At 43.9% G+C, this 144179-nt stretch overlaps 1 pseudogene; it reads left to right on the top strand.

Annotated features, from left to right (window-relative positions):
- Window positions 1-126892: 126892 nt before the first annotated feature.
- Window positions 126893-127010, top strand: LOC126263985 (5S ribosomal RNA; annotated as a pseudogene).
- Window positions 127011-144179: the final 17169 nt, after the last annotated feature.

Raw genomic sequence — 144179 nt, 5'->3', positions numbered from 1 at the left:
ACAAACTGTCAACAGATGACCGTACGATCATGTTCTGCACATTCCAGTCAACGGACAAACACGGCAATGATGACGTCAGTGCAGCTATCAAACGCGGTAGCGTCTGGCGGGTAGTGCCCCATCCACAACTGCTGTGTACACACCCACAGACGGTGCATTATGGCACAGAGAAGACGCCTACCAGGTGGAGGGCAATAGAAAGAATGGAAGCAGGAGAATCGCAAACTGATGTGGTCCTATGGCTTAGCGTGGATCGTGCTGTGGTTTCTCGGATGTGGCGATAATTGACAGAGACCGAAACTGTGTCCTGAAGACAGGGCAGGGCCGACTATTTGTGACATCAGAAGTGAGGACTGTCATTTGGATGTAAGAGGATGACACTACTGCCATAGTACTGCACGGCAACTGGCATCTGACCTCGCAGCGTCCATTGGACGTGTTGTATCGAGGCAAACGGTGTGCAGAATGCTTCTTCAGAGTGGTCTTTAATGTCGGAGACTAGCTGTATGTCTACCTCTGAATTGTCTCCACAGAAGGGAACGTCTAGAGTGGAGTCGTCGACATGCCACCCGGATGATCGAACAGTGGGCCAATGTTATTTTCACAGATGTGTGCCAATTTGGTCTGGAGAGTGATCCTCAACGGATTAGGATCTGAAGGGAAAGTGGAAAACGATTCCGGGACCGAAATATTGTGGAAAGAGATTACGTTGACCACACGAACACCTCTTCTCGAAACTGTACGGGTGAACCGACAAGATTTAACTGCTATCAAGAATGGTGACAAGATCTAGGGACCTCACATGCGGTTGTTGCGATGCGCTGTGGTCTCGGACTTCGTATTGGTGGACGATAATGCTCGACTTCGTACAGCACATGTGGTTGATGTTTTCTTGGAAGATACTGCACGCATGGCGTGGCCTGCTCGCCCTCTCGATAGTACTGGTGAAACAATAAAACGAATGCAATAAGGCTGAAAGTCGCGTGGCCTGTCACGTGACTCTCGCTCCGCCTACTGCTCGAGTTTCATCTGCCTCCTGCACTCAGTCTGCCCGTGGCGTCTGTTTTAAGTAGTTGACGTTTTGTCTGTGCGTCGGAAAATGTTGAGTGTACAGAAAGAACAGCGTGTTAACATCAAATTTTGTTTCAAACTAGGAAAATCTGCAAGTGAAACGTTTGTAATGTTACAACAAGTGTACGGCGATGATTGTTTATCGCGAACACAAGTGTTTGAGTGGTTTAAACGATTTAAAGATGGCCGCGAAGACACCAGTGATGACACTCGCACTGGCAGACCATTGTCAGCAAAAACTGATGCAAACATTGAAAAAATCGGTAAACTTGTTCGACAAGATATCCGTTTAACAATCAGAGCAGTGTCTGAGTTAACAGGAGTTGACAAGGAAAGTGTTAGGCAGATTCTTCATGAAAGTTTCAACATGAACAAAGTGTGTTCAAAAATGGTTCCAAAGTGTCTCACAATTGAACAGAAGGAACGCCGAAGAATGATTTGTTCTGACATCCTGGAAAACATCGAAAGTGATCCCACCTTCTTACAAAATGTTATTACTTGCGATGAATCGTGGTTTTTTACTTACGATCCAGAAACTAAACGCCAATCGATGCATTGGAAAACTCCTGGTTCTCCACGACAAAAAAAAGCACGAATGTCAAAATCGAAATTCAAGGCCATGATGATTGTTTTTTTTTTTTTTTTTGACATCAAAGGGATTTTGCACATTGATTGGGTACCAGAGGGACAAACAGTGAATCAGCATTACTACATTAGCGTCCTGGCTACCCTACGTGAGCGAGTACGGAGAAAACGGAACGATTTGTGGAGAAAAAAGTCATGGATCCTTCACCAAGACAATGCCCCAGCTCACAGTGCGTTGTCGGTGAAGACGTTTTTGGCATCCACCCTACTCACCTGATTTGGCCCCCTGTGACTTTTTTCTTTTCCCTAAAGTCAAGTCAGCTTTGAAAGGAACTAGATTTGAGACTGTTGAAGCAGTAAAAGAAAAAGTGACGGAAGTAATGTATGGACTTACCGAAAATGATCTGCAGCATTGCTATGAACAGTGGAAAATTCGTATGGAGCGGTGTAGAGACCGAGGAGGAGAGTACATTGAAGGAGATAACATGAAATTGTAAATAATTGTAAATAAATGTTTTTTCCAGCATCAGTCCGGTTTTTTTCTAGCCGCACCTCGTATGTCTGGGATGCATGCGGAGAAGGGGTTGCACCAACCTCTCTCCAACACTTGAGAGCAGCTCTGCAGGTGGAACTGGTGTTATTGCCTCAACATGAGGTTGACAACTTCATTCACGGCATGACCAGTCGTTGTGAGACCTGTATTGTATCCATACTGAGCACATGAACCAGTTGTCACAATCTGTGTGCTGATCTGTTAGTTGAAAGAAAAAAAAAAGTAAAACGAAGAACATTTTCGTCTACTGTTATGTAGAAGTAGGGGTGTAAATGTGGAAACCCAGTTTGCCTTTGCAGTATAAAAGAAATGTTTACTTCTCTTTCAGCTTCAAAAATTAGCCAAAGCTAATTCATAATGTTTTAGCAATGAATGTAATATTATGAAACACAAAAACTAAATGTGTTAAAAATTAAAAACATTTCTGCTTGCACAACAGCTCACAAATTTTTCAAGAAGTGCGGGTAATGTGCAAATGCCTTAAAATTATGGGAAACTACTTCAAACGAAAACTATTGAAAATGTTATAAACTATTTTATTTTATATTAAGTTTAAATTACAAAAAAAATATTTTTAAACGCAACTGTATTAGAAAAATGCTTCATAAGCGAAGTTCACTTGCAAAAATCGCATATGTGACTATCTCCTTCATTTCCGGCACACAAAGAGTGACTCCACTCCTCACACACTACACATAATCCACAATTCTCCCCTAATGTCTTTGGAAAATACGCCTCCACAAAAAATACAAATTGCATCTTCTTCAGTAGGTTTTTCTTTCACAACTGCGAGATCCAAATTTGACTCGCCTGAAGAGACAGTTGGTGCATTGGGCTCTTCATCTGAATCCTCAGATAACTTAAGCCGTTTTTTGCACGGTTTTCTAGGAGGAGCTTCACGTTTTTTCTTGCTTTTGGCAGGTGCCTTAGGAAGCTTCTGTTTACCCTTCAGTAAGTGACTGGATTATGTTCACGTGAAAAAAAAAAAAAAAGGTCGACGCAGGAGAAATACATGCCGCCCACATTGGCAGAGATGGTCAAGATTATATGGCTTGCTGCCAGATTTACGATGCGACACCGCGTGCTGCAGGGATTGTGATGCAGATGATAACTTCATTTTCACTCCCGCCCGTGACTAGGATTGTCATTTACTTTATTCATGTCACAAAAAAAGGAAAAAAAAGAGGACGGCCTTTACGTTGATTTTATGTTTTATGGTTTCCAAATTGTTTTTGCTGTCTCGATACTTTCCCCTAGGACAGCACAATTGTACAAATAAAGATTGTTTACCCTGCCTTCCTGTTACCAAAAAAAAAGTGGTCGCGTTGTTGGACCATAAAGCGAAGGAACCGCGTTTTTATTTTTATTTTACTTTTTCTTAAAAAAAGCGCGCTAACGCGTTGCTAAAAAAACAAAATAGTTTTTGTGAAAAAATACAATAAAAAAAGTAAGGAGTCTTCAAGGCGTGTCTTATAAGGCGAAGATGTCAAAACAGCTGATCATCGTGGCTTACGACCTCTGTTGGAAACCGTCTTATTTAGGGGAGGGACTGGCATGGTATCTTGTGGAGACACACACATATTTGACGAGGTATTTGACAACGATGTTGACATTTCAATGAGATACTGTACCAACTGTTTGTCAATAGCATCAGGTTGTACAAGCTTACGTGCAAGTCTCAAAGAAACACATTCTTCAGGTGACATACCACTGTGCGCAAAGCTTTGAAGTGCCGTCTGAGGTACACTGAAAGCTTTTACTGCTTTTCTTAACCCCGCCTGCTTTCCCTTGAGGCTATTATAACCTTCATCATGCTTTTAGCATCCCACTTCTTCACAACAGCTCTTGGGTTCCGATCAGTTAGCTTTCGTGGGATTTAGGAACAGACGCAAAACGTATTAGAAGTAATGTATTTGATGTTGGTATTGTGGAAACGTTTCCACAATGCCATCGTGTGTATGCTTCCACATTACCTACAAAATGGCCATTTTAAATTTCGGTAGATTACTTTAAGCAACTATCCATTTAAGGTTGATAAAGGACTGCTAAAACCTTCTATGAACCTCCCTTTATAAGCTATCAGACGTAAAGAAAGAAAACTACGAAGTATATAGATAAATAGCACAACTTACCTCAAAAAAGGTTTAGAAACTGCGCGAACGTAAATTGCGTCACTGTCACGGCGTCTGTTGCTCAGCTGACTTCTAACCCTCTACCGTGACAAACAGGAACTACTGCAACAATTTCTGGCTGCCCCACTACAGTGCAGCTCTCTGCACTGCACTATTGATAAAAGGAAATATTTTAATACAGGATGATAAAAACCAACTGTGTTCAACAAAAATGTGAACGAATATTCCCTGAATGGGTTTCCAAGTTCTACAACGGATCGAAGGATGACCTATGCCATATCACATCTATAATCTAGATTTAAGTTAAGTTTCATAAAAGAGAAAACTATCAAAATGGTTTACAGTGACCCTCAATTATCTTTAATTACTTATTTAACTTGTCGTAAATTACAGTGGCTGATGTGGCTTCTCAATAATTATATAACAGAAAAATCATTGCGTTTCAGGTTTTAACTTCTAGTAGCAAAAGTGAATACCACGAAGTTTAATTGACGATCGACACTAGTATTACGTAAAAAGGGGGTGTAACAGATGAGACTTCTGCAGTTCTGAGTGAAGCCTTATGCGCTCAAAAATGCGGCATCGCGTGTGTTCATTACCTTGTCGGTGTTTAGGCAGCGTCAGGGGGCGGCGGGCGGCGCAGCTCCACGCACCTCGCCGTCTCGGAAGTAACTCTCCCCTAACTTCTCCTTACTACAATTTACCGAAGTTGGTTTAAAAAAAAAAGGTATCTGGCTGTGTTTTCAACTGACCGATCAGGGTCTCAATGTTAACCTTAAGCTCCGCCAACAAAAATTCTGTCTATCCAATGAGAAACGTTATACTTTTCGTGGTGGGGCAATGTTTTTAACGTTTGCAACGTAACAGAGACGCGAAAAAGTCTCACGCTAAAACTTTCAGCTGGTGTGGTCCTTTTAGTCTTATCATAAGGTCTATACTGTTCTTCTGGAGGGCTCTACCTTTTAACATGGGCTGGGAGGTGGTCCTGGCGGTGGGCTGGCGACGTGGGCGTCCGTCCCTTATCGTAGGGCCTTCTAGCCTACACGGTTCTGCTCTCGGGTTCTGTTCTCGTTTCTTCCCTCGGAAGGTATGACATGCATTTAGGCGTTCTTTTGTTAGTCTGTGGTATTCCATTTGCTCACTCGTTGATCGTATTACTTTGGTTAATTTAATGTCGGGATTTATTCGGAGCTATGTGACATACTGCCGGATTTTCTATCATGTCAGCGTTTTCATGGAAGGTGTTGGGTTTGCCTGACACCTTACAATCTGTGGCCATCAGTACCCTAGAACTTAGAATTACTTAAACCTAAGTAACCTAAGGACATCACAAACATCCATGCCCGAGGCAGGATTCGAGCCTGCGATCGTAGCGGTCACGCGGTTCCAGACTGAAGCGCCTAGAACCGCACGGCCACACCGGCCAGATAATTTTGGGTGCCAGTGTATATTTATTAAATTGTCTTAACCTATGTGAAGAGAGTCGTGGTAGTTAATCAGTCGGGAGGCAAAGCAGCTAGGACCGTTTTGTTTAGAATGACTACAACAGCACTTTGGTCAAACACTTCTTACAAAAAGGAAGCTGAAAAATGGAATAAAATATTACATGTTATGCAATAAAAAGACGGAAGAAAAAATTTCTTCTCCTGGTGGGATTCAGGAGGTTGGGTGGGAAACAAAAGAATCTGTTTATGATTTCTGGGGAAACGAAATGAGCGTGGTGCACGGCGACACGGCCTGTAAGGAGGCGGGAGAAGGAACCCGCGCGGCGGTATTGCATGAAATATTCATCCCGTCCGCGCTGGCCTCGCGACGCGACGGCGGCCGCGCCCAGCGATTACGCGCGGCGGGGCTCAATTTTTAACGCCTCCCTCCCTCCCTCCCTCCCTCCCTCCCGCCGTCCCTCCCCCGCCACCCACCGACTGTAGCCGAGTTTGATTTACACGGCGGGCGGCTTTCTGCCCCCCCCCCCCCCCCCCACATCCCACGCGGTCGTGTTTGCGCAGGAGCTCTATTAGGCTCATATTTGACGTGGAATTACAGGTTCGCCAAATAAACAGAGCGGTTCCGGGCAGGGAGCAGGAGCGGCGGCCGTATTCATAAGGCCTGCCCGGCACACACGCCGGTGTTTGGTCTGGCCGCCTCGTCCCTTGCCAGTGTAAACCCGTGGACGTCGGAACCGCTGCCCGCTGGATTTACCGACGATTTCCGCCGCCGCCACTGCCAAGGACGGGGTGCGCCCGCCCGCCCGCCCGATTGAATATTAATGTCTGCTGCTGCGCAAGGAGAAGGAGCCGCGGGCCAGCCCAGAGCACGCGTAATGTTGTGATCGATGTCGGCAAACAGCGCGGTCGACAGGTTACAGAGATAGGGCCGGAGGCGAAATTGCCCGCCCGGGCAAACACGCGGCGACCCGCCATTAAAATTGTACCCGTGTCCGGTGTATTACTGTGCAGCGTCTACCACGGAAGCACGGTTCGTTTGGTGTGTGTCTTGCAGCGTTGTTGGTGTACTCGTAAATCAATTTCCCCAATCCGGCGGCGGTGGCGGTATAACAGTCCGGAACGGAGTGTAATCGAGACTACCGCCGGGTATGCTTACAGGTCACCACGAACAGTATAAGGTCTTCTGATACAACGGAAACAGTGATAGTCATGAACCCGACGGGTACTCCTTAACTCATAACAAGAGTCGTCCAATAAATAACGCCCAACAGTTTTTTCCCAGGACAAGTTAATTCTATTCTTAAGGACTAGAATTTCTGGACAATACCAATCAACATTATTTGACAGTCAGGAGAGAGTGTTGAACTTGGGAACGCTTTTTAGCCTCTAGCTGGCTCTGTAATGGAATTTAATATTGTACGAGGGTCACTCCAAAAGAAATGCACACTATTTTTTTAAAAAGCCATCTTTTATTCTACATGTTTGAAAGTTTTATAGTGAGTAGATACATCGTTTAGGAACAATACTTTCATTTCTCCAAATAATTTTCATCCCTCTCAACTGCCTTACGCCATCTTGGAACCATCGCCTGTATACCCTGTGATATTCGCTATTTTTGACTTCATTAAAACAGCAAATAGTTAACACTTTCAGCCAGAAGGCAAATACTTGTTTATAAAAAATGATTAATGTATAATAAGGCGTCGCATAGCGACGGTGGAATTTTCTACATAATGTAATTCGTCGTCTTTGGGCGGCAATATAAACAGAAAAGTACAGATAGATATGCGATCCTTCACTATTTTGTTCGCTGGAGAACAAATGAAGCCTTGAGCGCTAAAAGACTTGTACTGTTTTTCTTAAGTAAGACGGACGCAAATTTGTGGCAGTCTGATCTAATTTTTACTAAATAAATAAAAACGTGTTCCGTCTAAGTTTGCGTGAAGTGTAAAAAGAAGAACTCTTATAACTTACCGTGACGACGCACGAGCGACTCAAAGAGGACAATGGCTATATAAAAGAGCGCTCAATGGACATGATACGGACATAAAAATCTACCGTCATCGTAGTACTAAGCTTAAGGTACGATATATGTTTTAGTTATAATAAATATTTGTTCTGGGAGTACTCAATCATTTAGCAGTGCTCATTCCTATCATCTCCTTAGTATTATTTTCATTTTAATTATGCATTTTGCTAAGATTACAGACACCAAGTTCAGCAGTCCAATGTTCGTGTTACATTGATAAAAAGAAAACTGTTTTATCGTCTTCTTGCATCAGATTTAATATTGAATTTCCCTTTTGTGTGATGTTACAGTTGTTTTTGCGTCCTTAAGAACTTTCTGGTCCCTTAGGAAATCGTTTTGTCATAACAATAACTTCACAAACGGGTATGATCGTACCTACGACCATGAAGTAATTAGAAAGACGATAATGCAATTTCTTAATCAATAGCACGCTACCTGTGACTGCTTCAAGCCACGCGAAACTGCAAGTAAAAAACTATTCACATTTAATAATGCAATATTTTATGACAATGGTCAATCCATGATTCTTACGCCAATTGTGGTTGATAAAACAGTAAGCGAAATCTTAAATTCCAACTCTTCCATTGAATAACAACATCACTATTATTTTGTTCCATCACACTTGGCGCCCGAACAGGGACCAGACCAAAAATTAGTTCAAATACTTGGAAAATTTTCTATGTGCTTGTGTCAATAAATGTTCTGTCGTTTCATGTACACATCACCTCTCTGAGAGAAAGACGGAAAATACGCCAGTTGTGATTGATAAAACAGTAAGCGAAATCTCAAATTCCAACTTTTCCATTGAATAACAACATCACTTTTATTTTGTTATATCACAACCCGCACGGTAAAATTCTGGACCAACCTCTTGAAGCCACTGTTTGGCAGCGTGCACAAGTGAGTCATCATCTTCAAACCTTGTTCCACGAAGAGAGTCTTTCAGTTTCCCAAAGAGATGGTAGTGACGTGGAGCCAAGTCAGGACTGTAAGGCGGGTGTTTCAGTGTTGTCCATCCGAGTTTTGTGATCGCTTCCATCGTTTATTGACTGACATGTGGCCGTGCAATCTCGTGCAACAGCAAAGCATCCTGCTTTTGCCGATGTGGTCGAACACGACTCAGTCGAGCTTGAAGTTTCTTCAGTGTCATCACTTATGCATCAGAATTTATGGTGGTTTCACTTGCCATGATGTCCACAAGCAAGAGTCCTTCGGAATCGAAATACACAGTAGCCATAACTTTTTCAGTAGAAGGCGTGATTTTGAATTTTTTTTCTTGCGCGAATTTGCATGATGCCACTCCACTGATTGCCTCTTCGTCTCTGGCGGACAATGATGGAGCCATGTTTCATCACTTGTCTCAATTCTTCCAAGAAATTCATCCCCACCATTCTCGTACTGTTCCAAAAGTTCGTTGCATATCGTTTTTCTTGTTTCTTTGTGAGCCACTGTCAACATCCTGGGAACCAACATGCACAAACCTTTTTTAACGCCAACACTTTCAGTATTCTGCAAACATTTCCTTCCCCTATCCCAGCGTAGCGTGACAATTCGTTCACTGTGATGCGTCTGTCAGTAGTCACCAATTCGTTAACTCTCTGCACATTGTCTGGAGTGTGTGCAGTACGGGGCCTGCCGCTGCGAGGACAGTCCTCAATATTGCCGTGTCCGCTTTCATCACGTAACCTGCTTGCCCACCAACTAACTGTACTGCGATCCACAGCAGCATCTCCGTTCACCTTTTTCAATGTCTTGTAGATGTTTCCCACTGTCTCGTTTTCACAGCACTGGAATTCTGTGACAGCACGTTGCTTCTGACGAACGCCAAGTGTAGCAGCCATCTTGAAGTCATGCTGTGATGGCTCCATTCACGTGAACAGGTTGAAGTAAGTTTGAAAACAAGCGGGAAGGATGTATCTACACATTGCAAAACTTTCACACATGCAGAATGAAAACTGTATTTTTACAAAAATAGTGTGAATTTCTTTTGGAGAGACCCTATATTGTTGAGGGCCCGTTTTTTTCTGATTCCATCGTAAAGCTCATTGCTGGATGTAGTTCGTTCAGTGCTTTATGTATTTGTTGCATGTCTGTGCTGGTTCCGTCAATTAAGAACAAAGTATCGTCAACGTATCTAAAGCAGCATATGATTTTTTTGACAAGTTGGTTTTTGCGTCTGAAAAACTTTTCTAGAGAGTGTTTTAAAAACGTGTGCTATTGTGCTTGCAATACTACAACCCGTAACCAACCCATCCAGTTGAGTATAGTTTCCGTCGTTGAATCTGAAGTAATTTTGTGTCAACATTAATTCCAGCAGTTCAGTGATGTAATACCAATAATAGATGTTTTTCTTTACTAGAATGGGTTCTCATCTATAGTTACTATAATTTCTTGGACCGGTATCACGATTGATGGTGTCAAATGATACAAAGTTCTCATTTGGTGGAATTTTCATACCTTTTATGTGGTTTGTAGTGTTCGTGAATTTTTGATTGGGTATTTTTTTTATATATGTAATACTTTCTAAGTATGTTGTTTAGTATTTTATTGATGAGGTAGGTGGGGCTGTTATGTAATTGACTACTGGAAATTTTCTGGTAGGGCCCCTATTGATTTCTGTGATACTGTTAGCTGTAAAATAAGTCGTTTCCCTTAGTTATATAATAACTTTTGCTTATTGCCTCTTTCCACTTTTATGGCTATTTGATTTGGTATAATTTGATTTGTTTTCTTTTCTTAGCCATATGTATGTATAATAGTGTCTATTCTTCATCTGTGAATATAAGATTCGTCAATTTTTTATGTTCCTATAGAATTGAAACGGGGATGTTGTTGTATGTTTATCAGGTGCGGAATTTTCTTTTTGTGGCTCGCACGTAGTTGCTGCATTGTTTAATCTACGTTTTGGTCTATGAATTTTTCTATGTCGTCATATATTAAAGAGTTACTACTATTACTAAGTTTAAAGTGAGATACAAACATTTCCTGATTAGGAGATTTTTGTGGTAAGGTTCATTTTTGATTTCTTACTCCATAAATAATTTTGCTCCAAAATTCTTGATTCTTCTCCTAATTTTTTGTCCCACTGTAATCTTGATGTATATGTAGGCCAGGATGATTTTGTGTGGTATACACATTTTATAGAAATTTATACTTACTGTTAGTTTAACCATTTCCACTTTTAGGTACATGTAAGGCAGCAAGCTCCCCAAGACGTGGCATGTCAACTGTTGACCTTGCTTTCCTTGCTGTCTTTACAATCATTCCGATGCCATAACGCCAGATTTCACTCACGCTTTTATCACTGAAAACTAAGAAATTCAGTGTTGCGCCATCAGAAAGTGTCAGCGTGCGAACCATTCAACAAAACATCATTGATATGGGCTTTCGGAGCCGAAGGCTCACTCGTGTGTCCTTGCTGACTGCACGACACAAAGCTTTACACCTTGCTTGGGCCAGTCAACACCGACGTTGGACTGTTGATGACAGTAACCATGTTGCCTGGTCGGACTAGTCTCGTATCAAATTGTATCGAGCGGATGGACGTGTCATGAATTCATGGACCCTGCATGACAGAAGAGGACTGTTGAAGCTGATGGACGCTTTGTAATGGGATGCGGCGTGTGAAGTCTGAGTGACATGGGAGCCCTGATACTATATACGATTATGACAGGTGACACGTATGTAAGCATCCTGTCTGATCGCCTGCACCCATTCGTGTCCACTGTGCATTCCGACGGACTTGCACAATTCTATCAGGACTGTGTGACACCTCAGACGTCCAGAATTGCTACACAGTGGGTCTAGGAACACTCTTATGTGTTTAAACACTTCCTCTGGCCCCAAACTCCGCAGACATGAACATTATTGAGCGTATCTGGAATGACTTGCTACGTGCTGTTCAGAAGAGCTCTCCAACTCCTCGTACTCTTACAGATCTATGGACAGCCCTGCAGGATTCATGATGTCAATTCTCTCCAGCACTACTTCAGACATTAGTCGAGTGGAAGCCACGTCTTATTGCCGCACTTGTGCGTGTTCACGGGGGCCCTACGCGATATTAGGCAGGTGTACCAGTTTCTTTGGCTCTTCAGTGTATATCTATTTTTACATATTCAGAAACGTAAAATTGTCAACTTAAGAACATTCAAAAACGTGGTATACTGTAATTACAATACTAACTGGGATCACTATAGGCATCATTGATCCCAAACGAATACCTGGGTGTGACAGTTGGTCGAAGTATGAAATGGAATGATCATGTAGGCGTAGTTGTACCTAAGCCAGATGACAGACCTTGGTTAATGGAAAGTGCATTCGGAATATTTGGTCAATCTAGAAAGTTGATTGTCTATAAAGGACTGGTGTGACTCGCTGTAGAATAATGCTCCGACATATATCCGTATCAAGCAGGTCAATCAAGTGGATTAGGATGTCCGATAGAACAGACAGGCCTACCACACACACACACACACACACACACACAAATTGACGGCTAAATATGATTCCTTCAATGCAAATGCACATCACATTTCATTTCCTCTCTCGGGAATAGTCCTACAGATCGCAATGCTAGCGAGGGATACATGGACAGGGCCACCATGTATGCTTCGGCCACTAAGCGTGTCCGGATGGCAAGGTGGTGAAGGCAACCGCTCTGGAGACACAGAAAACCCGAGTTCGAGTCCAGCACCGGCACAAAATTTCAGCTCGCGTCGTTAATTTCAATGCCCTAATGGGGCCGCCGTGGGAAAAATTTCCCTGAATATTAATACTGCTTTAATTGCAATGCGCACAGACGTATCTCTGTTACCAGTTGGTCCGAACAACACGCAAGTATTACAGAGATGTTGGAATTCAGGAAACCGGAATTTGAAGCTGACCGCAGATCGATTCTGCTGCCTCCCGCTTACTTTCAGTGTAAGGGCCACGAAGGTAAGATACGAGGAGTTAGGGCTTTTACAGAGGTATATACACAATCGTTTTTCCCTCGTTCCGTTTGCGAATGGAACAGTAAAGGAAACGATTAGTAGTGGTAGAAGGTATCCTCCACCATGCACGGTATGATAGCTTGCATTGTATGTATGTATATGTAGATGTAGATCTAAGCAGTCACTCTTCCCACGTGACGCAGGCGACGCAATCGAAAGGAACCATAATACGTCATACAACAGAAAATGCCCTATGACACACACCTACCAGCATTTCGCAGAGTAAAACTGTTGAAGCAGATACAAATATAAGCTTACACTTCTTATGACCATTATGGCACTGCAAAGTATTTCCATCATCCTACCAATGAATCAGTTTCTGACATTCACTTCATCTACAACCAAACAAAGTGAAGAAGAATTAAATGATCTGCTGAACGGAATGAACAGTCTAATGAGTACTCAGTATGGTTTGAGAGTAAATCGGAGAAAGACGAAGGTAATGAGAAGTACTAGAAATGAGAACAGCGAGAAATTTAACATCAGGATTGATGGTCACGAAGTCAATGAAGTTAAGGAATTCTGCTACCTAGGCAGTAAAATAACCAATGGCGGACGGAGCAAGGAGGACATCAAAAGCAGACTCGCTATGACACAAAAGGCATTTCTGGCCAAGAGAAGTCTACTAATATCAAATACCGGCCTTAATTTGAGGAAGAAATTTCTGAGGATGTACGTCTGGAGTACAGCATTGTATGGTAGTGAAACATGGACTGTTGGAAAACCGGAACAGAAGAGAATCGAAGCATTTGAGATGTGGTGCTATAGAAGAATGTTGAAAATTAGGTGGACTGATAAGGTAAGGAATAAGGAGGTTGTACGCAGAATCGGAGAGGAAAGGAATATGTGGAAAACACTGATAAGGAGAAGGTTCAAAATGGTTCAAATGGCTCTGAGCACTATGGGACTCAACTGCTGTGGTCATAAGTCCCCTAGAACTTAGAACTACTTAAACCTAACTAACCTAAGGACAGCACACAACACCCAGCCATCACGAGGCAGAGAAAATTCCTGACCCCGCCGGGAATCGAACCCGGGAACCCGGGCGTGGGAAGCGAGAACGCTACCGCACGACCACGAGATGCGGGCGATAAGGAGAAGGGACAGGATGATAGGACATCTGCTAAGACATGAGGGAATGACTTCCATGGTACTAGAGGGAGCTGTAGAGGGCAAAAACTGTAGAGGAAGACAGAGATTAGAATACGTCAAGCAAATAATTGAGGACATAGGTTGCAAGTGCTACCCTGAGATGAAGAGGTTAGCACAGGAAAGGAATTCGTGGCGGGCCGCATCAAACCAGTCAGCAGACTGATGGCCAAAAAAAAAAAAAAAAAAAAAAACAAAAACCAATCAATCAATTTCTGACATTCACTTCATCTACAACCAAACATATCTCACTGCTCTACTTCACATCCCCACACATGGTTATCAAAACGTATTTTATGACAATACTGACACCAGCTGCAGAATAGTAAGTGGCTGCCATGTTTTATTTTATTTTATTTTTATTGTTTAAGGAAGTGCTTTTCTCCTTTGCCTATATTGATAGTGCCCGGGCTTTGCATCAGGCTAATATTTTTTCTAAAACTAACTGCTCATTTTTTCCAATGTTCCGCTTCTAAATATTAATATTTCACATGTTTATGAGCAAAAAAAAATCATGGAAAGAGGATTTGCAATCGCCAACTTACCACGGCTCCCAACAAAATTACTTTTGTCGCCACCGATAATGCAATCACAAAATGAGTTTCCGCGGCGCTGCGGAGGCGCTATTTCGGTGAAAGCAGGGGTGCTGCACGGCGCTCCCGGACTGGGAAACCGAGCGCTCCGGAGTCCGGGTAATCGTAACGCGATTACGCGCCCGTCCTTAAATCCCGGTGCGATGCGCGGCGTCGCAGCCCCACTCAGTTATTAATTAGGGTTCCATTATCAGCGCGGCCACTTATAGAGCGTAGGCGGGTAAAACTAATTCCGCAGTCCGCGACGTGCCTGCCGTAATTAAGAAACACCGTCGGATTACTTTTTCAGATATAGGAAATCCTTTTACACAGGATTTTAGAATTAGCGCTGTACGAGTGAGCCGTGCCGGAAACACTACTGCCGCAGGTAACCTGCGATCCCCATACGACGCTTCGGCACGTTGCTCAGACTGTGGCAGGTGGCACTGAAATACAGGGAATGTGAATACGAACCACAGTGTTCTGGATAATGGAATGACGACGGTGAATATTTGTGATAGACACTGACTTTGACCCGCATTTCTATCTTTAGGCGAGCAGTTGCCTTCGGCTATCTCTCCCTGTACGTATCACGGCCAGACCCAAACTTTTACATCTCGTCGTTCATCATGAGACACAGCCTGTACTCGTACGTTACGTACAGGGCTATTACAAATGATTGAAGCGATTTCATAAAATCACTGTACCTCCCTCCATTCATTGACATATGGTCACACAACACACTACAAATACGTAGAAAAACTCATAAAGTTTTCTTCGCCTGAAGCCGCACATCAGGTTTCTGCCGCCAGAGCGCTCGAGAGCGCAGTGAGACAAAATGGCGACAGGAGCCGAGAAAGCGTACGTCGTGCTTGAAATGCACTCACATCAGTCAGACACAGTGCAACGACACTTCAGGACGAAGTTCAACAAATATCCACCAACTGCTAACTCCATTCGGCGATGGTATGCGCAGTTTAAAGCTTCTGGTTGCCTCTGTAATTGGAAATCAACAGGTCGGCCTGCAGTGAGCGAAGAAACGGTTGAACGCGTGCGGGCAAGTTTCACGCGTAGCCCGCGGAAGTCGACGAATAAAGCAAGCAGGGAGCTAAACGTACCACAGCCGACGGTTTGGAAAATCTTATGGAAAAGGCTAAAGCAGAAGCCTTACCGTTTACAACTGCTAAAAGCCCTGACACCCGATGGCAAAGTCAAACGCTTTGAATTTTCGGCGCGGTTGCAACAGCTCATGGAAGAGGATGCGTTCAGTGCGAAACTTGTTTTCAGTGATGAAGCAACATTTTTTCTTAATGGTGAAGTCAACAGACACAATGTGCGAATCTGAGCGGTAGAGAATCGTCACGCATTCGTGCAGCAAATTCGCAATTCACCAAAAGTTAACGTGTTTTGTGCAATCTCACGGTTTAAAGTTTACGGCCCCTTTTTCTTCTGAGAAAAAAACGTTACAGGACACGTGTATCCGGACATGCTGGAAAATTGCCTCATGCCACAACTGGAGACCGACAGCGCGGACTTCATCTTTCAACAGGATGGTGCTCCACTGCACTTCCATCATGTTGTTCGGCATTTCTTAAACAGGAGATTGGAAAACCGATGGATCGGTCGTGGTGGAGATCATGATCAGCAATTCATGTCATGGCCTCCACGCTCTCCCGATTTAACCCCATGCGATTTCTTTGTGTGGGGTTATGTGAAAGATTCAGTGTTTAAACCTCCTCTACCAAGAAACGTGCCAGAACTGCGAGCTCGCATCAACGATGCTTTTGAACTCATTGATGGGGACATGCTGAGCCGAGTGTGGGAGGAACTTGATTATCGGTTTGATGTCTGCCGAATCACTAAAGGGGCACATATCGAACATTTGTGAATGCCTAAAAATTTTTTTTGAGTTTTTGTATGTTTGTCCAAAGCATTGTGAAAATATCTCAAATAATAAAGTTATTGTAGAGCTGTGAAATCGCTTCAATCATTTGTAATAACCCTGTATATTCTCGCCCAGGAAGGACGTGCAAGGATGTTCGAAGGAACATTTCATCGTACTTCTTGATAACACAGACATTTCTATTCCCTACTCGGCACTGAAATAGTCTGCGGACTCGACGCGTAAACCGCTGAAGAGTCGTCGAACACAAATGCCCTTCCCAGACTCGGGGCAACATCACAGTTGATTATCCACTATGGCCACTGACAGTGCATCAGCAGGATTTATCGCTTGTCTGGGTAACAGTTATTGAACTATATGAAAAACAAATATAAATTAATCACAAACTACGGCGTGCACACACTATATTCAACATGTAGTGTGTGACAAGTTGGGAATTTTGGTTAGTCTGGAACTGTATCCGGGGAGCCGAAGCTATTTAGGAGACCACTCGCGTAAACTGGAAATCCAGTTTCGATTCCAGGACCGCCACAGGTTTTTCACTTGGCGCCACTGAATTATTTCAAGACGGGCAATACATAATGTGCACAAGAATCAAGAGGGAACAGTAATATCGAAAGACAAAGAACGATGTGGTTGGACTGGAAAGGGTATAAGACAGGGATGCAGACTTTCGTTCCTGCTATTCAATCTATACGCAGAAGAAGAAATGACGAAAATAAAAGGAAGTTTCAAGAGTGGGATCAAAATTTAGTGTGAAAGGATAACTGTGATAAGATTCGCTGATGACATAGCTATTTTCAGTGATAGTGAAGAAGAATTGCAGTATCTGCTAGATGGAATGAATAGTCTAATGAGTATAGAATATGGCTGAATGTATACCGGAAAATGACAGAAGCACTAAGAGGAAGCAGAACTGACAAAAGCGAGAAACTTAACATATAAGTTGGGGATCACGAAGTAAACGACAGTAAATACTGTGCTACCTTGGAAGCAAAATTACCCATTACAGACGAAGCAAGGACGAAATAAAATGCGGACCAGCACAGGGAAAGAGTGCATTTCTGGCCAGGAGAAGTCTTTTGGTATGAATTATTGGCGTTAATTTGAGGAAGAAATTTCTGCGAATGTACGTCTGGAGCACAATATTGTATTGAAGTGAATCACTGAGAGCGGGAAAACTGGAAGACAGGCGAATCGAAGCGTTTGAGATGTGGTACTAGAGAAGAATGTTGACCGTCGGGTGGACTGATAAGGAATGAAGAGGTTCTACGCCGATTCGGAAACACTGACGAGAAGAAGGGACAGGGTGAAAGGGCAAGTGTTAAGGCACCAGGGATTAACCTGCGTGGTACCAGAAGGTACTACAGAGGGCCAAAACTATGGGAGGAGATTGGAATACGTCCACAAAATAAAAGAGGGTGTGCAATGGCACTCAGAAATGAAGAGGTCGGCTCAGGAGACGAATTCTTGACGGGTTGCATGAAACCAGTCTGATAATTCAACAAAAAAATAGAAAAAAATAACGGAAGAAGTGGACACGAACTCCGCAATTCAGAAAAGGTGAAGGAAATTCCCACTCCTTCCCCTACCCGAAATACACAACTTGTCCTTCAGGTAGAAGAGTAGTTCACACTAGCACCTAACATTTTTTAGTATAACGTGAGAAGAGCACGTATAAACGCTCAATTTCAATAGTTCCTGTCAAGAGAACCATACAAAGACAACTATTCGCCGACAATGAAATTATTCAATGGTAAAATGGTCAGACTGCACTCATTGAACTATGTTTCATACAATATCTAAAAGTTATCTTTATTTTAAATACATATTGTGATTAAAAACGCTTGTAACTGGAGCTCGTTATAAGACTTTTTCTTCCTTTTAAGCACTTTTTCCATATTACTGCTGTCAGAGTATTCGAGATGATAATTTAGGTTTTTTTTATTTTTTAATAAATAGAAATGTAGACATTGGGTCAACATTGCTACACTCCTATAGTTTGGATTAATAAAGTGTTACGGAGAGTGTCCTAAAAATAACCACAGGTCTGGTCGTCGTAGTACAGTTCGCGAACTGACAGTAAGGGCAATTTATGGCAGAGTTGTGTTGTTGCGCAGGTAAGAGTTGTGGATTTCGCACGGACCGCGAGAAACAGCCCGTACACTCGTATGTCAGCGTAAATTCACTGATTCACTTGACCCCAGCGACACCCACACAATTTCACGTTCTGTCGTAAAACTGTGTCGTTCTCTTTCCGTTGGCAGGCGCAACAAATCTGTCGGGATCACAAGATGAAATTTTCGCTTCGGCGCGCTTCCAATCAGCCGAATGCAGGCTCATCAATCAACAAATCCCAGATGTGACAATTACGGTGGACTACTGCTTTATCATTTCAGCAATGAAAATTAATTACGTTTAGCGACGCCTTTTATTAAATCCTTTCCAAACTGACAACAGTTTTCATTTGCTCAGTCACTCGGCTCTTAATTAATCAAGCGCCAGAGACGGAATTCGTACCGGTATATAAATAACGGCCGAGTCAATTGTGACACGGTTCGCCTCAGAACGAGGGCGGCGCGAGAGGCGGGATTAAGATGCAGCGTGTGATTTATAGCGACTGAACTGCTCTCTCTCGTCGCACGCTTAGCGCTGCCCGTCATGACGCACGTAGCTGCTGCCCGCCTATTGCGCGCTTGGCACTCGGCCACATCCGAGCTCCTCCTACGTGATGCGAGGTACGTCTGAAATCAGTTGCACTCCGAGTACGACACGCGAACTGTAGAGACGGACGCTCTGATTGTCGTCTTCCCTAAACCGTGAAAGTCGACTATTACGTTTCCAGCTTACAGTACTTAAATTGCTGCTTTCACTGTTCAGTTATTCGCGTATTACGCTGAAGCGCCTAAGAAGCTGGTGTAGGCACGCGTATTTAAATACAGGGATGTGAAAACTTGCAGAATACGGTGCTGCGGTCAGCAACTCCTATATGAGACAACAAGTGTTTGGCACAGTAGTTAGATCGGTTACTGTAGCTACAATGGCAGGTTATCAAGATTTAAGTGAGTTTGAACGAGGTGTTAGTCGGCGCACGAGCGATGGGAGACAGCATCTCTGAGGTAGCGATGATTTAAATGGTTCTAAGCACTATGGGACTTAACATCTGAGGTCATCAGTCCTCTAGACTTAGAACTACTTAAACCTAACTAACCTAAGGATATCACACACATCCAACCCGAGGCAGGATTCGAACCTGCGACCGCAGCAGCAGCGCGGTTCCGGACTGAAGCTCCTAGAACCGCTCGGCCACAGCGGCCGGCGGTAGCTATGAAGTCGGGATTTTCCTGTACTACCATTTCACGAGTGTACCGTTAATATCCGCAATCCGGTAAAACATCAAATCTCCGACATGGCTGCGGCCGTAAAAATATCCAGCAAGAACAGGACAAACGACAACTGAAGAGAATCGTTCAACGTGACAGAAGTGCAACCCTTCCGCAAATTGCTGCAGATTTCAGTACTGGTCCATCAACAAGTGTCGGTGTGCGAACCATTCAACGAAACATCATCGATATGGGCTTTCGGAGCGGAAGACCCACGCGTGTACCCTGGATGACTGCACGACACAAAGCTTTATGCCTCGCCTGATCCCGTCAACACCAACACTGCACTGCTGATGACTGGAATCGTGTTGCCTGGTCACACGAGTCTCGTTTCAAATTGTTTCGAGCGAATGGACGTGTACGGGTATGCAAACAGTCTCATGAATCCAAGGACCCTGCATGTTACCAGGGGACTGTTGAAGCTGGTCGAGACTCTGTAATGGTGTTGGGCGTGTGCAGCTACAGTGAGATACGACTCTGACAGGCGACACTTACGTAAGCATCATTTCTGATTACTTGGATACATAGATCTCCATGGTGCATTCCGACGGAATTGGGCAATTCCAGCAGGGCAATGCGACACATGTCCAGAATTACTACAGATTGGCTCTAGGACAATTTTCTAAGTTTAAACACTTCCACTGGTTCCACACTCCCCAGACATGAATATTGTTGAACATATCTTGGATACCTTTGTACGTGCTGTTCAGAAGAGATCTCCACCTCCTCGTACTCTTACGCATTTATGGACAGGCCTGCAGGATTTATGGTGTCAGTTCCCTCCAGCACTACTTCAGATATTAGTCGAGTCCATGCCACGTCGTGTTGCGGCACTTCTCATGCTCGCGGGGGCCCTACCCGATATTAAGGTGTACCAGTTTCCTTGGCTCTTCAGTGTAGAAGCAGTTCTGTACATAGTTATCGGCAGCGAACAACGTAGGTATTTTTGGGTCAGTCTTTGGGTTGTTCAGGAAGTATTCTTTAAGTTTCAGCTGAGTGTACCAATCAGATTACGGCCCGCCTCTCTGGGAATGCTGGATCTCTGAATAAGCGTTTTGGTTTGAATGGACGCTTTGTGTCCTGGTGTGCTCGGAGTAGGTATTGTTTTGGAGTCTGATGGCGCGCGTTGCTTTTTGCTATGCGACGTGGTGGTAAGAAGCAGTTTGGCTACGTGCAGTTAGAGCACGCTTGCAATGTGATTCTCTTAATTGTTCACATGGAGCATATGGTTCATGCGTAATTAGTTAAAGTCACATCACGAAGTTACTGAAACTTTAAAGTTTTGGACGCTTGTCTCACACGTGATGCAATATTTCCGACTTAGTGACGATACTATGTTTCGAGGCTCGGTTCAGAATCTATTTACTATTAGGGCACCCACATGGTAGAACATTTAATTTCGTCACAATACCTATCAGTAAACATATGTCATTGTTTCGCGACTTGTACGGGTCTTGCCCTCTTTGATTTTCTTACGTGTTGGAACTATTTGTGCCACATGTTTCCATGACATTCATACGAGGGCAGTTCAATAAGTAATGCAACACATTTTTTTTCGGCCAATTTTGGTTGAAAAAACCGGAAATTTCTTGTGGAATATTTTCAAATACTCCCACTTCGTCTCGTATAGTTTCATTGACTTCCGACAGGTGGCAGCGCTGTACGGAGCTGTTAAAATGGCGTCTGTAACGGATGTGCGTTGCAAACAACGGGCAGTGATCGAGTTTCTTTTGGCGGAAAACCAGGGCATCTCAGATATTCATAGGCGCTTGCAGAATGTCTACGGTGATCTGGCAGTGGACAAAAGCACGGTCAGTCGTTGGGCAAAGCGTGTGTCCTTATCGCCGCAAGGTCAAGCAAGACTGATCTCCCGCGTGCGGGCCGGCCGTGCACAGCTGTGACTCCTGCAATGGCGGAGCGTGCGAACACACTCGTTCGAGAAGATCGACGGATCACCATCAAACAACTCCGTGCTCAACTTGACATCTCTGTTGGTAGTGCTGTCACAATTGTTCACCAGTTGGGATATTCAAAGGTTCGTTCCCGCTGGGTCCCTCGTTGTCTAACCGAACACCATAAAGAGCAAAGGAGAACCATCTGTGCGGAATTGCTTGCTCGTCATGTGGCTGAGGGTGACAATTTCTTGTCAAAGATTGTTACAGGCGATGAAACATGGGTTCATCACTTCGAACCTGAAACAAAACGGCAATCAATGGAGTGGCGCCACACCCACTCCCCTACCAAGAAAAAGTTTAAAGCCATACCCTCAGCCGGTAAAGTCACGGTTACAGTCTTCTGGGACGCTGAAGGGGTTATTCTGATCGATGTCCTTCCCCATGGTCAAACGATCAACTCTGAAGTGTATTGTGCTACTCTTCAGAAATTGAAGAAACGACTTCAGCGTGTTCGTAGGCACAAAAATCAGAACGAACTTCTCCTTCTTCATGACAACGCAAGACCTCACACAAGTCTTCGCACCCAAGAGGAGCTCACAAAACTTCAGTGGACTGTTCTTCCTCATGCACCCTACAGCCCCGATCTCGCACCGTCGGATTTCCATACGTTTGGCCCAATGAAGGACGCAATCCGTGGGACGCACTACGCGGATGATGAAGAAGTTATTGATGCAGTACGACGTTGGCTCCGACATCGACCAGTGGAATGGTACCGTGCAGGCATACAGGCCCTCATTTCAAGGTGGCGTAAGGCCGTAGCATTGAATGGAGATTACGTTGAAAAATAGTGTTGTGTAGCTAAAAGATTGGGGAATAACCTGGTGTATTTCAATGCTGAATAAAACAACCCCTGTTTCAGAAAAAAAATGTGTTGCATTACTTATTGAATTGCCCTCGTATTACACCCACTATTGTGATTAAGGCTGCTTTTGAGAGCCTTTTATATAGATTTTCATTAAAATATTTTTTGAAATCAATATTTCCATGCCAGTCAGTTATCTACGCTGGTATTCAAAATTAAAGCAACAGAAGAAAATTTTGAGAGGTTGCACTTATTTTCTCACAAAGCAGTAGAAACAGGTGATAGTAAAGTACAAACAATGTAAAGTATATAGAACGTAATCAACTGCAACAAGCTCTTAGTTTTTACCAACTTAACGGATTTGCACAGACGTTTTGACAACTGGTTAATGTGCTCAGTGTTCCGGCGTGATGTCAAGCGCCGGCATGGCGGCCAGGAATGTTAGCAGCAGAGGGGGCAGTGAGATGATGTCAGCGAGTAGTACGCTGACGGACCTCTCTCTAGGACGACACCGAGATAGGAGCGGCTCTGCACGAACAGAATATACAGGGCTATTACAAATGATTGAAGCGATTTCATTAATTCACTGTAGCTCCATTCGTTGACATATGGTCACGACACACTACAGATACGTAGAAAAACTCATAAAGTTTTGTTCGGCTGAAGCCGCACTTCAGGTTTCTGCCGCCAGAGCGCTCGATACCGCAGTGAGACAAAATGGCGACAGGAGTCGAGAAAGCGTATGTCGTGCTTGAAATGCACTCACATCAGTCAGCCATAACAGTGCAACGACACTTCAGGACGAAGTTCAACAAAGATCCACCAACTGCTATTTAACTCCATTCGGCGATGGTATGCGCAGTTTAAAGCTTCTGGATGCCTCTGTAAGGGGAAATCAACCGGTCGGCCTGCAGTGAGCGAAGAAACGGTTGAACGCGTGTGGGCAAGTTTCACGCGTAGCCCGTGGAAGTCGACGAATAAAGCAAGCAGGGAGCTAAACGTACCACAGCCGACGGTTTGGAAAATCTTACGGAAAAGGCTAAAGCAGAAGCCTTACCGTTTACAAGCCCTGACACCCGATGACAAAGTCAAACGCTTTGAATTTTCGGCGCGGTTGCAACAGCTCATGGAAGAGGATGCGTTCAGTGCGAAACTTGTTTTCAGTGATGAAGCAACATTTTTTCCTAATGGTGAAGTCAACAGACACAATGTGCGAATCTGGGCGGTAGAGAATCCTCACGCATTCGTGCAGCAATTCACGAAAAGTTAACGTGTTTTGTGCAATCTCACGGTTTAAAGTTTACGGCCCCTTTTTCTTCTGCGAAAAAAACGCTACAGGACACGTGTATCTGGACATGCTGGAAAATTGGCTCATGACACAACTGGAGACCGGCAGCGCCGACTTCATCTTTCAACAGGATGGTGCTCCACAGCACTTCCATCATGATGTTCGGCATTTCTTAAACAGGAGATTGGAAAACCGATGGATCGGTCGTGGTGGAGGTCATGATCAGCAATTCATGTCATGGCCTCCACGCTCTCCCGAATTTACCCCCATGCGATTTCTTTCTGTGGGGTTATGTGAAAGATTCAGTGTTTAAACCTCCTCTACCAAGAAACGTGCCAGAACTGCGAGCTCGCATCAATGATGCTTTCGAACTCATTGATGGGGACATGCTGCGCCGAGTGTGGGAGGAACTTGATTATCGGCTTGATGTCTGCCGAATCACTAAAGGGGCACATATCGAACATTTGTGAATGCCTAAAAAAACAGTTTTTGTGTGTGTGTGTGCGCAAAGCATTGTGGAAATATCTCAAATAATAAAGTTATTGTAGAGCTGTGAAATCGCTTCAATCATTTGTAATAACCCTGTAAGCGCCGCGCCGCGCCGCGCCGCGCCGCGCCGCGCCGCTGCCCGAGTTGCAGTCGAGCCGACCTACGAACGCTACAGAAATGACTTGGAAACTGTATTGGTTCACTTGTATTACGAATTGTATATACTGGACAGCTTGCTTATATTTGTCTGTCGCCCCTTGCTTGCGACACGTCTATATCTCACAAAGTTAGGTATTGTAATCATTTCCTTTTGTAATAAACGCCTTTAATACGATTTGCTTGAATTGTTGCCTAGCGATCCCGAGAAAGCAGGTTTCCTATGCATCCTATATTAGACGAGTGGGCAGAGCACAACACTCAGTATGGGGTGCGATCACCTCTGCCACCAGAACAGGCCTGCCAACGACGGAACATGCTGTGAATGATGCCATCAATCTCGTGTTGATCCAATAACGCCCATTCCTCCTGCAGATATACTCACAAGTCGCGGAGAGTGGTTGGTGAATGCTAACGTGGTGCAACCCGTCTCCTCAGTGCATCCCATACGTGTCTATGGGATTCAAATCGGGAGAGCGGGCAGGCCACGCCATGCGTTCAATATCCTACGTCTCCAAAGAAACACCAGCCACCCATGGTCTGTGAGATCGAGCATTATCCATCAGTGTGAAGTCTGGGCCCACAGCACCTCGCAACAACCACGATCTTCTCACGGTACCTGAAAGCAATTAAATCTTGCTGATTTACCTGTACAATTTCATGAAGTGTTTGAGTGGTCAACAGAATCGCTGCCCACAGCGTTAGGGATCCCTCTTGATATCGGTCTCTTTCCACAATACTGGCGTCCGAAAATCATGTTCCAAGTGCACTCCAGATGTGAAACCGTCGAGAGTCACTCTCAGAGCAAATCGTGACTAGTAGAACATTGGGCCACTGTTCGGCTGTCCAGATGGCATGTTGACGGCTCCATCTAGACGTTCTTCTGTGAAGACACGCAAGAGGTAAACGGACAGCAGGCGTCCAACAATAAAGGCCACTCTGCAGAAGCCTGCTGTACGTCGTTTACCTCGGTACGACACGTCCAGGGGCTCTGCGAGCTCAGATATCATTTGCAGTGCACTACTAAGGCGGCACCGTCGTACCCTTAACAGCCTAATAACGATCTTTCTGATGTCACAGTCTGCCCTGCGCTGGTCTCTAGGATATATTTTTGGTCTCTAGCTATTATCGCCTCACCCGAGACGCAACAGAACAATTAACATTAAATCATCAGGGCACATCAGTTTGCGACTCTCCTGCTTCCATTCTTCCTATGGCCCACCACGGCAGAGAGTCTCTTAGGCTACTGCTCTGTAGCGTACTGCACCGTCTGTGACTATGTACACAGCGATAGTGGATGTGGGACTGTCCTGCTTGAGAGGTGCCCAGACGTCATTGCTGGCGTGATTGTCCGTTGGGCGGAATGCCATCCTCCGTGTAGAACTCGATCGTGACGACATATGTTGACAGTTTGTATGATTATACCGCGTATTAGACACAGAACGGAGAAATAGCAGATGGCTGCTTTAATTTTGGATGCCAGTGTAATTGGACAAGTTTATCACGATTTCACTCAGCAGTTAGTGTGGCATCGCATATCGATACAACCCCACGGGCCTTCCACAATTACTGTCAATAAAATGTCTAATTTCCGTCCGATGCTGACAGGGGTCGCGTGGGATCGGGCGAACCAAATGGTGCGCGCCCGCTGAGCCACATCCCCAGCGGCTGCATCACGACCAGCCTCGGCCGCAACGATAGATGGCCGGCGGCAGCGATCCAACTCAGCCGCACTTGGAGCTTCCTCGCTTCGACACGATATTTCGTGCTGTAGTGCAGGGACTTTCATTCTAGCTGCCACTAATATATGTGGACTGCTTCTTGTTTTTAAGTAAACCTTTTGTTTGTTGTGCTAACTTGTTCACCGATCATTTCTGCTCCTGTCCAGCTTTCCTACAACGACAGTTGCCACACCACTCTGGAGCCCACCTCTTCTTACCGTCGTGTACGAAGTTGCACACAACAGTTAGCACACGGTCACTGGATGAGAAATGTACTACCTACCTTCAACAGTTAGTAGAATGAAGTTCAAATCTTCTGGATTATTAGGCCGCGTCATGTTTCTTCTAAAATGTTCGACGTTTCGACCCCTCTGCTGGGATCTTCCTCAGGATCTTTTGGTGTCCACTACTGCTAGAACACTGTGGACACCAAAAGATCCTGAAGAAGATCCCAGAAGAGGGGTTGAAACGCCGAACATTTTAGAAGAAATATGACGCGGCCTAATAAGCCAGAAGATTTGAACTACAGTGACAACGGCCACGAAAGCTTGCAGAGTTAGTAGAATCTTTATGGGTTGATTACTGCCGTTAGTTTGAAAACTAGAATGAATATCATACCCCATGTTCTTTGCATGGTCTTTGAGCAGAAAATGAAGATAGGTATATTGATGTAGCAGGCAGAGCTGCAATTCTTCATTCTATAGAAAGTGTGATTATTTGATGTCTAGTAATTGTCAGCTGTGATAAGACTAGGTCTACATGACCGCAGCACTGCACGCAGCTACAAGACACGTTATTTGGTTGACTGAGTTGGAAGAGGGAATCAAACTTCGAGGTCATTGGTCCTGTTGAATTAGGGAAGGGTCGGTAAGAAGTCGGCCATGCCCTTTCAAAGGAACCATCCCAGCAATAAGCCGCGTTGCTTCACACGTTTTTCACACATGATGAAATGCTACGGTTTCACGTAAATGTAGTTTACTTTTGCTATGTCTGTTAAAAATCGTTGTGCAATGAAGGAAACATTCACTGCCTACGTAATTTTCGACAAATTCTTTGCAATTAGATCGCATTACAAGTTTGTTTCACGGGTCTAAATATTGTATACGAGAGCGCATACCTTTTAAGTCGGGGAATTTCTGGGCTTACTTTCCCCAGTAATCAGCTTTGAAAACCCAGCAGGGAACTCAATAACAGCTTAAGGCATATGGTGAGATGAGGGCACAACCAGTTTTCTGTCTCATCCTTCCCCAGTTCGATACAATGTTTCGTGTCTAAGTGCCTATTTACAGGTTCGTGTCGAAAAAAAAAAACTGGTACACCTGTTTAGTACCGTGTAGCGAGTGGAGATCTCTTCTGAACAGCACGTTGCAAGGCATCTCAGATATGCTCAATAATGGTCATGTCTGAAGAGTTTGGTGGCCAGCGGAAGTGTTTAAACTCAGAAGAGTGCTCGTGGAGACACTCTGTAACAGTTCTGGGCGTGTGGGGTGTCGCATTTACCTGCTGTAATTGCACAAGTTCGTCGGAACGTACAGAGGACGTTAATGGATGCAGGTGATCATACAGGATGCTTACGTACGTATCACCTGTCAGAATCGTATCTAGACGTATCAGGGGTCCCATATCACTCCAATTGCATACGACACACACCATTACAGAGCCTCCACCGTGTTGAACAGTCCCTGCTGACATGCAGGGTCCATGGATTGATAAGGTTGTCTGCATACCCGTACACGTCCATCCGCTCGATACAATTTGAAACGAGCCTCGTGTGACCAGGCAACATGTTTTCAGTGATCAACAGTCCAGTGTCGGTGTTGCGGGCCCAGGCGAGGCGTAAAACTTCGCGTCCTGCAGTCATCATGGGTACACGAGTGGGCCTTGGGCTCCGAAAGGCCATATGGATGATGTTTCGTTGAATCATTCGCACACTGACACTTGTTGATAGCCCAGCACTGAAATCTGCAGCAATTTGCGGAAGGGTTCCACTTCTGTCACGTTGAACAGTTCTCATGAGTTGTCGTTGTCGCCGTTCTTGCAGGATCTTTTTATGGCCGCAGCGACGTCGGAGATTTGATATTTTGCCGGATTCCTGATATTCACGCTACACTCGTGAAATGGTCGCAAGGGAAAATCCCCATTTCATCACTACATCGGAGATGCTATGCCCCATCGCTCGTGCGCCGATTATAACACCATGTTCAAAGTCATTTAAATCTTGATAACCTGCCATTGTAGCAGCAGTAACCGATCTAACAATTGCGCCAGACACTTGTTGTCTTATATAGGCGTTGCCGTCTGCAGCGCCGTATTCTTCCTGTTTACAAATCTCTGTGTTAGAATATGTATTCTTATACCAGTTTCTTTGGCGCTTCAGTGTATGTTCTGTTTACCTACCGCGTGACGTACTCACAATGCCGCCAGGCTGCATTTAATCTCTCGATGGGCAGTGGTCGCAATGTTTCCCCACATCGGTGTACCTGTCGAACATTTTATTCCGCTGGTAGTCTTTCCCTCACGAACAGCTTCTCAGTAACGTTGCCTGCTCTGCGACCGGAGCACGTCAAGTGTTTGGACAGATATCGACAGATTTACAGGCGCGGAGCCGTGATGGCAGACGCAGCGGGGGGTGATAGCGTTTGAGGTCGGCGGCGGGTGCGCGCCGCACCGCGCTTCATATTGGCTGGGATGCTGGCTGGCTTACTCGTGCTGGCTAACAACACGCGTGGCCCGCCTCCCACGTGGATTTGGAACGAGATGCTTTTATTGGGGAAACGCGTGCGCAGTAAATCAGTCAACGCCGGATTTGGAGCGAGCGGGCGGCCAGATAACGCTTCCGGCCCGGTAGGTGCGTCCGTCACAAATCCACACTCTTAGGTGGGACGCTGACGCCCGGGCGCCGAAGACTCGTCCCCTGTTTCGGCAGGATCATTGAACTGACTCTTCCACTGGCCTGGCGTCAAGTGCGAGAGGCGTTCAATAACATCTGCATCTACATACATACTCCACAATCCACCATTCGGTGCGTGGCGGAGGGTACCTCGTACCACAACTAGCATCTTCTCGAACAGGGAGAACGATGGAAAAATGACTGCTTATATGCCTCTGTACGAGCCCTAATCTCTCTTGCCTTATCTTTGTGGTCTTTCCGCGAAATATAAGTCGGCGGCAGTAAAACTGTACTGCAGTCAGCCTCAAATGCTGGCTCTCTAAATTTCCTCAGTAGCGATTCACGAAAAGAACGCCTCCTTTCCTCTAGAGACTCGCACCCGAGTTTCTGAAGCTTTTCCGTAACACTCACGTAATGATCAAACCTACCAGTAACAAATCTAGCAGCCCGCCTCTGAATTGCTTCTATGTCCTTCCTCAATCCGACCTGATAGGGATCCCAAACGCTCGAGCAGTACTCAAGAACAGGTCGTATTAGTGTTTTATAAGCGGTCTCCTTCACAGATGAACCACATCTTCCCAAAATTCTACCAACGAACCGAAGACGACTATCCGCCTTCCCCACAACTGCCATTACATGCTTGTCCCACTTCATATCGCTCTGCAATGTTACGCCCAAGTATTTAATCGACGTGACTGTGTCAAGCGCTACACTACTAATGGAGTATTCAAACATTATAGGATTCTTTTTCCTATTCATCTGCATTAATTTACATTTATCTATATTTAGAGTTAGCTGCCTTTCTTTACACCAATCACAAATGCTGTCCAAGTCATCTTGTATCCTCCTACAGTCACTCAACGACGACACCACAACATCATCAGCAAACAGCCCCACATTGCTATCCACCCTACCCAAAATATCATTTATGTAGATAGAAAACAACAGCGGACCTACCACGCTTCCGTGGGGCCCTCCAGATGATACCCTCATCTCCGATGAATAAGTAATGCAACAATAGTTTTATCGGCCAATTTTGTTTGAAAAAAATACGGCAATTGTTGTGGGACATGGGGAAATATTCCCGCTTCAGCCCATACAGTTTCATGAACTACCGAAAAGTGCTGATGCTATACGTAGCCTTCAAAATGACGTCTGTAACGGAGGTGCGACGTAAGTAGAGAACTGTCATTGAGTTTCTTTTTGGCGGAAAACCAGAGCAGCGCAGATACGCATAAGCGCTTTTAGAATGTCTGCGGAGACTTGCCTGTGAACGAAAGGACTGAGAGCCGTTGACGGAGGCGTCTGCCATCATCGCAACGAAGTCGCGCATACTTCTCCGATCTCCGCCGCGCACAGCTGTACTCCTACAACGTTGGAACGTGCGGACACTCTCATTCATTCGAGCTGATAGACGGATCACAGTCAAACATCTTGCTGTTCAACTGGACGTCTCTGTTGGTAGTGCTGAGACATTCATCCACCATTTTGGGCAGAAAAAGGTGTGTGTCCGTTGTTTTCCTCGCCGCCTAACAGAAGACCATAAAGAGCAACGGAGGTACATCTGTTTGGAATTGATTGTGCGTTACGAGGCCTATTGTGACAATTTTTTGTCAACCATTGTCGCACACGATGAAAGATAGGTCCATCACATCAAACAGGAGACAAAACGGTTCAAATGGCTCTGAGCACTATGGGACTTAACATCTATGGTCATCAGTCCCCTAGAACTTAGAACTACTTAAACCTAACTAACCTAAGGACAGCACACAACACCCAGCCATCACGAGGCAGAGAAAATCCCTGACCCCGCCGGGAATCGAACCCGGGAACCCGGGCGTGGGAAGCGAGAACGCTACCGCACGACCACGAGATGCGGGCGAGACAAAACGGCAATCCATGGAGTGACGCCACTCTACCTCCATTCCAGGAAAATGTTCAAAGCCGTATCCCGAGCCGGTAAAGTCATGGCGACGATCTTCGGGGACTCAGAAGGGATTACTCTGCCGTGACGGTTCTAGAGTGATTCTATATAGCACGTAAATAATACTAGTTGGAGGCGACTTTAACCTACCGAGAATGGACTGGGATGTCTATGTATTCATTGCGGGAGGTACTGAGAGGCGGTTATGTGAAAAACTTTTGAACATGTTTCCTGAAAGTTTTCTTGAGCAGCTAGGTCGGCAGTCCACACGCAATGAAAATATCTTAAATCTTGTAGGTACAAGAAGGCCGGACCTTATCGACAATGTCAGTACAGAAACGGAGATTAGCGATCATGATATCATTGCAGCAACTATGATTACGTAAATTGATAAATCAGTCAAGAAGGATAGGAGGGTGTTTCTGCTTAATAGAGCAGATAAGTAGTTACTAGAATCTCACTTAGGCAGTGAACTGGAATTACTTAGTTCCAGTAAGATGCATGTACAGGAATCATGCGAAAAGTTTAACCATATCGTAAATCGTTGTCTGGGGAATTATGGGCCTAGTAAGTGGATAACGGATGGAAAACCCACTATGGTTTAGTAACGAAATTCGGCGGACGCTGAGGAAGCAGAGGCTGTTGCACACTCGGTTCACAAGGGAACGCACAAATGACGACAAGTAAATGTGAGTAGTGAATCGTGTGTCTGTGGAAAGATCTATGCGCGAAGAGTACAACAGCTACCAACCTCACACCTCAGCGAAAGATCTGGCAGAGAAAATTCTGCTCTTACGTAAAATCGCTAAAGGGGTGTACGGCTTCTATTCAGCTCCTTGTTGACTGGGCTGGTGTGGCAGTTGAAGACAGCAAAATGAAAGCCGAAGTTTCAAATTTCACGTTCAAGAAATCGTTCACACAGGAGAATCGTAGAAACATAGCGTTGTTTGATCATCGGACAGACTCCCGTATGGACGACGTAATAATAAGCTTACCTAACCTTGTGAAAACTACTGAAATATTTGAAAGCAAATAAATCACCTGGTCTGCTTGGAATCCCAGTTGGATTTTACAACGGCATAGACCTCTTACCTAGCTTGCATTTATCGTGAACCTCTTGCCCCACGGAGAGAAGGAAACATAGTAGGTGAATATGGATTGGGGGGAAGAAATGAAAGAGGAAGCCGCCTTGTAGAATTTTGCACAGAGCATAACTTAATCATAGCTAACACTTGGTTCAAGAATCATAAAAGAAGGTTGTATACCTGGAAGAATCCTGGAGATACTAATAGGTATCAGATAGATTATATAATGGTAAGACAGAGATTTAGGAACCAGGTTTTAAATTGTAAGACATTTCCAGGGGCAGATGTGGATTCTGACCACAATCTATTGGTTATGAACTGCAGATTGAAACTGAAGAAACTGCAAAAAGGTGGGAATTTAAGGAGATGGGACCTGGATAAACTGAAAGAACCAGAGGTTGTAGAGAGTTTCAGGGAGAGCATAAGGGAACAATTGACAGGAATGGGGGAAAGAAATACAGTAGAAGAAGAATGGGTAGCTCTGAGGGATGAAGTAGTGAAGGCAGCAGAGGATCAAGTAGGTAAAAAGAAGAGGGCTAATAGAAATCCTTGGGTAACAGAAGAAATATTGAATTTAATTGATGAAAGGAGAAAATATAAAAATGCAGTAAATGAAGCAGGCAAAAGGGAATACAAACGTCTCAAAAATGAGATCGACAGAAAGTGCAAAATGGCTAAGCAGGGATGGCTAGAGGACAAATGTAAGGATGTAGAGGCTTGTCTCACTAGGGGTAAGATAGATACTGCCTACAGGAAAATTAAAGAGACCTTTGGAGAGAAGAGAACCACTTGTATGAATATCAAGAGCTCAGATGGCAACCCAGTTCTAAGCAAAGAAGGGAAGGCAGAAAGGTGGAAGGAGTATATAGAGGGTTTATACAAGGGCGATGTACTTGAGGACAGTATTATGGAAATGGAAGAGGATGTAGATGAAGATGAAATGGGAGATAAGATACTGCGTGAAGAGTTTGACAGAGCACTGAAAGACCTGAGTCGAAACAAGGCCCCGGGAGTAGACAACATTCCATTAGAATTACTGATGGCCTTGGGAGAGCCAGTCATGACAAAACTCTACCATCTGGTGAGCAAGATGTATGAGACAGGCGAAATACCCACAGACTTCAAGAAGAATATAATAATTCCAATACCAAAGAAAGCAGGTGTTGACAGATGTGAAAATTACCGAACTATCAGCTTAATAAGTCACAGCTGCAAAATACTAACGCGAATTCTTTACAGACGAATGGAAAAACTGGTAGAAGCGGACCTCGGGGAAGATCAGTTTGGATTCCGTAGAAATGTTGGAACACGTGAGGCAATACTAACCTTACGACTTATCTTAGAAGAAAGATTAAGAAAAGGCAAACCTACGTTTCTAGCATTTGTAGACTTAGAGAAAGCTTTTGACAACGTTAATTGGAATACTCTCTTTCAAATTCTGAAGGTGGCAGGGGTAAAATACAGGGAGCGAAAGGCTATTTACAATTTGTACAGAAACCAGATGGCAGTTATAAGAGTCGAGGGGCATGTAAGGGAAGCAGTGGTTGGGAAAGGAGTGAGACAGGGTTGTAGCCTCTCCCCGATGTTATTCAATCTGTATATTGAGCAAGCAGTAAAGGAAACAAAAGAAAAATTCGGAGTAGGTATTAAAATTCATGGAGAAGAAGTAAAAACTTTGAGGTTCGCCGATGACATTGTAATTCTGTCAGAGATTAGATTAGATTAGATTAGATTAATACTAGTTCCATGGATCATGAATACGATATTTCGTAATGATGTGGAACGAGTCGAATTTTCCAATACATGACATAATTAGGTTAATTTAACAACATACTTAAGTTAATATAACAACTTTATTTTTTTGTGTTTTTTGTTTTTCTTTATTTTTTTATTTTTATTTTTTTAATATTTTTTTCTTTTTTTTTCTTAATTTATATCTAAAAATTCCTCTATGGAGTAGAAGGAGTTGTCATTCAGAAATTCTTTTAATTTCTTCTTAAATACTTGTTGGTTATCTGTCAGACGTTTGATACTATTTGGTAAGTGACCAAAGACTTTAGTGCCAGTATAATTCACCCCTTTCTGTGCCAAAGTTAGATTTAATCTTGAATAGTGAAGATCATCCTTTCTCCTAGTATTGTAGTTATGCACACTGCTATTACTTTTGAATTGGGTTTGGTTGTTAATAACAAATTTCATAAGAGAGTATATATACTGAGAAGCTACTGTGAATATCCCTAGATCCTTAAATAAATGTCTGCAGGATGATCTTGGGTGGACTCCAGCTATTATTCTGATTACACGCTTTTGTGCAATAAATACTTTATTCCTCAGTGATGAATTACCCCAAAATATGATGCCATATGAAAGCAATGAGTGAAAATAGGCGTAGTAAGCTAATTTACTAAGATGTTTATCACCAAAATTTGCAATGACCCTTATTGCATAAGTAGCTGAACTCAAACGTTTCAGCAGATCATCAATGTGTTTCTTCCAATTTAATCTCTCATCAATGGACACACCTAAAAATTTGGAATATTCTACCTTAGCTATATGCTTCTGATTAAGGTCTATATTTATTAATGGCGTCATACCATTCACTGTACGGAACTGTATGTACTGTGTCTTATCAAAATTCAGTGAGAGTCCGTTTACAAGGAACCACTTAGTAATTTTCTGAAAGACAGTATTGACAATTTCATCAGTTAATTCTTGTTTGTCAGGTGTGATTACTATACTTGTATCATCAGCAAAGAGAACTAACTTTGCCTCTTCATGAATATAGAATGGCAAGTCATTAATATATAATAAGAACAACAAAGGACCCAAGACTGACCCTTGTGGAACCCCATTCTTGATAGTTCCCCAGTTTGAGGAATGTGCTGATCTTTGCATGTTACGAGAACTACTTATTTCAACTTTCTGCACTCTTCCAGTTAGGTACGAATTAAACCATTTGTGCACTGTCCCACTCATGCCAAAGGACTTGGAAGAGCAGTTGAACGGAATGGACAGTGTCTTGAAAGGAGGATATAAGATGAACATCAACAAAAGCAAAACGAGGATAATGGACTGTAGTCAAATTAAATCGGGCGATGCTAAGGGGATTAGATTAGGAAATGAGACACTTAAAGTAGTAAAGGAGTTTTGCTATTTAGGGAGTAAAATAACTGATGATGGTCGAAGTAGAGAGGATATAAAATGTAGACTGGCAATGGCAAGGAAATCGTTTCTGAAGAAGAGAAATTTGTTAACATCGAGTATAGATTTAAGTGTCAGGAAGTCGTTTCTGAAAGTATTTGTATGGAGTGTAGCCATGTATGGAAGTGACACATGGACGATAACCAGTTTGGACAAGAAGAGAATAGAAGCTTTCGAAATGTGGTGCTACAGAAGAATGCTGAAGATAAGGTGGGTAGATCACGTAACTAATGAGGAGGTATTGAATAGGATTGGGGAGAAGAGAAGTTTGTGGCACAACTTGACTAGAAGAAGGGATCGGTTGGTAGGACATGTTCTGAGGCATCAAGGGATCACAAATTTAGCATTGGAGGGCAGCGTGGAGGGTAAAAATCGTCGAGGGAGACCAAGAGATGAATACACCAAGCAGGTTCAGAAGGATGTAGGTTGCAGTAGGTACTGGGAGATGAAGAAGCTTGCACAGGATAGAGTAGCATGGAGAGCTGCATCAAACCAGTCACAGGACTGAAGACCACAACAACAACAACATTGCCCAGCACAAAGTCCCAAGCGACTGGAAAAAAGCGCAGTTAACTCCAGTATAAAAGAAAGATGAAAGAACGGACCCGCAAAATTACAGGCCAATATCCCTGATTTCTGTTTGCTGCAGAACCCTTGAACGTATTCTCAGTTCGAATATAATAAAGTTTATTGAGACTGAGAAAATTATGTCCACCAGTCAGCATGCTTTTGAAAAGCATCGCTCGTGCGAAACTCAGTTTGCCCTTTTCCCACATGATATGTTGTGAACTATGGATGAAGGGCAACAGGCAGATTCGATATTTCTAGATTTTCGGAAAGCAATTAACAGGGTGCCCCATTGCAGGGTGTTAACAAAGGTACGGGCATGTAAGTAAGTTCACAGATATGAGACTGGTTTCAAGATTTCTTAAGTAATAAAACTCAGTATGTTGTCCTCAACGACGAGTGTTCATCAGAGACAAGGTTACCGTCAGGAGTGCCCCAGGGCACTGTGGTAGGACCGCTGTAGTTCTCTATATAAATAAATCATTTGTGGGAGCAGGGTGGGCAGCAATTTGCGGTTGTTTGCCGATGATGCCGTGGTGTTCAAATGGTTCAAATGGCTCTAAGCGCTATTGGACTCAACTGCTGAGGTCATTAGTCCCCTAGAACTTAGAACTAGTTATACCTAACTAACCTAAGGACATCACAAACATCCATGCCCGAGGCAGGATTCGAACCTGCGACCGTAGCGGTCTTGCGGTTCCAAACTGCAGCGCCTTTAACCGCACGGCCACTTCGGCCGGCGCCGTGGTGTTCGATAAGGTGTCGAAGTTGAGTGACCGTAGAAAGATACAAGATGATTTTGACAAAATTTCCAGTTGGTGTGATGAATGGCAGCAATCTCTAAATGTGAAAAAAATTTAAGTTAATGCCGATGAATAGGAAGAACAAACACTAACAGTATTACCAGTGTCCTGCTTGACATTGTCAAGTCGTTTAAATAAAGATGTTCAAATGGCTCTGAGCACTATGGGACTTGACATCTGAGGTCATCAGTCCCCTAGACTTAGAACTGCTTAAACCTAACTAACCTAAGGACATCACACACATACACGCCCCAGGCAGGATTCGAACCTGCGACCGTAGCAGCAGCGCGGTTCCTGACTGAACCGCCTAGAACCACTCGGCCACAGCGGTCGGCTCTTTTAAATATCTGGACCTAACGTCGCAAAGTGGTTTGAGGTGGAACGAGCATGTCAGAACTGTGGTAGAGAAGGCGAATGGCCGAATTCGGTTTATTGAGGGAATTTTAGAGAAGAGTGGAAAGAGTGAGAATGAGTAAAGTTTGCTATTACATGTGTGCTTCATATGAGATGTGACAAGGAATAATAAGCTGTATGTGGATCACTGTCTTATTTAGTATTGTGTACATTTATTAATTTAACCTGATGATAGCAGGGGACAGCGGTAATTGACGACGAGTAGCGATACATATGCCGACCTTGTGGCCGAGCGGTTCTAGGCGCTTAGTCTGAAACCGCGCGCCCGCTACGGTAGCAGGTTCGAATCCTGCCTCGGGCATGGTTGTGTGTGATATCCTTACGTTAGTTAGGTTTAAGTAGTTCTAAGTTCTAGGGGACTGATGACCTCAGATGAACCATTGAACAATGCATACGAACTAATCTTTTGTCCATAGCCGGCAAACTGACCCGTTCTTCACCATTTTGACAGAAATTGTTCAATGTTCTTCGGGGCATGTAGCTAACTGACATCTTTGCCGCTATCAATTGTCTCTCTGACTGTCTCCAGCACTCCTATAAATGTTACCTAAAGCGTGCTGTGGCGTATGAAGATTACTTGCTGGTGTATAAAAGTATATTCAAATTTATGTTTTCTTCGATTTGTAAGACCACTCACAGAAAATTTTTACATACACTTTGACGACATGCTCAAGGCTTAATTGAACATCGCTCAGTACAGGTTTATTCAGAAGTATCTTCAGTATTTCAGAAATGACTGAGTGAAAATTGTAAGATATGATAAAGATGACACATTATCAGTGGATAGAGCATCCCTAGAAGTTTTTAACTTGCTTTACAGGCAAGTGATATAGGCACCATTTGTCACGCGGCAAACGCCAATATGTGAAAACAATTCGTTGAAGCCCACTATGGAATTGTGCTCATTTGGTTGCCTATGTGCAGGAGCGAACTAATCAGATGCAACAATATGGAGCAGGTGATTTGTTTACCTGTTCTATCACGTCTGCCTCATAATGCAAATACGCCACTGCGCGTATTCCGAATCGAAACCTGCAGAGATCCTCTAACTCCTGATACGGGCCTTTTTTCTGTACGTATCTTCCGTACAGTATTTACCATTAAAAACAGTCTTGATCACAATTTATTTAGTACGGTGACCGGTTTCGACCACTACTGTGGTCATCTTCAGACCAATGAGTAAGAAGCTCCTTCTGCTAGAGAATCACTACTCACAAGGGAACCTCCCCATCGCACCCCCCTCAGATTTAGTTATAAGTTGGCACAGTGGATAGGCCTTGATAAACTAAACCCAGATCAATTGAGAAAACAGGAAGAAGTTGTGTGGAACTGTGAAAAAATAAGCAAAATATACAAACTGCGTAGTCCATGGGCCACATAGGCAACGTCATGGACAATGCGAGCTCAGGAGCGTCGTGGTCCCGTGGTAGCGTGAGCAGCTCTTGAACGAGAGGTCCTTGGCTCAAGTCTTCCCTCAAGTGAAAATTTTACTTTCTTTATTTTTGCATAGTTATTATCTGTCCGTTCGTTCATTGACGTCTCTGTTCACTGTAATAACTTTAGTGTCTGTGTTTTGCGACCGCATCGCAAAACCGTGCGATTAGTAGACGAAAGGACGTGCCTCTCCAATGGAAACCGAAAACATTTGATCGCAAGGTCATAGGTCAACCGATTCCTACACAGGAAAACACATCTGATATATTCTATACGACACTGGTGACGGCATGTGCGTCACATGACAGGAATATGTTGTCGACCCACCTAACTTGTACACTTGGCGAATGGGTAAAAAGTTTCTTCTACCTTGCCCGATTTAGGTTTACTTGTGGATGTGATAATCACTCCCAAAAGAGTGATGAAAACATACGAGTTTATCACATAAAATGAAAATAAAAAAATAAACTTTTCACTCAATGGAAGATTTGAACCTAGGACCTTTCGTTCCGCAGCTGCTCACGTTACCACGAGACCACGGCGCTCCTGCATTCCCAGTGTCCTTGATGTTGCATATCTTCCCATGAACTACTCAGTTTATATATTTTGCTTATTTTTTCACAGTTCCACACAACTTCTTCCTGTTTTCTCAATTGATCTGTGTTCAGTTTTTCAAGGCCTATCCACTGTGCTAACTTGTAACTAAATCTGAGGGGGGTGCGATGGGGAGGTTCCCTTGTCTGTAGTGATTCTCTAGCAGAAGGAGATTCTTACTACTCAGTAGTGATTCTCTAGCAGAAGGAGATTCTTACTCATTGGTCTGAAGATGACCACAGTAGTGGTCGAAACCGGTCACCGTACTAAATAAATTGTGATCAAGACTGTTTTTAATTGTAAATATTTGTAACATATTGATCATGTCACTCCCATAATGTATTCAAAAGTAATTCCGTACAGTAGTTAAACGGAACTCCAGAGGTACTTGTGAATAATCCTGTACAGGAGACATCGTCGCTGACAAAAGCGGAAATAAAAGGTATTAGAATAAACGCGGAAGTATTAAGACTCAATTTTGCTGGGCACAGCAGCTCAGGGCGAGGACAGAAGTCAAGACGGAGAAAGCGCTGCCTGGTGAACACGTGTAGGCCCGACAGACGGCAATCGGAGCGCCGTGGCGCAGCCTTGTCGCCGGGTAAACATCACTGATTGATCAGGCCGGCATCAATCGAAGTAATTAAGAGCGCCACAATTAGGAGCGTAATTCGCCTTGGACCGGGTCCGCGGGGTTAACCGCAGCGGCCGCCGCCGCCGCTTCTGGTGGTCGTGTGCTGACGTCACTCACAGGCCTAGATTTACTTTGATTCAGGAGCCACTGGACTACCGCTAGATGTACAGCATGTGGTGGAACCTGCAGTCGGTCGCTGCCTGTGCTTAATTACTGGCCCAGGGCTCAGTAACTGTGGCTGTGTCACTCGTTCAAGTAAATTAACAATACACGTCCGGCACACTAATGTTACACACCTGACGATTCCTCAGAAAGTATAGATCAATGGTTCCCAACATGGCAGGCCGGTGTGGCCGAGCGGTTCTAGGCGCTACAGTGTGGAACCGCGCGAACGCTACGGTCGCAGGTTCGAATCCTTCCTCGGGCATGGATGTGTGTGATGTCCTTAGGTTAGTTAGGTTTAAGTAGTTCTAAGTTCTAGGGATGTGATAACCTCAGCAGTTAAGTCCCATAGTGCTCAGAGCCATTTGAACCATTTTTGTTCCCAACATGAGGGTAATTACCCCCTGAGGGGATAAATGAAATTTTCTGAGGGGTAAAAACTTAACAATTCCATTCTGTTTCAAACAGGAAACTAAATTATTTGCGAAAGATTATTACTATTATCACAATTCCTGATCTATATTAACGACTTAGGAGACAATCTGAGTAGCCGTCTTAGATTGTTTGCAGATGATGCTGTCATTTACCATCGTGTAAAGTCATCAGATGATCAAAACGACTTGGAAAATGATTTAGATAAGATATCTGTATGGTGCGAAAAGTGGCAATTGACCCTGAATAAAGAACAGTGCGAAATTATTCAAATGATTACTAAACGAAATCAGCTAAATTTCGATTACGCGGTAAGTCACACAAATCTGAAGGCTGTAAATTCAACTAAATACTTAGGGATTACAATTACAAATAACCTAAATTGGAACTATCATATAGATAATATTGTGGGTAGAGAAAACCAAACACTGCGATTCACTGGCAGAACACTTAGAAGGTGCAACAAGTCTACCAAAGAGACTGCTTACACTACGCTTGTCCGCCCTATTCTGGAGTACTGCTGTGCGGTGTGGGATCCGCATCAGGTGGGGCTGACGGATGACATCGAAAAAGTACAAAGAAGGGCAGCTCGATTTGTATTATCCCGAAATAGGGGAGATAGTGTCACAGAAATGATACGTGAATTGGAGTGGCAATCATTAAAACAAAGGCGCTTTTAGTTGTGACGGGATCTTCTCATGAAATTTCAATCACCAGTTTTCTCCTCCGATTGTGAAAACATTCTGTTGGCACTCACCTACATAGGGAGAAATGATCATCACGATAAAATAAGAGAAATCAGGGCTCACACGGGAAAATTTAAATGCTCGTTTTCCCCGCGTGCCGTTCGAGAGTGGAACGGTAGAGAGACAGCATGAAGGTGGTTCATTGAACCCTCTGCCAGGCACTTTATTGTGAATAGCAGAGTAATCACGTAGATGTAGATAATCTTGTAAGACTCTAATACTGATTATATAAGTTATCAGTAATTACTTTTTCTCAATTACTAGCATTAATGTGGTGGAGGGAACAATACGAGTGGAAGACTAAGTACAAAGTGCTCGGATTAAAACGGTTGTAAGACAGAGACGTGGTCTTTCGCCCCTGCTGTTCAGCCTATAGATCGAAGAACCAATGACAAAAATAAAAGAAAGGTTCAAGAGCGGAATTAAAAATCAAGGTGAAAGGATATCAATGATAAGGTTCACTGATGACATTGCTATCCTCAGCGAAAGTGAAGAAGAATTACACGATCTGCTGAATGGAATGAACAGGCTAGGGAGTACAAAATATTGTTTCCGAGTAAGTCGAAGGAAGACGAAAGCAATGAGAAGTAGCAGAAATGAGAACAGGGAGAAACTATCAGGACTGATTGTCACGAAGCGGATGAAGTTCATGAAATTTCCCACCTAGGCAATAAAGCAACTCATGACGAACAAAGCAATGAGGACATAAGAAGCCATCTACTGTTAGCAATGCAGCGTTCTGTGATGAAAATTCTCGTAAATATAGTGCGACGGATTATTAATACGACGATAGATGTAAAACTCCTGCGCGAGAGATAAATACTCTGTAGAATTTAAGCATCTCCGTGCGAACTCGATAACAAAGATATACAGACTATATTAAGCTACGGCAAAGAGATAATTATTCCATGTTGGACATTGGAAGAGAGATGTTCTATGTCGGATTGAGAGGAGATTGTTGGAAGCCGCCATTAAGGCAGTAATCTATGTTTTATGGTATTCAAGAAAATAAATATACATAAAAGCACAAAAAGAGTATCAGATGTGTAGAGTTCATAAACCTTAACCATTTCAAAAGAAATATTCAGTGATTATAAAGACGCAAGTCATTTGGAAGTGTTGTGTGGTTTGATGGTGGGAACCTGTAGTTTTAGATGGTTTTTGGATTCGTCGAGAATATTTCTCCGAAGACCTAAATAATTTCACGAACTAAAGTTGGACGCTACACTTCATACACATGACACAGCATAGCACTTGGCTGTACCGATCGATTTCCGTAGTGTGATAAATTACCTTTAGCGATATCAGGTGGAGAAGTTCCAGCAAGGAGATTCAACGAGATCTGCTGTTGCGAAACAAATGGCATTACCGTATTCTTTAACTTACGGAGAATAGTAAGCAATATAGACTTCATAACAACCGCAAACATAATTAAAAGGACCCAACTTAAATAAAAGGAGCAAACAGAGAAAAGGAATCGCTAAACCAAACGATAAATAAAAATAAATTAATACTAATACGCAATCACGTTTATAAAACGCTCGTTAAATAACAGAGAGAATAAAAATAAGAACTTTAAAACAAAAAGGGCACTAATGGCGAAGAGAAGTCTACTAATATCAGACATAGGCCTTAAGTTGGGGAAGAAATTTCTGAGAATCTACGTTTGGAGCACAGCTCTGTATGGTAGTGAAACATGGACTGTGGGAAAACCGGAAAAGAGGAGACTCGAACCAACTGGGATCTGATGCTACAGAAGAATGTTGAAAGTTATGTGGAGTGATAAGGTAAGGAATGAGGAGGCTCTGCGCAGAATCGCAGGGAAAGGAACAGATGGAAAACACTGACATGAAGAAGCGACAGAATGGTAGGACAACAGTTAAGCTATCAGGGAGTAACTTCCATGGTACTAGAGAGACATGTAACGGGTGAAGAAGACAGTGATTGGAATACTTCCAGCAAATAATTGACGACGTAGATTGCAAGTGCGACTCTGCCATGAATAGGCTGGCAAAGGAGAGGAATTCGGGCGGGCCGCATCAAAGCAGTCACAAGACTGATGAGTAATATATATATACGCTTTTTTTATATATCTCCTTGGTATTGACCCAGTTGTGAATGACATTCCAAATACAGGAGCGTCAAAAAATGTATACACACTTTGAACTGTCAAAGACAATTTATTTCCCGTTCTACAAGGTTAAATATCTGTGAGAAGGATTGTTATGTTTCTTCAACAGGTGGCAGCAGTGGCAAAGAAGTAACTGCAACACGGCGGACGTGCGTTAGAGTTTTGCAGCGCGGAAGCAGATAATTAAGTGGTACTGGAAGTTTGAGAATGTAGTTGCGGTTCGAAGACAGTGGAGAAGTGAGTATGCTACAGAACCACCTTCAAGGTTAACAATTACACGTCTACGAGACAAATTCGAAATTCATGGAACAGTGTGTGATGTGCATAAAGGTCGATCAGGGCGACCTCGTACAGCTAAAAGTGATTATTCCACAACTGCGGTCTTGGAACTGTTTCAGGGTTCGCCTCAAAAATCTTCAAGGCAAGCGGCACGTGAGAGTAATGTAAGTGCTAGTAGTGTGCTACGGATTCTGAAGAAAGGCAGGTTTCGTGAGTACATTCCAAGGCTGGTGCAACAGCTAAGTGAAGACGATCCAGATCGAAGGTTAGAATTTTGTGAATGGGTTCAGGAGATGGTGAGACGTGAACCGGGATTATGGGTAGCATAATTTGATCGGATGAAGCCCAATTCAAACTCAATGGAACTGTCAATAGACACAATTGTGTTTACTGGGCTGAAAATAATCTTCACATTACAGTTGAAAAGGCTGTGAATTTGCCTGGTGTAAATGTGTGGTGTGATTTGTCTACAAGGGGACTCATTGGGCCTTTACGCTTTGAACGTACTGTTACTGGAGAAACGTACCTAACAATGCTTGCTGACTCCATATTCCCTGCCATTCGTGAATCATACGGTAATGATGAGTTTTATTTCCAACAATATGGCGCCCCGCCGCACTATCATAGGGACGTACGAGCATACCTGGATCACAATGTGCCAGGCCAGTGGATAGGACGCAGGGGACACATCGAGTTTCCTGCACGCTCTCCAAACCTCACGCCGCTGGATTTCTTCTCACGGGACACAGTAAAAGATGAGGTGTACGAACGTAAACCACGTAACCTGGACACACTTTGGAATGAGATTCAGGTGGTGTGTGCGGAAATCTCATTGGACACTTTGGTACGATGTACGGAATCAGTGGTGACTCGTACTCAGAAATGTATTGATGCTGAAGGCCACCAGTTTGAACATTAATCAACTTTTCCAATTGGTCTTTAAGCTTTCTATTTCCAGAAATTTAACATTGTAAAACGGGAAATAAATTTTCTATGACGCTTCAAAGTGTGTATACGGTTTTTTGACGCACCCTGTATTTTTTCTTAAATTCCACCCGGACACCGACAAACGAGTAGATGCATGGTACGTCGCGGAATTTCTGGACGTGAGAGAACTCCACGGCAGGTGAGCTACTTGGTGAGATGGTGCGTGGCGGAGCCTACCTTTGCCCGGGGGCGACGCCAGCAGGTGCGGGGGCGGCCTGGCGAGCAGCGGCAGCAGCGGGGAACCCCACACGCGGCCGCAGAAAGGGGCGGCGCCCACCCCCGCGGCCGCCTCCGCGTCTGCCTCCGCACCTGCACACACCCACCTGGACGTCACCACATAACTGCTATGCTACTCCTGGGTCACCACATACTGCTATGCTACTCCTGGGTCACCACATACTGCTATGCTACTCCTGGGTCACCACATACTGCTATGCTACTCCTGGGTCACCACATACCGCTATGCTACTCCTGGGTCACCACATACTGCTATGCTACTCCTGGGTTACCACATACTGCTATGCTACTCCTGGGTCACTACAACGCACCAGCCGCCACGTCCACAACACAATACACCTCTTCATTTTTCACCAACGTCCTTCTTCTGCAGACAGCTGTCAGATGTGACAGTTTTACAGAATATTTTGGTAGCAATGATTATTACAGTGTTCCCAAGATATTGAGCGTCCCATGAATTTTGTGACAACACCAAGTTGACGTGGAGATCTTGCTATAGGAATTTCGACTTAACGACTAGGAAGCCGTCTTCGTGTGAGTTTTACACTGGCGATAGCTGGTGTAGGTCGCTAAGTTAATATTAAACACTGGCGCGATAGCGCATGCGCACAGGCTGGTGCTGCAGGACCGCCCTCTGCCGAAACTACTCCGTGAGAGGCGCTCAGGTGCATGCGGACCGGTGATATTTCATGCACGCCCTCTTTCAAATAGTAGGGGAATTAAAATTGATGATCAAAACAATAGAATTAACTGTTGATAGACATGCAAACACGTAAAATTCTGTCTTGTGAAGATGTTGAAGAAATCACGGGGTCACACACCTTAGCACATTTAAAGCTGTCGTCACTATCAATAACATCTTCCACCAAACATATTTCCGTATATCCTTTAATAATTTAGTCACAAAAGAATCTCGCCTTAGCCAAAATTTTCGAGTCAGAATAATTATAGAATGTCCTACGGGGATACAACATTCGGCTATGATTAAATTAGCAAGAATCCTAAAGAGACATTACGTTTAACATTCCGGCCACCAACAAAGACCATTGGTCTCTGCTTTTCTCGGCTCAGTACAATTTTCTTGGATTTGCGCAGGGCTGAAGCCAACGGAACACCGTGCCATTGTGGAAAAACCGTATATTAGTCAGACCACACAAAAACTTCAAAAAGAAAATCTTTATTTTAATGGTTTTTATCCACTTTATTTCTAGAGGTGCTCCTTGTAATATTCTCGGCCTGAAAAACACGATGTTGCCCCAGTCTCAGTCGAACGCGAAACCTGCCGAATGGAAGTGCTGACATTCACGCAGGTAGTTCGTGAGAGCCCGCTGTGACGTCGCCACACATGTACTGTGTAGGTAGCGACAGGCAGCGCCACGAGTCGCTACTGAATTTCCTGTCGTTGCGGCTAAGAATCAGTCACATGAGCAGTACCTATCGTCAACTAAACTCGGGCACTTCGATCGATTCGCCCGCATTTAATTCTCATTTAGTTCACTTCGTTCTCAGTTGTCGATATAAGCAGCCGCAGTGAAGTCGAGCATAATACGACACAGCTATGTCAACATGTATGTCACCTTACTGAAGTTGCAGCCTCGAACATCTATTCGTAGTGTTGACGCTATTTTAATATACCTGCCGAGTCTCTGCCAGGCTAGGGTGCCTCCACATTTATCTCCAACCTAGCTACAGTAACTGTAACTAACATGTTTATTCAATAGATGAATCTAAACTGTCTCTCTAATAATGTCAAGAACCTGGCCCCATTTCTATCCTATGTCATACAAATCTGAAAGTTTACCTTTACACCTTTCTGGCTCACAATTATTCAACAGTCATCTGGAGTAACGTGCCCACCTGCTAATGGTACAGATACTAGAACTCACCAGTTCAAGGTAAGAGCAGTTGTTATGTTGCTAACTTAGGTTTACCATCTGGAAGAACCCTGAGATACTGCGACAGTATTTAATATCTACTACTACTGCTTCTTAAAGTTGCTACTGGTTCGACTGACAGGAACTACTGCACAACTGTGAGACGTACTACTTGCCGGCAAACACGCGAAACCTACAGTCACTCTTTCAGCCTCTATCAAAGCACCGTACATACAATTAGTTCTCCGGCATGTCTTTTTTCTTTTTTTTTTCCAAACAGCAAAGTGTAAGAATAAAAGACTCTCACGAGATATGTGTAAGATGGCTATTTTTTGATGATATTATTGGATGTGTTAATATTGGTAAAGGAAATGGTACGAGGTGTGGCTAGAAAAAAACCGGACTAGTACTGGTGAAACAATAAAACGAATGCAATAAGGCTGAAAGTCGCGTGGCCTGTCACGTGACTCTCGCTCCGCCTACTGCTCGAGTTTCATCTGCCTCCTGCACTCAGTCTGCCCGCGGCGTCGGTTTTAAGTAGCTGACGTTTTGTCTGTGCATCGGAAAATGTTGAGTGTACAGAAAGAACAGCGCGTTAACATCAAATTTTGTTTCAAACTAGGAAAATCTGCAAGTGAAACGTTTGTAATGTTACAACAAGTGTACGGCGATGATTGTTTATCGCGAACACAAGTGTTTGAGTGGTTTAAACGATTTAAAGATGGCCGCGAAGACACCAGTGATGACACTCGCACTGGCAGACCATTGTCAGCAAAAACTGATGCAAACATTGAAAAAATCGGTAAACTTGTTCGACAAGATCGCCGTTTAACAATCAGAGCAGTGTCTGAGTTAACAGGAGTTGACAAGGAAAGTGTCGAACAAGTGCGAGTGTCATCACTGGTGTCTTCGCGGCCATCTTTAAATCGTTTAAACCACTCAAACACTTGTGTTCGCGATAAACAATCATCGCCGTACACTTGTTGTAACATTACAAACGTTTCACTTGCAGATTTTCCTAGTTTGAAACAAAATTTGATGTTAACACGCTGTTCTTTCTGTACACTCAACATTTTCCGACGCACAGACAAAACGTCAACTACTTAAAACAGACGCCACGGGCAGACTGAGTGCAGGAGGCAGATGAAACTCGAGCAGTAGGCGGAGCGAGAGTCACGTGACAGGCCTCGCGACTTTCAGCCTTATTGCATTCGTTTTATTGTTTCACCAGTACTAGTCCGGTTTTTTTCTAGCCACACCTCGTATATCTGAAGGGTTGTGGTCAGAGAAATAGTTGATAGGCAATAGTATATGTATCTGTGATGGCGGCACTGTGGAGTTGTTGAAACTTTGACAGTCAATGGTGGATAGCTGCGGTGTGCAACAGGCGTACTTTTCGTTGAGTGAATAATGTAATATGTCCGCAGCTCGTGGTCGCGCGGTAGCGTTCTCTGTTCCCGCGTCCGGGTTCCCGGGTTCGATTCCCGGCGGGGTCAGGGATTTTCTCTACCTCGTGATGACTGGGTGTTGTGTGCTGTCTTTAGGTTAGTTAGGTTTAAGTAGTTCTAAGTTCTAGGGGACTGATGACCAAAGATGTTAAGTCCCATAGTGCTCAGAGCCATTTTATAATGTATTGCGTGGACGCATTTTTGGAACTATGTGAGATTTATTACGTGGAGGAATGATGACTCAGAACAATGGCTGGGTAGCATACAGACATAAAAAAAAGTTTTGAAATGAAGAACAAGGTATTATTTGATGAGGTTAAAAGTTTATGTGTATTTTTTGTAGTCTTACATTGTTGGTTCACTTCACCCTCGTCACAGTCGGGGTTTTGATTGATATTCTGAATTAATTTACTGTACCATGGAAGTTATTAGATTAAATGAATTTTCGTATTGGCGTCTGTAATTGTTTTCTTTGATAAGTTCCTTCCTAACTGAAATTCCAGAATTTAAAGGTTGAGTCATGTGTTTCATCGGCATTCTGTGTCAAGATTATGAATCCACTTTCTCTGGACCAATTCTAGCTAGTTTATAGAAGTATTTTTTTTAGGTGTTGCGGAGTCTTTCTGTGTTGCTGTTTCTGCCGGTACTTCATTTTGCAGGTGAGATTCGCAATACGAGATTGTTTCGTTTCCTTTGCGCAATGTAGCTTCCGTCAGTTTCCTTATTTTACCAGGGCCATATGTCAGTACAGAAATGTTCGTGTGTTTCAGAATACATTCTTATAAAGGTCGACATTACAGTTGTTTAAAATCCAGTTATGTTTTTTTCCAGCGGTTCGAACTGACTAATTTTAGTAAGCGTGAAATTATTGGTTTGCTTATTTATTTGCTTATAATGAGATCGGTTTTCACACGCAGGATTCTTTTTCAATTTCATGTAAGTGATGTGGCTCAGTAGTATATTTAGGTTGTCAGTTCACATTCCCAGGTTTGTATTTAAGATAACACACACTCAAGTACAGGCTACTCACGTATATATGTCAGAACAACAACGGCAGTATTCTTTTTGATAAGATCAGAATGAACCATAATAACAGCTCCTCAGCGCATCTCTCAGTTGACGACGGTAAGGTAAACGGAGAGAATAACTCCTCATACGGATGCCGTGCACGTCAAATAAGAATACATACCTAGTTTGTGCAGCTCGTAAGCAAGAACATAAAGTCACTTTTACGAGGAAAATTAATGTCTGAATTTTTTATGCAAAAACTCTTCAAGTTTTCTAAATATTTATTTCCCCCAGTTTGTGTTTGTGATCATTTTGTGTATTTAAGATACATCATAAGGGAACATGAAAGTTCTTACAGTAGCACGTATGGCATCATCACAGCGTTAATCACACTGTACCAGACGAGGTACTGTCTGTGTTAATTAAGTTACTGATTGGTCATGTCTTGTTTCTCTTTTACGACAAAATCACAAAAGCACTTCACATTCCCGTTAAAGTTTTCGAGCACATACTGCAAGAGGTGACTCTATAACGTTCCTGCTGCGTAGTCAGCGTAGTTGTAAAATGGTTATGTGATGGTGTAGTATAAAATAAAACAACGTTTTTCAGATTGCCTCGTTTTGTGATGGTATAGTATATAATGAAAGAACGTTTTCAGATTGCCTCGTTCCCATTAGGTTCGACCGTCCAACATTTGTTTACCTGTCACAATTTCAATTTCTTCTCATACGTTAACAACGCATAATACAATAAATATAGGATATATTGGGCCGTTCATACCAGAAATTGTGAAAACTTGTCTAAGACGAGGACACCTTTTATTTGATGTCGACAACTGATCAAAGCATTTCATGGAATGTTATTGCTGGCAGTTACTTACGTACAATGTGTTGTAAGTTACTTCTGTGAGACAAATTGCACTCATGTGAAAAATCAGCTGGGACGTAACTTTAACAAATAGCTATTATGAAGATTAGATAATACAGGGTGATTTCAAAGGTTTTGGATGAATGTATTTGACAAAGTATTACCTACAAAATAGTGACTGACACATTTTCAAGTTTCTCACACATCATTACAAATGTTCCATGTGTTGTCCTTGTGTTACACGACACGTATGTATGCGGTAGTCAAGCTCAGCCCATAGACGTTCGGAATGTCCGTCGCAATGTTCGCTAGTGCAACAGTGAAGAGATTCTGGAGTTCAGCTAATGTTGTCGCAAAATGTGGTACGTCACATTGTCTTTCACGTATATCAAAAGAAAAAATCACAAACTGTAGGGTCGGGAGACCTTTGGAACCATCTGACGGGCGCCAATCATTCTGTGTGCATCGCCCAAGCCACCTGTTTTGAAGTTCCTTGTTCACATGGCGACGCACTTCTCTATGCCAATCAGTTGGAGCTCCATCTTGTTGGAATATAAAGCATTGATTACCAGCTATCAGCCTCGGAAACAATCAGTCTTGTAATATGTATCGATACCTGATACCCATGCCAGTTTTCCCTGGAAAAAAAAGGATGGCCCGTGAACGTTGTTAAGTGAGACAACACAGAAGACGTTCGCCCTTGCAGAATCTCTTTAAGTCTTCACTGTAACACTGAAATTTTCCACGTCCTTTATATGGGCGTTGTAGGCGTTTCACTTTACCGTTTACCGCAACACTGATCACGACTTGGTGGGGAAATTCGTCATCTTTCATTGCTCCCCGGAAACGTTCATAGAATTCATGTCTGATGGTGTGGTCGTTTGGCAGTAAACGTTGCAACAGATGTATGCGAGACGGTTTCCGCAGAATCTTCCACACAGTTGGCTGAGCAATGATCAGTGCGCGACTTGCAAGACGTGTTAATTTCTTTGGAATACGAAGGAACACATCTCGAACGCTCTCCACTGTTCCTTCCCCGATAGATGGTCGTCCAGAGCATTTTCCTTTACAGAGGCGTCCTGTGTCCTTGAACTGTTGACACCATCGCAGAGTGCTTTGGTGGGTTGGTGGCTGTATGTTTTGCTGTCTTCGGAAAGCACGCTGCACGGTACTGACGGATTTTGTCATCTCATATTGTCATATTGCAACAGACAAAATCCTTTCTGTTACTTAGTCCCCATTTTGGAGACTGTTATCACGCTGCCACCTGGTGACTCAAAATGCAACCTCCAATGACATAAACAAAACTTTAAAGTCTGCTCATCCGTTTGGTTATTACTACGGACAGGTGGGCATTGTATACATGAAGCTGTAAGACGTCAAAACCGGACGAAGCTCTTTTAATCACCCTGTATTTTAAAATCAAGAGCAGATATTAAGGTTAATATTGTATCTACGGAATAACGTTTTAAAGTAATTTTTCTTTTATGGGATATCATGTTTCTGTGAGCCCATAGGTGATATGTAAAACTGTTCCCTGTAGAGCAGTTGATAATTATCCATATAACGATATATCGATATTTTTACCAAAATATAGCGACACGTATCGGCGTTAATCTACTGACGATCATCAATACAGCGATATCATAATGCAAAAATCGAGTGGCGACATTTTTACTTCATAGTATATTTTTTTCACAAATTTCGGTAAATACTTGAAGTTGTTCTTTTGAAATAATAGTAGAACATAATTTCACTTTCCCTGTGTGAAGATGTCTTAGAACTTTTTGAGATTTCATCACGTACAGTCTTTCTCTTTGACTGTGTGAAGCAATTATAGGTAGCAAGAAAGACGACGTCCGATTGCACTGGGTACGGGGAGGGGAGGTTGTCGGTGTGATTGGAATAATAAGATTTCCAATGTGAGGAAATAACACACCAGTTGCCTTTAAAACAGCTTTTAGCCCAACTAGTGTGCAGTTCTTCGCATCGGCAATCTTCAGAAACAGCTGCTGAAAATGGTAACAAAAATCTAAATGGGAACAAGGTTGGTCTTTGCCGTGAGCGGAGACGTGTGAGAGGAAATGTTGACGTTGTCGGCACTAGGGGCTTCCGACAGAAACTGTAACATTTAGCTTCATCATGCAATTTTGACACTGAAACTGCTAGGTCGCTGGCGCTGACAGAAATGAAAAAACAGGGAAGTCGACGTGAAGTGTTCCAGACAAACGACACGTGACAAAACCGATTGACTGCCTAATCAGACACCTTTTATTGTGCCACTTACATTCAGTTACCATTGTTAGCAAAGTGGCTATCGCCAAGTGTTTCAGTTCTTGCTCTGAGGGTGATAGGCAGACTGCTAGCTTGTTGTGTACAGAGTATCTAATAATGAATCAGTACTTAAATGTACGGTTCTAAAACTGGCAGTGTATTTACAATGTGCTGCCGCTAATTTTATAGGCCGGAACGTCGATATTTTTTCCATCTACATATTCATACATCGATAATTGTCTGTATATCGAGAGCCGATAATATTCCCAATATTTTCGAAAATATCAGCAATCGCAATTCCCTGCCGTTTGGTCTCAGACCGGTTGCGGTTACCATTTTATCTCCGAAGCTTCCTGCACTGTCGGAGACTAAAGGTCTGAAATGGTGTTATATATTAACCACAACCTGATGGTACTGAATTTTTAACTGAAACAAGTGTTTTAGTCTGTCTGGCACCAGCGTGCTAAGAAGGCAGTATATTTACTAAGTAAGAAACTCGTAAGTGTAAATACAGCTACCGAGTTAACTTGTTATTGCCTGAAGAGTGTGATTTATTTAAAACGGACAGTGAAAAATACATATGAATGTTACCAAAACGGGATTCAATATCATCGTTTCCGTAGCTACAGCGGTAGACTTCCCAGGCGTGGGAGGATCGTGAGAGCGGGGCTTCTGGAGTCAGGGTGTGGCCGGCCGTCTTACAGGACGACGTGACAGCTGCCGGCACAGCTGCTCGGGGCGATAAGGCCGGCCCAGCAGCACAACGAGGTGGGCTTTCTGCCGTCGCGGGAGCACCAGGGGTGGGCACAGGAAGGCTACCGTCTCCGCAGCTCAGCGATCCATAAGTTTCCTCCAAACATTTTCACTCATCTCCATCTCAACTCTCCAAGCCATCTCACTATATATATATATATATATATATATATATATATATATATATATATATATATATATATATACTCCTGGAAATGGAAAAAAGAACACATTGACACCGGTGTGTCAGACCCACCATACTTGCTCCGGACACTGCGAGAAGGCTGTACAAGCAATGATCACACGCACGGCACAGCGGACACACCAGGAACCGCGGTGTTGGCCGTCGAATGGCGCTAGCTGCGCAGCATTTGTGCACCGCCGCCGCCAGTGTCAGCCAGTTTGCCGTGGCATACTGAGCTCCATCGCAGTCTTTAACACTGGTAGCATGCCGCGACAGCGTGGACGTGAACCGTATGTGCAGTTGACGGACTTTGAGCGAGGGCGTATAGTGGGCATGCGGGAGGCCGGGTGGACGTACCGCCGAATTGCTCAACACGTGGGGCGTGAGGTCTCCACAGTACATCGATGTTGTCGCCAGTGGTCGGCGGAAGGTGCACGTGCCCGTCGACCTGGGACCGGACCGCAGCGACGCACGGATGCACGCCAAGACCGTAGGATCCTACGCAGTGCCGTAGGGGACCGCACCGCCACTTACCAGCAAATTAGGGACACTGTTGCTCCTGGGGTATCGGCGAGGACCATTCGCAACCGTCTCCATGAAGCTGGGCTACGGTCCCGCACACCGTTAGGCCGTCTTCCGCTCACGCCCCAACATCGTGCAGCCCGCCTCCAGTGGTGTCGCGACAGGCGTGAATGGAGGGACGAATGGAGACGTGTCGTCTTCAGCGATGAGAGTCGCTTCTGCCTTGGTGCCAATGATGGTCGTATGCGTGTTTGGCGCCGTGCAGGTGAGCGCCACAATCACGACTGCATACGACCGAGGCACACAGGGCCAACACCCGGCATCATGGTGTGGGGAGCGATCTCCTACACTGGCCGTACACCACTGGTGATCGTCGAGGGGACACTGAATAGTGCACTGTACATCCAAACCGTCATCGAACCCATCGTTCTACCATTCCTAGACCGGCAAGGGAACTTGCTGTTCCAACAGGACAATGCACGTCCGCATGTATCCCGTGCCACCCAACGTGCTCTAGAAGGTGTAAGTCAACTACCCTGGCCAGCAAGATCTCCGGATCTGTCCCCCATTGAGCATGTTTGGGACTGGATGAAGCGTCGTCTCACGCGGTCTGCACGTCCAGCACGAACGCTGGTCCAACTGAGGCGCCAGGTGGAAATGGCATGGCAAGCCGTTCCACGGGAGTACATCCAGCATCTCTACGATCGTCTCCATGGGAGAATAGCAGCCTGCATTGCTGCGAAAGGTGGATATACACTGTACTAGTGCCGACATTGTGCATGCTCTGTTGCCTGTGTCTATGTGCCTGTGGTTCTGTCAGTGTGATCATGTGATGTATCTGACCCCAGGAATGTGTCAATAAAGTTTCCCCTTCCTGGGACAATGAATTCACGGTGTTCTTATTTCAATTTCCAGGAGTGTATATATAGGGTGAGTCACCTAACGTTACCGCTGGATATATTTCGTAAACCACATCAAATAGTGACGAACCGATTCCACAGACCGAACGTGAGGAGAGGGGCTAGTGTAATTGTTTAATACAAACCATACAAAAATGCACGGAAGTATGTTTCTTAACACAAACCTACGTTTCTTTAAATGAAACCCCGTTAGTTTTGTTAGCACATCTGAACATATAAACAAATACGTAAACAGTGCCGTTTGTTGCATTGTAAAATGTTAATTACATCCGGAGATATTGTAACCTAATGTTGACGTTTGAGTACCACTGCTCCGCTGTTCGATCGTGTGTATCGGAGAGCACCGAATTACGTAGGGATCCAGAGGGAACGGTGATCGACCTCAGGTACAGAAGAGACTGGAACAGCACATTACGTCCACATGCTAACACCTTTTTATTGGTCTTTTTCACTGACGCACATAATTACCATGAGGGGTGAAGTACACGTACACACGTGGTTTCCGTTTTCAATTACGGAGTGGAATAGAGTGTGTTCCGACATGTCAGGCCAATAGATGTTCAATGTGGTGGCCATCATTTGCTGCACACAATTGCAATCTCTGGCGTAATGAATGTCGTACACGCCGCAGTACATCTGGTGTAATGTCGCCGCAGGCTGCCACAATACGTTGTTTCATATCCTCTGGGTTTGTAGGCACATCACGGTACACATTCTCCTTTAACGTACCCCACAGAAAGAAGTCCAGAGGTGTAAGATGAGGAGAACGGGCTGGCCAATTTATGCGTCCTCCACGTCCTATGAAACGCCCGTCAAACATCCTGTCAAGGGTCAGCCTAGTGTTAGTTGCGGAATGTGCAGGTGCACCATCATGCTGATACCACATACGTCGACCGCTTCCAGTGGGACATTTTCGAGCAACGTTGGCAGATCATTCTGTAGAAACACGATGTATATTGCAGTGCTCTCCGATACACACGATCGAACAGCGGAGGAGTGGTACTCAAGCGTCAGCTTTAGGTTATAATATCTCCGGATGTAATTAACATTTTACAATGCAACAAACGGCACTGATTACGTATTGGTTTATATGTTCAGATGTGCAAACAAAACTAACGTGGTTCCATTTAAGAAAACGTAGGTTTGTGTTAAGAAACATACTTCCGTGCATTTTTGTATGGTTTGTATTAAACAGTTACACTAGCCCCTCTCCTCACGTTCGGTCTGTGGAATCGGTTCGTCAGTATTTGATGTGGTTTACGAAATATATCCAGCGGTATATATATATATATATATATATATATATATATATATATATATGTGTGTGTGTGTGTGTGTGTGTGTGTGTGTGTGTGTGTGTGTGTGTGTGCGCGCATTTGGGGTGTGGGGTTAGGTGCCAGAAGGTAATTTGCGTACCACTGCCACTCCAATCCCCCCCCCCCCCGCCCTCCGCCGCCCCCGCAATGCTTCCGTTATCTAGTACCCAATAGTATATGGGAGGACCAACGTATTTTACGGACTAGAAGACGCACTTTTTATTCTAAAAATTGACTCCAACATTCAGGCGCGTCTTATACTCGAAATTAATATAAAAATGTCCAGCCTCTCCCGGCCGGAGTGGCCTAGCGGTTCGAGGCGCTACAGTCTGGAACCGCGCGACCGCTACGGTCGCAGGTTCGAATCCTGCCTCGGACATGGATGTGTGTGATGTCCTTAGGTTAGTTAGGTTTAAGTAGTTCTAAGTTCTAGGGGTCTGATGACCTCAGCTATTAAGTCCCATAGTGCTCAGAGCCATTTGAACCATTTTATCCAGCTTTTGATTTAAAATTCCCGCCCAAGTCGCCATATATTCGATGCCGCGGGAGACTTATATCTATCCGGCAACATTGGTTTCAACTCACAGCAGCAGTGCACCGATGCGACGAACATGAGTTGCGGGGATTCACAAGCTTGCTAACACTGTCTCACTCCCGCCCCGCCATCGAAAACACAAAACACTGTCTACTCTACGATGTGTCGTTGCGCAGTCTACGGAGCCAGTGAACTTGAACTGAAAATGATTTGTGTTATCGGTAAAAGTACAATATTTTTGTTATTAGCTAGTTTCGTAATGGAAATTATAAGAGGTATTCGTATGACAAGGGGTATAAATTGAAGGTAATAGCATATACAGAACAACATGGAAACAGAGCAGCTGAGGGACATTTAGGTCCTCCACCAACAGAGAAAACCATTCGAGATTGGCGGGGTAGTAAAGAAGAACTGAAAAAAATTAAGGAAGACTAAATGTGCAAGTAGAGGAATGAATGGTAACGTACTGAAACGGATTCAACGTAACCGTCAACATGGCATTGCAATTAATACAAAAATGATTCAAATACACGCCCGTAAGCTAGCACTACGGTGGAACTTAACAGACTTTAAGGATGGAATTAGTTGGTGCTACAGGATTATGAAGCGTCGTGGACTTAGCACGCGCATATCAAAATATCTGACAAAATGCCACAAGAGTATGAAGAGAAAATATTATCTTTCCATTGCTTTCTTATTCAACATCGAGCGACAACCAGTGTGGAACTAAGCCAAATAGAGAATACGGACGAAAGCCCTCTGACATTTGATGTGCCGAGTAACAGAACCGTTGCCACGAAAGGTCCTGAAACTGTAACTACAAAAACAACTGTACACGAAAAAAGGCACTACACTTTCGTTCTTCCATCTTGTGCTGACGTTACTAAACTTAATCCAATGATTATTTTCAAACGCAAAACAGTGCCAAAATCTTCTAACATACCACCAGGTCCGCGCGGGATTAGCTGAGCGGTCTGAGGCGCTGCAGTCATGGACAGTGCGGCTGGTCCCGGCGGAGGTTCGAGTCCTCGCTCGGGCATGGGTGTGTGTGTTTGTCATTATGATAATTTAGGTTAAGTAGTGTGTAAGCTTAGGGACTGATGACCTTAGCAGTTAGGTCCCACAAGATTTCACTCACATTTGAACATACCGCCAGGTTGTGTTATTGACAGAGCTTGGGAGAGAACGAATGGTGCTTTATTGAAGAAGAGTTCTCTTCTCGTGCTAGATCAGTTACATAATTTGAAAAATTCTGTGAAAGAGAAACTGAGACGGGGAAATACACTCCTGGAAATGGAAAAAAGAACACATTGACACCGGTGTGTCAGACCCACCATACTTGCTCCGGACACTGCGAGAGAGCTGTACAAGCAATGATCACACGCACGGCACAGCGGACACACCAGGAACCGCGGTGTTGGCCGTCGAATGGCGCTAGCTGCGCAGCATTTGTGCACCGCCGCCGTCAGTGTCAGCCAGTTTGCCGTGGCATACGGAGCTCCATCGCAGTCTTTAACACTGGTAGCATGCCGCGACAGCGTGGACGTGAACCGTATGTGCAGTTGACGGACTTTGAGCGAGGGCGTATAGTGGGCATGCGGGAGGCCGGGTGGACGTACCGCCGAATTGCTCAACACGTGGGGCGTGAGGTCTCCACAGTACATCGATGTTGTCGCCAGTGGTCGGCGGAAGGTGCACGTGCCCGTCGACCTGGGACCGGACCGCAGCGACGCACGGATGCACGCCAAGACCGTAGGATCCTACGCAGTGCCGTAGGGGACCGCACCGCCACTTACCAGCAAATTAGGGACACTGTTGCTCCTGGGGTATCGGCGAGGACCATTCGCAACCGTCTCCATGAAGCTGGGCTACGGTCCCGCACTCCGTTAGGCCGTCTTCCGCTCACGCCCCAACATCGTGCAGCCCGCCTCCAGTGGTGTCGCGACAGGCGTGAATGGAGGGGCGAATGGAGACGTGTCGTCTTCAGCGATGAGAGTCGCTTCTGCCTTGGTGCCAATGATGGTCGTATGCGTGTTTGGCGCCGTGCAGGTGAGCGCCACAATCACGACTGCATACGACCGAGGCACACAGGGCCAACACCCGGCATCATGGTGTGGGGAGCGATCTCCTACACTGGCCGTACACCACTGGTGATCGTCGAGGGGACACTGAATAGTGCACGGTACATCCAAACCGTCATCGAACCCATCGTTCTACCATTCCTAGACCGGCAAGGGAACTTGCTGTTCCAACAGGACAATGCACGTCCGCATGTGTCCCGTGCCACCCAACGTGCTCTAGAAGGTGTAAGTCAACTACCCTGGCCAGCAAGATCTCCGGATCTGTCCCCCATTGAGCATGTTTGGGACTGGATGAAGCGTCGTCTCACGCGGTCTGCACGTCCAGCACGAACGCTGGTCCAGCTGAGGCGCCAGGTGGAAATGGCATGGCAAGCCGTTCCACAGGACTACATCCAGCATCTCTACGATCGTCTCCATGGGAGAATAGCAGCCTGCATTGCTGCGAAAGGTGGATATACACTGTACTAGTGCCGACATTGTGCATGCTCTGTTGCCTGTGTCTATGTGCCTGTGGTTCTGTCAGTGTGATCATTTGATGTATCTGACCCCAGGAATGTGTCGATAAAGTTTCCCCTTCCTGGGACAATGAATTCACGGTGTTCTTATTTCAATTTCCAGGAGTGTATATAGATTACTTCACAACTACAACCTCTTGATGTCTCGATAAATAAACCATTTAAAGTGTTTATGAGAGAGGAATGGAACAAATGGATAATGGATGAAACCCAACATGAATTCACGTTGAAGGGAGCTTTAAAACTACCTACAATCAAACAAGTATGTCAGTGGATATAACAGTCGTGGTCTAGAGTGAGAGAAGACACTGTTGACATTGACGGCAGTGAAGACCATCTCATATAAGAAGAGGACAACGAATATATGAAGAAGAAGAAGAAGGAAGAGGAGGAGGAGGAGGTGGAGAAGAAAGCTCAGATAGCGATTATCAGGGATTTTAAAAATCAGTCCGGTTTTGTAAGCTAAGAATGCTTTTGTTTTACTGTGGCTTTGCGATCTAATAATTAAAATGGTGAAAATGTTATTTTTTTAAAACTGCTTTGAAAATAAGGTGACTCTTATCGTCCGTAGTGTTTTATAGTCCGTAAAATACGGTATTATTGGTAGACCTCCATGTGAACTCATATCTCTCTTCTTTTAGCCTAATGGTCCTTTCGAGAGGTTCTGGGTGTGACTGGCATAATTGCAGATATTTCTATAATAATAATACAGCTTGTATAATCCGTACGTCTTTAGGTTCATTCGTACCGCCACGCACTTGCGGCAAGAGCGAGTCAATAGTGCTCATTTTCCTCTGGGCAGCAGGTCACGTGTCGAAGTGTGTACGGTGCGGACGCAAAAGGATTAGTCTATACTGACAGACGTAGTCCACTTAGTGGCGCAATAACGACCGTGTAGAAAACATCAGGTCGTAACGTTCGTGACGTGTTTTTGGGAAGACTGTCCACACAGAGAAGAAACAACCAACAAACCGATGTGTATAAAACGAAATAGTGAGCAACCAGCTGCATAAAAGAAAATTAATTTCCTTACCTGTGTCGGTCACTTAGTACCTTTCCTTAGAAGGTTGTACTTATTGCATTATTTGCCAGTGTCAACAACAGGACGCGTGCAGCAAAATGCCTTGCTCATGTTTTTTTCTGTTTGCATCTTAATGTTGACACAAATAACGCCATAGGTATGACCTTCTGAAGAAAGACACTAAGTGCCTGAAACCGGTAAGGAAATTAAAAATTTTTTTATACAATTGGTTGCTTATTATTTCGTTATATACAACCACAGTTGTTGAGGATGGACAAAATACTAAACTGATGTGTGTACATAAAAGGTACATCGTGTAAATTTATGTGCATTTATACCCATTACGCCACATATTCCAGGAGAAAGCAAGGAACGTGACACTTCTAGCGATACACGTTCTCGTAATTTTAATAGGAAAACCACATCGTGATGGACAATGCCTCTTTTGCAGCGTCTGACAGGGGGGCTGGATGAGCAACTCCGTGGCTCTTCCGCACTTACGCTGTTACTAAACGAAGATGCTAGGAAGTGCGCTACTCTTCATTGCATCTCCTATATATTCTCCTCCAGTCGTATCTCGTATTGGTCCAGGCCTGAACAATACTCTAGTATCGGTCAAACGAAGGCTTCATGAGCTAAAAAATGGTTCAAGTGGCTCTGAGCACTATGGGACTTAATATCTGAGGCCATCGGTCCCCTAGAACTTAGAACTACTTTAACCTAACTAACCTAAGGACTTCACGCACATCCATGCCTGAGACAGGATTCGAATCTGCGACCGTAGCGGTGGCGCGGTTCCAGACTGAAGCTCCTAGAACCGCTCGGCCACACCGGCCGGCCTTTATGAGCTACCTCCACCGTGGGTGGATTCCTGAAGAATCTTTCAATGGCTCTCAGGCTTGTATCTGCTCTTCTTGCGATACGTTTTATGCGATTATTGCACTGTAAATCGCTCCGTGTGAATACTCCTAGATATTTTATGGATGTGACTGTTTTCAGTGACTTCGGCAATCGTATAATCGTACAGTAATACGCCTGGCTGACTAACTATGCGTAGTACGCTACATTTGTTTATAATGAGAGTCGAGTCCCAATCCCAAGTGTCGTCCTCTGCAGGTCTGCCACATTTCGCTATAATTTTGTAATGTTCCGAATTTTTGTATACAACAACAACACAGCGAATTGACTCATGAACCTTCCGACGATATGCACTGGATAACTGATATGTGCTTCGAACAATAATATTCTGATAACACTCCTTTGCGGTACATCCAAAGTGATTTTCATTTCTGCAGATTTCTCACCGTTAGGAACTCCTTTTTTCGAGCTGTATTATGACTACTACGACGTGTCACTTTATTACTTTATGCAGGCTATAGTGCTCCGCAAAGACGATCTTAGCCATCACTACCCGTGGTCACATCAGCGCAACATAATTGAGCTACGCTGTTGAGGCCACGGGCACTGTTGCCCATGCGGCACCCCGTGGAGGTGGGGCTGCGTGGAGTTCTTTTGTCTGTACTTTGGTGTTATCTTCTATTTACTTCAGCAATTTTTTTAAAGAAAGGTACAGAAATTTGGTAATAGGAAATTATAAATTTATGGTATAATTTAAGAATACAGGAAATATTAGATACAGGTAAGTCTTCACCAAAACGACCTGGGGGCAAGGGGACTTGCTATTTAACATCAAGTCCAGCGTCCATATGTGGTGCTACACATTTTAGTGTTATCCACATGAACATCCCTCCTCAGCAAAACTCAATTTGTTCAGCCCATGCGTAACTAATCTATGCCGCTGTTGTTTGTTAAGAAAGAATGACATGCTATATTCTCCAGAACAGACATCGAGTCTGTGCCGTAATATGCGGTGATTTGAAAATTCGTGGCAGATTAAAACTGCGTGGCTGACAGGAAATGAAACCTGGTCTCAGGTTCGAATCCTGGTCAGACGCACAACTTTAATCAGCCGGATGATCTCACGCTGTTTTCTGTTTGCTAGGAACTCGGTAATCCAATCACAAAACTGGTGTCATTTGCCGTAGGCTCGTACTTCGTCCATCAGCTGACAGTGCGGAACTGTATGGAACGTCATCCGGAAGTCGAGGAACAACGCATCAGTCACGGAGTCGGAATCTCTAGCTGACTGGTTCTCGTAGACGGACGAAGTAAACGTACTTTCATTCACTGTTTGCGGAATCCATGTAGATTCCTGCAGAAGATTTTTAGGCGAGCGTAAATGAGATCCGTAACTGTACAACAGACTGACGTCACCGATATAGGACCTGCACTTTCGTGCATCTCTTCAACGACTCTTTCTTTAAAGTGGAATAACCTGCATAATTTTCCAATCATGGATCTTTTCGTTCCTCCAGTGGCCGCTGTCAGAAGAGGAGTAAATCCTTTCACACTCGCCATGTAGACTGGTACAGGTATTTGTCAGTCTATTGGGCGACTTTGGTTCATTCCCTATTCCGTGGTCACTAACTTCGATGTCCTCACTCTATTCTTCGCACGACGATTGCAAAGAGGAACTGCTGTACAGTCTTACTCATTCATTAATACAGATTGAGGCAACCAATGCGTAAACGTGGGTCGTTGTACAGTCGCTGTTGTACAGTGAGAGGGAAAGCGAACGAAGCGGTGCAGTGCTTGTAACGGTGTGGAAACGCGGCGGGAATGGTTATTTGCCCACTAAGCTGCTCTCGCTATTTTCATCTTCAAGCAAACTCACAACACGTCTGTAACAAAATGTGGTTAGGAACGTTACCTTTTGGCAAGCTCTTTTTACTCTTTGTGTTAGTCATATAAAAAAATAAAAAAATTGTTTCAGCGACACTGTTAACAACTTCGGGTCCGATTCCTAGAACCGAACATAAGGTAAAATTCATATATAAATACGTGTCGAAACTACTTCATAAAAAATTTACATTGACTACTTTTCGATATTAAATCTGAAGGCTGAATTTGGAAGCCCATAACTGAAACACATAATTATTGTTAGATAAGCGTAAGAAATACGCAGCATAAATCTCTCTAGTGATGTGCTCTTGTTGTGTTTGATGACTGCGTATTGTTGTAGACACGTATTTCCTGTGGTATCAACGTTCGATACCACACTTGTTAGGGGTTGCAGTTATCGACCGCGGTCCGTATTGGTATCGTTGGACCCGCGAGTCGCGACCGGCGCCTCTAGCGCCGCTCTGCGGCTTGTATCAAGTTTCTAGCGAGCTGTCGTCCACTCTAGCTCGGGACGTCAAGCAGTAGAGTAGCATAGTCTTCAACTGATAGGAAGCAACCTGTAACAGGGCGCTTAGTAACGTATGGCCCAAGTGAGGCCTCAACAGCTATCTGTTTATAATTATATGTATGCAGCCAAGACGAATCCTGCACAACCAGTTAAGTACAATATATATTATTTTTTACCAGCTACTTCTAATTACTTTAGTCGCTGCAGATCCAGACCATGCAGTCAGCACCTTATCGACGTTACTGACAAACCTGCTGTGATTTATATGTTTCTATTTAGCATCGGCCACTAGTCAACATGGGCGTCGACTGCTCGTTCGTCGTTTGCAATATTTGGAAAAGTGAGATTAGTCTGCCTCGAATATATAAGGTGTGTAGTAATTCTGTATTCGCTGATAAGTATTCCGCTTATCTCTGAAGGGCTATTTATTTCGTGAACAGACGAGGTATCTATTTTTTACCGTCAAAATCTTTTCGTTTGACGTCCCCACCACCTCCACCAATATAAGAGATAAGACTTTTGTGTGCTGCTGCACAACTGATAACTGGTAGAATGCTCCACGGCTGAGTCAGCGACGATTCCAGACAGAAAAACTGGTGAGATATCCAAGCTTTCCCGTCTCCGGAGGAATGGCATTTCTAGACTTTCGAGAAACAACCCTGTGTCAACCCAAGCCACGTCACCATACCATATGATAGGTACTTCACGGATAGTTAGTGTATCGGCACAAACTTCAGTATGCGCAGGGACTTTCACCTGCTCAGCATCGACTACAGAAAAACCTATCCTGATGGTTTGCAGCACAAACTGCTCATCTTCGATATTATTACAGCCAAGAGATCGAATAGAAGAGTTTCACAACAAACACTAATCGGAAGCTTGAAATCCTAATGGTACATTGAGGCAAGATATTAGCAACAGCTTAAGATTAATGAGTGGCTGGAATTCTGTTTGTTAGGCGCATCCATACGTTGTCCACGTATTCTTACATGCGCTGTCTGCGATGACTATAATCGAAACACTGTTCCAGACTTGTTACACGACTAGGTCCAGCAAATAAGGGGAAACGTGTGGCGTATAACGACAGCGCTCCTGCCTAATTGCTGGAGATGCGTCCAACCGCGGTCGACTATTGCCTTAGGTAACGATACGTTTCTAATGAAAGGGCTAGTCTTGCCGCTTTTGGTGTGCTGAATCCCAGTATGGTAACAAACAGACCATATCACCCACAATAATTTGCACTTAGAACTTAATCTTAAAAAATGCGCCGGCCGCTAGTGGCCGAGCGGTTCTAGGCGCTTCAGTCTGAAACCGCGCGACCTCTACGGTCGCAGGTTCGAATCCTGCCTCGGACATGGATGTGTGTGATGTCCTTAGGTTAGTTAGGTTTAAGTAGTTCTAAGTTCTGGGGGACTGATGACCTGAGATGTTAAGTCCCATAGTGCTCAGAGCCATTTGAACAATTTTTAAAAAATGCATTTTCAACTATTTTGGAGACCACGCTTTGCTGCCTGCTGAAATGGAAGAGATAAGAAAAAGGAAACACACGTTTCTAACACGTACGGGAATTGGATAATGCCCTAGACTTCTTCTCTCCCCTCTCTCTGTCCATCATTCCCTCCCCCTCACTCTGTCCGCTTCCCCTCTATCATCTTCTCCTCCCCCTCCCCGTGCGTCTCCTCCTACCTTCCTCTCTCCTTTTCTCGCAGTCCATCACCTCCTCCTCTCTTTCTATGTCTACCGCCCCTCCCCCTCTCTCTGCCCCTCCCTATACCTCCTTTTCCCTCTCTCTGTATCTCCTCCTGCATTCTCGTAGTCTATCACCTCCTCCTTCCTTTCTTTGTCCATCCTCTCCTAACCTTCTCTCTCCATCTCCTTCTGCCTCTTCTCTCCGTCCATCTCCTCCTTCCCATTTCTTACGTCCACTTCCAACCACCCCTCTGATCATCTCCTCTCCCACCCCCCCTTTCTGACCTTGAGCTTCGTTTTTTGCTATCGTAAATTCAGAACCTGTAATAGTACTGTAATCACAAACCAATAAGAAATAAATACAAATTTCTCCTGTTTGCTAAGAACTTTTCACTGTTGTATGATTATTTATATAAATAATATGTATAATAATAAATAAATATGTATAATTCAGCGTTGTGTCAAAATTTCAAAGCAATCGGCGGAGAACTTTCGGAGATTAACGATTGTGAACAAAGTGACATGTACATTTGATAATGTTTCCCTTTTATTACGTATATGTTACTTATGAGCTAGATGGCGTTCCAATAGGTGTACAAAAATACTTGAGTATTTGAATTCAACGTTGTGCCAAAATTTCAAAGCAATCTACTTTCGTAGCTCTGAGATTCTGAAAAAACGAACATCTTCGATTGTGCTTATATGGAAAATGTAGATGTTCCTAATCGCATATCTCCGGAAGTGTTTCATTGATTCCTTTGAAATTTCGACGCAAAGAGTTCCGTGGGTAAACGTGTGTGTTTTTATTTACCTATTTTTAAGTATATATAATACATAAGTTCAATAACATGGAAACGATTCTGAACAAACGAATATTTACATTTTTACTTCTATAAATATTACAGATACTACTTCAGTTAATAGCGATACGAAGCTAAAGGTTTAGTGTCAGGAGTTCGTATATTAAATCGTGACTAGTTATGACAAGGTCGTTTTGGTTATTCTGTCGTTTACTCGAATATCTCGTGGATACGAAGAGAAGTTCTGTCATTATGTCCACGCATTGCGTTTGACCTAACGAAACAGGTTGTGAAAGCTTTTCCCAAAAAAAGGAGAATATTTCAAGTATTTCTGCGAGACGTTTCCTCATCTGTCAAAAGATTGACAAGTCGCTCGTTTTTTGAACTTGACATTTGAAAAAATTACTCTTCCAAAATTAAATGGAAATTGACTGAGTGACAGTGACGCTTGGTTATCTTTTAAGGAAGATGTCACTACGTTAATAGACAAGGAAAAACATAATACTTCTGATGTTGCCACGATGCCGGAAAAGTTCAAGAAGTAGCACTGTTTGATGAGTCGCAAGATTCACTATTTCCAGATTTGCGTTGATACAATCCCCGAAAATTTGGCTGATTAAGTGAAGGACAAGGAGACCTCTTTGAGCAAGGCAGCAAAGTGATGCAAATACGGTATCTGGGCTGCTAAAAAACCAGTGTGATCGGAGATAAGTGTTGCTCACTTTACCGAGATGTATAACAGGGAATTTATTGCAGACAAAAGTGTGTTAGATGCCTTGATGGGGAAAGGAGGAAGGAAACACAAGCTAATGGACCAGTAATTTCTGTGTAACAAAGAAGTGTCTTCATGATCATAACTCGGTAAAACCTTTTTTTCATACTGTAAAATAAAGTGTTATTCAGCTACGTGTGTTCTGCAAATCTTCTAGGTTTTAACGAAATCACATTGTGAGAAAGTTCTGCATGTTAGAAAAAAAGGCGAGAGTAGATATAGACTCAGTGTAAGAAAATAAAAAATAACGTTGGTTTCATATGTCGCACATCTAAATCAATGACCCACAGAAGCCAGCGACATTGTTTGACGCCCTGTGTTGCTGGAATGCTGTAGAAATCCATGATCCAACCGTTGCATCTCCATTTGAAGCAAGCGATGGGTTTTCGGAACACTTGTTACAGATTTGTGACTTGAGATATTTTGCAAAATGTCCTTTTATCAATAAATAAGTTACACAAATATTTCTATACGAACCTCTTTTCTAGTTTACGCATCTTCTCTTAGTATCTGTTAACGTAATTGTGATAAACCCTATACAATGTTCAAATTATTTTTATTTTTATGTTATACCACCGTTCTATATGGTTTCTACCGAACTCCACTGATAAAATTTCTGTAGTTATTAAGGGATATTTTCTGTGTGTTTGACATAGTAGACCCACTGTCTCCGGTGGAGCCACACAGAGTAGTTGCATTTAGTTTGATTTCCTACTCTCCTTTATCTTCCTCCCTGTATCGCACTGAAAACAGGGCTGTGGAACTGTCGACGATGTACGCTGTAAGTCTGCTTTGGAAATATGTTTCAATCACTGACGGTGTTTGCTGTCGACAACAGTAATGCTCGCTTCGGCATCAAACTTGCAATCAGCATTGCTCGGATCTGTCTAGGGTGTGTTTCTCTGGCATTGGTAGACGTACGTTGACAGTGGATAGATCTGTTGACTAAGATTTGTCCGATATGCACATTGTGCGTGTGGGTTTGCTGAATGCGATGGCAGAGCGGCACAGTCAGACTATGCTCAGCTGTTCTTGCAACTACGGCAATCACACCACACTACTTTTGGATCTGTAACTTGTACATTCTATCATCAGTAAACTTGTTTGTGTGTGTGTGAAATCTTATGGGACTTAACTGCTAAGGTCATCAGTCCCTAAGCATACACACACTACTTAACCTAAGTTATCGCAAGGACTAACAAACACACCCGTGCCCAAGGGAGGACTCGAACCTCCACCGAGATCAGCCGCATAGTCCACGACTGCAGCGCATAGACAGCTCGGCTAATCCCGCGCGGCAGTAAACTTGTTTATTCTGCTGTGTTCACTGTTAAAGTACAACTAACACTGTCGACTTAGAGGTGAGCAGTTTCTGCATAGATGATTGCAAGGAATACGGAAAACAATAATTACAAATGGAAGTTTCATCTGTCTAATATAACTCCGGAAGATACATCACTGGTGTGGTACTAAAAGATTTTCAGCTTTGAATTTAAAAGGATTCCACATCTGCATCAGTTGTATGCTGCCGGCCGCTGTGACCGAACGGTTTTAGAAGTTTCAGTCCTGCACCACACTTCTGCTACGGTCGCAGGTTCGAATCCTGCCTCGGGCATGGATGTGTGTGATGGCCTTTGGTTAGTTAGGATTAAGTAGTTCCAAGTTCTAGGGGACTGATGACCTCAGATGTTAAGTCCCATAGTGCTCAGAGCCATTTTTTTAGTTGTACTCTTCGCGGTTGTTGTCAGATTTCTAAAGACATATGATATGCCACAGTCGCCTGATACTCTTGTGCTCCACTCACGCAGTCAGTGAGAGTGGCTCGCGGGCCGAGACCGAGTTCCAGAAGCGTCGTTTCGACGCTGCGGGCATCTTCAGGACCGGCGCTGGCAGGCGTAATCCGCGGCGAGTGATTGGTCAGCTCCCGAGGGAGCGCAGGGCGCCCTGATTGGCCAGCCGGAGGCTTTAACGCCGGCGCTTACCACCGCGTCCAAACCTGTCCACCCCACTTCCAGCCGCAGGAAGCAGCACAGCTTCACACGCCAGTCCCGCTAATGCATTTTGCTCGAGGTACTGCGACAAACTCGTGCATACTTCAGATCACCCGTAGGTCGCTGCAACGCTCTTTTTCAGCCTGACACGTATCACATTTCTTTATGAACACCCTGACGAATTCGTTTGGCCTACTAAGAACCACATGAAATAACTTACTCCTTTCTTTCTTAATAGAAGTTTTTCAGTCTTTCCGTATGTTATTCTCTTCCTTCTTCTATCCATATATCAGCAGTCTTTTTCTTTGTTTTCTACTGTAAGCCCTCGGAACTTTTTATTTTTGGTCTGACCTTTCTCTTTCTCCTATTTCTTTCTCCGTTATTCCCACCGACGTAATGTGCTAACCGCCTTGTGTTGCTATTGGTAAGATTTCCAATTCCACATGTATATAAAGTAGACGATGCTGCAGTTCTTGACGGAGGCTACGTTCAACAATATTCTTTTCTACTGAATTCATGTATGGAAAGAGGGCAAAGTGACTGCCTCTATGCTTAAGAACCTTTGTAATAGTGATGTGAAAGAGTTAACTTATCTGTGTGATACGATATATGAAAAAGGTGAATGGCTGGATGACCTTCTCTCGGCAATAACGATAACTATTGAGAAGAAACTTGAGAATTTTAGAACCATAAGTTTGATCTCCCAAGCAGCGAAAGTTCTACTAAGGGTGATAATAGAAGACTGGAAAGGTATTGCAGGGGAGTAGTATGTATCTGGGATAGGTAAAGGAACAAGAGATGCAACTGGACTGCACGTGTGAGGTACATTGATGGAAAAAAAGAAGTTTATACTATTTTTATTGACCTGGAGAAAACCTTTGACAGAGTGCACTTAAATAAACTAAAATAATAACACGGATGTTCTAAGGCATTTGGAGTCAACTGGAGGGACAAAAAGCTGATTAAGAATCTATATCTACAACAGAAAAAATACGAGTACAGAATGGGATGAGATGATGTAGAAAAGCACAATGGGAAGATGAGTGAAAGAGGGCTGTTGTCTCTCCCCAATACAGTTTAACATATATTTAGAACATATTATTCACAAATGTGTGAAACAAAAAGAAGGAGTGCGAGTTGCTGGTAGGAGGGTAGAATGTATTCGATTTGCGGATGATATGGTTTTATTGGCAGAGAGCGAAAGAACTATAACTGGAATACTAAAAGAGTTAAATAACACCTGTGAGGATTTCGGGATGAAAATAATAAGAAAAAGAAAAGAAAATGTATGGTGATAAGTGGAATAAGTAAGGACAACTGTAGAGTTAAGTCAGGAAGATAGAGGACAAATTACTGCTTTCAGAGGTCTGTAAAGCATAATTATGGGAGACACGAGGCGCAATAATGGGGTGAAAACACGTATAGGAACTGTCAAAGAGGTGTTTAATAAGAAGAGGAGGCTTCTATGTGGATGCATGGACAAGGACCTGACGAAGAGACTGGCAAAGTGCGTTTATATGGAGTGTTGCATTATACAGAGCTTAGGCATGCACACTGACGACAGAAGAAGAAACAAGAATAGAATCATTTGAGACGCGGATCTGTAGGAGGATGGAAGGGATAAAACGGGTAGAAAAAGTGAAAAATGAGGAGGTGTTGAGAAGAGTGGAGGAAGAGAGAGAAATCTTAGAGGTAATCTGGAAGAAGGAAGAGATTGTTTACGAATGGATACCGTGTAAGAAACGGTGAATGGTAGAGGAAAGAGAAAAAGTAGAAGAAGAAGACCGAGAAGGTGCCAGATGATGGACAGTGTAAGAATAGAAAACAATTATGAGGAAACGAAAAGGGCTCCTTGGAGAGCTACATGTGAAGACCTACCCTAGAACATAACACTCATGATGATAACGACGATGGTGTACGATTCGGTGTGCGTTCTATGCTCCAGTATCGTATTTTCAACATCACAACGTGAGATAGGCGATGTAGGCAGGAAAACTGTTGCACAGTCTTCCTTGAAAAAGTTCTCTGAATTGACACAATACAATTTCCCGACAGCAATGTTAGCTACCTCCCGACCATCCCATTTACATTTTCTGAGAATTTCCGTTGTGCTGCCATGTTTCCGACACCGGCCTGAAAGTGGTCAAAGAGGCGCGTTACTTAATTCCGTAGTGGTCTTCCACTTTTGCGAATTAATATTGTCTCCACACAGTGGAACCACCCTTAAAATGCAAAACACTTAGTTTTTGTATGATGGTTCTTTAATCGATACGCTGTCCATTTCTCCAGAATCCATCGCAAAAACCTAAGTCTTTCGTTCACCTTCCCTACTACTGAATTTGCGCTTGGTTCCATTTCCAGTCACTTTACAGTATTAGTATTAAGTACGCTATAAATGGGACAGGCTTCAGGATTTTACCACTAATGGTGCCTGAAAACTTTTCTTTATACGCATTAATTTGCATTTGTCGGTAATTCATCAGGGCTGCCATTTAGTATACTAAGTAGAAATCCTATCAAAGATGTCGCACATTTCCTTGTAATTGGCGGATTATGTCACTTTCCCGTTGAGAACCTCATCATCAGCGAACGATTTGAACATCTCCTGACGATAATCGATACGTCGCTTTGGTTTCTTGAGATCATTAACATACAGAGGTACGAAATGGACAGCTCATTCTAAAATACTACAGCCAGGGGAAAAAAATCGTTATATTAAGCAGTGGCCATATGAACGCAAAATTCGTCCCTGGTCGACTGCGCCCAAATACAGGAAATGTCAGAGGGTACACAACAAAAACAGCAAGTTTCCTTTCACTTGTAGCTTCTTCAGTCTCTGGTAAACAGAAAAAACGAAGAATCAGCATGGTTCGGAGTCCATGTTAAACTGCAGTCGCCCTGTGAGTGGCGGGGTCAGTCATTGGTAAGGTCACAGGGAGGCAAGGCCATACCAACTGCAGCAGGACCATGTGTGCTAACGTACTGCTTTATCCAAGTCAGTCTTCCGATTGTAGATATCTTTATTATGATAATTTTTTGGGAATTATCAACTTTAACAGGAGCGTTATCACATTACAAGAGGACTGATATTAACAATACTCTCGATTTTCATCACATCACACATTATAGATGGTGCTTCAAACTAGTATTACCTGAATTTTTCATCAGCTGTGGTATTTAAGATACAAAACGTAAAAATGAAATATCTGCCTGGCTCACCTTAATTGACAGTGGCACACCAGCCAACACGTACAAATTGTGAAGCATTTTCTATCCATATTAATAATCATCATGCACGAATACTGCTTTTATGGAAAAAAATAAAATGTGCCATATCATTTCATGAGGGCTAGATACTTTGATAGATATTTGCGCTCATTTTCATTGCCTTATGAATGTCAGATCTTGGACCGACAAAGTGTTCTTTGTAAAACGACTGATAAGAAAAAGACGAGAGTGCAAACGTGGACTATATAAAGGCGTTTGACCGAATAAATAGGCAACTTCCCTTGAGCTTAACGAAAGGAAGAGGGTAAATACAGGCACATCATGCTCATATTGAAACACAAATAAACAATTGATTATTCGCTGATGACCAGCTAATTATATCTGATGATGAAGATGAACTGCGGACAGCTGTCCACGAGTTGAGCTCACTGTGTCAAGAATGTAACATCAACATCTCTGTTGATAAGACCAAATTCATGGCATTTAGTGGAATCGAGTACGTAAGATGAAACACTGTCATTGGCGGCAAAATAATGGGGCAAATAAAAAGTTCTATCTATCTTGGAAATCAAGTAAGTTACCTAGCAAGATGTGAATAAATAAGTCTAAAATTCTAATGTATGTATTATACCGTAAACAGAACTTTAAAAAAATAAGTTGTCAAAAGAAATTAATGTTAGATTTATTAAACTATATAAGTCGTTGTACTTCTCTGCGTCCATGAGAACTAGACATTTACCGAACGACAGAGAAGAAAGAGTCAAGCGTCTCACGTGATATTCCCAAGAGCTGTATGTACGAAATTAGATGAAATAAAAAAATTAGATATTACACAACGGTGAAAAGTTGAATTAGTAAACAATATATTAGATGAATATGCAGATAAATAATCCCTGAAAAAGAATATGGTATTGTTGTTGATGATGATGATGAAATCATTGTTTCAGTTTCAGAGACGGGACATATTACCACCACATCTATATTCCACAAGCCACTTTATGGTGTGTGGCAGAGAGCACTTCTGGTTCACTAACTGATCCTGATCTTATCTGTTCCATTCAGTAATGGTGCGTGGAAACAATGTCTGTAGATTAGCCTGAGTACGATGTCTGATTTACCTGATTTTTCGTCGTAGTCACTACCTGAGACACGTGTGACAGGAAGTAATATATTTGCCGACTCTTCCTGGAATGTGTTTTCTCGGAACTTTATTGTAGTCCTCTCCGTGACACAGAACATCTCTTTTCCTGGCAGCTGCCACTGAAGTTTGTTGAGCATATCCGGAATTCTCTCACGTTAATTAAACGACACCGTGACAAAACGTGCCATTCTTCGATGGAGCTTCTCTGTCTCTTCCATTACTTCAATATGGTGAAGGGTCTCAGTGTGATGAGTAATACTCAAGAATCGGTCGAACAACTGCTTTGTAAGCCACTTCTTTCGTGGATGAATTACAATTCTATAAGATTCTTCCAGTGAATCTCAGCCTGCCATCTGCTTCTCCTATAGCTCGTTTTACTCAGTCATTCGGAGCCGAGCCAGATGGTTATTCCAAGGTATTTTACGGTAGTTACAGTTTACATTGATTTTTCTTCAATCGTGTAATCAGACAATTAAAAAAAGAGTAAATGTAAATTATATTAGAAACACTGAAGCAGACGAGAGTTTTATTTATGGACCCATAAGAAAAGCGGATGAGAAATGGATAACAAAAAAGTTTTTGACTTTTTGAAAGAAATCCAAAAGCATCAGTGACATGGATCAAAAAAAGTTATAGCAAAACAGGAAAATGGGAATAACACATATTTTTTTATTTTGGTTGTTGAGGTCTCCGTTACACACACGTGTACAACCTCAGGTACTCAAGCGGTGCAGATAGACATAAAATTACACGCTTCTGACACTCAAGACAAATGATTTCCGATATGGAGTCCCATTACCACTAGCCCAGATTACAGCTATCTGGCGAAGATTGTATTTCATCTGCTAATCTTAGATGGTAGATGGTGGAGAAGGCGGGAAAAGATGGAGAACTGAGAAGTACAAGTGTTTCATTTTAACAGAACTCCACGTGGATTTTTAATCTAGATGGTCCTTACAGGTCTTTTCTCTATTAGATGATATCAACTATGCGATTTACCCATGCTGTAGCTGGGTGCATTTGGAAAGCCAAGATTTTCAGTATTACCCTTCATTTACAGAAATTTGTGTTACCCTCGAGGGCTGTTATCGCAGCGGTTTTTAAGTATTTGTCCCAATCTCGCACTCATTTTTCAGGGAAGAGATTTGTCTTCTGGTTTGGCAGCAGAGTCATTTTACTGCTGTGATTATCAGATAGTACAGTGAAGATTCTGTCTAAACGTACAGAAAATGCCTATGTTTGAGTTTACGTGAGAACCGTCAACTCTCTAATGTCGCATAAGCAATCAGTGCCGATGATGGATGAGGCAGATAAAGAATTTGTGCAGTGTCAAAAATAAGCGATACAGAGATTCATCACAGAGGAAAGGAGCTACTTTGGCTGATAAACTAACGCCAAACAGCCTAGCCTCTTCTTCCTGCCAGTTCAATAATACACTGAACCAGACGGTAAGTACAAGAGTCATTTTCATCCTTAATTAGCCAGGGCTCTACTCAGAATTACTACTGGATAGGGATTCGCTTGCAGTGAGAGACATTGCAGATATCAAGTGAGGTCATTTTAGTTCCAATATACTGCGTCATGTTTTTGTCCACAATGGTAATGATGCAGAGAGAAGAGGAAATTCGAAACATGTCACTGGGGAGTTCGTGGGAGCAGTTCTCATGGTCAGAGAGAACAGCCATTCGACAATAATGGCTTTTGCGCTTTTTTGTTGTTAGGTGGTTTACGACCAATTCTGCTGGAAATCGTTATTGTCAAAGATGTAAATTTTCAGTCAAAAAATCGAAACAAAATTATGGTCTCACTCTGCAAGGGTCTCAAGAAATTATGCGGATACAGCAGTTTCTTAGAAGATAACAGAATTCATTGAAAGAATCGGTCTTGTATTTCGTACTCAACTACCAGTTCAGTCATTAGACTCCTCAGGATAGGCACAGATCAATGTAACAGAATGTTTGTTAATCTCAGTGCGATACATAAAAAGGAAATTTTGATAAGAGATGCTCCATAGCTGTTAAATTTTTAAATAAATTCATGTTGAAAACACAGATTGCTGCTAATATGAATTACTTAATTTTGCTGCCTGTTTCGATAATAAGCGATCTTCCCCAGGCATAGAAAATCTTAAACTTGCAATCTATATGTGTAAATAATATTCATAGAAACTGGACATTCGAACATATATCGAATTTGTTATCATACGAGGAAATCCGCTTCAAGAAATTTTACTCTCGAAAATGTAATTTATAATCGAAGTCAAATTAATATCATATGTCTGCTGTCATTAATTTCTGTTTCGTTATGAAACACAAAACCTACGCCACACGTTCCTACAATTGAAACGAGAACTTGTTACTTGGCTGTTAGACGGATGTTTGGTGTAGTTTTGTCCTTCAAAGTAAAGAAGAAAACTTTGGTGTACATTTTGTAGCATTGCTTCATCTGTGTTTCTCCCTTCTGCTTACAGTAAATGGAGATGTCTAAGTTATCGTGAGCCACATAGAAGCAACATCTTATTAGATAACTGGCACGGTTTTAGTTATCCGAAAAAGAGGCTAAGTCCCCATTAAAATTATCTACTGTCCTCTGAACAGGTAACATTGTTCATCGTTTTCTTATTTTTGGCTGGTTATTTATTCAGTCAAAATAGGGTTCACCGGATTCTGCCGAGGTCGTCCATCCTTATATCCAAAAAGATGGAACAAAAGTGTAGAAACATACAGAAAGAGGCAAACGATCCTGCTGTTTGACTCACAGCATACAATTGGATCAAGTACGTTACGCGTAGGTGGGGAAGGTCACGTGATGGGGAAAAACTTTTGTTACAGGTTAAAGGTTTGCTGATGCTTCCCAGCGACGGTAGCCGTCCTTCAGTATTTGTTGGCCATGGGAAGCCTAGATTTCACCGAACTAGCAGAACCTACAACCCCTTCCATAAGGAGAAGATGACTGGATTATAGGCGACACACAAGGGATACGCCTGCTGCAAAGTGCCTACACTCTACTGCCTCTCAGGGGTGTAAGCTGTACCCTGTGGCAATCCGACGGAAGGGTTCGAGTTTGGCAGGTTCATAGCGAACGTTACCTGGCATCACGTGTAGCAATAACAGATAAAAATGGAGGAAGTGATTTTACGATGTAAGTCTCTTTTCGTGATTAGGTTGTGGTCCACATGCTGCACTCAAGAGAGCACTAAATGCGGAAGGGTGCGAATACATTTTAGAGCAATGTGTACTGTGTACAACAGAGGAACAGTTCAGTTTGGTTGGTTGGTCGATTTTGGGAGAGGAGACCAAACAGCGAGGTCATCGCTCCCATCGGATTAGGGAAGGATGGAGAAGGAAGTCGGCAGGGCCCTTTCAAAAGAACCATCTCGGCACTGGCTGGAGCGATTTAGGGAAATCACGCAAAACCTAAATCATGATGGGAGGACGCGTGTTTGAACCGCCATCCACCCAAATACGAGTTCTGTCTACTAACCACTGCGCCACCTCACCCGGTTGCAACAGGTCAGGGACAATGAGTTTGCATCAGGATGACAATGCACACTGTCATAAAGCGGAGTGAGGCAATAGTTTGTGGACCATAACATTCCTGAAATGGCTGGCCTAGCCGGAATCCCAATTTGAACCCAATGCAACAACTCTGTGACGCGTTTGGATGTCGACGTGGTACTAGACGCCAGAGTCGAAGCTCACTTCCACTGTTGAGGAAGACAGACATTCAGAAATCTCACTGACAAAGTATTCCCAGCAGAGCTCTGACCATCACAAAGGCGAAGGGTCCACTAAATAAACTACTGGCCATTAAAATTGCTACAACAAGAAGAAATGCAGATGAAAAACGGGTATTCATTGGACAGATAGAACTGACAGGGGAGTACATTTTCACGCAATTTGGGTGCATGGATCCTGAGAAATCAGTACCCAGAACAATCACCTCTGGCCGTAATAACGGCCTTGACACGCCTGGGCATTGAGTCAAACAGAGCTTGGATGGCGTGAACAGGTGTAGCTGCCATGCAGCTTCAACACGATACCACAGTTCATCAAGAGTGGCGTATTGTGACGAGCCAGTTGCTCGTCCACCATTGACCAGACGTTTTCAGTTGGTGAGAGATCTGGAGAATGTGCTGGACAGGGCAGCAGTCGAACATTTTCCGTATCCAGAAAGGCCCATACAGGACCTGCAACATGCGGTCGTGCATTATCCTGCTGAAATATAGGGTTTCGCAGGGATCTAATAAAGGGTAGAGCAACGGGTCGTAACACATTTGAAATGTAACGTCCACTGTTCAAAGTGCCGTCAATGCGAACAAGAGGTGACCGAGACATGTAACCAATGGCATCCCATACCATCACGCCAGTATGGCGATGACGATATACGCTTCCAATGTGCGTTCACCGCGATGTCGCCAAACAAGGATTCAACCGTCATGATGCTGTAAACAGAACCTGGATTCATCTGAAAAAATCGCGTTTTGCCATTCGTGCACCCAGGTTCGTCGTCGAGTACACCATCGCAGGCGCTCCTGTCAGTGATGCAGCGTCAAGCGTAATCGTAGCCACGGTCTCCGAGCTGATAGTCGATGCTGCTGCAAACGTCGTCTAACTGTTCGTGCAGATGGTTGTTGTCTTGCAAACTTCCCCATCTGTTGACTCAGGGATCGAGACGTGGCCGCATGATCCGTTACAGCCATGAGGATAAGATGCCTGTCATTTCGACTGCTAGTGATGCAAGGCCGTTGGGATCCAGCACGGCGTTCCGTATTACCCTCGTGAACCCACCGATTCCATATTCTCCTAACAGTCCTTGGATCTCGAGCAACGCGAGCAGCAATGTCGCGATACGATAAACCGCAATCGCGATAGGCTACTATTTCTCCTCCTTACAACGTTTCACCATGCAACGCCGGTCAACTGCTGTTTGTGTATGAGAAATAGGTTGGAAACTTTCCTCATGTCAGCACGTTGTAGGTGTCGCCACCGGCGCCAACCTTGTTTGAATACTCTGAAATGCTAATCATTTGCATATCACAGCACCTTCCTCCTGTCGGTTAAACTTCGCGTTTGTAGCACGTGATCTTCGTGGTGTAGCAATTTTAATGGCCAGTAGTGTAGATGTCCGGATATTTTTGGCTGGATGGTGTATCTGAGGCATGGGTAACTTGGAAGGGTGGAAGGAGGAGTTGTTGCAAGCGGACGGTGTTATTTCTGAGGGATAACGCCGATGATTATGACGCCGCCGCCGCCAGCCCGCGATCTGTGCCAGGGCAGCCAGCCTCCCCGCGCGCCCGCGGGGCGGAAATAATGCCGGCTGATTGGCAGCGGTCTGTCCGCGGGGACGGCACGGGCCCTTCCGGTCGGGCGTCATTTAAGGCGGCCGCCGATCAAAGGGGTGCCACGCGTGGCTGATTTACAACCCCCGGGGGTGGCGCCGACAAGCCTATTGTCGCCATTAGTGCCGGAAGGATTGATGGCGCGTGCGACCTCGACACCCCCGCCTAATCGGCTTACCCCGCCGTCGCCGCCGCCGAAACTGTCCGCCCTCCACCGTACCGTCTTCTGCCGTTACCGCCGAGGCACGGCAGTTCTGTTTCAGGGCTACGAGCACGACGCGCTCGTGGCTGTCCGAAGCTGAGTTGTACACATTCCGTCTTTAGCCCCACTACCTTCCTTAAGGAAGCTATACACGTGCATTGATCAGCTGGTCTGTCCACCTTTGACAAGGATAATGTATCGTGGCATGGAAGCAATGAAGTCTTGGAAAGTCGCTGGAGAGAGTTCGCACCACATCTGCAGACACAAGTCACCTAATTCCTGTAAATTCCCGGGAGGGGGGTTACGAGCTCTGACGTCACAACCAACCAGCAGGCGGGCGTTATCCCGTACGCGCGCTGTAGTTGTTCTAGCAGCGCGCGTCCTGCTGGTGCGCCGGCCTAGAGCCGAGCCAAGCGGGTTGCGTAACCAGCCGCCTAGGCACCCAGCGGGCAGTGCGGCACTATGCTTTCTTAATTTTTTTTAAATTGTTGCATCCTTGAGGCCCCGGTTAATGGCTGACGCTGCCTGGATTAGAATCTTTCGCCGACCGAGATGTCATCGCCTACGAGACATGGCACTGTGGGATCGACCCGAAGACGAAAAGTGGACCTAGTTTTGTTTATAGTAATATGCCTTTTACTCTGTATACCCGTTCTTGTAGGAAAGTTTCTAATGATGAGATGAAAGGACTTGGTGTACTTGCTGAAAATGTAACTGTAACTGGTGGTATTACTTTGTATTACAATTATTAATAAAGTTTGATCTGTAGCGTCAGCCATTAACCGGTGAGCGTACATCGCGAACCGGGGGCTCAAGGATGCAACAGTTTGAAAAAATTAACAAAGCATAGTGCCGCACTGCCCGCTGGCGAGTTGTGGGGCCAGCACATCAACTGGAACTCGCCACTGTGTTCCTCGAACCATTCCTTCACACTCCTGGCCTTGTGATACGGAGCGTTATCTTGCTGAAAAATGTCACTGCCGTCAGGAAACATGAACGTCATGGTCATGGTAAGTTCCCGTGGGACCAAATTGCTGAGGTCATCGGTCCCTCGGCTCACACACTTCGTAATCTAACTTAAACTAACTTGCCCGACGGAGGAACCCCTGACGGGAGAGGGGGGGGGGGGGGGGGGAGCGCATGATCGTCACGAAGCAATGTGGTTTCCTACGTTAGTGTTCCCCAGAGCATACTGCAGCCGCCGCCAGCTTGTCACCGTCCCGCTATAAAGGTGTCAACGAGCTGTTCCTCTGGAAGACGACGGATTCGCGCCTTCCCATCGGCATGACGAATAAGGTATCAGAATTCATCAGACCTTACAATACTCTACCACTGCGCCAAGGCCCAGTGTCCCATCGCTCGTGCGCCGACTATAACATCACGTTCAAACTCACGTAAATCTTGTTAAGCAGCCATGTTAGCACCAGTAACCGAACTAGCAACTGTGACAGACACTTGTTGTCTTATATAGTCGTTGCCGTCCGCAAAGCTGTATTCTGCCTGTTTACATAACTCTGTATTTGAATATCTATTCGAGTTTCTTTGGCGCTTCGGTGTAGTTTTGAAAGTGTTTCGATCGAATTATTTCACAGAACTCATATAGTTGCCAACGTTGAACTTAGACTTCGTGCTCCTCAATCAACTTGTCATCGAAACGTAACACACTTGGATGCAAGAGAACCCCCACAGCGACATTACGGCACGATACACGTCTCTTCGTGTTTCTCGATTACACAGACTCTTTGTTGATTCACCATATTGTGATATATACAATAGCCAGTAACAACAGGCCACTATAGGCTTCAAGAGTAATTTCATTTAATGCTTCCGAGCTATCCCCATGAAGTCTTCGACCCTCAGTATCAGTCATTTCCACCACAACACCCCGAAATTAACTTTCATCCTAACTTAAAAAGATAATTTTGTATCACTTACTCTGGCAATAGCGTATCTTGTCTGAGCAGGATATTTGCACTAGACGCTCTTTCAGTTTGCGTAAGAGGTTCAGTGTTCCACTTGATTCTATTGTCTTCAAACTGAATCAGTTGAACAGCTTGAAAATTGTCATTTGACGTAACAATATCTGATCTGTCTTCTGAATCCGATGAAGGATGAATGTTGTCATAATTGGCCTGATTTTCTTCTTCAGAAATATTCTGTTCGCTGTCGGATGCATTTACTAATGCTTTCAATTGGTCATCGGAGAGAACTCGTTTTGTTCAAAAATGGTTCAAATGGCTCTGAGCACTATGGGACTCAACTGCTGTGGTCATAAGTCCCCTAGAACTTAGAACTACTTAAACCTAACTAACCTAAGGACATCACACAACACCCAGCCATCACGAGGCAGAGAAAATCCCTGACCCCGCCGGGAATCGAACCCGGGAACCCGGGCGTGGGAAGCGAGAACGCTACCGCACGACCACGAGATGCGGGCGAACTCGTTTTGTCGTGATAGCCAAACAGAAATTACAATGATAGATATATGAACTGCGTCTGCATACAACAGCTGATAAAATGTAACTTTTAATATTAATGTGCAATAGTAATGCGAACGCAATCAGCGACTTGCATTGTTGCGTAAGCTTCGCACATTTCAACAATAAAGAATCAGGTATTTGCTTTCTCATAAAAAGCTGTTAAGCGTATACCTCAGGCATGTAGAAATTAAACTTGACTATGGTATATGTACATTCTGCGATTTTTTTAGCTTTCTGGATGATATTGACCCGAGGAACACAAGTGTAACAAATTAAGTTCTAGCAAGGGCGAGAAAAGTAATATTTTATGTATTTGAAATGTTTAGAAAAACAAAATCATCAAGTTTGGAGCAGTACAATAAGAAATTGTGGAAGAACAAATTACTTTTCGGGTCATATTGACCCGAAGATAACAGCAGGGTTAACCTGCCTATGCTCGCCCGTTAGCCAGGCAGGCAACACGTTATCAGCCGAACGGGCAGGCTGCTTTTCTGCCGTCCAAGCCAAGATGTGCCCAACCCAGGCAGGCTAAAGGAAGCTTTCCTGTCGTCTTAAGCGTGGATGTGACGGAAGCTCAAAATGTAGGAAGATTCCTATACACAGTGAAAGTAATATTACATTCTACTGCAATTTCAAAAGAACAACTTCAAATATTCATCGAAAATGATGAAAAATATATTATAGAATAAAAATATCGGCTCTCGATATGTAGGGAGGAAAAATAGAGCTGATAAACATCGATAACTTTTGGAAATATGTGGATTAATCGACATGTTATCAACAGCCGTAGTTGCCTGTCAACAGGTGCCACTGTGGAGCGGCAGGGGAATCCCCGCTGTGTACAAGCGGCCAATGCGCCGTCCGTTGACGCTCCGCCACCTGCCCCTGTGACGTCACCGGCTGACTCAGCGCCACGCCTGATGTCAGCGACGAGCCATGATACGCAGACGCTGTGCTGCTGATGCGGAACAGCCGAGTCCGATTACCCTGATACTAGCGCGAATTGTTCTTTATTTGTGGAGGGTTAGGGAGAAGGGGGAGGGTGGGGGGAAAGTGAGGTTGAAACGAAGGAGGAGTCCACGCTGACCCGTGAACCTAAACGAGTAGCCGTTTAGCCCTTTAACTGCTGTCGACATAAATATCCCTGCACAATTCGCGTTCCTCTAGTGTTAACGGTGTGTATGTGTGACAGGAGCTGAGCGAACCAGGCGTGCTAGCGTCGGATATAGGAGAAGGCCGGGTACTACTGGACACGTAAGCTTTTCCTGAAGGGTGTATTACAACTTTCTTCACATCAAACCAGTCGTGTTGTGGTGGAATTAGGCATCTCAGTGCCGCAAGAATACACTTTATTTCGTTTTTTAATGCTCCTCAAAACTTTGAATTTTCATCGTTTAAATTTTTGGTGGTTGTGTCGAAAACGAAATTGTAATATGCAAAAATAGAATATTTTGTTGCAAAACAATTTTAATTGGATCGAAATGGTTAAAATCCTGAATTTGTCTATCACTCAGCAGTTCGGTAGAAGAGCATATCAACTTTTCCCTTGCTGAAAGAAACTGCTCGCTGCAGACACGTGGATTATATTCAAAGCCTTCCCCGGCTCTCATCTTTGTCTAACTGAACTAATGCTTTATTTTCATTTGATCTGCTTATTTTTACACCAAATTAAAGAACTCATCTTCACTCGAAGACTGTCCATCTAGATTTTTAACATGGTAGTAAAATACCGTTCCCCGTTCAACATCGAATGTTCTCGGAAAAAAATCACATTATAGCATAAAACGGTTTCCATGGCCACTTGTGTTTTCGCCGGCCGCTGGTGGCCGAGCGGTTCTGGCGCTACAGTCTGGAACCGCGCGACCGCTACGGTCGCAGGTTCGAATCCTGCCTCGGGCATGGATGTGTATGTTGTCCTTAGGTTAGTTAGGTTTAAGTAGTTCTAAGTTCTAGGGGACTTATGACCTCAGCAGTTGAGTCCCATAGTGCTCAGAGCCAATTGAACTTGTGTTTTCCATAAGTTTTAAGTCTGTCACTTAAACGAAACTGAATAGTTTACACTCGCTTCCCTGACTACCATTTCAACAAATCGGACATTTTCTACATCTCTTTTCATGCTGTTTTTATTCCATTTGTGTCATGATTTCTCCATCTTCTCCTATTAAAGGAAAAAAGAACATAGAAAGTTGTTATGCCATCTGCTTTGTCCCACACGACACGAAATTACCTTGTACCTGTGTGGTCGTTCAACATTCTCATTGTTATTACTTGGGTTATACATTGTCACACCTCACAATATAGACAATAATATCAGTTATATATAGCGATACAATAAAGACGTAATATTAGTTATAACAAAACACAACAGTACGAAGTTAAGTTCGTGCAACGGAAAGCTCATTAGCAACAGATAACTTGTTGCCCCTCTGGAACTCACTGTTGTTTTCATTCAAAATAGCTTGAGTGGCCTTGATCCTTACTCCACGTTCCTCCATAGTTTACACCGCAGTGGCACGGCAAGTGCCTCGCTAGCGCCAGAGTTGAGGGACAGTTCTCCGCTAGCCGTTAGAACCTGACGTTCTCCAATATGTTTCTAACAAGGAGAGGTCGCCAGCAGTGGGACTGAATTTTTGAAACTATCTATACGGCTATGTATATTAAGATCCCAGACATCACACACTGCAGCCATTCACTCGGGTGAGTCCTCATTTGCGTAATTGACGAAAAAGTTTCCGAATTTTGTGCGACACTTTAAAAAGTTGTGTCAAGTGATGCAGTTGTGTTGTGTAATAGGTTGAGTAGGATAGGATAGTAGCTTCACTTGGTGGAGGTTGTGGGCTCAAATGTCGCCAAGAGTGGTATTTTTTTATTTTTAAATGTTTATCGAAATCACTTTGATCATAATTGCTTTTAATTAATTGATTTAAATGATATATTTTTCATATCCATTCTTTTTTCACATCATGTTAATCATAATATCTTCTTCATTTGCTCTCATTTTTCTTCCTGACATTCTTTTTCTACTTGTAATCTTTCTTTATGTGTTTTTAATTTATTTGATGTATTAATTTCGATTTAGTTTCTTTTGTTCTAACATCCTGTTTTTTCGTCCACATTATTGCGTTCATTATATCTATTTCCCATTTTGTTTGAATTTTGTTAAACTTATAAAGTTTTCTTTCATTAAAATCTTGATCTGCGTTATTTTGTCCATGGTGCAATAGGTATTTAGGTTATGTTTTAAATGTTTGTATGACGATTACCATGCAAGAAAATGCATATCTCGTAACGAAAAATACACGTTTCACACCACCGTACAGTCAGTATAATTATATTAATTGGTATTTTGTTTTTTAACTGACCAGGATTTTCAAATAATTCAATATTATCGTAGATAAATATAATTAAATTCATTTCACAAAAATTTCGATTCGAAGAAGAATGATACAAATGAAAAAGTTCATATGTTGATTCAAATAATGTGACAAAGAAATAGATATAAAAGAAGATATTTACCCAATTACTTGAATAAAAGTAATGATCGAAGTCATTTAGGTGAAAATTCAAAGTACCTGACGGGATTCGAACTCACATCTTACTGCATGTCCAGCATTAATTCTATCCAGTACACCACGCAGGCAGACTGTCTCACTCGTCATTTTAGCGATATTGAGCAGCACATAAAGTTCTGAAATTTTGTTTCTTGGATTACTCTGTCAGTTTTTGTTGGCCGGATCTTGGATGAAAACTTTCCGGACAGAAGCATCAGCGGATGCGGTCTAACATCGTGGTCACTATATTCAACAGACCTCTTGGCCTTTTTTGTGGAGTTAAGGAGGAAATATTCAGTTCACGACTTACTGTTATGCAGACTCTTATGGCGGGAATACAAGAAGCTGCAGAGGCGGTGACGGAAGGGATGTTGGGAAAGACATGGGTAGAACACGAATATCACCTAGAGCGTCTACGGGCGAGAAAGAGAGCACATGTGGAGTGTAAAATAAAAAGCTTTTCGAGTTATGAAATGTATACGCAAACTGCGAATATGATATTACATCAGTTGTGTGGCTTACTACAGATACATGAACATCTGTGCAAGGCCGGCACTCGAACCCGGATTTCCCAGTCAGTTATCATGAGTGGCCGCCTTAACAACTTAGACTCTCCGTGCGCATCAGCCAGACAGGTCCAAACTTCCATATGTCACAGTGACTGCGTCTCATAGTGCTCGCATAGCGTTCGTGTGATTCCCGCGTAGGGAGAGACAATGTTTCTCGTCAGTTTGTCATGAGCTACAGTTAGTGTAACGTCTGTACAGTTCAATGTAAATGTCCTTCAGAGATGCATGCACGGCGACCGTTCGCGATGAGTGAAAAGTCTGGGTGCAAATTCCGGTCCAGGCATAAATTTTCATGTGTCTGCAGTAATCAATATGGTTAATGTCATGTCATATTTTAAATATGCGAATGCATTTCATAATTTAATCCGGCAGCAATCTCTGTTCCTTCAGACATTCGTGCACGTCTGAAGGAAATTTGCATGGAAGTATACAGAGCCTGTCTAATACAGAAACTGCACTCACTATATTTCACGCCAAAGCAAGGAAAACTGACGAGAAACACATTGTCTCTCCGTGTGAGAGAATCACAGGTGTGACGTTAGAGCACTGTGGGACGTAGACGCTTTGACAAACGGAAGTTCGTATCGGTCCGGGAGGTGTGCACGGTTGTCCGAAGTGACAGCACACGCATTTCCTCCGTATAAGGGCACCTACGGCCCGCGATGTGTACGACCTGTCGATGAAGAATCAGCTTCGAAATGGGGTTGAGAGGCGCCACCCAGGAGTGGCGTGGCATGCGATGTGGCGAGCGATTCGCCATAAATATTTCGTGACGGAGATCCGTTAATGAAAAGGTTCCCACAAGACGTAGACTGCACGACATTGCACTAGCAGACCCCTAAATGCGCATGCACTGTCGTGATCTTGAATAATAACGGCTTTGTGGCTCTTGTAAATAGATTTAACGACCGGTTTCGTAGCCTAGTAGCCACATCATCAGGTTAGATCAACTAAATTAGAAAAATCGTTCCCTACAATTATTGTCGAATTATAGTTACACTCAACAGTGAGAAACAGGGCATTTGCTTACGTGGTGAATCATGACGTTAAAGTTGTAACAGGGACGGGACCGAACATTCCTTGTCTGTGAATAAATGACGCAATTAGCGGATCGTCAGGTAAGCACGGTTGCTCAAGTGTTTCATGAATCCGGATGTCTACTTGCGGCTGAGATTGCTCCTCACACAAGACAGTGTTAAGCTACCATTTGCAACAAACTGCATAGCTGCATCTAAGATACTTCATTCCCTCTGTCTCTCTCTCTCTCTCTCTCTCTCTCCTGTGTGTGTATGGGGGCAGACGGAGAGGGGGGGGGGGGTGAAGTGGGAGCTGTGAATACCGTACTAAATGCTTGCACAGACAAGACAAATCTTACTATACTTATCACGAATCAAACTCTGCCCAGAGAAGAGGGCATTATTTACAGTCAGTTTCACAAGAAAGCGTACGCCGTTACCTGTATGAAATAAAAGACAATATTATAAATATATGTTTACATGAAAATACGAGATGTATTCGAAAGTAAGGTACGATCGGTTGCGAAATGTCAACCGGTGTGAAAATCCGATGAAGCTTTGCACAGATGCGTTGGGCAGTGTGTCTAGTGTGACCCTAGATAGCATCTCGTCGCTCTTCTCGTTTCTGAGCGCACGGTGAACTCATAAAGATGCGTAGCAAATTGTGTCTCCCACCATGTACAAGGGCCTGGTGAGAAATTTCGCCTGCAGCTATGCAGCCCACCTCACATAATTGTCACGCGGTTTCTTCTTCAAGACTATGCTCAGCTGCAATCTGCTGGGGCAATGTAGATACTCCTGCAGCGTTTTCAACTGGAAGTGTTTGATTACCCACAATACAGCCCGTAATTGGCTTTCTCTGAGTTTCATCTCTGTTCACATGAGACGCTGGCTATGAAGACAATGTTTTGGCACAGACGACGAGCTGTAGGCCAGTGTAGAGCACTGGTGGCTTCCTTCCAGAACGAGGGTAATGGAAAGTTGGTACAACGCTACGACAAACGTCTAAGTCAGATCGGCGACTATGTAGATACGAGGGTTGTTTTTTAAGTAAGGGCCGTTTTTATTTTTAAAAAAAAAAGATACAAATACTTTTGTAAGAAAACTTTTATTTTCTGATTCTACACACTTTTACCTATTTTTCTACATAGTTGCCTTGTTTATTTAAGCACTTGTCATACCGTACAACTAATTTTTTAATTCCCTCTTCAAAGAATTCGGCCGCCTGCTCCGACAGCCAAGAGTTCACGGCGCTTTCACTTCATCATCGTCGTTGAAGCGCTGCCCGCCAAGATGGTGTTTCAGGTACCGGAAAAGGTGAAAATCGCTTGGAGCAAGGTCGGGGCTGTATGGTGCATGGTCCAAAACTTCCCAGCCAAAAGAATCAATCAAATACCGAGTCTTTTGAGAGGTGTGAGGCCTAGCGTTATCGCGCAGGAGCAAAACTCCTTTTGTCAGCATGCCGCGCCTTTTGTTTTGAATTGCTCTGCGGAGCTTCTTTAGAGTTGCACAGTAGGCATCTGAGTTGATTGTCGTTCCTCGTGGCATAACGTCCACTAGCAAAACACCGCGCCGGTCCCAGAACACAGTTGCCATAATCTTGCGCTTTGACAGCGTCTGTTTGGCTTTGACCTTGACGGGTTAGGTTGTGTGTCGCCATTCCATCGATTGTCGCTTGCTTTAGGGAGTGATATGGGATACCCATGTTTCATCTCCAGTGACAATTTGACTCAACATGTCATCTCCCGCCCGCATCTCGTGGTCGTGCGGTAGCGTTCTCGCTTCCCACGCCCGGGTTCCCGGGTTCGATTCCCGGCGGGGTCAGGGATTTTCTCTGCCTCGTGATGGCTGGGTGTTGTGTGATGTCCTTAGGTTAGTTAGGTTTAAGTAGTTCTAAGTTCTAGGGGACTGATGACCATAGATGTTAAGTCCCATAGTGCTCAGAGCCATTTGATTTTTGTCATCCCCTTTTTCCTCGTAACGAATCAAAAAGTCCAATGAAATGGCAAATCTCTTCCCTTTGTGGTCCTATGTGAGGAGTCTGGGTACCCACCGAGAACACAGTTTCTTAAAGTATAGGTTCTCATACACAATTTTGTACAAAACCGATCTTGAAACTTGTGGAAATTCCAAAGAAAGAGTGGAAATTGTGAATCTTCTGTCCTCACGAATCTTTTTTTCGACTGCAGCCACCAAATCATCAGTGATCACAGAGGGCCGGCCTGAGCGTTCTTCGTCATGGACGTTTTGACGGCCATTTTTAAACTCTCTAACCCATTGACGCACTTTACCTTCACTCACTGCATTCAAGCCATAAACTTCTGTTAACTGACGATGAATTTCAGCAGCTGATAGGCTTCTCGCGGTCAAAAAACGTATCACTGATCGTATCTCACACGCGGCGGGCGATTTAATAATCGTAAACATTATAAAGTAGCACAGCGATGCGTACACGTCAGCTACAGAGCTGCAACTTGCATCAGTGTGAACGGGAAGGATGCCGGCAAGTGGCACGATGGCTTGTTGCGGCGTCCGCGCGAACTACGGGATTATACGCGCGAACGGCCCTTACTTAAAAAACAACCCTCGTAAATAGCTGGAAGTTGTAGCTAACTGTTGTAAATAAAATATTTTTTGATTTTGACAGTGGTTTCCATTTCGCCACACCGAGCGAGGTGGCGCAGTGGTTAGCACACTCGACTCGCATTCGGGAGGACGACGGTTCAATCCCGCGTAGGCCTTCCTGATTTAGGTTTTCCGTGATTTCCCTAAATCGCTTCAGGCAAATGCCGGGATGGTTCCTTTCAAAGGGCACGGCCGACTTCCTGCCCTAATCCGATGAGACCGATGACCTCGCTGTCTGGTCTCTTTCCCCAAAAACCCCAACCATTTCGGCACCGATCGGACCTTACTTTCCGAATACGCCTCGTACGTGTTATTACTATTTGCACAATTACCTAATAGTTGATCCAATCGCCATTCTCATCGATTATAGCTTGGCATCTTAGCCCTCTCTCCGGTTAATCACGCACGTATACAACCTCTAAATATCGTTTGACCCACTTTCAAACGAATGTCTTTGACTTTCTAAGAATTGTAGCAGCAGCTCCATATGAAACCTTCGTCCCTTTGGCTGATTTACAAGGACCACTGCCTCGTGACGCTTCAGACATGTTGCACGCATTTTAAACTGCAACCGACAAAATAAAACATTCATCTCCCACACTGTTCATCTATACACAGTGCAAATGGGCATTGATTACAGATTCGAGACGACTAGCAGAGATGTCGCTGCGGACATTACATTTAAAATTATGGCGCACACTTTCGTCTGGAGCTGACTGTACATTTTGTTGCGACAATTACGGGTGTCTTCCCATATCAGTTAATGCACAGATAACACGCGTTAAGGAGTGCCACAACATCGCCACGTCACGAGACTTGCCTGCAAGCGTCCTAGCGTTCCGGATCGGCAATTCGGCGTGGCGCAGCGCGGCGCGGCGCGCGCGCCCGCTGTCCGCTATGAATTATTCAGCACACACTTAACGCTAGCGCCGTCTTCCTCAGGAATTCAGAGAGCCCTCGCCACTTATTTGCACTCTCCTCTGCCGGGTGCGGGAGCCATACTAATTGAGTCTCAAAAATACCCTAACAACGTCAGAATAACGCGGGCGAGTATTTTTGTGCGTCGTGTGCTGCTCGGATCTGAGCTTTACATGTTTGAATGCACGGGGAGGGTAAACAGCGCGCACCCCGCACTCTCCAGCGGTTGCCAGAGTGTTCTGCAGTTCTACCGTCACAGTCATCGAAGGAGATATATAAGGGAGGAAGTAATGTAATTGTAGATTATGGAAAGGAAGAATATAATTTTAAAGAAAGGCATTTACGCTTGTCCTAGTCTACTTTCTTAATCCAAAGGCCGCTCCAGTCGCTCTGTAGAACTTTATTTAGTCCACTGCCGCTTTCAGCTTTTTTGTTAAGCCACTGTCAACCGGGCCTCAAACTGCCATACGTATGATAAATGTATACATGCATACGACGGAAGAAAAAAAACAATTCTTACATACGAGGCGTGTTTTTTTAAGTAAGTACCGTTTTGAAATTTAAAAAAAGACGTGCTAAGATCGCTCCATAATTTTATTTTTACATGAAAGCATGTACCTTAATCTACGCACTGACGCTATTACAGTCTGATTCTTCCTTGTTTACGTTGTGTACCGAGTGTTTAAGATGCCTCCGATAATGGTAAGTCCCGCCGACGGTGAAGTACAGGCTGTTATAAGATTTCTTAGTGATAAAGGCTTAAAACCGATCGATATTCATCGTTAGATCTGTGCAATTTACGGAGAGTGATGGAATGGTAAGAAAGTGGGTGAGAGCATTTAAAGATGGCCGCACAAATGTGCATGATGAATAACGGAGTGGGCGTCCTTCGGTCGTTAATTAAAGTTTGGTGTAGGAAGTGGACAATAATGTGAGACAAAACAGACGCTTTACGGTTTCTTCCTTGCGGATTGACTTTCCTAATGTTTCTCGTAGTGTTTTGTGTGACATTGTGACCGAGCACTTGTATTATCAAAAATTGTGCGCACGTTGGATACCGAAAATGTTGACGGATGTGCACAAAACCAAACGTGTAGACGGTGCAGTGACTTTCCTTGAGCGGTACCACAAGGACGGTGATGATTTATTAAGCCAAATCGTTACGGGCGATGAAACATGGGTGTCCTTCGTCACACCAGAATCAAAGCAACAGTCCATGGAAGTTGAGCAAGGGCATCGTTTTGCTGGAAGACAGTGCCCGTCCGCATGTGGCGAATCAGACCAAAGATCTCATCACATCTTTTCGATGGGAAACTCTAGATCATCCTCCGTACGGTCCCGATCTTGCGCCCAGTGACTACCATCTGTTCCTGCACTTGAAGAAACACCTGGGCGGTCAGCGTCTTCAAGACAACTAAGTGGTTAACAAGTCAGGCGGAAGACTTCTATGAGGAGGGTATTCAAAAACTGGTACAACGTGAAGACAAAGTAGATTAAGGTACAGGCTTTAATGTAAAAATACAATTATTGAGATATCTTAGCACGTATTTTTTTAAATTTCAAAACGTTACTTAAAACACACGCCTCGTATGTTCTTTTGCATGCATGCGAGGTGTCTGTTCCTTCGAGAGAACAGACACCACGGAGATTCTGCAGCTGTGAAACACTAGTAAGCAAGAGATCCCGCGTTCGAATCCTGTTCCCGTACAAGTTTTCGCATTTCGCAGATGATTCAGTTTAATGTCCCGCAACTGACAGCAGCGATCCCCCTTCGGTTAACATATAGTGTTTCCAGCTGCGGGGTCTGCGTGGTGGCTGCTCTTTCTACGGAACAGACACCTCGCATTCATACAACTGATAAGCCTCGTTGGGCAATGGATCCACTTTCTTCAGTTCCAAAGCACGAACGACTTCCGGCCTACTGTGGGAGTCTCTGACTAGTCAACAGGAGTATAATGGACAGGGACTGGGAATTGGTGGCGTTCCGTGGGAGTATCGATTGTCCGTAAGGCGCACCGAGATGTTCGGTGCAGTTGCGATAACGGTGTGTCGAGGATGACACAGTGGTTAATGCACATCCATAGTAAGCAGGTGATCCCGGTTTCGAATCCCGGTACGAAAAACATTTTTCGCTCGTCGCCGCTGATTCCGCTTAATGTCTCGCTGCAGCTCATAGCTGCGGGATCTGCGTGGTGTCGGACTGAAGGAAGACATCGAAGCAATTCAGAGGCGAGCTGCTAGATTTGTTACCAGTAGGTTCTAACAACACGTAAGTCATCACAGGTCATCCCCGTTTTCAAGGATCGACCTCGAACAGATGTGCAGAACTATAGACCTATATTTCTAACGTCGATCAGTTGTAGAGTTTTGGAACATAATAATGACTTTTCTGGAGACTAGAAATCTACTCTGTAGGAATCAGCATGGGTTTCGAAAAAGACGATCGTGTGAAACCCATCTCGCGCTATTCGTCCACGAGACTTAGAGGGCCATAGACACTGGTTCCCAGGTGGATGACGTGTTTCTTGACTTCCGCAAGGCGTTTGATACAGTTCCCCACAGTCGCTTAATGAACAAAGTATGAGCATATGGACTATCAGACCAATTGTGTGCCGGCCGAAGTGGCCGTGCGGTTAAAGGCGCTGCAGTCTGGAACTGCAAGACCGCTACGGTCGCAGGTTCGAATCCTGCCTCGGGCATGGATGTTTGTGATGTCCTTAGGTTTAAGTAGTTCTAAGTTCTAGGGGACTAATGACCTCAGCAGTTGAGTCCCATAGTGCTCAGAGCCATTTTTGAACCAATTGTGTGATTGGATTGATGAGTTCCTAGATAACAGAATGCAGCATGTCATTCTAAATGGAGAGAAGTCTTCCGAAGTAAGAGTGATTTCAAGTGTGCCGTAGGGGAGTGTCGTAGGACCGTTGCTATTCACAATATATATAAATTACCTTGTAGATAACATCGGAAGTTCACTGACGCTTTTTGCACATGATGCTGTTGTATATCGAGAGGTTGTAGCAATGGAAAATTGTACTTAAATGCAGGAGGATCTACAACGAATTGACGCATGGTGCAGGGAATGGAAATCGAATCTCAATGTAGACAAGTGTAATGTGCTGCAAATAAATAGAAAGAAATCCTTTATCATTTAGCTACAATATAGCAGGTCAGCAACTGGATGTTGTTAATTCCATAAATTATCTGAGAGTAGGCATTAGGAGTGATTTAAAATGGAATGACCATATAAAATTAATCGTCGGTAAAGCAGATGCCACACTGAGATTTATTGGAAGAATCCTAAGGAAAGCAGTCCGAAAACAAAGGAAGTAGTTTACAGTAGACTTGTTCGCCCACTGCTTGAATACTGCTCACCGGTGTGGGATCCGTACCAGAGATGGCTGATAGAAGAGATAGAGAAGATCCAACGGAGAGCAGCGCGCTTCGTTACAGGATCATTTAGTAATTGCGAAAGCGTTACGGAGATGATAGATAAACTCCAGTGGAAGACTCTGCAGGAGAGACGCTCAGTAGCTCGGTACGGGCTTTTATTGAAGTTTCGAGAACATACTTTCACCGAAGAGTCAAGCAGTATATTGCTCCCTCCTATGCACATCTCGCGAAGAGACCATGAGGATAAAATCAGAGAGATTAGAGCCCACACAGAGACATACTGACAACCTTTCTTTCCACGAACAATACGAGGCTGGAACAGAAGGGAGAACCGATAGAGGTACTCAAGGTACCCTCCGTCACATACTGTCAGGTGGCTTGTGGAGTATGGATGTAGATGTGAGATGCTTCGGGAACTCAAATGGGAGTCCCTGGAGGGAAGGCGACGTTCTCTCCTACAAACACTCTTGCCAGTTTTCTAGAACGCGTTTCAGGCTCACTGCCGAACGACTCTGCTGCCGGCAGCATACATTGCGCGTAAGGATCACGAATATGAGATACGAGAAGTTAGGGCTCATACTGTGGCTTATAGACAGTCGTCCTTCCGTCGTTCTATTTGCGAGTTGAACAGGAAAGGAAATGACAAGTAGTGGTACAAGGTACTCTCCACCACGATCCGTATGGTGGCTTGCGGTGTGTCGATGTGGATGTAGAGGTGACGATCTTCTATTGCTTCATGTCCACGTTTTGTAGCTTTGGCACAACGTTTCCCTAGTACGGCAATTTGCACTACCAAGCAGTGGTTTTGGAACTTCCGCTCGCCATTCACTTCCCAGCTTACGGAGGTCCCTCCGCGTTGTTTTGCTGCTGAAAGTGTCCGCGAGTGCGACATTCAAACCTGCAGTGACTTTTGTAACTGTTGTTCTCTTATTTTTCATTACTATTCTCTCCAATAACCGTCCGTAACGATCACACTTTCGTAGGCTTTGAGAGTTACTCGATGATTTTTTTTCCGCTTTCAGGGTACTCGGTCTAAATATCTTCGCTACGGCTACCTTACGTAGGGAATCATTCACCATACGAACACCAGCAACTTGGCCATGTTGAAATTCACTTACTTCCGACATAATGCCTCGTAACTCCACAGAACACTGTTCTGGGCCCGACTGACCATTGCAAGTACTGAAGACACTGTGTAGGTGCCGTTCGTACCCAGATACAACAGCACAACCTGCAGTCTTGGGGGCCCGCCGTTGTGGCCGTGCGGTTCTAAGCGCTTCAGTTTGGAACCGCGAGACCGCTACTGTCGCAGGTTCGAATCCTGCCTCGGGCATGGATGTGTGTAATGCCCTTAGGTTAGTTAGGTTTAAGTAGTTCTAAGTTCTAGGAGAACACACACACACACACACACACACACACACACACACACACACACACACACACACACAACATACACAAAATTGAAGCTCTGTTGGATATTTGGTTTCGGAAACGTAAGGGAACCAGAGAGGCAGTCCTAACATGGCGAATGGCAATGGAACGAAGACTTTCGAAAAATCAGCACACTTTCAGAAGGATTTGTCGAACTCGAAAAAAGTCTGAGAACGTAAAATCACACAAGATGTTCGAAATTACGGGAAAAATAGGAGTTTGCTATAGGTTAGATTGATAATATACTTACAACATGTACAAGTACCAAGGGAGAGCAATTAGAATGGAGAACAAAGAACGAAATGCACGCATTGAAGAGAGTGGAAGACACTGATGTAGTGTTTCTCCACTAATGTTGAGTCTGAAGGGCAGTAACGGAAATACAGGTTCCAGAGTGTGATTAAAATTTGGGGTAAAATATATATGTCGTGTGACCAGGGCCTTCCATCGGCTATACCGTTCGCTGTGTGCAAGTCTTTCGATTTGATGGGGATGAAATGATGATGGTTAGGACAGCAAAACACCCAGTCCCTGAGCGGAGAAAATCTCCGACCCAGCCGGGAATCGAACCCTGGCCCTTAGGATTGACATTCGTCGCGCTGACCACTCAGCAACCGGGGCGGAATGAAATATGGGGTGAAAGGATATCAATGATAAGATCGCAGATGACATAGCTACACTGAGTGAAAGTGAAGAAGAATTACAGGACATGCTGAATGGAATGAACAATGTAAAGAGTACAGAATATGAACTGAGAGTAAATCGAACAAAGATGAGCGTAATGAGGACCAGCAAAAGTCAGATTAGCGTTGAACTTAACATAAAAATTTGGGGCAATGAAGCAGACGAAGTTAAGGAATTCTGCTACCTTGCAAGAAAAATTACACATGATAGACAAAGCAAGGACGACAGAAAACCAAACTAGCACTGACAAAGAGAGCATTCCTACCCAAGAAAATATGTTAGTATCAAATATCGGATTCGATCTGAGGAAGAAATTTCTGAGAATGTACGTTTGGAGAATAGAATTGTATGGCAGGTAATCATGGACTGTGAAAACCAGGAAAACAAGAGAATGTAAGCAAAGGAGATGTGGTGCTAGAGAAGGATGTATCAAATTAGGTGGACTGATAGTATAAGGAACGGGGAAGTTCTCCGCAGAATCGGTAAAGAAAGAAACCCGTGGAAAATACTGACAAGAAGAAGCAACACGATGATAGGATCTGTGTTAAGACCTGAGAAAATAGCATCCATGGTACTAGAGCAAGCTGTAGAGGGTAAAAACTGTAAAGGAAGCAGATGTTGGAAGACAGCCAACAATAATTGAAGACGCTAGATGCAACTGCTACTTTTATACCAATAGATTGGCGCAAGAAAGGCATTTGTGGTGGGTCGGATATATTTTGCTTTGGTTGCTCTAGCAGCGAGCATTTGGCGCTGGGATTCAAAGTATACAAAGGCTGCTGACTTCAATCTGCAAACAAACAAAAATTATCGAAGCAGTGTCTTTTTTTTTTTTTCGGTGGTAATTGGAACACGTGTCTTCGCTAGATATTGTAGTCGCTTTGTGAGACGCTGCACATTGTAATCCCTTCAAAGAAAAGAATAAATTTCCGAATGGCTTTTTAAAAACAAACCGCTGCTCAGAATTTAGTAGCGAATTCCTCTTTCAGCGCGGCGCTGTTACTGAAACACCTGATGCTTTTCGCAGAATGCTGATGCGACGTAATATTTTCTTTCCCGCAGAGGATTTCGGGAGAGAGCACAGAGCGACTGTAATCACTCGCTTAAAACAACAACGGCGTCGCCGCAAAGCAAACCGCCGCGCCGCTGATTTGCAAAAAGACCGACCGTGCGCCACCGTGTGACGTCACAGCAGCGCCCCACGGCACTCGCGCCGGATTGGGCCCCGGATTTCCTGACTGTGTGACCGCGCCGGCGCGGCCGAGCGGCTGTCACGTTCTCACCCAAGATTACCGCGCAGTGGGCTGGTTCGGAATGTTCGGTTGCGATCGTGCGTTTCCGCGTGAGGTCAGTGTCGAGTAAGGAGACGTGTTTTCACTTTTGATATTACTCCGTTTAAACTGGATATTAATTTACGGAAACTGAAAGGCAGTGTAACGAATTATGGGTAGATCGAAACATACACACAAAAGGGCTGTACGTTGCTACATCCTTCGGCTACGACACTTGTATACTGCATTCCATTTAATGGCAGGAGTTATTCCTCGAACATATCCGCATCCTCTACACCTCCCGCCGTCTTGAACCCCCTCACCCCCTGGTTGCTCCTCTCCTCTCCCATCCCCGCCCCCTGCCACGTCTTCACCGTTGTGTCCCCCCTCCCTCCATCTCTACACCCTCCATCTCCTTTCCCAAGGTGGCTTCCGTCAACTCCCCCTCCCGGATGATGCCCTCTCTCCCTCCATTTATCCTTCCTATCAACTCTGATCCTCACTCCCCTCCTTTCCTCTGTCCTTTCCCTGGGCTCCCTCTTCCCCCCCTTCCGTCCTGTTTTCTCCCCACTAAACCTCTCCCTACCTCCCTTCTCCCCCCCCAGTCCTTTTGTATTCCCCTCCTCTGCCTACCCCACTCCCTGTCGCGTCTGCCCCCACCCCTCTTCTGGGTCCTCATCCTCCATCAGCTCCTTTCCCGGTTCCCCCCTCCGCTTTTACTCTCCTTTCCCCCCCTTTTTTTGTTTTCCCATCTTCTGTCCAGTTTCCCCCCACCTGCTCTCGACTGTGGTGTCACATTTGCCAACTTTTTAGTGCAGTGTTCCAGTGACTATTCAGTGTTGTTTGTCTTTCTCGTGTTGCGAACAGAAACCATGCTGTCGCTAGGTGTGAATTTTATGTCTTTTGCGAACAGATCCAGACTGTCGCCGTGTTTTTTAATTGTCTATTGTTTTCCCTGTCTGCTTCGTATGTATTTTTATTAGCATCATCATCCCTCTGTTGTTGTTTTAAGTTCCACGATTTCTTTTCGCCTTGTTACTCTCTAAGTCTCCGATTTTATCGCCTGTTTTGTTATTATTTGTTCTCTTGACCTTTGTCACGAAATCTGTCGGCTGAAGAGCGGCATACTAAGCTGCTGCCAGCCCGCCCCCTTTGGGGGGAATTGAAATTCAATAAAGGAAAGAAAAAAAAAAGAAAATAATGGCAGGAGTGGAATTGTAGACTAAAACTACTCTTGAGATATGCAGGTTGTGGAAGATAACTGTTTACACCTGACCGCGGTGGGAGTCGAAACGAAAAATTTGTGTGCGACACTTGTTGCCTATCAAATTGGGAAACTACCTAAAATTGAAATTATAATGAAACGAAAACCCCTAGCGTCATACAGGTGTTGATATAAGCCAACGGGGACAGTTGAAAATGTGTGCTCCGAACGGGACTCGAACCCGGGATCTCCTGTTTACATGGCAGACGCTGTATCAAAATGGCTCTAAGCACTATGGGACTTAACTTCTGAGGTCATCAGTCCCCTAGAACTTAGGACTACTTAAACCCAACTAACCTAAGGACATCACACACATCCATGCCCGAGACAGGAATCGAACCTGCGACCGTTGCGGTCCCGGGGTTCCAAACTGAAGCGCCTAGAACCGCTCGGCTACAACGGCCGGCGACGCTCTATCCATCATTTTCTTTTTTTCCATTTTATTCGATATAGTTCGCTGCGTTTGGTATGGAAGTTGATTTTTGATTCTTTGACAAAGATTTTTTATTACAGAGAGCACGCAGCCCTCTGACCGAACACGCTGAGCTACCTTGCCGGCAATCCATGTGAGCCACCGAGGACACAGAGGATAGTGTGACTGTAAGGACGTATCTCTGTGCCAGAGTGAGCCTCCCGTGAGACCCACATTCGCAACTTATTTTCCCGCAGTATGTTCATAGTGCCCCTGCCCATTATATTCATCACTCGCGGCTTTACTGCCGACTCCCGTAAGAGTTCGAGAACTGTTTGTGCAACCGCACAGAAGAAGATGGTCAAATGGCCGGTGAGCCTTAACTATATACACTCCTGGAAATGGAAAAAAGAACACATTGACACCGGTGTGTCAGACCCACCATTCTTGCTCCGGACACTGGGAGAGGGCTGTACAAGCAATGATCACACGCACGGCACAGCGGGCACACCAGGAACCGCGGTGTTGGCCGTCGAATGGCGCTAGCTGCGCAGCATTTGTGCACCGCCGCCGTCAGTGTCAGCCAGTTTGCCGTGGCATACGGAGCTCCATCGCAGGCTTTAACACTGGTAGCATGCCGCGACAGCGTGGACGTGAACCGTATGTGCAGTTGACGGACTTTGAGCGAGGGCGTATAGTGGGCATGCGGGAGGCCGGGTGGACGTACCGCCGAATTGCTCAACACGTGGGGCGTGAGGTCTCCACAGTACATCGATGTTGTCGCCAGTGGTCGGCGGAAGGTGCACGTGCCCGTCGACCTGGGACCGGACCGCAGCGACGCACGGATGCACGCCAAGACCGTAGGATCCTACGCAGTGCCGTAGGGGACCGCACCGCCACTTCCCAGCAAATTAGGGACACTGTTGCTCCTGGGGTATCGGCGAGGACCATTCGCAACCGTCTCCATGAGGCTGGGCTACGGTCCCGCACACCGTTAGGCCGTCTTCCGCTCACGCCCCAACATCGTGCAGCCCGCCTCCAGTGGTGTCGCGACAGGCGTGAATGGAGGGACGAATGGAGACGTGTCGTCTTCAGCGATGAGAGTCGCTTCTGCCTTGGTGCCAATGATGGTCGTATGCGTGTTTGGCGCCGTGCAGGTGAGCGCCACAATCAGGACTGCATACGACCGAGGCACACAGGGCCAACACCCGGCATCATGGTGTGGGGAGCGATCTCCTACACTGGCCGTACACCACTGGTGATCGTCGAGGGGACACTGAATAGCGCACGATACATCCAAACCGTCATCGAACCCATCGTTCTACCATTCCTAGACCGGCAAGGGAACTTGCTGTTCCAACAGGACAATGCACGTCCGCATGTATCCCGTGCCACCCAACGTGATCTAGAAGGTGTAAGTCAACTACCCTGGCCAGCAAGATCTCCGGATCTGTCCCCCATTGGGCATGTTTGGGACTGGATGAAGCGTCGTCTCACGCGGTCTGCACGTCCAGCACGAACACTGGTCCAACTGAGGCGCCAGGTGGAAATGGCATGGCAAGCCGTTCCACAGGACTACATCCAGCATCTCTACGATCGTCTCCATGGGAAAATAGCAGCCTGCATTGCTGCGAAAGGTGGATATACACTGTACTAGTGCCGACATTGTGCATGCTCTGTTGCCTGTGTCTATGTGCCTGTGGTTCTGTCAGTGTGATCACGTGATGTATCTGACCCCAGGAATGTGTCAATAAATTTTCCCCTTCCTGGGACAATGAATTCACGGTGTTCTTATTTCAATTTCCAGGAGTGTATATATGAAGATGGTATCTGTTCTTTCGGACATGTCCGAAAGTACACATACCATCTTCATTTATATATGCCTAAAATTGGCCTACAAATACCAGTCCAGCTAAAACGCAAGCCCGTCGCGTGGCATTTTCCATATTCTCTCGCCCTTTTCTACAAATCATTAGTCCCAAAGAAAAAATGAATGGGACCTTTCGTAGGAAATTTAATACACTTTGATTTCTTTATTTGGACCCGTTGTCGATAGAGACCGCAGTTTTCCACTTATTCAACAAAAACGTACGAAAGTGATCTTCAAACACCCCACTCCCTCCCCTGCTGGTCAGGATTTTCAGTATGTCACTGATGACACTCCCTTCTACCACTATACAAAATTTTCAACAACGAGATTTGTTTCCCATATTCGACCTTCCTTATCTTTCATTAATTCTGCTATTACGCCAACGGTATATTCGTGCACTTTTGCCTCACAGTTTCTTCAACGTTAAGCATAAAATTAATAACTGAATCGTTCTGTTTATCTGCCATTCTTACTACTACGAAACTGTTGTGGTTTTAAGGATTAAGTTTAGAGCGAATTGTAAACGTAGTTAGTTTTTGCATAACGTTAACATAAGTTTCTTTCATTACCTTCACGGGAAAGTTTAAATTACGAATGTTAACGAAATAGCAGAGTAAGACTGTGGCGAAATAGCCTAGTCAATGAAGAACAAAAATGGTCGAATATGGGTAAAAATAATTTACGTATTGGCAATCTTTTGTACAGTGGTAAGAGGGAGTGCCACGAACGACATACTAAAAATACTGACCATTAGGGATGGGGGTGCGACTGAAACTCACTTTTGTGCGTTTTTCTTAGATAACTCGAAAAAGGCAGCTTCTGGTGAAAGCTCTTCCAGAACGCAAGTGAACTACATTTGGTTTGCTGGAAAACATGTCCTACTCTTTTTTTGTTTTTGTTTTTATAGGACTGATAATCTGAGCGATGAGAGAGAGGGAATATTTGAAAGCTCTCACGAAGCATGTGCTGTACCTTAGGTGGTCTTTGTGAGCCATTTTGAGGTAGTTTCCTGACTTGAAAGTACACAGATGTTCCATAACATGTTGTTCGTTTCGTCCTCCTCTACACTACTGTCGTACGTTGTAAACAGTTATCGTTTACAAGCTGTGTGTGCTATTACTCAATGTTTTATATAAGATATCTTCCATTCTGCCATCCGTCATTTGCAGGAGTACTGCATACGCAAAATCATAAGAGTTTCCTATGTATAAACAGATTTTGTGCCTCATAATCGCCTATTGTGTTTAACATCTTTTTTAATGGATATACAAAATAAGAAGTAAACGCCATGATTTCAGTCGTTTGACACATGGACAGTTATATAGAAGCTTGAGATTAATTGACATACATTAATCAAAATGCCAGCGAGAAACAGCAAAGAATTAGATAAAAATCTTTAAAGCTCTAAATCCGAGTAATGGTACACCCATCATGTTACTTACATAAATTTAAGTTTTCTTGGACAAAGAGCATGAAAGTAAGGTTTTACTTCATGCATTTTGGCTTCATTGGTTCCCTTCTTGCATTTGACGAGATATTCAATTTCTGTGCCTGTAATGACGTTTTGTACCAACGGTCTTGCCCCCGTGGTAACACCGGTTCCCGTTCGATCACCGAAGTTAAGCGCTGTCGGGCTTGACTAACACCTGGATGGATGACCGTCCAATCTACCGAGTGCTGCTGGCAAGCGGGGTGCACACAGCGCAGATTTGGGAGCTACTTGACTGATAAGCAGCAGCTGTGGCCTCGTAGATTGACAACGGCCGGGAGAGCGGTGTGCTGACCACATGTCTTTCCATATCTCTAACCAGTGGCGCCTTCAGGGTGAGGATGACACGGCCGGCGCTCGATCTGTACCATTGGGCCGCCCGAGGCCCGTTCGCACGGAGTTCAGTATTTAGCAATCATTTTTTTGTAACATATGGTGTACGTTAATGAATAGTTTAGCACAATGTCTAAACTGAATGTCAGCAATTTTTTTTTCGGTGTATTGTTGCCTAAAAAGGACATCGCCACAGCACCCTCTGACTACCGCCCCATCTGCCTTCTTCCTGCACTATCAAAGGCCTTAGAGTATATAGTTCATGACCAGCTCACCAACTACCTAACTACTAACAACCTACTAGACGAATACCAATCAGGTTTCCGTAAACATCGAAGCACAACATCCGCTCTGATAAAGGTGACAGATGACCTGAAACTTGCCATGGACAGACAAGAAACGACTATCATTTGCTTCTTAGATTTCAGCAAAGCATTTGATACTGTCGACTTCGACATCTTACTAGCCAAACTTAGCGGTCTAAATTTCTGACCAAGCGCAGTGCAATGGTTTCGCTCATACATGACGTCTCGTCAGCAACGCGTCCTGTCTGGGAATATAAAATCACAATGGCGGCAGGTAGTGTCAGGCGTTCCCCAAGGCTCAGTATTAGGTCCTATACTCTTCTCTCTTTATGTCAATGATGTGTCATCGGTCCTGACCTATTGCAAATACCATATGTATGCTGATGACCTTCAGTTGTATCTAAGTGCGAAACCAAGCAATCTCAAGAAAGCTATTGAAAATTTCAATACTGACCTCGATGCACTGTCAAAATGGGCACAGGACATAGGTCTAAAACTAAACCCATCTAAAACCCAAGCGGCACTTGTTGGTCACTCTAAGCTCATTAGCCCAAAACATCGGGAATCCGTACCACCTCTTATCCTAAATGGAACAAATATTAAATTCTCTCCCTCAGCAAAGAGTTTGGGAGTAATAATAGATGAAAATCTAAATTGGACAGAGCACGTAACTGCAGTGTGCAAAAAAGCATCAGCATCCCTTCATGTCCTACAAAAATATAAAAAACTCTTCCCTTTCGATCTGAAAAAGAAATTAGTACAAACGCTTATACTCCCAATCATTGACTACAGCGATATTATCCTACAAGGCCTCTCTCAGGAAAATTCCCGACGTCTAGAACTGGTCACGAATGCCTGCGTCCGATATATCTGTGACGTTCGACTTTTTGATCACATTTCACCAGCATATGCAAAATTGTCCTGGCTGCGTGCAGACAAACGCAGAGATTTCCATACACTCTGTCTCATCTACTGCCTTATAAATGTACACTGTCCCTCATATCTCTCCTCGTCCCTAACACTCATGTCGGAACAACATGACAGAAACACACGTTCCCATCATAATAAAATCCTCTCCGTTCCACTGCATCGCTCAGTCACCTTCTCCAAGTCCTTTACATTAGCGGGAACCCGACTCGGGAATAACCTCCCTCGTTATGTTAGAGACCTTAAAAACATGACCGGCTTCAAAAAACAGTTAATGACGTATCTACCTAAGCAACAGTAATGCCTTCCTCTGTACATGAGTGCACTTCACCTCATTAGTTCCCTCTTTCCCCCTCCTTAAACCTCCCTTACCCAAAACTCGCTATACTAGTAAACATCTACTTTACACACCAAGATATTAATGTACATCTGCACAAACCTTTATTACTATTGCCAATCTTTCCCATGTTTGTCATTATTATTTGATTTTTTTTTACTGTTATTATTATTGCTTTCACCATAATCTGTATGTATAGCACGTGATGTAAAAATACTGCCAGCATTTACTTTATTATGTCTTAGTCATGTTTATCATTATTATTTGATTTTTTTGTTTTACTGTTATTATTATTGCTTTTATCGTAATCTGTATGTATAGCAACTGTTGTAAAAATACTTCCGCATTTACTTCATTAGGTCTTAGTCACTACTCTTTATTCATATTGTTACTAGAGTAAGCTAATTTTCTCATTTAAACTATGTTCATGATGTAACTCTGATGTGTGAAATGCTGCATGTGTGGAACACTGGTCCGATGTAAGAGAGGGCCTGATGGCCCTAATCTGATCAGGTTAAATAAATAAATAAATACATAAATAAATATTATTTAATGTTTATATTTTTCTCTCGGTAGTATTATTCCTTTCTGAACTTTCTTGATCCCATTCTCAATATGTCCTTTTTCTGTTGCTTTGTTTCACTTTATTCAACAGAAAACTTACTCGCTTCAAGGCATAAGAGCCCAAGGACTGGTCGGAACCTCCCGACAGCGAGTTAATGTGTAGAGCAGTGAAAAATGTTGGATCTGTGCGAGCACATGAAACACACGCAGGTTCTTACCATCACTTCGGTCGCTCCAATCTCAAGGTCCCTATCTCCGCATGTGGCACGATGGGGGTGGGGGTGCCAGTGGCGGTGGACGCTCTGTTGCGAACGGACGCTGTGTGGTAGGGGAAGTGCGGTTCGACAGCCAAAGCCCACACACACCAACACGTGCCTCATACAGTACATTAGGTGGTCTTTGTGAGCCAATTTGAGGTAGCTTCCTGACTTGAAAGAACACACATGTCCCATAACAAGTTGTTCGTTTCGTCCTCCTCTACACTACTTCGCTCATTTGCAGAATTGGGGTGTTTTCTTATGTCCTTTATCGAGGGCGTGAACAAAGTATGGAGAAAGGAGTATGCTGCGAGGGAAGGAAATAACGAGATGGCTAATGAGTGTACAGATCATCGTACTAAAGAGTCGTATCAGTGTGGCCAACGATTTGACAAATGTACCTCTCCAAGACCACTCTCACCCAGCATGACATGAAGATAAAGTTATTATGTGAGAAAAGAAGTAACTCAAGAAGAACAATTGCTAGGACTTTTCAACAACAAGTGAAAGAGGAAACCTCTTTCACCTACTACAATACCAACAAACGACAACAAAGAAATGCGCTGCACCACTTGTCTGATCTAAACACATTAAACACGCACAGTAAACAAAATCTCAGAAAAAATATCTAAAATATGAAGTAGGTGCAGATGGAAGAAGGTGCAATGCCACATCAAATGGCTCTGAGCACTATGGGACTTAACATCTATGGTCATCAGTCCCCTAGAACTTAGAACTACTTAAACCTAACTAACCTAAGGACATCACACAACACCCAGCCATCACGAGGCAGAGAAAATCCCTGACCCCGCCTGGAATCGAACCCGGGAACCCGGGCGTGGGAAGCGAGAACGCTACCGCACGACCACGAGATGCGGGCTCAATGCCACATCCTTAAATACCATTACACTGCAAAGATAAACAAAAAGAAGGAGTGAGAAAAGCTAATCCGTAATAGGAAAATATTATTATGCTGCTCGGCACGAAAATAGCTCATGTTCACACCGTGCGCCATTTAAAGGCGGCTTCATCTGTGCTTAGGAATGATGACACACATCCCGGAATCGTGGTTGCCTGATGAACAAAACCACGCATACTGTAACTGTGGCTGTACGGTGCAAAGCGTATTAGAGCGCCACCTCTGTAACGAAGTATGAATAAAATGTCTCTAGCACGGAAACTATGCGTTTCCGGACATACGTTCATGACCTTTTTTTGTTCTGTATCTTCTCATCGGTTTGTAGAGTTTGCACACGGTGGTAAAACACGCCCTGTATATACGTTCTTATAGATATCGCGTCAGGTACAGTCGCCTTGTTACGCATGTGCGACGGATAAACGCCGCATGGTATGTGGGAGCGCGGCGCTGGGATAGAGCTCTGGAGGAACTGATGGAGACGTCTCAATCGAAGCTGCATCGCGCGCGCCCCGAACAGCAGCCGCCGCCGCTGCGACTCTTGGCAAAAACGCCGCCAGCGGCTGTGGCGGTGTGAGTGAGCCGCCGTGGTGCCTGCCCTGCCCTCAGGGGCTGCAGATGGTGCCGGTCGGCATTGCGGACCTGAAAGACAAGCCCGCGCCACAAGGCCGCGCCTCGCAAAAAGCCGCCGTGTCTGCTATAAAGACGCCACGGCGGGTATATTTAGACGCGATGGCACGGCGCACAGCCGTGCGAACTCCTGCCACACCGCACCGGACGCGCAAAAAAATGTCGCGCGGCCCGAAATGGAGGAGAGCAGCGTCGCAGAGGGGCGCAAGAAAGCGGGCGGCCGGCTGTGATTGCCGCCTCGTAATCTCTGCTCCGGGTCACATCAAAGCCCGCCTGTGACGTCACGGGCGACAGCTGACGCCCGGCGGCGCGGTCTGGAGGCTGCCGGTACCCTCCTCACACGAACGCCACAGTGTCCGTCAGATCTTGCGGCTAACAAACTCTGGATGTTTACCTCCAGCTCGTTCCTCGTACAGTGCGCGCAGATTAACGTGGCCGGTAGATGCGCAATCGGCAGGGCGCGCGTGGGGAGAGCAGAAGTGGTGGGGGTTGCGGGCAGGCGCTGTAGGGGAAACAAAGGTTACAGCAGTTTACCAACGATCGCGGGAGCAACGAAGCATTCTCTAACATTAAATACAGTTGCAGTTACATATTTCTGGAGACATACACAACAGTCCATTAAAATTGCTACACCAAGAAGAAATGCAGATGATAAACAGGGATTCATTGGACAAATATATTATACTAGAACTGACATGTGATTACATTTTCACGCAATATCGGTGCATGGATCCTGAGAAATCAGTACCCAGAACAACCACCTCTGGCCGTAATAACGGCCTTGATACGCCTGTGCATTGAGTCAAACAGAGCTTGGATGGCGTGTACAGGTACAGCTGCCCATGCAGCTTCAAAATGAAACCACAGTTCATCAAGAGTAGTGACTGGCTTATTGCGACGAGCCAGTTGCTCGGCCACCATTCACCAGACGTCTTCAGTTGGTGAGAGATCTGGAGTATGTGCTGGCCAGGGCAGCAGTCGAACATTTTCTGTATCCAGAAAGGCCGGTACAGGACCTGCAACATGCGGTCGTGCATTATCCTGCTGAAATGTAGGGTTTCGCAGGGATCGAATGAAAAGTAGAGCCACGGGTCGTAACACATCTGAAATGTAACGTCCACTGTTCAAAGTGCCGTCAATGCGAACAAGAGGCGACGGAAACGTGCAGCTAATGGCACCCCATACCATCACGCCGGGTGATACGCCAGTATGGCGATGACGAATACACGGTTCCAATGTGCGTTCACCGCGATGTCACCAAACACGCATGCGACCATCATGATGCTGTAAACAGAACCTGCATTCATCCGAAAAAATGGCGTTTTTCCATTCGTCCACACAGGTTCGTCGTTGAGTACACCATCGCAGGCGCTCCTGTCAGTGATGCAGCGTCAAGGGTAACCGCAGCCATGGTCTCCGAGCTGATAGTCCATGCTGCTGCAAACGTCGTCGAACTGTTCGTGCAGATGGTTGTTGTCTTGCAAACGTCCTCATCTGTTGACTAAGGGATCGAGACGTGGCTGCACGGTCCGTTACAGCCGTGCGGATAAAATGCCTGTCATCTCGACTGCTAGTGATACGAGGCCGTTGGGATCCAGGACGGCATTCTGTATTACCCTCCTCAACCCACCGATTCTATATTCTGCTAACAGTCATTGGATCTCGACCAACGCGAGCAGCAATGTCGCGATACGATAAACAGCAATCGCGTTATGCTACAATCTGACATTTATCAAAGTCGGGAACGTGATGCTACGCATCACAACACCGTTTCACCAGGCAACGTTGGTCAACTGCTGTTGGTGTATGAGAAATCGGTTGGAAACTTTCCTCCTGTCAGCCTTGTGTGAATGCTCTGAAAAGCTAATTATCTGCATATCACAGCATCTTCTTCCTGTCGGTTAAATTTCGCGTCTGTAGCACGTCATCTTCGTGGTGCAGCAATTTTAATGGCCAATAGTGTATCACTATCAACGTTATCTTCGACAAAGTTAGAAGCTGAAGCGATAAATTAAAATTTTTGCTGTAGCCTGGACTTGAAACCAGGAGTCCACATTACCATCTGGATTTGTAACCACGACAACATTGTAGCATTGCGCCTTACACAGCTGCGCAACATCCTACTGTACACAAACTTCAATTCACATCTTCATCACATTTTCCCCTTCTTCAATCGCTAGTACTGCCGAGGCTCTCCGACAATAGCAACCGAGCTTTGTATGTAATGGAATGATCCTGCCTGTACCTCAGGCTTAGGTGACCTATTGATCTGATGGAATTTCATTTTCCTGGAGACATACGACTCTCAACGTTACGTTATCGCTGCTCTGTGCAGCTGAGGTAGCCACAATGCTAAGGTGGGGTAGTGGTTAGCACAGCTGTCCAGTAACTAAGAGATTCCGTGTTTAAGTCCTGGCCGTGGCACAAACCTTAATTCATTGCTTTAGCTTCTAAGCAAATTAAATACAGGGTTCATAAGAACTTCCGTCGTTTCAAAAGACGCACACAAGAAAGCTACATGAGGTACAGAAAATAGACAAATATCCTTGAATGGTGCAGCTTTCCAACTTTTTTAACTCGTGTTAAAAATGATGCGTATGGGCACGGTACCATATTTACAGCGAAGATTCGTTAACGGGTGGACAGCACTATGGAACTTAACATCTGATGTCATCAGTCCCCTAGAACTTAGAACTCCTAACTAACCTAAGGACATCACACATATCCATGCCCTGGGCAGAATTCGAACCTGCGACCGTAGCAGCAGCGCGGTTCCAGACTGAAGCGCCTAGAACCACTCGGCCACACCGGCCGGCTGGCCATAACATTCGCCTGATTTGACACCATCGGATTTCTTCGCTTGGGAGAATATAAAGTCAAGGCCCTACAAAATAAAGATAAGGCATCCGCAGGATCTAGGCGCTTGAATCTGGGAAGCAGCATCGGCCTTTTCACAAGATATGCGTCAGAATGTATTCAGGTCTGCTCTTCTGCGACGGAAACAATGCTTCAAAATGACGGAAGCCATATTGAAGCCCGAAGAAAATGTATACGTACACCGACAATGAACATATATACATGTTATATAAACGGATCCATTATTTCTTAGACATGGGTCGAGACTTTATGAGCACGCTGTACAATGCGACAATGTGTTCTGATACGCCTACCGCCTAACCGTGTGCCGCTATGTCACAGCGTGTATTATGAATCGAGACTTGGAGAAATGCTTTATCTCCTGATATGCCTCATTTTCCTGCATATCTCGTACTTTTTACTGAGTCGCTTCTCAAACCTCGCAAGTACTTACATGTAACACAGTATAATGTAATATAGCGAAGACTGCGGCTCAAGACCACTATCAGACGTGAGGGCGGCATTAGACCCAGAGGGTGATTCAAAAGGCTATGTACAAACTGAAGGAAATGACGGAGAAATCGAAATGCAACCACTCTGACATGCGAACTCATGGTCTTAGAAGTAATCTTCTAACAGTGGCAGTTTTGGACGTCAGGAACAGCAAAGTACATGAACACACGAGCCTGGAGGTCAGCAAAGGTAATCTATTGTTTCCTTGTACGTGTGGTTGGTTGTCTGCAACTAGACGAAGCACCTGCTCACATACCTGTGCGAGTTCGTGACGTACGCAGTGCCCCATGTCCAAGGAGCTGAATCGGAATTGGAGGTCCAGCTTCATGGCCACAACGTACCCCAGACCTCACACTTATTCATTTCTTATTTGATTTTATTAAAAAAAGAAAAAACCCTCACGCATGTGACACCGTTTCCACCTAAGAGGGCGGCTCCCCCCTCCTCCCTCCCTCCGTCGGAGGTTCCAGTCCTCCCTCGGGCCTGGCCGGCCGCTGTGGCCGAGCGGTTCTGGGCGCTTCAGTCTGGAACCGCGCTACCGCTACGGTCGCAGGTTAGAATCCTGCCTCAGCATGTGTGTGTGTGTGTGTGATGTCCTTAGATTAGTTAGATTTAGGTAGTTCTAAGTTCTAGGGGACTGATGACCTCAGATGGTAAGTCCCATAATGCTCAGAGCCATTTGAACCATTTCAACCTTGGGCATGGGTGTGTGTGTGTGTGTGTGTTGTCCATAGTGTAAGTTAGTTTGAGTTAGATTAAGTAGTGCGTAAGTTTGGGGACCGATGACCTCAGCAGTTTGGTCCCATAGGACCTTGCCACAAAATTACAAAAATTTTTCCAATTTAACAAATGTTTCTCACAGGATACTTGCAGCATCTGATGAGGTTCGTGTGACGTGTTACGTACATGATAGAGTGCGTCAGAATTTTCTGAGAAGATATTATGCCCTTACTGCTTGTCGTGCTCCCAATTTTGATCACCCTATGTAATGTAATGACTTTGTTGAGTGAACAGTACATCATCTTTGGCGCTGTGCATTGGTTGTCTTTGTTCCCGAAATTCCAGAGGTTACACTAAGTCAGCATTACGTCATAAAAAGTAAGTTCATCTCGCTGTATTTCGACTCTTCTATCAGCTCCTTCAATTTGTGCGCTAGCTTATGAATCACCATGTATAGAAGAGCAAGATGGCAATAAGAAGAATAATATCAATCATTGATACGTGGCATACGGAAATTGCCAAACATTCCCTTGAAACCCTGAGTATACACAATTAACTACGCTGTTAATGACACTTAAGTGCTTGGCAGAGGGTCTTCGAATAGCGCACGGAGAAAACAAACTCATATCTTTCGTGCGAGCTCAGATTTTCAAATTTTATTATGGTGATCATTTGTCACTACGCAGCTCAGCGTCAACAATATATTTTTACATTCGGAGGAGAAAGTTTGTGATTGAAATTTCTCGATAGCATCTCGCTGCAACGAGAAATTCCTTTGTTTTAATTATGTCCGCCCCAAATCCTGTATCACGTCCGTGACACACTCTCCCCTATTTCCCCATAATACAAAATGTGCTGCCCTTCTTTGAATTTTCTCGTTGTGCTCCGTTAATCCTATCAGGTAAGGGTCCCACACCACTCAGCAGTACTCCAAAAGAAGTCGGACAAGCGTAATGCAGGTACCCTCTGTAGTAGATCTGTTGCCTATTGCAAATCTTTGGTTGGACTCCCCCACAGCATGTTGTATGTGTTCTTTCCAGTTTAAATCGTTCATAATTGTAATTCCTAGGTATTTAGTTCAATTTACGGCACTTAGATTTCACTGATTTATCGTGTGACCGAGGTTTACCGGATTTCTTTTAGCATTCATGTGGGTGACCTCGCACTTTTCATTACTTAGAATCAATTGCCGATTTTCGCACCATACAGACATCTTTTATAAATCGTTTTGCAATTTTTTTCTGTTCTAATGAGCTTAGTAGACGAGAAATGTCTGAAAACAACCTTAGGGGGCTGCTCCGATTGCCTCCTAAGTCTCTTACATAGATAAGGAACTTCAGAGGGCCTACAACTTTACCTTGGGGAATTCCAGAAATACTTTGTGTTTGACTCGATGAATTTCCTTCAGTTTACTACATTTGTGACCTCTCTTAGCAGGAAATCACGAATCCATTCGGATAACTGAGACGCTATTCTATTAGCACACAATTTCACTACAAGCCACTTGTGTGGTACGCTGTCAAAAGCCTTTTGGAAATCTAGGGATTGCAAGTTGAACCTCAGCATAAACAAATACAATTTATTGGACATGAATAGGCAGAAGGCCCTCTCACTATACGAATATACGATTGTCGAAGAAGCGCTGGAAACAGGCGCGTCCACCAAGCATCTGGGAGTGAGCGTAAGGAACGATTTAAAGTGGAACGACTCTGCAAAAGTAATCGTCAGTGAGGCAGATGCTACACTTATTGCCCACCCGCAGAAGAGATAGCTTGCAAAATAATGCTTGTTCGATCAATACTCGCATGTTGCTCGATAGTCTGTGGCCCATATCGAACAGGACTGATAAAGGGAATAAAAACGATGAAAAGAAAAACAGCCCATTTCGTCATAGTTTAGTTGAGAAATCAAAAGTGTCATGGATTTGTTCATCCAGTTCTAGTGGCAAGCTCTTCAAGGGAAGCGCTGTGCATCACGTTGTGATAAAAATTCCGAGAGCGTACTTTCTTGCGAATAGACCATGAACACAACGTCAGAGAGCTGGGGCTCATACGGAGGCTTACCATCGGCGGCAAAATTTCTTTCTTACTACCTCTGTCCTTTAAGATCCTTCCTACTTCTCCTCGAATTTACCACTGGCGCCACGTGGTTTGCACGGACGTTTGAATGAGACTCCTGCCAACAATCCCCTTTCCTGCTTGCTGTGGGACACCTGTTTATCGTGTTAAAATGTATAGAATGTAGCATTTTCTAAATCTGGACTATATGTGTTGTCCAGTCTGCTGGGTAACATCTGGAAAGAACACGCCTCAACCTAAAACGGGTGGTAGAACAGCTCAGAAGAGCTAAAAGATAACGAAATATACTTCGCGTCTTTATATCTTTTCACACTAGGTATTAACACTGGACAAAGGCTAATTCTTGGTTCACCACGCAGTAAGTGGGAGAAGAACTGTTCACCCGCTCGGGACCAGATAATTGTACTCTGTCAACTTTTGCCGCAAGCGGGCCCCATCTGGCCATTGTCACAATTTGCGAAAGAACGGCGTCTGATGAAACGCGGAGCCGCAAGCGACGGCTCTGCGCCATCAGCTATTCCGCGACACTTGCTCGGGCACGCGTCCCCCGCGGCGACGCCCGCCGTCCTCAAAGAGTAATGGCGGCTAAAACGCGGCGACACGGCCGCTGATGAGGCCGGCGTCGCGGAGCGCTAACCACGTTACCATGGCAACGGCGCCGGCGTCCTCGCTGCTTTGACGGCAGCGGGAGCGGCGCGCCTCCGCAGGCAGTAATTGCGAGTCCGGCGCACCCTCCCCCCCCCCCCCCCACCCCTCCAGCGCCATCCTTCTACCACCCGCATCATCGCCGTATGACACCCGATAAAGCGCGTCACGCCTCATTTTCGCTCCGAGTCCGTCCGTGACAGCGCCCCATGAAGATTCATTTTCTTTCTGCTTTAGCGGTAATTGGCCACTTACGAGGCCCGCTGCTGTCAAGGGGGCGCTGTTTACTTAATAATTCTCCTGTGATCCCCAAGTTCGATAACATAATTTCCTGTGTGATTATCTACCCTTAATAGCGAAGTGCTCATTAGCTCGATCTCTGGGACTATTAGCACCATACTTTACAAATAGTTTTATCATGTCCGAGTCTGCGACCAAATAAAAGGCCGCTTGTTCGATTGCTGTACACGATATACTTCTTTTACTTCTTCAGCAACCACGGTTTCCTGCAATTCATACAAAGTCCAGCTTCCTACGACAGTGTGGGCGAAATAAAATCTGCCAGGCAAATATTTCAAGCCCCTTAAGATAGCTAACCCAAATTACACCATCTGCATTCAGGACGGATGAGGTGTAACGAACAATGAAATAAAAACGTGACTGGTGGAAAAAGTAAATAAACTGTTCATTATTTCAAAAGTAATCGAGATAACTGTTAATACATTTGTCTTACACGGAGACAAGACGATCAATACTTTCATGGAGAAAAAAAAACGTTTGCGATTGCCTACGGTACCATGGTTGTACCCAGACGTCCACCTCTACGTCCGAAGCAAATCGACGGCCACGAATGTTTTTCTTCATGGCTTTAAAAACATGAAAATCTAATGGAGAGAGTTGGAAACTGTATGGACGATGTGGAAGGGCTTCCCAGAGGAACGTATGCAGCGTACTCAAAACAAACTCGGCAACATTCATTCTGTTCCAGGAAAATGCAATGCTTCCCCTCCCTCCGCCCGGTAAGAGGCACGGGCTGTAACCGATTCAATCTGTTTTTAGGGTTGTCCAGGTGAACGGGAGTTTTTAATAAAAAGAAAATTAAAGCGAGCGATCTAGACTGACAATAAAACTAGTTTTACAACAAGTTGTTCTGATTTTGTCCAAGACAGTATGTTAGTTTTAGATAGGTGAAAAACGAGTTTGAACGTGGTTTTACAGCGCTGATTGTACCTTAATCTCCTCTTGTGAAGTGAGAAAAAACACTTTAGGCTCGAAAGTTTGTGCAGTCTTTTTTTTTTTTTTTTTTTTTTTTTTTTACTTCTGCTTCTGCTCAAGCATCTTCGGTCGGCAGGCAAGTTGAATTACACTCGTCACTATGAGCAGTGAACGACATCCTGCGACCCGTAGCCTTACACTTTTTGCACAACACCCCAGACGCCATTTTTCAGCAAGACAGTGCAGGACCACGTGTTGCTGCAGTGACATGTGCCTGCTTGGTGTCACAGGGTATCAGCCTTTTGGTTTTTTGGCCCGCTAGATCACCACACTTGTCGCCAATCGAAAATGTGTGGGTTATGGTGAAACTACAGGAGCCGTGGTATGACCCAACGCCAACCACCACATATGGACTTTGGAACAAGGTGAATGCAGCATGAGTGGCTATATCAGTGGACGCCATTCGTGCTTTATACGTGTCGAAGCCATCACGCATGGAACAGTTATCAGGGCCCACTGCGGACCCCGTGCCAACTAGGCAACAGACACATGCTGAACCGAGGTGACTGAAATGCTAAGCGTTTCTGCAGAACATAGTAATGTACATGTCCTGTGAATATAAATTTTCTATGTCTAGTCGTTCAAGGTGTTCTGCTTCCTCTGAACATAAGTGTAAAAGAGCTAATGTGTCTGAAAACTTCCGATCAGTACTATGATTATGTTAGTGACATTTGAATGGTCATAGCTGTATAGGGTGAAAACAAAAAAAAAACTATAAAAGTCGTAGAGTGTTGGTACCAGATAAAAAGACACACATTTTATGTGACAAAAATGTAACAGGTGCACCGTTACCCTGCGGGTGGTCCATGACAGAAGTGATGTTCCGTAACGGCGTTCTGACTGACATTTGATGAATATAGTTTTACAGAGATTGCTCACCTCCTGTGGATTGCTTTTTGTGGCGAGGATGAAGCGTTTGGTGGACGAGACACAGACACACTCCAGAAGAGCTGGTTGCTCGTTTGGCTTAACCTCCAGCCGTTATTCGTGAGACATTTTGGTAATTTGACAATCATCACACGCAGATGCCAGTTGTCCATTAATGTAAACGGACGACATTTCTAACAACTCTGAAACAACATTCGTCTCTGAACACAAAAAGTGGCTCTCAGCACTAGGGGACTTAACATCTGAGGTCATCAGTCCCCTAGAACTTAGTGTGGTGTCACCGCCAGACACCACACTTGCTAGGTGATAGCTTTAAATCGGCCGCGGTCCATTAGTATACGTCGGACCCACGTGTCGCCACTGTCAGTAATTGCAGACCGAGCGCCGCCACACGGCAGGTCTAGAGAGACTTACTAGCAGTCGCCCCAGTTGTACAGCCGACGTTGCTAGGAAAGGTTCACTGAGAATTACGCTCTCAGTAGCCGAGACGATAGTTAGCATAGCCTTCAGCTTAGTCAATTGCTACGACCTAGCAAGGCGCCATTTATCCTTTGTTATGTATCTAATGAAGCATGTACAGTAACAAGACCAATGTTCACCAATTGTGGATTAAAGTTAAGTATTCCAGCAGCTACGTACTTTTCTTTATAGCATTCATTAAGTATCCTGTTTCAGACCTCACGCCATCCTGCGTGAGCTTATAGCGTGCATTTCGGCTTCCTCAAACAACACGGTGTTGGCACTTCTGCCGACACATCATTTAGAACTACTTAAACCTAACTATCCTAAGGACATCACACACATCCATGCCCGAGGCAGGATTTGAACCTGCGACCGTAGTGGTCGCACGGTTCCTGACTGAAGCGCCTAGAACCGCTCGGCCACATCGACCGGCCTCTGAACACAGCTAGCGTGAAAACCTTCAGGGACCAGTCAGTTGGGAAACGGTGAACCTATGACACTTGTGGCATGCGAAAAAGTATTTCTTTTTATCTCCCCAAAAGACTCTAAAATATTCTATACGTATTTTCTTTTTTACATCCTGTATATACAGGATGGGCAAAATAAATAAATAAATAAATAAATAAATAAAACAAAATGGTACGAAACATGTGCCAAGCACCTTAAGATAGGCAATCCAACTTGTATCATCCATACCAGATGCAAATCGAGGTGTCTGTCTTAAGGTGCGTGAAGTATCTTTTTGGCCAGCTTTAACAGCGGCTATTCGTTATTAAAGAACAGTCGGTCTCGATAAGGAAACCACAGTGTAATTCAAAAATAGTTTTATCTGCAACAAAACTTCTCTAGATAGTCGCCGCTGCGACTTAGACATTTGTCAGCGTTTTACCAACTTCCCAATACACTCGCCTTAGTAGTTAGCCGCCTGTGCTACCCAACTATTCTCGGCGCTGGTCTGCAGCACACTCTTTGTGCCAAAAGGTTGTCTTCCTAGCCAGAGGTTGATGTGAGCAGAGATTAACTCAGAGGGAGAGAAGTCTAGATTTTATGGTGGATGATCAAACACTTCCACTCGAAAACGCTGCAGAGCCTCATCATTGGCCCAGCAGTGTGCTGCGATGTCATAAAGAAGGAAATATGTGGCAGTTACGTTATGTGGGTTGCACGAAATTAGGAAAAACGTCGTAGCAGGCACTCATACTTGGTGGCAGACACTGTTTTCTAGGCATCTTTACCTGCTCACTGTGCCCTCAGAACTGAAAACAGCGACATGACGCGATCGGCATACTGACCAATACATCTGTACAAAATTTCACCACATTTTCACAATGGTTTCTATTTCACGACCGATCAGACCTTGGAAAACGAACAGCCGTCGTAGTTTGCCCACCGTGTACAACTACATGTCGGGGAAATTTTATAGACACTAGTCTAATGAAAGACGTACATAGGCCCGAATAAAGCAGATACAGTATAACATCGAATAAATAATAAAATTAGTTCTCAAAAGATGCTTAAATGATCAAATATGAATACAAGAAAGTAAGCTGTCTCATCACTGAAGACAAGTGTACTCCAGTCAATGAGATTCCAGGCGAAATACTTGTCTGGAGACACCGCAGACAGCGATGGTGTACCAACCCGAATGTCGCCCGCGGTACAGCCCAACAGCCGGAAGTAATTATCGGAGCCGCTATTTCTTTTCAAAGAAAAACATCTTCGGTTATCAATCGCGGTACCCCTACAGCACCGAGGTACATCAACGGAATTCCACGCCTCGTTTTGTTGCCCTTCATGACAAGGCATCTTGGGCTTATATTTCAGCAAGATGATGCCCGCCCGAACATGGCGAGAATTTCTACTGCTTGTCTTCATGCTTACCAGACCATACCTTGTCCAGAAAGGTCACCGGATCTCTCCTCACTTGAGAACGTTTGGAGCATTTTGGGGAGGACCCTGCAACCTGATCGGGATTTTGGCGATCTAACCCGTCAGTTGGGCAGAACCTGTCAGGAGGACGTCCAATAATGTCAAGCCGAATAACTGCTTGCATCAGGGCAAAAGATGGATCAACGCATTATCGACTTGCTCAATTTGTCAAGCTTGTTCTCTTGAATAAATCATCGAATTTATCGGAAATTGTAATCATTTCTTTTTTCTGTGCATGTACATCACACCTACCAATTTTTGCCCCATTAGGATAATTTCATTGTCGTGCGTCGTTTATATACGTACAGGCATATTGGAGTGTGTTATTACTTGCACGCCACAAACTACCGGGTCGTAAATTACGAGAGTTGCGTGACGTGTGCGTGGACAACACACCTCCGGAAACTTGCCAAGACTTGTTGATTCCGTGACACTCTAAATTGTTGCTCTCTTACATACCAAGGATGGACTGACACGTTATTAAACAGTAAACCGGTGGTCATATCATTCTGGATCATCAGTGTATCTAGCATTGAGGAAAGATGATGTTATTTTTTGGATTAATTCCAAGAAAGTACGCACGGCAGTGGTCACTTAGTGATTAGTCAATTTTTGAAGGTATTTTTTCGTCGAGTTCGGATCCTTCGCAATCGAAAACAGAGAAAATGTTCGAAGAAGACCTATACGAATCGTCATAGGTTTGACAACAAACAACAGTGACAGAAACTACAAAAAAGTCACTGCGGTTGACGGAGAGGATTACTCAGAACACTCCGAGAGTCAGTTCCCAAAATGAGGGAGTAAACATACTAATTCCCTCAACATAGCTTCGACGATGTGATACGTTGTTAAAATTAACATCCGTCAAGCGGAAAGAGGGAGGGAGAGGGGAAGAGCTACACGGTGGTACACGGTGTGGCCTTCGCCATAAGCTATGCGGCAGGCTTATGCTGAGGCTTCCCAAACTTTTCCTCTGACGGGACACTTTGAGAAATCTGATACTTTGACGTAACTGCTTGTTTATTTTGAAAGTTAATAAAATTTTAAAAATGAGAATAACTTGTTTTATTCAGTGATTACTTCAATTTTACATCATAACTAATAACAAATATTACAACTAAATTTTAAAAAATAATTAGCATTCTCAAAGTGTCAGAAAAACTGCCATATTATTAACAGTTTTTCACGGAGCACTTATTCGCTACCTGCGGAACACCAATGTTCCCCGGAACCCAGTTTGGGAAACCGTAGCCTGCGCAGTACAGATGTTCTCTCTCATTCAAAGTAATCGAGTATTGCGTGTTTAGCTTTAGTTGGTAGGGCACTGCATTACAGTGCTGTCACGACGTTTTCAATTTTTTGACAGTTCATCATGAACTACCTTTGGGAAAGGCCAACAAGGATTGTGAGAATCCATGTTTAAAAATTAAGAAATATGTAGCATAGCTGAAACATGATCGTACTCGTCCCAAAGACGAATCCTTACAACTTTATTTTCCCTTCCACAACTATATCTCTTTCTCCTACATATTAATAGTAGAATAGTAGCAAGACGTTTTCAACACGAACTTGCCTTTCTCCACATGGTACAACCGCTGCCTTTCCAGATTTGTATAACTAGCTTAGACTACTCGTCGGTCAACTTGTCAAGATTTTTTCCTGAATCAGAAAGTACCGCCAAGCTTTCTTCTTTATCTTTCCTCTGGCAGTTGTATTTTTTCTAATGTGAAACTGATCTCGTGCTGTGTCTAGCTATCTACTCCTCAAAATAATTACATGGTGACGTCACATATTCGGAGGTACGGTTAATACGTTCCACAAATATTTTTTCCAGAGTTTATAAATCAATCCAATAGTTTTATAACATCTACAGTCAATACCAGAATATCACATCATCAAGATTAACGAGAAGTCAGAGGTATTTCTATAGATAAAATTCAGTTCTGCTTTGTGTCTGAGCCAGTGAAACAAAAGCGTGTCGTTGTCTGCATTAATTCAAATAAGTTACTCAATCCTCCTTATCGTGAGACCATGCTAATCCTTCAGTGACTTTGATTTATGATCTTTTATTAAAAATACTGGATGGCGCTGACCAAATGACAGATGAAGTCCCTTATCTTAATTATAATAAAGAATATAAGAGAATGCGCTGTGATTAAGAGCGGGACCGGAATGGTAAAAAGGCATTTGCTTTCTTGATCCCTTTCAAGTCTTCCTCAGAGTCCCTCTGAAAGGCATACACAAATAACACAATAAAGTATTCGAACCGCATATCACAGTATCTTCTTCCGTCGGTTAAATTTCGTGCCTGTAGCACGTCATCTCCGTGGTGTAGCAACTTTAATGGCCAGTAGCGTATTTCAGCAAGATAATAAAGAGATTTTACTGCTTCTCTTCGTGCTTGCCAAAGGCCGCCTTGGCCAGCAATGTTGCCGGATCTCTCCCAAATCGAGAACTTTTGGAGCATTACAGGCAGCGCCCACCAACCAGATCGGGATTTTCACGATTTAACGTGCCAGTTGTGCAGAATTTGGCACGGTTTCCCTCAGGAGGGGGGGACAGCTCTGTCAATCAGTGCCAAGCTGATTATCTGCTTGCATAAGGGCCAGACGTGGACCAACGTATTACTAAAGTGCTCAATTTATTACGCTCTTTCTCTCAAGAAAATCACAGATTTTTTTCTGAAATTATAATTATCTGTAGATGAACATCACACCTACCGATTTGCGTCCCGTTGAGACAGTCCTTTCGTGATGCGCCGCTTTTCCCTTTTTGTCTCAAAGTGCATTCGTCGTCCAGTGCAATGTACAGAAATTTATCGAGTCAGACGCGCGTGCACTCGAAGAGCAATGTCGTTTTTAACAGGGCGCAACATATCTCATATCTTGGGGGCGGGACGGAACACTGGTCTTAGCCCATGTTTCTGCAGCAGACGTCCTAACTTGCTGCTAGTTGCTCCACAGTATGGCTCGAATGCAGTCCGTTTGGCTTCTTCTACTGATTCACCAGGTGTCTTTCGTCGGCGGCCCTTGAAAGCGTTTGCGATGTCTCTTTTGCTGTATCCATTTTGCCCGAAAAACAGGTTTCAAGTTCCGCAATTCAGACTGTAGGTGGTCGTCGTCAGAGATAATCTTGGCTCCGTGAACCTACGTGTTCAGGACCGCTTTCTTGTGTACAGAGTGGTGGAAACTATTGGCGTTCAAGTACCGATCAGTGTGTGTTGGTTTCCGGTACACTGAAAGACCAAGCTGGCCTCCTGCCTTCCGCTCAACCAACATTACATTTACTGTCGAGATAGAGAAGCACGGAAAGCTACCACTCTTGGATGTTTTGGTTGAGCGGACACAAAAGTGTTGGCTCATGCATCTACATATTGAGACTCCGTTATAAAGTATGCGGCCGAGATTCGTTTAAACAACAGCAATTTCAATAGAGACTCAGCAGGGCATGGAAGCGGGCGTTGGACATCGAAAGAAAGCAAAGACGCGACGCGGGAGCTACAGTTTGAAACATGGCGCCTGCCCCTGGCGCCACCTGACGTCACCGGTGCTGCCACGGGCAATAGCTCCGCTAGCTGCCCGGGTCGACTCACGGGCGCGCGCTACATTGGGTCTATCTAAAAATGATTCAAATGGCTCTGAGCACTATGGGACTTAACTTCTGAGGTCATCAGTCCCCTGGAACTTAGAACTACTTAATCCCAACTAACCTAGGGACATCACACACATCCACGAAGAGGCACGATTCGAACCTGCGACGGTAGCTGTCGCGCGGTTCCAGACTGTTGCGCCTAGAACCGCTTGGCCACTCCGGCGGGCTGGGTCTATCTGATTGGCTGCTGATGATGTCATCGTCCCTATACAAGCGAGAAGCCGTAGCCGCCCCGGCAATCAGAGAACTGACGACGATGGCGGAGATGGTCATCGAAAGCTCGAGGATTTTATTCGAATTATCGTCGCTTGAAAACCGAGAACGCTTTATTGAAGGAGAAGTTTTGTTTCGAGATATAAGCTGCTGGGGGAGAAGAACACGGACAAAGGTATTCTGCTATTAACACTAGAAAGCTCAGATCCACAGATGACTGCGAAACGTGGAATGCTGTTTGTACTTACGAGTGCTGTATAACAGTACTGCGCGAGACACGGATTTCTGGAGGCATCGTGTAGTCCGCCGTGTTTTCTGTCGCCAGATACCGCGCTACGTCCCGCCTCGTGGCTTATCTGGTACGGACGTACCAGATTTATCACCTGTCGCTCGAATCCGTCACGGAAGCCAAGCCGGTTGCGACAAGACTCTCCAAAGCGACGTTGGAGCGACAAGCCGAGTCTCACAAACAAGAAACACTTAAATAAATTGCGTCCCGTCGCGTTTCTGTGGCGTGCATTCGACTTCAACGAGGTTCGAGATCGGTCTTCAGAGTACAGAGAATTCAAAACTAGTCAGGTAGGAAGGAGAACAAAAATGAATATTCTGCAAACTTTAGTAGCATTGTGTTTACTTACTGTTGAGGAAAGCATCAGAACTCTATTGTATAAGATACACACATCAAAAAAAATTTTGCGTCACCCCAGTTCCCAGAACTCCTGAAGACAGACGTTGACTGTGGATATTGTATCAACATACAGTCCCTTGGACTGTTCAGAGATGTCACTAAACCCGCACAAAGACGTAAAAAACTATGCACATTTCAGTGCTGGGCCATCAAAATATGTCAGCGTGCGAACCATTAAACGAAACATCATCGATATGGGCTTTCGGACCCAAAGGACCACTCATTTACTCTTGGTGAATGCGCGACACAAAGCTTTACACCTCGTCTGGGCCCATAAACACCGCCATTGGACTGTTGATGACTGGAAACATGTTGCCTGGTTGGACGAGTCATGTTTCAAATTGTATCGATCGGATGGACGCCAACGATTATGGAGATAACCTCATGAATCCATGGACCCTGCATGTCAACAGGATACTGTTCAAGCTGGTGGAGGCTCTGTAATGGTGTCAGACGTGCGGAGTTGAAGTGATATGGGAGCCATTGTACGTACTTAAGCATCCTGTCTGATCACCTACATCCATTCATGTCTGGCCGGCCTGGGTGGCCGAGCGGTTCTAGGCGCTACAGTCTGGAACCGCGCGACCGCTACGGTCGCAGGTTCGAATCCTGCCTCGGGCATGGATGTGTGTGATGCCCTTAGGTTTAGGTAGTTCTATGTTCTAGGGGACTAATGACCTCAGAAGTTAAGTCCGATAGTGCTCAGAGCCATTTGAACCATTCATGTCCATAGTGCATTCCGATGGACTTGGGCAATTCCAGAAGGACAATGCGACGCCCCACACTTTCAGAATTGCTACAGAGTGGTTCCAGAAACACTCTTCCGTGTTTAAACACTTCCGCTGGTCACCAAATTCACAAGACATGAACATTATTTAGCATATCTGGGATGCCTAGCAGCGGTCTGTTAGAAGAGATCTACACCCGCTCGTACTCTTGTGTCAATTTCCTCCAGCACTACTTGAGACATTAGTCCATTCCGTGCCACGTCGTGCTGCGGCACTTCTGCATGCTCGCGGGGGCCCTACACTATATTAGGCAGGTGTACCAGTTTCTTTGGCTCTTCAGGATATGTAAGAAGGCTGATACGTTAGTTTCCGAGAGTCGTAATTACACGAAGAGCGGAAATAGCTGAACTTAATTGTTAGAAAAGCTCATTAATATGCTTGTTCCAATACAAGTTTACATTAATACAGGCGGAGAGACGCGCCCATGATCTTAGTATCATCAGAAGGGTGCTGGAAACTGGCTATTAAGCGCTCAATAGCCAAGGGAATGGGCCCGCCGTCGCAGATAGAATGATACGTCACACAAGTGTCTTAACTACTGCTCCGTATCTCTCGATTGTAATGGCGCCCCAGGACCGAAGTCTAAAACTCATTCACTTGAGATACTAGTGCTTCTGAGGACAAGATGAGCTGATAGCTAATCGAACGTGTGACAGAGACGTGGCGCTCTCTTGGGAGACTTTGCGTGGAATCGTATCGCTTCCGCGTATTTCGGAAGTGCTGCGAGAGCGCATAGGAAGGCTGTAAGGAGGTATTCCCAGGAGGCAGTGTACGGTACACGTCCCAGGTGTACCGCAGGCAGCAGGAGACAGCCACAGGGACAGTGGCACAGGGCGCGACGGGACGCAAATATTTGAGCGACGCTCCGTCACTGTCAGCGCTCACGTGTACCCACAGGAGCGGCGGAGCACGGCAGAGCTGCCAACCGCACTCAGCGGGGACTCTGTGAATACGCGTCTGGCTGTGGCGACAGTGCGTCCCAGGTGCAGGTCAACTGCCGTGCCGCCAAGTACTTGTCCAGACACACGTATATCAGTGTAATTAAGGCGAAGATGGCCAACGATCCCTTCAGTGCCAAGCTTGAACTGTTGAGGGAATCGCCGGCCGGGGTGGCCGAGCGGTTCTAGGCGCTACAGTGTCGAACCGCGCGACCGCTACGGTCGCAGGTTCGAATCCTGCCTCGGGCATTGATGTGTGTGATGTCTTTAGGTTAGTTAGGTTTAAGTAGTTCTAAGTTCTAGGGGACTGATGACCACAGATGTTAAGTCCCATAGTGCTCAGAGCCATTTGAACATTTGTTGAGGGAATCAAAAAAATATCGCCAGTAATGAATGTAATGTGAATGGAACACAACAGTAGTATAGTGCGCGCAAAATGCTGCGGCCGCTAGATGCGCAGTCGGCTGGGGAAGCGTGGGGAGAGCAGCACTGCGAGAGGGAGGGGGGGGGGGGGGGGGGGAGGGCACAGAGAGCTGTAGTGGAAATTCCATTCTAAACTGAAACCTACACAGCTTTTTGGTAAATATTAGGGTTGGAACTTAAATAGTGGCAACTATTTATTCACAACCGATACAAGAGAGTTATATGTTTGCACCTGTTACTGCCCTTCAAAGTAGTCACCAGCGTTGTGTATAACCTTGTAATGTTACTTGAATTACGTAACCATTACGGCACCTCACCTCAACCTCTCGATACCAGCAATATCCGACTGTGTTTCTGTAAAATAGTTAACATATTTCTGTGACAACATTCAGATTTGATTTCATTAATGTAGAGGTACTTCGATACATCGATATGTATATATAGCAATGATATTTTTCTTATGTGTATTCTTTCTTTTGTCACTATGATCCTTGACGTACTTGTAACTCTGATTTTTGGGCGCGTAAGCGGTTATTAGAGAGTCAACCTTCGGTCGTCATGTTAAAAAGACGCAAATTGTAGTCAGTTTATGAGATGTGAACTTTAACAGTGAGGAAGATATTTTCAAATATGTTTTATATTGTGACGTGATGTTTTGGAACGAGTTACGTGATATTGCAACAAAAGTAATAAGAAAGAAGTGTAACTTAAATTCGGAGTGCTGATTACTTTTTTACATCACCATTGTCCTAACTCGCAAAAGTTTAATCTTCAAGAATGGTTTATGAAACACATCTATAAAACTTTTGAATATCGCAGAATAACACCTAGGCCTTTTTGCATCCGAGCTTGGAATCATCACCACCTAGATTTTCGGCGATTGAGCCATCAGTTCACAACGAGATCAGCGTGGGAAACACGAAAATATGAGTGCCTAGTATATCCATTATTTCAAGAAATGACTTTATTAACTGTGCTCTAATGACACCTGCCACATAATATAACTTTGTTGTTGCCCGAAAATGCAATATTTAGGCCGGCCGAAGTGGCCGTGCGGTTAAAGGCGCTGCAGTCTGGAACCGCAAGACCGCTCCGGTCGCAGGTTCGAATCCTGCCTCGGGCACGGATGTTTGTGATGTCCTTAGGTTAGTTAGGTTTAACTAGTTCTAAGTTCTAGGGGACTAATGACCTCAGCAGTTGAGTCCCATAGTGCTCAGAGCCATTTGAACCAACCATTTTTTTTGCAATATTTAGCAGCGTGAGCAATACTATAATCATAATTAATTTTTGACCTGTGTTGTGGTAAGGTTGTTAGAACCTGTTGCCAGTGCTGTGGAAGGCGTAGCATACCGTTAGCAGAGCCTGTTCTGTTGATGGTGCGAATGGAGCGGTCTGCTGCCTGTCGAACCTATGGAACAGTTCTGAAGTGAATGCCACGAAGTGGTTCTTTCGTCTTCGGAATCAAAAGTCGCAAGCACTTAAGTCTGGGGAGTATGGTGGATGATACAGTATTTCCCAGTCCCATCGACCGAACAACAGCAACAGCTTGCGCTGTATGCGTCCGGGCAATGTCGTGCAAAATGATGGGTAGGTTGCGCAGAAAGTGTGGCCGCTTCTTTCACAAAGCTGGTCGCAGGTGATGCTCCAAGAACAAGGAGTAACAAAAATTTTAAAAAAACACAGCCCTCAGTCGCGAACATAATTAATTTGTAACTCAGGTTTCACTGTCACAAGGGAGACCTTCTTCGGACAAAATTAAAACTAAATATTACAGCATAACGTACCAAAAAATACGAAAGCTGCGGTCATACCTGACAGCGTCAGATAGAATTAAAATAAAATGCAACAGAGGTGCAAGCCACTAGCGGCTGCCTTGTGCTACAGTCAACACAAAACTAGTTTTTGATACGTTATGCTGTAATATTTAGTTTTAATTTTGTCCGAATAAGGTGTCCCTCGTGACACTGAAACGTAGGTTACAAATTAATTATGTTCGCGACTGAGGGCTGTGTTTTTTAAAATTTTGTATTATACAACAGTCGCTGATTGACAGCCATGTTAAAAAAAGACCCTTAACAAGCAGTATTACTGTGCATTGACGGTCTGCCGTGGAGCAACGTAATGCGTTAGGATAACACCATCACAGTCGTACACGAGAATCACCATAACTTTAGACCTCTGCATTCGCACCATCAACAGAACAGGTTTTGCCAACGGTATACTACGCCTTCCACATCGCTGGCAACGGGTTCTACACAACGCTGGTGACCACTCTGAAGGGCAGTAACAGGTGCAAATATCTAACTCTTTTGTATCGGTTGTGAATAAATAGCTGCCAATATTTATGTTCCAACCCTCGTATTAAGCGGGGCCCCTCCACGCCCACACTTGATCATTAAAAAAGAATTGTCACCTCTTCTTTGGTTAGCATCTAAAAGGAATTCCGCCAAAAATGCAGCGGTTTATTTTCTCCTGGTTTGTTAACCATTTGTAACTGTCAGAGAAGATTCACGAGAGGGGTATTTTGAATAAAAGCTACACATTTCTCTTGTTGCTAAGTTAGAATTTGCTTCTTTTTCCAAAGCTCAGCGGAGTTTACACAATCGCACCTCAGTAACACGTTGTGCAGACGCAATTGCGAGAGAGTTCTGAAACATTGGTTACTTAAGTATATTAACTGACGAACTGAGGAAAAGTAAGGTCTGCATCTTATGAAAAAGGACATCCTCAATGCAAAACAACGTGTAATGACTTCACTTATGTTGTTCCAAAACCCATAGAATTTCTCATCTCTCCTTTTGAAGTAGAGCATTGAGATAATCACGAACTGTGGAATAATGGGTAGAGGACAAAATCAAGGCGTATGTGACGTGTTGCAGAAGGGTGCTGACAGTTAAGTGAAGGGAAGAAATGAAGGAGTTCTCGCAGAACAGGCGAGGAAAGGAGTGTGTGGAGGGCTCACTACACGAAGAGACAGGATGATGAAATATGTGTTAATGCATAATGGAACAACTTCCGTAGTAGTATAGGGAGCCATACAGGTCAAAATCTGAAGGGGAAAACACAGGCTGGCGTATATATAACAAGTAATTAAGGACGATAAGTGAAAGTTCGCCAATGGCCTTGCTGCAGTGGTAACACCGGTTCCCGTCAGATCACCGAAGTTAAGCGCTGTCGGGCTGGGTGAGCACTTGGATGGGTGACCATCCGGTCTGCTGAGCGCTGTTGGCAAGCGGGGTGCACTCAGCCCTTGTGCGGCAAACTGAGGAGCTACTTGATTGAGAAGTAGCGGCTCCAGTCTCGGAAACTGACATACGGCCGGGAGAGCGGTGTGCTGACCACATGTCTCTCCACGTCCGCATCCAGTGACGCCTGTGGGTTGAGGATGAGACGGCGGCCGGTCGGTACCGTTGGGCCTTCATGGCCTGTTCGGGAGGAGTTTCTTTTGTAAGTGAAAGTGCTGCTCTGAGATGAAGAATTTTGACAGAGGACAGGATTTCGAGGCGGGCAGGATCTAGTCATTCAGATGACTGATGACCCAGAAAAAAAGTATTTCAGAGAACAGAACTGCTTCATTATTTTAATGTGTTTTTGATGACGACCGTTATTGAACAACACGAAGTGCACCTGAGCAATATGTATCTGATCAATTAAATAAAAAGGAGCTAATACGATGCCCTTGCCAAGCGTCGTACTTTCCACTCACCTTTCGCAAATGAAATAGGCAAAGGTTTAAACTAAAGTGGTACCAAAAGTATCCTACCTAACACACTGAAATGTGACTGCCGATCTAGAAATATAGATGCAGTGAAGCATCTTTATAAAAGTCGCTTCATTGACTTTCAGAACTGATACTCACTTTTACTTTCCTAAACAGTATTATTTAGGTGTCGATGCTTTTATAAATTTAAACTGAAAGGAAGATGATCAACTGGGTGATGTATCTGGAGGCCATAGTGATATTTCAATACGAAGAAAATTACACCTTTGAACCGTATTACGTGTCTTAGTCACTTTTCACACTGGATGGAGAGATATTAAGTGTTTAATTTGATACAGATCATATATTTGGCACGCTATTTTTTTTTCCCATCTGTCTGCTTGGAAGTGAGTTTGTCGTCTGCTGGAGTGTCTATGTGTCTTTGCAATTTGGGTAAGTTTCTCTGAGTGTAATGACGGCGTAGTCAACTTTGGTGCATTTCAAGGCGGAAGTCTTATGGGTCAGACGGACACCGGCGAGCGATGATAAGTTCCTTTTGTTAAGTTGGCTCAAGCAGAAGTGCGTGTTGTCTGTGCACCGGCTTCCTGTGGGTGAGCAGCGAGCAGCCTAAGTGCCCTGGGAATCGTCAGAGAGCCAACATCTTGTTTTAATCCCTAGTGCTGTAATTCTGTGAATGTGTAAGTTTCAGTTAAACTGAGTTCTCAGTTCATTTCTGAGTAGATTTCGGCTACTACGGAATAACTCGGGATACCTTGAATAATTTCGCGAGTTTTGGAATTTACAGCAGTGTTTTCTTTGTACTCATAACTTAATGATTGTGGGTCAGGAGGCTACGTGGGTTTATGAGTGTGACTACATTCCTGAAAAATAGTGTAACTGATAATGGCCAGTGCGTATGGTTTTAACATTTGATAGTCATATCAATAAAAGGCCACTGTGCTTTGTGCAGATTTGAGTAAGTTTTCTCTGTGCCTGGTTGGTGGCCGTTACCACATGCGTTGTTCGTGACATTGTGCTTCAGTATTCTTTGTTCCCAAATGAACGAGTTTCCTTGTTTACATAAATTCTCGTGCTTTATTGTTTGATTTCGTAATCTTTCATGTCATGATTTTCTTTGTTTATATATTTTATCGATTTTTCTTTGTAGTGGGTAGCTACGTGGTTACTAGCGATTTTCGATGGCTCCTAGCTTTTGAAAGAATCGTTCACTGGACGTACGTCCCGTTCATTGTTCTTAATTGCGATCTCGCGTAATTTTTTATGCATTTGGAAATAATTTTCTGTTAAAGTATTCGACAGTCGAAGCTGGTCTCTCTCGAACCCAATTCGTATCTTGTTTTCTTTATTAAATTACTGAGCATTTTCTTTTTCTGTGATGAAGGGTTAGTGTGAATGTGTGCGTGTGTAATCCATCTATCCCACAGCACTCCGGATTTCAAATGATGTATGCGCCTCAGTCCGTTCTTACCAGCAATGTCCAATACCAACACTCCATTGTAGGTTGAAGGTTTTTCTGTTAAATATACGTTTGTTCATGTGCTTCTCTTTTAAAGAATTAATCCTGTAATAAACGTATAGTTAAAGGCGCTCCTGTTGTTCAATAACTCAGCCCGCCATTTATCCAATTTCCTATCGAGGTTATTCCAGGCCAGCTCACATACGTATAATTGTTAGTATATTTAAGAGCATTTCCCAAGGTGATTCTGCTACAGAATTAATCAAGAACCATCAAGGTATATTAAGGTTTCATTGATTTTTCTTGAACTGAAGCCAGTTCGCTATTTCTAAGCAAATGGCTGGCTCTGAGCACTATGGGACTTAACATCTATGGTCATCAGTCCCCTAGAACTTAGAACTACTTAAACCTAACTAACCTAAGGACACCACACAACACCCAGCCATCACGAGGCAGAGAAAATCCCTGACCCCGCCGGAAATCGAACCCGGGAACCCCGGCGTGGCAAGCGAGAACGCTACCGCACGACCACGAGATGCGGGCTCTAAGCAAATGTTCAGGGTCATTAAGTGGTATGTCAATTCAGATGGCGACCCGAGAAGTCTTCTGTAGTAAATTCCCAATTTACTTGCAAATTCACATAATGATGTACCAGGCTAAGTAACAGAATAAATTTCCTACCAACCAAGCTTACTGTATAATTAATCAGCTCTGTTACAATAGATGTACATCTTTATCATATTTTTGTTATCAGAAACATATAGGGAAAGGTAAACAGAGAAGAGTATTTAGAGTATACGATATAGTATTAGACCATTACTTGATGATATCACAGATAGACATGTAAAAAAATGGAGAAGAAAACCACAACAAGAAGTTTTTGAAATACCATATTAAAACAAATTATCATCACAGGCCTGCACGAAAAGAGACTGAAGAACATTCTAGAATAAATATGAAAAACAGACGATGTCGATTAAGACAGCATAGAGATACGATGAATAAAGCTGTTGTTAAAACAGTTGGGGAAAAGATAAAGATAGGAAGTTAGAGGCTTTAAAGATCTGGAACGAAGAGGTTGAAGAGGTTAACTGGGAAAAACAAGAATCTTACCTTATGTATTTTTGCCAATGTGCTCCAAAAATACATTACAGACAGACAAGTAGGTGCCGAGACGAGGGAGCCAAGATAGCGTTGTGCATGCTTTTCAATTTCACAATGAAAATGCTTCAAAATTATTCGTGGAATTTTGCAGCTGTGTGTGGACGTATACTTCGATGTGAAGAGGATCAGTATTCAAATGTAATACTAACTCCCTCCTTCACCGCCGTAATCATAAAAATTGTGACATAATGGAGCTACCTTTTCGTCTCTTCAGTTAACTCTTAGAAATGACGCGCACTTGCAAGTCTAGTGGCAAAACAACTGTCTACAGTTGTTTGTGGCAGCGGTGGAATGCGTGGGTTTCAGTTCTGGTGGTCATTCGGTGAAGGACAAATTAAAAGTTGAACATATTTTTTATAAAAGACATCCGTCAACTCTAGCTATGTGTCACCAGATTTTTACTGTTCATGAAAATCGCTGTATAAGGAAAAACTCGAAAAGAACCGGAACTACCAAGTAACCTGCACTGACAGTATTCCTGTACTGTGGAGAAACTTTTACTTTGCTTGCTGAACGGTGGCAGTGTGTGTAAAGGCATCCCAGTGATAGGATGGAAGTAAAATCATGAGCATCAAACAGTTTACCTTTTTTGCTTATGCTTTTTTATGCTTTCAGTAGGCGTCACTACCAGTAAATGCTACGATGTATATCCGCGACTTTTCGCTAGTTTCACATCTGCCAATGTTTGTTAATGTGAGAAATGACAAGTTGCAGTGTGGTTTGGCATCCCCATTTAACTATAGATCCCACATAACTGTTTGGGTAGGTCAATTACTGGCAGGGAAGTAATGGTATTCTACCTGCAATAATACCATGTCTAGTAAAGCAATGTAATGTTCAAACCAACCTTCCGGTTGAGAAAGCATTACAGCTTCCTCGTTTCAAAGCATAAACTGTAATAGCGTCTGTAATGATCCATTTCAGTATGATAACGTAAGGTCTCCGTATCACTAGCAGTTAGCGCAGTACGCGAGGTGTAACTGCTTCTTGGTTCTTAGTTTCTTGGTTATATTACATATTTCATTTAGATACAGAAGATAATTTTTTCTCTTATTTTCAGATCTGAAGAGGATTGCAATAAACAGCTGACACTGGTCATACCCAGTGACTGTCTTGTGAGTTGACGTTACATAGAGAATATGAAAACGAAATTCCAATCATGGAATATAACTTTCTTACAATAATGACACATTTTACCAAATGTAACTATTGAAACCGGTCACATATATTTTGCACAGTTTTTTCACAACCTCTAGAGGCCACGAAAATGAATAGTCTTTGCTTACGTTATTTTCTGCCCATTTTGTTACATTTTTTTAAAATTATAATGATCAACACGTTGGTCTGGAAAGTAGTCTGAACGAAACTCTGTCATATTCATCTGCAATCTCTTCATCTGACAGTTCTGAAAACCCTGTCCTCAACTTCAAATCGCAATATTTTGTTGCATTTTACGAACGTTTATATAGCAGTTCTCTGTCCCTCGAAGCTGATGGATGCCCAATGAAAAATCGGGCGCAATGTTTTTCAGTAGCAGAACACCAAGCATGAAACATGGTGGCACCGACTATCTAACAGCACTTGCTTCCCGTCTGATTGTCGCGTGAGGCAGTTTTGTAATTCATGTTGCCTTACTAGCCTTTTCAATACCGTCATTAGTCTTGTATGATATGCCACGTTCAGCGTGTTTAATAATTGTACGCATCTGCGAATGAAATAAGTTGAGAATCTTTATACGTGTTCTTCACTAACATTCTTTTTTATAATTTGTGCATTCAGCTGCAGAACACGTGTCTTCTTACAGATGTCGAAAGATAACGATGGTACATCTCCCATATTTTCAGGAATTAATCTCACTGATTATCTTATTATACTCGTTTGGGTAAAGAACAAACGCACATACGTATTTCCTTCACTGAATCAAAACTTAGAGTTGTTGGAAATACCGGCGTGACGATGACGGCGATGGAAACTGACAGGAACGTTGGCCATTCTTCCTCAGATATTGTGGTGTCACCGCCAGACACCACACTTGCTAGGTGGTAGCTTTAAATCGGCCGCGGTCCATTAGTACATGTCGGACCCGCGTGTCGCCACTGTCAGTGATCGCAGACCGACCGCCACCACACGGCAGGTCTCGAGAGACTTCCTAGCACTCGCCCCAGTTGTACGGACGACTTAGCTAGCGATGCACACTGACGAAGCCTCGCTCATTTGCAGAGCAGATAGTTAGAATAGCCTTCACCTAAGTCAATGGCTACGACCTAGCAAGGCGCCATAGCAATTGATAGTTATCGTATGAGGCATGTCTCATCAAGAACGATGTATACAAATGATGGATTAAAGTTAAGTGTTCCAGAAGCTACGTACTTTTCTTTATAGCATTCATTACGTATCTTGTTTCAGACCTCATGCCATCCTGCGTGAGCTTATAGCGTGCATTTCGGCCTTCTCTAGCAATATAACAGATATTATGTAACGTATTTGATAATTCGTCCTCTGGATTCTTTTTGAAAGTCAGTTTAGAGACACTATCGATTGGCCGTTCTAGTTTAACCGTCTGGCTGTGTCTAGCATATTCCGCATTACGTCTCTCCATTTTCGTCGCGTAATTGTTTCATTTGTTGCGGCATGTTTATTATACTTCGTAGGAAAAATGTTATTATTTATTGCTTCGTGGCTTTTGACGATCGCATGTGGATCCTCATTTGTGGTTCAGGAATTCGTTTGCGATCTTTAGTAGGGGAGAGCGGGAACAAAAGTAACAGGCCGGCCGGTGTGGCCGAGCGGTTCTAGGCGTTTCAGTCTGAAACCGCGCGACCGCTACGGTCGCAGGTTCGAATCCTGCCTCGGGAATGGATGTGTGTGATGTACTTAGGTTAGGTAGGTTTAAGTAGTTCTAAGTTCCAGGGGACTGATGAGCCATTTTTTGAACAAAAGTAACAGGGTATGAAAGTAACATCCCTCCCCTACCTTCGCATGTAGCTCCGAAAATCTCGTGATTCAAACAATTCCCTTCATGTTTCCCAACTGCCTACCAATTATTTGCGAGTATTGGACAGTCTCTGTTTCTTCAGTGTCTCAGGCAAGTTTTCTCAATTATCTTACATTTGTGATAACGGTGGCATTACGCTGTAAAGGTAAGTCTACTGTAATAATTTAACTATGCGAAACTTTTACTTTTATGCCACCATTATCAACGTTTTCATTACTTTTGTAGATTGTGTCTAAAATATCAATTAAACAGAAAAGCGTGGTCGGGGACAAAAGAAACATTACTGCTGTGGACGAAAGGAACAGTGTTTTTTTCGTTCCCGTTACTGAAAAAGTATTATCAGCTGCAGGTCCCTTTTTTTTCGTTACCGGACAGTATATTAGGTATGATACTGTTAGGACAAGCAGTGTCTTGCTGAACAACTTCATTATTACTGAACAGACTCGTTATTTACTTAGTTATTTCGTTACAGGGAATTATGCCACGAACACGGGTTAGGACGACTTCAAGAGGACTAATTCCTACTACTGTATATCAAAGCCGCGCGGGATTAGCCGAGCGGTCTGAGGCGCTGCAGTCATGGACTGTGCGGCTGGTACCGGCGGAGGTTCGAGTCCTCCCGCGGGCATGGGTGTGTGTGTTTGTCCTTAGGATAATTTAGGTTAAGTAGTGTGTGAGCATAGGGACTGATGACCTTAGCAGTTAAGTCCCATAACATTTCACACACATTTGAACATTTTGTATATCAAACTGCGGCAGATGATGTTGCAAATTATAATATGAGTATTAGAGCAGCAGCAAAGAAACACAATGTATTACATGTGACATTGCACTGGTACATTAAAAAGAAAGAGAAATGTATGAGTGATTGCAGCACACCAATGCCTCGTGTTGGATATAGACGCGTAAAACGGGTGTTGTCTGATAAACAAGAACTCATCTGCCATTCCCATACAATAGGGCAGGAACTTCGATAATTTTCTAAAATTTAAGTTCTGTTTCCTTTCTGACGTTTCGTCTCATTGTCCTACGTAATGTACCGCACATTCTAAAGGAAGTCGGTACTTTTTTTACAGTGCCTCAGCTATACCTGTGGCAGACCTCACAACTAAATTTTGATGTGAGCAGTCATCTCTACTACAGAAGGTGAACGCTACTAAACAGACAAATTGCAGGGACGGATTACTGACTGGAAATGGCGGAAACAGATCCGATCAACATGTGTCCATGGGAATGGAAGTGAGCGTTTGGCGTTATTGGCCGGGAGGCCCCTTACGGGGCAGGGCCGGCCGCCTTGGTGCAGGTCTTATTACATTCGACGCCACATTGGGCGACCTGCGGGCCGGATGGGGATGAAATGATGATGAAGGCAACGCAACACCCAGTCCCTGAGCGGAGAAAATCCCTGACCCAGCCGGGAATCGAACCCGGGCACCTTAGGACGGCAGTCCGTCATGCTAAGCGTTTCTTTTTTTTTTTATCTCATTTTTGTTCGCTTTTGTTCGTAGCAATTGCTCGGGGCGGACGTCGTAAGACATCCGTTTAAGTTCGTTGTTGATCGATTAACTCAGTTTTTTTATTACAGAGGGCAGGTAACCGTCTGACCGAACACGCTGAGCTTCCGTGCCGGCCCATAAATGCATAGTTGCCACGGTAAATGGCGCAGACGAATGAAAGTTCCTCTGAACATGTGCCGTGTGTTCCTCGTGTGTTGCTGGCAGTATGACCGACGCAGCGTACTGCAAGCAGTAGATTGGTCCGGTATTCATGTCGGGAACAGGCCTAGATGGTGTTTGTATACGGCCAAGAAGAAAGAAATGGTCGAGAGGCAGCACGGCTACACCAGAACAAGTGCCCTCACAGACACCAACCACATCACACATTTCAAGCCATTTTTGGGCGTTTGATCGTGTGTCCTTCCAAACAGACGAACGTGCAAGGAGCGGCGAACTGTGTGTACACTAGATTTAGAGCTTGTGCTAGGGTTCATCTCAATCTTTCTTTCTTCTTCTTTCACTGGTGCCATGTCCCGCGCTGACGCAGGGCCGGCATTGTTAGGAGCGGATTTGGCAAGGTTAGTGGAAAGGGGTGGCCGGATGCCCTTCCTGCCACCACCCCGTACCCCCCGGGACGGAATTAGGTACCCCAACTGTCTGCGTCTTGTGTAATTAATGGAATAGTGCGAGCGTGTTCAGATGTCTGCGAGTCGTGTAACGGAGGCGGAACGTGGGGGCCAGCCCGGTACTCACCTAGCGGGATGTGGAAAACAGCCTAAAAATTACATCCAGGCTGGCCGGCACACCGACCGACGACGGTAATCCGCCGGGCGGATGCGAACCGGTGCCCGTGCGCCTACCCAAGTCCAGGAAGCAGCGCATTAGCGCTCTCGGCTAACCTGGCGGGTCTGGGTTCATCTCAATATCCTGTAGAATCCTGTCCTCCAAATCTCGTGCACACACAGTCCGCTGTCTGCCTGCACGTTCGTCTGTCTGAAAGGATCCATGACCACACAAACAAGTTGTGTGTGATGTGGTTGGTGACTGTTTTGTTATAGCCGTGCTGCATTCGACCGTTTCCATCCGCTTGGCCGTACACAAACATCAACTCGGCTTGTGGCGGACGTGAATGCCGACCATTATGCTCTTTACAGTACGCTGTTTCGATCAAACAGCCTGCAATACAGAAGGAACACATGGCACGTGATCAGATGAACTGTCATTCGTCAGTGCCATCTACCGTGGCAACGATGCATGTCCGGACATGTGATCATAGGACCTTTCTTCCTCCACTTTCAGTCAGGAACCGATTCCTTCTTATTAAAGTTCTCCCTATATGGTTAACACGATGACTTTAGCTCAGTTGAGGTCGATATATTTATTTTGATTTGAGGTTTTATAATTATATACTACAGATAAGCCGGCCGGGGTGGCCGAGCGGTTCTAGACGCTACAGATTAGTTAGGTTTAAGTAGTCCTAAGTTCTAGGGGACTGATGACCTCAGAAGTTAAGTCCCATAGTGTTCTGAGCCATTTGAACTATTTTGAACCTACAGATAATTTGTATCATTTGAAGAATTCCGATTTCCACATTTCAACTGAAATTTTTAAAAAAAGAGTCGTCGATATGAAATATTGTGAAGCAGGAACTATATATACAGGGTGTAAATTGTAAGTTGATAAACCAGAATGACTCGAAAAATAAGCTTCATACCAAAAAATGTGTAGAATCCAAAGTTAATTATTTTCAAGGAGGACATCTGCTGGTTCTGACATTAGTCCTCCACCTCAGCCCCCGGGGGTGGGGCGGGAGGCAACTTTAAAATTTCAAATGGGGACCCACATTTTTTATTCAAGAATCAGATTCTACATAAGAAAACTGCGCACAGTTTGTCTTAAAGATTTGTTTTGATTCTTGATAGTTGGCGCTGTAATTCAAGAAAATCCATGTTCTCATTTTTGCGTGGAAAATGGTTGCGGATGAATAAAAAATATTTATTTACTACGTAAATTTTGATTCGCTGAAACTAAAACTCTCCCTTTCTCTCCACAGGGTGGGGTTTGATAAAGACGAACTAGAGTTTTACAAATGTTGAAACAATCTGCGGAAAAAATTAATATGTGCGTCAACATTTGTAAAATTCTAATTCCTCTCTCTCAGCCCCTACCCTATGGGGAGAGAGGGAGAGTTTTAGTTTCAGCGAATCAAAATTTACGAAGTAAATAAGTATTTTTTATTCGTACGTAACCATTTTCCATGCAAAAATGAGAACATGGATTTTCTTGAATTACAGCGACAACTACTAGAAATCAAAACAAATGTTTAAGACAAAATGTACGTAGATTTTTTATGTTGAATCTGATTCTACAATAAAAAATGGGGAATGGAGGTTCTCATTTGTAATTTTAAAGTTGCCTCCCGCCGTACCTCTCCCCCTCCCCCCCCTCCTTCCCCCCCCCCCACCTTCGAAAATAATCAACTTTGGATTCTACGCATTTTTTCGTGTGAAGCTCAGTTTTCGAGTTATTCTGGTTTGTCAACTTAAAATTTACAGCCTGTATATCTGTATGAATGGCTGTTAGAAGGTTCCGGTACTTTGTCATATGGTTCGTTAGCAAAGTGCGCATTTTACAGAGGCGACGGCGGACGTGTTCCTACCTAGCGTTTCGATCGAATAAATAGTGCCCATAGATTACTCCCCTCAAAAATAAAAATTTTAATTGTTCTGTACGGAGAGCGAGAAGAAAACACGTAATACAACTTACCGAGCAATGTAGTAAAATGAGGTGAAATATATTTATTAAATAAGTGTTCCAAATCTTGATAATCTGCGTCAAAGAGATGGGTTTCTTTCGTTTCTCATCCATTATATTCTGTTGGTATTAACAGCCGTAAACGGTAGCACATCAGATTACAAACCGCCATTAAAATAGAGTACAAATTGCTTTTGAAGGCAGTCAGCAACGTACTTTATGCACGCGTAAGCTACGCAGTCCTTCGCAATTTTTTCTTGACGGAATTATGGACTCAAACGAACTGTTGGCAGTGGCAGCATATATACCTTCCTTAACAAGAGAGATTGGAGCTGTTTTGCTTCATTTGCGTCCTATCTTCTCCAAATGCGTTGAGATACCTGAGGTTTGATTTCTGTTTTAATAATCTCCTTTCATACCACACTCTTCTGTATTTCCTAAGCATCGTTACAATTTGCAATGTGACATGACGCAATTCTTCTCTCTCATCTTCCTCCCATCCCCGTCTCTGAGGCATTTCTCTCTAGAAAGCTGAGTGTCATCGTTTACGCCGGCCGGAGTGGCCGAGCGGTTCTAGGAGCTACAGTCTGGAACCACGCGACCGCTACGATCGCAGGTTCGAGTCATGCCTCGGGCATCGATGTGTGTGATGTCCGTAGGTTAGTTAGGTTTAAGTAGTTCTAAGTTCTAGGGGACTGATGACCTCCGATGTTAAGTCCCATAGTGCTCAGAGCCATTTTTTTTCTTCATAGTTTATTGTTTTCTCGTAAACAGACATACACTGTTTTCTTATTTTAGATATGTGCGCGTGTGAAGCAGGGTTTAAGACCCATACATACATCTCTTCCACTTGTGTAACATAAATAATTTTTAGATCATTAATTGGTTCATGACAAGTAGTACACGTACGTTATTTATTCCGTCATTATTTATTTTGGAGAAGATTCGTCACACTATAAAGTTAGGTAACTTTTACTTCTAGCTCGCATGTACATGTTTAGAAGGCGCAGAATTCTTAAAACATTCTTTGCAGTGCCCGTAGGACTATTAAGAATTGTTGGTGAAAGTTAATTCTTCAGCGAAAAGACCCCTTTCCTAAAGATTAGGAGGGATGAGGCTAATGGGAATAGGTAGCGCATGATAAGAGCATCGGAACACTCGAGCACTTGATGTATTTTACTTCTCTATCATACTTAGTATCTTATCACATATATTGTAAGACTTACACTAGATAAATGTTTTGCTGATGGTCTGAAACCAAGAGCAATGTAAGTCAATGTATGAATGAGATTTTGGTTCCTTGTCCGCTCGTCACTTGTGTTTGCCGAGTAATCATATCGCTGTACGAGAATTGGCAATCATACCTAAATAAATATCCATTTCGGTGAAATTTAACTACTCCCTCTCTTGTGCCCGCATATTACCTCTGTTTCTTTGCTCTAAAAACTGTGTTAGCATGTCCTTACTGGACTGCAACGCGTATGCGAAATATATGTCAGTTCGCTGTTGCTTTACGTAACTGATTGCTACAAACAAGTATGTCTTATGTCGCGCCTGATAATATTCACTCTCTGAGAAAGGGTTCAGGCTTCTAGCGAGACTCGGTGAAGAATAATGAGAATCATTGAGATGTTTCTTTTCCGATCGAAACACGTCACTTGCTGTTGTCGGGTTTTGAATTTCGAGGCCTGTTTTCGTATTTTTTTCTTTTTTTTCTTTTTTTTCTTTTTTTTTTACAGTATCCCAAATTACTGTGCATACGAGGCCTACTTGCACTAATTACGATTATTCAGTACATAAAATATATCAACAGATGAAAAATACGATCTTGTTTAACGTCAATCACTTTGTGTTTCTTGTCCATGCTTGCGCATTCGCCGAAACATTGGGGTGTTAAAAATTACGCAGTCCAGGCTTCCTGTCTCACTTTCACAGAAAAACAAAAGCTGAGTTGCCTTTTGACGCGGGAAATTTCTCGCGACACAGAACGTTACATAATACAGCAAACCGCCATGTAAGCACGCTTCATCCATAAAATAATGTTAATTTCTTACATGTAAGACGCAATATCTGTAAACCTGAATTCTTCACACTCCTATTACGAAACGCACCTAATGGAAACAGATACCTCCTGGAATAAACTCCTTTGTTGAATTATTTAAGCCACTAATTGTACTTATGTTTGATGTCAACGTATACAAAAATACATTAGCGCTCTACCGCAGATATATTTAAACACAACCTTTATAAAAATTGAATACGATTGGATTTAAGAAATAGGCCTATTTATATACTGGGCGGAAAAGATACGCTACACTTATTCTCCGAGTTTGCAGTTAGGCTTACCTTGTACCTATGTTAGAAACTTTAACACAAGTGTTAAGATGTCGAGTTACATTAAATAATAAGCACAGAAATCTCTCACATAGTGCTTTCCTTGTTTTTAAAAGATTATTTATCTATCTGAAAAAGAATCACATGTGGACTGAGTAATAGTGCCAGGGTCAGAGTATCAGGACATGTTTTTTTTTTCAAATTTTTTTGAAAAATTTATTAGATTCTGTCCTCTCGCCAACTCCCTATCCGTGCACCGGCAATAAGCACAGATTAACTCCTATATTAACGAACTATTAAGGTTCGTGGGGAGTCAGAGTATAGTTCGTTTATAGCGAATTATGTCACTTCGCTGAAAAAATTAATGCTCTGAACAATAGTAATAACTCCAGTCTCATGCTTATTTACATTTACAATAAACCTTTTACAGTGGCATGTTTCATATTAAACAATTTTCCAGAGGCACATGCATAATCATACAGTGAAGGTTGCCACAACCAAAGAATACTTAAGAAATGCTGCTACACAGTTTTAAGGAGTTATCAAAAATGAAATGATTGAAATAACACTGCCGTAAACGACACAGAAGGCGCAACAGCTAGAGACAAGTCTTCGATGACGTTCCACGGAAGTCAGAACATCAAAGGTGAACTATCCCAGAGAAATGGTTAATGCCTCAGTAAACAGAGATATGTTTTACTGGTAATCTATCATGTGAATCCCAAATAAAATTATTTTCTGTCGAACAATGGACAGGTGCATTTACTGTTATAAGCAAAGATATTGGTAATCGCATAATTAAGGATGTAATGTAATAACGTTGTTCGGTGAACTAAGTGAGGTAGTTAATTTCGCATTTGATAAGGAATCTTACAAAACAAAGTAACTTAATTAGATTTTCCAGTCGAGGCACTTATTCTACAGATGTTTTCTACTCGCCCTTCCTTTGAACTAAACACAGTTCCCTGCAAGTAAACTTCCGCAATGCCGTTGAAGCACTGGCTAGAAGAAGCTTCAATTTTAGCTTCCGGACTTCAGCGACACCGTAAAATATAAGAATAAATATTCAGAGGACCACTGGCGAGACAAGTATGGAAATAGCTATGAACGGAGTTTTTTTTTGTCATTGCAGAACCGATTTTCTTACGCTCGCTGGAAGATGAAACCACCCGGAAGCTAGGACACAAATTCTCTGCTGTTACGCTAAATCAAGAACGATGAAGCTTCAATGAAATCGCTGTACACGAGAGGTAGAAAGGAGTAGTCGACCGAAAAACGAAATTGGCTTCTGACGGATATGAAATAAAAACTCTGACTGCGTGAAACCTCGTTTCTACTCAGATCAACGTTCTACTGAAATACTCTGTTACGTCACAGCTAATTAATATTTCACAGATGGTAACAAAACAACGTTCCACTCACACAATCAGCCAACTGCGACAGAAGTGGATTTCAAAAAGACCTGTAGAAATGGATACAACGTAAAATCTGTTTATCTCGACAAACAACCTAAAATTATAAGGGATGGAGAAATATATCAAAGATAAATGACTCTTTAAAATAACTGGCGACAAAAACCGTATTAACATAACGATGTCCTTACATACTTCCGTGGGCAGTGTCAAAGGTGTTGTTCAGATAGTATGGTACACTGATTACGAACCTGACCATGTAATTCTTAATAAGCATCACACGTCATCATTTCAGCACAATAATGTTTGTAACTGCTGTTTTTCAGCTTGTGTGGGTGAATCAGCACACGGAAGCCGGTGGTCGGAAATCCTTAACACACTTCAGAAAGCCATGATCAGAAGAACTTAGTTCGATATTGCAGTTGTCGTTTTATGCTTGTCAACAAAATATTTCTCTTCCTCGCATCCGACAAAGCGACGTTATGTGCGAATTCGATGGAGACAGTCGGGACAAAAGACACGGATAGTATGAAAGACGACGCATAACGCCTGCACGTTATGAAGTTCGGCAAATAGTATTCCCTGGCCGTTAAATGTAATTTATCCGTTGAACGCCGCTGTCCGTAGCTTGTAGTTAATTAATATTTTTGATTTATCACGCGAGATTGATGGGGAAGAGTACTCGCCCCAACAACAAATTACTTTGTACGTGAAGTGTTCTTCTAATCTCTTCAAGCGAGAGAGCCAGTCCGGTCTTAGTAGAGCCATTGATTACAGTTAATTATTTATAACTGGTTATGCAGGCAATGTGGATCTAAAGTTGTTTGTTACGTTACAGACATGTTTATACAAACGGTGAATGACTTTTAGCGTAATTTTTCCGTTGCGATAACTTAACATAAAACGACTTCAGTTCACTTGTGCCATTTTACGCCTAGGAATGGAACAAGACTAAATCTGTTTTGGAAATCCAGTTCTTTTTTTTTCCTTCAGAAAAGTGCGTTATTGACCGGAGAAAGCACCGCAAATAAAGGAGCAAAATTGTAAAAACAGTTTTTCTGCGACATCTGTAATTTTCTTGTTTGATTTTTCGTATTCTCCTTGTTATCTGTTTTTATGTAACAGACAATGAATTTTTCCTTGCCGACCGCGTTTACTGGCTTAGATTACAAAGCAAATCACGCATAAGGGAATTAACCTACGTGTTAAATTAACCATTTCCATGCGACTGACAATATCATCATAAAATGAAATACGTAAACACCACACACGGTAAAAATTCGTTTATCCTTTACAGAGGGGCAGGTGAATTGGGATTAAGCAGAGAATGGTAGGCTGATGTACATAATATTTAGTGCACACATTTGGCTACGGACATAGGACTTCTTGTGGCACCTATGTCTACGTTCTATTTTGCACAGTTAATCGTTCGTAGTAGTCATATGTTAGCTTAAGGAAATTATTCTTTAACGCAGTTTTTCGTAGCTAGGCCTCTAAACTTTGAGCTTTGGAGAAGTGCTGATGCTTGAGGAAGAATAAGAGCTTGGTTTCCAAAACATATTAAGAACACCGTTTCAAGCGCCCACAAAAATTGCAGAAAATGTTTCGGCATACTGGAATCGTCTACGTATTTGTACACGGGGAATAAATCTTATACATTCATTGGTAACTTTCTTTGACGAGACGTAATATTTTATTTTGTATGTTTTTCTTCGAAACGAGATGCTCTTCATAAAAATGTAGCATCAACGAAGTCTGTTTATCTTCGGGAATTGTTTATAAAAAGAGAACATGAAACACTGTCGACCTGGAAAATCTTTTTTTATCTTTAGACGGACTCGGGCGAGTAACAAAAGAAAAGCAGTTATCGTAAACATGTAGTATTAACGGAGACGTTCTGTTCTTTGAAGAACACACAGTTGAGTATGTGATGCCCTGTTTAGGAGCTTTTCTTCTCAAGTTTAGCTGTTTTTGTTAGGACTGTTTTTTTCCTGAAAGGATAGTTTTCTCATAGTGTGGCACACTGCTAACACAATAATAATAGACAAGCTGTAAAGTAAGAGCCGTTTTCCTTTTCAATTACACACAAGTTAATAAGAAACAAAATTTATAAAATGACACACACAGCGTCTTTACTGAAGATCTTTGCTACACCAAGGAAAAACACTCAAGTGACACTACAAGCTATTGTTTGAGTGTTTTCCTTCACAAAATGTTTTGTTTTGAATAATTTACGAATCTGCATCACTGCTGCAGCAATAAAAGAGAACTCGTAAACATTCGCTGAAATGTGTCGATCACGACGCGTTTCACAGAGCTACATCTTCAGGTGAAAATCCTGTCCCTCAGCTTGTCGCAATTAGCTCTCAGGAACGCCTTACAGATCAGTGTTGTAGTGGCAATCACATCTGCATGCGGCAGCGTTGTTCTCTGGGACGCAACGCCTTTTAATGCTGACGGGCTAAAGAGATCGGGAAAAATATTCGACACTGCCCATTTTCAACGAAAGGCTAATTGGTGTTTGCGTTAATTTAATTGATAGAATACAACGCTGTAGGGACAACGGCACATTTATTATCGAATCTGCTTCATCGATGATAGAGCAACGAATTACGTCCTGTAACCAATCACTAAAAGTGTCGATTACGACGCATTTCTGAAACTTTGCTACGCGTTCAGAAGATAATGTCGTTCCTTAGATCGTCGGAAATAGGTTTCAGGGAGACGTCATCTTAGTCTTTTGCCATAATCATACTTCTTTTCGAACGTAGCTGATATAAAATTCAGGGAGTGAAAACTGAATGACATCTTCTGCAGAAACCAGACTGCAGTTATATGACGTGAAGGACATGAAAGCGAAGTAGCGGTTTGGGTGAGACAAAGTTGTGGCCTATCTCCGATGTTATTCAATCTGTACATTCAGCAGACGAGCAAGCAGTAAAGAGAACCAAGAAGAAATTTCGAAAGGAAATTAAAGTTCATAAAAAATATATAATGCTTTGAGGCTTGCGGATCAAATTGTAATTCTGTGAAAGAAGGAAAAGCACTTGGAAGAGCAATTGAACGGA

The sequence above is a fragment of the Schistocerca nitens genome, chromosome 6 (genome assembly GCF_023898315.1).
Source record: "Schistocerca nitens isolate TAMUIC-IGC-003100 chromosome 6, iqSchNite1.1, whole genome shotgun sequence".
NCBI lineage: Eukaryota > Metazoa > Arthropoda > Insecta > Orthoptera > Acrididae > Schistocerca > Schistocerca nitens.
Note: the sequence above shows the minus strand (reverse complement) of the source record. Positions and strands in the feature narration are given on the sequence as shown.